The sequence below is a fragment of the Dermacentor silvarum genome, unplaced genomic scaffold (assembly GCF_013339745.2).
Source record: "Dermacentor silvarum isolate Dsil-2018 unplaced genomic scaffold, BIME_Dsil_1.4 Seq965, whole genome shotgun sequence".
Taxonomy (NCBI): Eukaryota; Metazoa; Arthropoda; class Arachnida; order Ixodida; family Ixodidae; genus Dermacentor; species Dermacentor silvarum.
Window position 1 is genome coordinate 15,366 of NW_023607027.1, and position 144,179 is coordinate 159,544.

The 144,179-nt window shown below is 46.6% G+C and overlaps 2 protein-coding genes and 1 non-coding gene across 3 annotated transcripts; all 3 read right to left on the bottom strand.

Moving 5' to 3' along the window:
• Positions 1-60,615: 60,615 nt before the first annotated feature.
• Positions 60,616-97,552, bottom strand: LOC119435866 (putative phospholipase B-like 2). Its single transcript, XM_037702569.2, has 12 exons — positions 97,290-97,552; positions 90,061-90,251; positions 88,193-88,439; positions 84,798-84,901; positions 81,659-81,870; positions 79,234-79,325; positions 75,650-75,807; positions 73,536-73,628; positions 67,449-67,520; positions 65,211-65,363; positions 63,347-63,506; positions 60,616-61,815 (listed from the first exon to the last, which is right to left on the bottom strand). The coding sequence occupies exons 2-12, from the start codon at positions 90,249-90,251 to the stop codon at positions 61,627-61,629; spliced, it is 1,671 nt and encodes a 556-aa protein (XP_037558497.1). The 5' UTR covers positions 97,290-97,552; the 3' UTR covers positions 60,616-61,626.
• A 4,153-nt stretch (positions 97,553-101,705) lies between these two features.
• Positions 101,706-106,606, bottom strand: LOC119435864 (kunitz-type protease inhibitor 3). The gene is made up of 2 exons (XM_037702568.2): positions 106,366-106,606; positions 101,706-102,232 (listed from the first exon to the last, which is right to left on the bottom strand). Exons 1-2 carry the CDS (start codon positions 106,604-106,606, stop codon positions 102,066-102,068), a joined length of 408 nt encoding a protein of 135 aa, XP_037558496.1. The 3' UTR covers positions 101,706-102,065.
• LOC119435867 (U2 spliceosomal RNA) lies at positions 102,640-102,822 on the bottom strand. The gene has a single exon (XR_005188915.1). It is a non-coding gene; the product is annotated as a U2 spliceosomal RNA (small nuclear RNA).
• Positions 106,607-144,179: the final 37,573 nt, after the last annotated feature.

Here is a 144,179-nt window from a genome sequence, read left to right on the forward strand (position 1 = left end):
AATAGCAGCATCACATCCAAAAGGATGTGGGAGCAGGTTGGAAGTTTAGGGGGAACTACTCATGATATGCGATGCCCTTAGTTACGATTTCAGCCGATTTCAGTGTTGCCTGGACGCCTAGGCGTCCAGGGAACGCTACAGGAACAAGCCAATATAATTGGGGAGCACTTTTATAACGTCTCTAGCTCGGCGAATTATTCAGACACCTTCTTGAAATACAGTCAGCAAAAAAGGGGAAATTACCAACTCCCTGGACGTCAACGGAAAAATATAACGCTGCGTTTACTCTGCAGGAACTAAAGAGGGTACTCTCTTCTGGCTTCCTTGGCGTAATCATAGACCGGGGATTATCTTGGTCAAGACACCTCGCTGCAATGAAGTCAAAGTTGAGGAGTTTCGTTCACGTCCTTCGCGTCGTTGCAGGAACAAGATGGGGCCCTTCGGTATCATCTTTACTCCAACTGTACCAAGCGCTATTCATAGGATATATGCGGTACAGCATGCCGGCGCTCTCAAGCATGGGACTTAGTTGTGTGCGCACGCACATGCATTTCGCACATGTTTGGGCCTCCCACGATGCACGTCAACCAATGGAACTATAGCGGAAGCTCGGGCTTGTCCGATTGCTGTATACTTGCTATGCGAGCCTCTTCGACTGTACCTCCGCGTGTTGACCCGACACAAACACCATCCTTTGTCATCGCTCCCTGCCACACAGCGAGGTTGCAGCTTTTCAAGGACTCTATCGCGTCATCAGAATATTCTACCGTCAAGATTTTCTCCCGACTGTATTCCGATAGTACCCCCGTGTGTTCTGCCTAAACCGTTTGTTGCTCTGCAGATTGCCGGAATTACAAAAAAGACATCCATTGCATCCATTAGCCTCAAGCTGCTTACTCTGTGTCACCTTTATGCAGAGTACGCAGATACCGTACACGTGTGTACGGATGGCTCTGTCATAACATATGCCTCCACTGCAGCATTCGTCATCCCACATATGATCGTCGCACGGCAGTTTAAACTAGACCATAGGTCAACATCAACTGCCGCAGGGCTTGCTGCTATCTGGGAGGCACTTAGATTTCTCTCCAAGGAGCCTCCTCGCGCATGGACGATATTCTGCGATTCCAAGCCAGCTCTTCAAACCATTGACTGTGTCCTCAGGCGGGGCCCGTATTATTCAATGGCTATAGAAATCGCAGAGCTTCCCGACCATGCAAATAGAAATGGCCATATTATCACCTTTCAGTGGATACCTTCACACTGTGGCGTGATAGGGAACGAACAGGCAGACGCTGAAGCGAAAGCTGCTTTAAATAATGCGACTGAAGTACGCATTCCAATCTCACTAACAGACACAAATGCCCTACTTCGTTTCGTACTACGCAATTGTGCGTTGGAGCACTGGACCCAACCAGATCGTCAACACAAGCTAGTGCATAAATGGGGCCCAGAAATGAAATACCGTATTCCTCACAAGCTCAAAAGAAGCCAAACAAGCATGGTGCACCGGATTCGCTTTGGTGTCGCATTCACGAATCGTTATGGACATATGATTGGTTGCAGTGACACTAACCCCAATTGTGAATACTGCCAGGTACCAGAAACACTTGATCATATATATTGCGTTTGGCCCGCGTACACCACAAAAGTCGATAAGAGGCCCCTATCTGACGAGTTTCTTTTCGGTCCTTGGCCCAATCCAAACAGCGCAGCCCTGATAACCAGTGCTGCTATATAGTCTTTCTACAAGCCACTGGGCTAGACGCACGGCTTTAGAGATGCCACAACGTTGTAAACTTGTATATACACATCTCCTCCTCTTATCATCATCATCATCATTCATGAACTCTTTTCCTCCCCGTCCCTTTTCCCCTGTAGAGTAGCAGGCCAGAGCAAGTTACAGCTCAGGCCGACCTCTCTGCCTTTCTGTAAATAAATTTTTCTCTCTATTTTCTCTCTTCTGGCAAAAAAAAAAATCGCAGCAGGTCCTGACCGTATCCACTATTCAATGCTCGCACACCTGTCCGAAGGATTGGTAGAGGCTCTCCTTCAATATTTCAATAAAATATGAGAATCTGGGAAAATGCCAAAAGATTGGAAAAACGCAATAGTAGTGCCGTTCCTAAAAGCAGGTAATCCCCTACCGTACGTCTCCAAGTAGCTACAGACCCATTGCCTTGACAAACTGTTTGGCAAATTCGCACGAAACCGTCGTAATTGCGAGATTTACATTTACTCTAGGCATACTGAACTTAACTGATTTTCGTCAGTGCGGGTATAAGAAAGGCTGTTCAACGACTGACCACCTCGTCCGACGTGAACAAGAAATACGTGAAGCATTCTTACACAAACAGCACAGCCTGACAGTTTTCTGCGATCTAGAAAAAGCGTATGGGTATGGGTACGAACACTCGAATATGGGGGCCGTAACAAAAATTGGGAAACAAGTATTCGAATACCACAGCATGTATGTGTGTACACTGCTGAAATTTATGCCGTGTGCACTGTAGTAACAAAAATTATCACTGAGAAGCACGAAAATACAGTCATATACATTGATTCGTTAAGTACACACTCTACATCTGAAAACCGAGCGTGAACCACTGCTAGGGGATATTTTAAATATGGCGCCTTTTAACAAATATGGGAGATCAATTCGCTTCTGCTGGTCCCAAGCTACGTTGGGATACCGGGTAATAAAACAGCAGATAGATGCGCATGCATGGCAGCGTACAAAGGCATAAAGAACACAACACTTCCATACAAAGATACTATCCGAGCGATTCGAAAGACCTTGACGTCAAAATGGCAACACGAATGGAACTCTTGCACAAACAACAAGCTACATCTTACTAAACCGTGCTTGGCGAGTGGAAGTCATGCAGTCACCATGAACGGTTTATTGAAGTAGTTTTATGTCGATAACGGATTGGGCACACATACACCTCATACAGAATTTTTTACTTACGATAGAAGACCCACCAGCATACGAGAAGTGCCAAGAACCGCGAACAGTGATGCACATTTTACTGACATTTACATATATTGAAACACAGAGATGAAATCCATTGCAAAATTTATATACATTACACATACCTTTACACCCTGCTTCAGTTTTAGGAGATGATCCACTAGTGCCATTACCTGACGTGCTTAAATTCCTAGACAACAGCGCCTTTTTACACAAGCTACAGAGCAGCACAGGATAGGATAGGAATAAACTTTATTTGTCCAACGGTTGTTGCTGTTGGTGCCCGGGGCTAGGCTGCCCACTTTTACTGTTTTTTTTTTTTTTTAATTTGTTTTTATAACACCATGTGGTTGGCGCAGCATAGCCTTAGTCGCTCTGGCGCCACTAAACCCAGTTTAACCAACTAATTTTTGTTCACATCTCGCATTCACTTGCCGATGACTGAGTGGCATATCGATCGTGAAGTAATTGCCAACAACGACACTTAGCCCGTGTCGCTCGCGCGCGAGCGACGTGGGGATTCCCGTGAGGCGCACAGGGCGCAAAGCTAACATCGGAAATGCGCCGCGCGGCAAGTGAAGCGGCGAAGAAGAGCAGGTGGCGCTCGTGGAGTAAACGTCACGTTGGCCCTCGAGCTGTAATATGGCAGGAGGCAGTGAAGGAATGTCGCTTGCGGACGCTGGTCGAGGCAACGGGAGAGAGCCTCTGCTGCGGGTAGGGTACAGCTTGCCGGCTGCCACCATCGCCTCGCAAGTTGCAACATGTCATTTCAACGTGCGCCGGACGCAGAAAAGCGGACATTTATGTCAGTACAGACCTCACGTATGTCCTCCGTGCGGTGCATGCAGCCCCATGACGAGAACAAATACGTCAAGTTCGGAAAGAGACGTGAGAATTGCTGAAGTGTCTGATGTCTATAGACCTCAATGACCAGCTGTGACGTCGATGTGTACCTCCGGGTGAAGTGGCATCCTGAGTGTTCACTCGCCTTTCTTTTTCATCCCTTAATCCCCCTTCCCCCCTTTGTAGAGCAGCAAACCGGACGCGCCTATGGTTGACTTCTCTGATTTTCCTTTCTCCTCTATCTCTCTCTATCACTTGGGCTCCGCTATTACTAAATCGTTTTTAAGAAAGACAACGGCGAAAATGGCACAGCGTTGACGATGACGGCACGACACAATCCACGATGAAGTCGGCAGACATTCGTAGTCTGATATGGAAAAGTGCAACGCGGAGAATGACAGGTGCGCTGTACACTAGGTTGCGAACAAGCGTGCTCTTCACTTTGCCCTGAATTAGCCCGTCTCAGGAATTAATTATAGCTACGCTGATTACCTCACGATCTAGAAATATTGCACATCTCATCTGTGGTATTTTTTTCTTTATTTTTGTACGCTCTCTATGACAAATGTTATCATTTCCCTATCCCTAGGCTGCCCATGAGAACGAATTAGAGTGCGCCCGTGTGACGCTATAGTGTGACGTTACATTGCGACGTGGCTTTAGGGACGCTCAAACTATTTTCTATGGAACGATACTGCTTTGTGAAGTGAAATAAATAAATAAATTAACACACACACAAGGTATAAAAAATGAACTCACTATTGCAGCCGCTATATTCAATGGTGCACTTATGGCTTTGCGGAGAATGAGCGATTGAATATCCAGCTGGCAGTGCCGCACACGAGTGCTTGTCAGTCTGACTTTTAATAAAATTAAATAAGCAATTCCCACGATATTAGATCACGTGTACTAAAACGCTGTGATATGATTGCGCAGATTAGGCAATATAGTGTCCTTCCTTCTCCAAGCGATCAGCTCGAATAGGAAAGACTGAACGCTGGTCGAAGTGACAGCTAGCGTTCAGTAGCACAAATACTGCACTGAATTAGATCTTCTTGCGGCACTGCATTAATGAAGAATGTAAAAAAAAAAAATTAGCGCTTAACAGAAGGTAATGCTTGCGAATGATGTGTCTTTGTGCCTCCTGTGAGACACTTGAACATCTCGTTTTAGAGTGTCCCGCATTCGTTGAGCAGCGCGCATTGCTAATTAAGGAATATAGACTTATTGGGCTGCAATGTGCGACCCTTGACGATTGTCTATTTCCAAGGGGGTGCGCTTCCCGACGTGACCAGGCCCATCGAGCCCTGCTAACTTTTCTGAAGGACACTGACTTGGCCTCCCGTTTATAGACATTATTTGTATTTTGTTTTGTTCCGTCTGTGTCTCCGTCATTTGTTTATTTCCTCTCTTCTTTCCTCATGTTTTCATTTCCTCTATTCCCTCCTCCTGAAAGAGTAGGCAGGCGTTGTGCCCCTCTCGGTGGCAGTTGTCAGCTTGCTCCCTCCCTATTTCCTTCGTGTCCTTGTGTGTATATGCGTACAAACCAAATAATAATAATAACAGACAGTAACGTGCTTATTACTGAACCTCTTTTCTGTGCGTTCCCTCGCCCAGTAATGCTCTGTCCTCATGCATATCGCTGCACGCAGGGCATCCCTTAAATGTTGCTCGTCCGTATGTTGTCGCCTTCTCATCGTCATTGGTTTCCTAGCACTGCAGCAGATTGGAACGACCTCTCCTTAAGCCTCACTGCTATCACTATCCAAGATACATGTATCCTATATATTATTTTAAGATACTCTGGGCATTTTGTATCGGTATTATGATACATTCGTCCAGACAAGTATCAGTATCTGTATTTGCGACAAATCATATTAAGAATCGTGTATCTTAAGACAGAAGATAAAGATACGTAGAAGATAGACGATGACACCCAGAAACTATCAAATAATGGTAGATAAAGCTTATTCTATAAGAGGCGTTACATTAACGCTAACTCATAATTCTTATATCCAAACAGGATTGACAAAATTGGATGCTGTGCGTCGCTAGTATTAGTGCTTAGTAAAATTTTCAAGTTTACTTTTTAATTATTCTCCTTAAGCGGGATGTTGCGATTGCAAGAAGTCAGTAAGTACTCATAACATATATTTTTTAATAGAAATTTTGTGCTTAAAACCATTTTCAAGAGATACGCACGGTACATGTGCCAATAAATACTTTGCTGCTCCAATTAACAGCTTTAAATACAGAATTTTGTACAGTGGAGAAACGTATTATCTGGAACAGCAATGCATATCGCTGCAGATATTTAGTACCATGTGTACCCCTTTAATAGTGCCTGATGAAATAACTGGTAAAAACCCGTACAAACGCTCCGTAACGATATTTAAAGTCGCAAAAGCAGGTTCTCAACACGAGAGTAATGTTTTATTGGACTTAAATATTCTCGCCGCCACTCGGTCGTAGCTGTCGCACATTTCACTATGCGCCAGCATGCTGATTGAAGCCACGCCACCTAAAGTACACGTGCTGCAAGATTAATTTGCGGCATCTGCACCAAATTCGGTCAGCAGTTCACCGCGAGGAATTACCTTGATACTATGAATCAGAAAAACATGGCTGCCGTCGTGATAAAGTGTACAAGGGAACACGGAGCCTGCTTTCACTCTAGTGTCTCTCTGTTATCTATAGTATGACCTCAATCATATTTTGATATTGTCCTGTTCACCTCAGAACCAATTCTCCGACAGGCCAACTGTGTCCTTAATTACCTCTGGATGGATAAGTCAGCATGCTAACAAAACATGCTGAATAGTTCCTGCGCTGTTTCCACACGCCTACTGAGTATGCAAGTTTACGTAAAATTTTGCAGCCTCTTAAGGGAAAGAAAAGTCGATCGGGGACTGTACTCATTTGGATAAAAGGTCACATTTCAATACAACGAAATTTCGATATAACGAAGCAAATTGCCAATTTTACCGATTTCGTTATATCGAGGTTTAACTTAACATCCTAGACGACGCGCCTTCCTCATTTTGTGTTTCCACCTCTTATGCATCGCCCTCGCAATGAGCGCCTTAAAGAAATAAACTGAAAGTTCCAGTAACATATGCCTTTAAAACGTCACACGATACAACCAGCTGCGTTTTTCCCTCTGAGACGGAAATTCTAGAGCGCACACAACGTCTCGACGCATCTAGGGAATGGACGATGTGACAGTGCAACGTTCATTCATTTCACCCTGTCTCACAAATTGGGCCACCATTCTTTCCTTCTCAGTGAATTCATTTCTCAACGCCACAACGTGTGGCGTTACGTATAACGGGCATGCAGGCGCTGCATCCATGCGGTGGAACTGCGCAGGCGCAACGCAGGACGGCAGAGTGTATATGCGTGTGCAATAGGGCGCACGGCTACGATGGGCACACGATGTAATCTAATGCGGCGGTACAACGATTATTGCCCCATTATTGCGACCTTGGAAAGGAAACGTAATCGTGAATACTCAAAGCAGACATGTGTGTTATTTCTGGCTTGTATACTAGAAAGGAGCAATAATGCACACACACGCGCTCGTGAGCGCATCTGAGAGTCTTATAATGGCATTCGTGTCCTCCGCAACCTGCTGCATGCGGAAGTGAGCAGTTTGTTTTATTAAGGTCATTCCATCTCAAGCATCCTATGGTCGACCCAGCTTCTGCTGTCCTGAAAAAAAAAGAGATATTATGGCTGTTTACCTTGACCTACAAACATATTACTTCAAAATATTTTGCGACATATTACAACATCGCGATTGGAGCGTGCGTGCTATGACCTTGTTTCACTTTCACTAAGCAGTGCACCGCCCAATGAATGTTGATTTTCTCCATTTGGTCGTCTAGTTAGTACGAGTGACGGTGCTGTTTCAGTTACACGGTTCCTTACTTCAACGTGCGCATATTTTGTCTCTCCCTTTTATAATAGTTTGTGTCCTACCCTGTTCAGCGATGGTGGCGAGATCCAAACAATGACAATTTTCATTGGCGCAAAAAGGCCATTGTTCAAGAAGAATAAATGCACTGGACGTGCAAGCTTGTTTCACTTACGCAGGAGACGCGTGTTACGATCGCTTCTGCGAGGGATGAGAGACCATATTTTCTGTGATGTTGAAGGTGACTTTTTAGATCTAATACAGTGTTTTGAACGTATAGTCGCTATCTAAAATCACTCATTGCATAATCGATTATAATCTTGCACCTACAACCGCGTAGTATACTAGTTTTTCTCGTTTCCTCCCCCGCCGTGTTCTTCTTTCTTGCTGTTTTAGTTTGTTGTCGTTGTCGGCTCTTCCTAAGCCGCTGCCCTGTTCTCGTGCTTCGGTATTCCAGGGCTCAAGATCGTGGATTTGAATAATTCGAACTGAATTTAGTGACAACTAGACACAAGCAGTTACACTGCGAGTGTACCGTGTGTCCCAGCTAACGTTAGCCCAAGCTGTTCAAAGAAAAATAATAATTAATAAACACGGTGCAAGATACAATTATGATGCCTACTGTCTTCAGTTGAAATTGGTCTGACACCGCAGGTCTTGCAATCGTAACTTCCACCGTGTTTTTTAAATCATTTTTTAGCAGCTTAGCTAACTTTAGCTGGGACACCCTATATAGTCAACAAGGAAAGCGGGTGTACATGGTTAATTAATGCGGCGGAGCAAAGGCCTCGGGGCAGACCGTCGCTCCGATCAGGCACTCGGGAGGTCGGTCCGTTGTCTCCCAAGTCTCAGACCGCACTGTCCACTCAACCGCGCACTTTGGCGCCCCCATGCCCGGGAGCATGTGTCCCCATAACTCACACCGGCGGTGGGCGCCACTCTAACCGCTTCCCTGCCGCTCCCTTTTTTCTGAACCGCGTCGCTCCACTACCTTCCCAAAGCAGGCTTTGCAGGCGTTCTCAGGAAGTGACTGGGGTGCGAGCCAGCAGCAGAACATTACACAAGGCAACAAATCCACAAACACAGAAATAAACACAAAGAAGACGAGCGAGCGCGCATTCCAGCTAAACAAAAAGAATGCACACATGAGTCGACCAAAGTAAACCTTCACAACGAGCTTACACGCATCCAACAAGTTTTCAGCAACTCCCAAAAGTCGGAACAGCTATATTTACTACGCAAGTCGTATACGCATCTCATATACACACGTTCTACGCATGTTGTGTCGGACTCCAAGTCGTACCACGTGTCTTCTATTTCGCGCAGTGATTAGCATACGTTGACACATTCGAAGACGCATTCCATGTTTTTATTCCTGCTGCCTTTTCTACCATTTACAGCATTGACTTATCGAACATGTATTGTTAATTTAGTGATCGAACACATTGCGACGAGTGGACGATCGGCCGTTGTCCGTGCAGGCGCTACGTGAAGACCGTCCCCATCGCTCTTCGGTTCACAAAGCAGTGAATGCGCTTTGGTCTTTCTTGAGGGCGACTGGCCTGCGTTAATGCGTTTGACTTGGTGAGGCCCTCCGCGCGCGTGCGCGAAGTCACCGCGTCTTTCCTTGCCCCCCCTCTATATCTCATCTTTCTATTCCCCCTTTCCCGTCCCCCAGTGTAGGGTAGCCAACCAGACGCATTTCTGGTTAACATCCCTGCCTTCTCCCTTTCTTTATTTCCTCTTAATCCAGCACTGAGTTGAAGCTATGTGCACAACATGAAAAATTTCCGAAAGACATTTCGTGGAGGAGCTCCGACGAACGAAAGACAGCAATATTACTCAAATACACGCAAGCAACGTGAAATAGAAGGAATGTACAGTTAGAAAAAAATATGCCAATATTATTAGGATGAACTGGCACATCGAATCGAGAGAATGGAGATATCCGCCCAAGGCACAGCAGATAAAATTCTGGCAAATACCAAGCAACACTGCTGTATCCCAATCAAGTTTTTCGGTTGTTTATTTATTTTCTCACCCGAAAGGAAATATATTTCGAGAAAGCGTGCTCACTCGGCGTTCCGACGAAGTGCAATATGAGAAGCACTATCCGCGATATTTTTACGTAGAACGCTGCAGTAGCTGCGTATTTTGTGCCTTGTTATGAGCCATAGACCATTTTGTTTTATTTAGTGTTTTCTTCTCGAAACGTTTCATCTCATTTGGCCGCAGTACGTTTCTAAAACCTACCGCGTACGCTTACAAGCATGCGTCGTTCTCATGGCGATCACAGCGAAAAATTACTTTTTAAAAAATATATGGAAGGAAAGGGAAAGAAAAGGAGGGAAACGAAAATATGTCGTATGATTTATCCCACTTTGCTATCAGAAACGAAAAAAAAATGGGATACTTCATGTCGTGGTGAATCCATCGCGCGAAAAGCAAATTTCTTACAATGGGATGCAAGTACGTCACAATGGGAGGTATAGAAAACATTTTCCACCCAATTTTTCGCGTAACTTTTTAATCGAACAGCGCCTAGCTGTGTAATGAAAAAAAGAAAGAAAGAGAACGTTGAAAATATTTTCAGCGAACACATTCAGGCGATTGTATAAAACAGCGATTTTTTTTCTCTTATTTATCGAGTGCAACAACACCGCAACAGCACAGAGGCACAAACGTTGCAATAAAACGTGTTTTAGATTAGTCAATAAATTACTCAATCCTCCTATACTTTCGGGAGACAGGGTGATCAACCGATATGTGTTATATAAATACTTCAATGCAGTAATATTATCATTAATGGCGTGATGGCTGCGGGGAAATCTTTCTCTCTCTCTCTCTCTGCTCAACATGTCAGTGTCTCTTTGCCGAGTGCAAAAGTATGGCTATACGATAGTAGCTGAAGAAAGCAGCGTAACAAACCTATGCGTAGCACTCCGGAACTCGCGGCGGCCCGAGTTCGTCATTGCGTATTGGCTGCCGGGGAAGAGCGATCGAAAATGGATGCGCAGTATCTGACTGTTGCGCCATCGTGCCACCGTATATTATACACCTGGTGCCGCATATTCCCAGCTGGAGTCGGGGTTTGGCGAAACACGCGGCAGTGTGCAGCGGTAGCGATGATGAAACCCATAGTGCCAACGCGTCAAATTGAGAGCAACGAGGGAAGGGGATGACGGGACGTTGCGGAGCGCGCTGCGGAGCGAGATGCACAACTAAGAGGCCGCATCGCGCCCCGAGGGTGACACGCTTGCATAAGCCACACCGTTCCGGCCGGTTGCGCGTGCGCTCGCCCATTGGAATTCGGGACCTTCTGCGAGTCTCGGCGGCGCACGCTATACTCCGGAAACGCGCGCGAATAATGCGCCACACTGTTTGGACGCGTGCGCGAGCGTGTTCTTTTGTTTTTATTCCAACCACCACATACTCGAACGCCTGTGTACGTGGCGGCGATCGTCTTTGCGAAGCGCATAGTCTCTTAGCTCGCGCAACAGTTGACGAGCACGCTCGCAGTTCGCTCTGGTACGCGTCTAGGTGGAAACGTCGACGGAGTCACTGTCGTGGGAAGTGGAGCCTCGCAGTGGCGGGGGAAAGCGAAGCCGCGTGAATACATTCGTAACAATTCTGCACGGCGCATGCGATTTGATGGCGTTTTGGTTTGTTTCGTTTGGCTTTTTTTTTTTTTTTCGTGCGGCTGCGTGCCGGGCGGAAGCAACAAACGCTTCTCTGGCTCGAAAAGTCCATGACTGTAACAGCTGCAACAGCCGTATACGCTGCGTGCCGAATTATGCCGGCATGCGACCACGGCCAACAGCTGGGTTTTGTTTTCCATCGCAGCATGTATGCGCTTTCCACAGGGTCTGCTTCGCGACCCGTGGAACGCGCCTGCGAGCGCCTGTTTATGTGCCCTTTGGTGTGCATGCGTTCTCGTGTGCACCAACAGGACTTGCGCGCTGTACAGCGCCCCTGATTGCTTCATTCCAACACTTATTCGTTTATTTTCTGCAATGGAAAAAAAGAGAAAAAGAAACGCCCATCAAGTTACTCAACTCACTGGTGGTCAGCTTGGCTAGAAATTGGCTGAGCATCATGCCGCCACCTGCAACGAGAAACTGCGTATTGAACTGCCTCTAAGAGTCCTCCAGATACTATAGCGCAGACTCCTATAGGCGCTTTGAACGGATTGTCTATATTAGTATACTTGCCGTGCGTTATTTTCTCAACGATGACTTTATTAAATGCTGACGACATGCATTCGCCAAGGCATACTTATGGCCACCATAACGTACAGGTATGGTGTCCCTACAAGGTTATAGCGGCCTGCGCGCGCGCGCACGTGTGTGTGTGTTGCTGTTTAATTAATCACTTAATATCCCATTCCATGTATTTAGTCACTCATGACGCATGATACATATAATATATTTTACATTTAGATTACATTTAAGAGTCTGGAGAGGCAGGATATTTTAGAGTCTGGAGAAATGCTGCATTCTTTGAAGGGATGCCCTTTTTTGTTTTTTTATTTATTAAACTGAGCTCTACGCGCTATATGTCAAGCGCGGGCAGCACTGAAATATTCCAATATGGGCATGCATGTACCAGAAGCGGCGTCGAGGGATCCTACCGGACTTGCTGTCGCTCCCGCCAACTGACGGCGGCAGCAGCTTCGGCCGCCTGGACATGCGCTATATCGTAACACGAAACAGAAGATGACCTGGGTGCTTCAATTCAGGGCGCTCGACCTGCCTGTGCTCAGGGGGCGGCTTTTATTTTTTGTTGTGAAAACGTGTTTCTCGCTTTAGAATTCTATTTTCGATTACTCGGCCGTTAGCAACATCTCTGACGCGTGACCAAAGGGGAAAAAAAGGTTAAGCTGGTTCGGTAGATAGCACGTCGGGGATAGAAACTGGGGGAGTACTGAAAACATGCTTGGTACACGTCGTAAAACGATATCAGATCGATAGACTAATGGCGACAGCACTGCGAAATTCCTGCGCCAGCTGCCCGTGACCACCTAAACAGTGGAAACACCTTGTTGAGAGTTGTTAAATCGTTTTCTCTATATATATATTATATATATATATATATATATATATATATATATATAATGCGTTCAAAAAATAGAAGCTCGACCGGCCTAATTTACGAGAGTTTTACCGCTCTATATGGACCTGTTATGCGCCAAGATATTAAAGCAGCATAAATCTGTTACCGCCGCCACAGTTTGGGGGCGAAATCCAAGATATTTAGCTTTTATTCTGTTGCACGATAAGTTCCGAAAATATAACCTTCCACTATAGCCGAATAAGTATTTCCTCTCAGTGTCCGTTTAATTATAAATTATTTGCGTACTAGCAGCGACACCATTTACTATGTCCAACACAGTGCAACCAATATTCGACGCAGAGCATAGTTCTGTGGACAAGGTGGCGCCTCGCGAACTTTTCTGCTATACGAAACGCCTTTAGTCCTATACCGATTGCGCACTGCAGAGAGACTGCCTATTTAGAAAAGCAACCACAAATGAGCTAATCTCTTCATATATCCAGGCAGCTTATATTCCGACTAAATGTGACTGTCAGAAGAGGACACGGCTTGACGTTAACCAGTGTTTGCACAGCGCATGGAATTCCAGAGCCACAGCTGTCGCACGAACATTCTGAGCCAATTGTCACGCGCCCCGGACACAGGCACTGTTTTCGTTTAGATGGAAGGACGCATTTCTCTGCGTGGGCGCCGTCGTGCGTCAGTCCCAGATATTTGTTCCTTCGTGTCTTCTTTCTGTAGTTATCGCATTACAAACGTAATAAAAATTCCCACGTTCACTTCACCGAACAAGACTTGCCGCATGGGGAAGAAATTCTCGAAATAGCGAAACGAAGCCAAATAAATTGTTGATGTTGCTGTTTGTTTGTTTGTTTCTTTCTTTCTTTCTTTCTTTCTTTCTTTCTTTCTTTCTTTCTTTCTTTCTTTCTTTCTTTCTTTCTTTCTTTCTTTCTTTCTTTAACACATACATATTGCTCTGTTCGGAACCATGCTGCTTCCAAGCTGCTCACCTGAAGTTCAGTTAACTGTTCCCTATCCTACCTCGGTCTGAATAATTGGTCCAATTTCGCTTGCTCGTTGAACTCTTGACTCGCTTTTTCACCTCTTCTTCCAGGCTGAAATGAGAGCACCTTCGAATCCGTCGCACAGGCTTTTCCGCGCATTCAAGTTCGGGAGTGCCGCAGGCCAGCGGCCGGGCGCGCATTGAGCATTCACGTTTTTACACTCGGCTGCTATAGGCTGCTCGTGAAGCCTTTCACCGTCCGGAGGCGGCGACGCGCGCCCTTGAACAGCAGCGGCCATCGGCTGGAGGTTCAGCTGCGCGCGACGTGATGCACTTGTGTTTGTGAGACACAGCTGCACCCGAGCCCTTACGTCAGCGTAGGGCGCGAGCAGCGGCGCGCAGCCGCCCGCTCGCCGAGCCCCATGCCGACAGAAGGCCGCGCGTGCTCTGAGAACGCCGTCGCAGTCGCACGACGGCGAGCGTTGCCGCATGTCCCGCGCTGGTTACACCGCCGTAACGTTTAAGGTGCACCGAAGGGCTGAGACTGCGAGTACCGCCATCATGCTGTCGTCCGAGCACGTCGTCACTTCCGTGAGTACGCACGAGCGGTAGGGTGCAGCACCCACTAACAGCACGCCGCGGCTTGTATTGCTCAAACCGGAGGAGCGTCAACCGCATTCTCGCTGTTTATCTCCTACCTTAGTCTGTGAACTGTGATGTCTGTCGATGCGATTGCAGCATTAATATACGCTGAGCTTGTAAGATGCGATGGCATAAACAGAATACGTTGACTCAAATGGCGCTCTAAGTAGGCGTGAGCTGTTATGCACCTGTCACGGGGCATGGTGGGTTTTAACCGATTCACTCATTTCACGCGATCACTGTCTTTATTCCTCTAAATCGCTTTCGGTTTATATTACTCCTGGATATTACAATTTTGCGTGTGTACATCACTCTGTCGCAGGTGGCTTTTGTGCCCTTTAGTAAGTTCGCGCTCGGTTTTTAAGCTTACAGTGAAGATAGAAACAGATGGCGAGCTCCACGAACTCAGTGTTTGCAACAGAGGATGTTGAAACGTGTAGACAAAGCATATGGTGACGCTGCGGCAAATTTCGCTTTGCTGCCATGTCGTCATGAAACATGATTAATTATTGACGCACAGTGGCGAACTTCGCAAGTATGATGTTCGTAAGAAAATTCCGTAATTGAAATGCCGCCTTTTCTATTATGTCCGCTGTCACCATTCGTTGTATAGTTTCTGTTGTTACGAACCGCTTTAGCACATGAAGTGCTTTGTGAACGAGTGTGAATTCGAGCTTTCCAGTGAACCCTCGGTTGTGTACGTGCTCGCATTAACTCTTTCATGTCCCCTTTTCCTCATATGTTCCTTTCTTGTGTCCTTTTCCCTCTACTAGCGATCCGTGTATAGCCAACTGAGCTCGGGTTAACATCCCTGCTTTTTCCTACTTGTCTCGCGCGCGCCTGCGTTCACGTCAGTCAACAGAGTGCAGGAGTCGGGGGAGGAGCTAAGGGGGGGGGGGGGGGGCAGCTTCACTGTGGCAGCGTTGGCTGACTAAAAATTTGCTTGGCTGACTAAAATTAGCGTTAGCTGACTAAGTTTGCAGAGTGTGCAGCGCAGCCTCAGAGATTTAGCGTGCATCTCGAAGGCAACAGCATGCAGAGTTGGCACTGCCGCTCATCTTCTGTCCTGCGGAATGGAAGTGACTGATGAGGCAGAACTAGAAAAGCACGAACGTAACAGAGACACGCCCGCTTTTCTTCTTTTTGATGGCGCTATACAAGTAAGGCGATATACTGACATGATTTAGTATTGAGGAAGATGAAAACGGTCATAGCAGTGCATGTGATCCGTGTACATGTCGTTGCATTAAGTTACGTATGCTGATAAAGTTATGCAATGTAGCGGCATTACACCCACGTATTCGTATACGGGATGACTTTTTTTTTCCCCCTTTCATCTGCGATCCGCCTACAACCAACAGAATCCTCCGCCTCGCAAGAGCGTCATTATCAGAAAAGAACGCATTTAAAGTTAATGTTTTATTCAGAAAATGCATGGGTGGTTTAAGACAACGAAATGCGCCTGTCATTGCTTGTTCAAATCATACTTAAGTGAGCCTAAGTTAGAACAAAATGAAACTATTTTTATTTAATCTCTATTCGGCAAGAGATAGCCTCAAACAGTCCAGTTTATGAACGCTGTTTGCAACCATTGGACAAAACTATTCGTGAGCTGTACATTTTCCCATGTTGGACAAGCAACCTTATGCGAGTTCTGCGAATAATTAGAAATTACCACTATGGTGACTTAATGGCGCCAGAACAGGATCTCTCACTTCCCTTACTAAACAGCTCAAAAATTAGGAGAGTCCCGTTAAAATAATGCATTCATGTGGACCCGTCGCGATGGCTCAGTGGCGTCCTGGACCCGTATTCACAGAGAGCTGTTACGCCAGAAATGTTGGTAAGAGAAAATCCCAGCCAATCCTGATGCTGGGCATATTATTAGCGAAGGCGGCCGACCGGTGAAAACGAGCGTGCACTTGCGAACTAAGCGCTTTGTGAATTCGGCGCCTGGTGCTAAGCACGAGGTTGCGTGTTCGATTTCCGTCAGTCATGGCCGCACTCTCACTGAGGCGTATTTCAAGAGCACTCGCGTAACGATGTTTGGGTGCACGCTAAAGAAAGCCACGTGATTTGAAAATTAAGCCGTAGCCCTTGACTGCGGCACCCTCCATAGCCCGTGCGTCCTTTTGCGACGATAAGCCTCATTCATCAGTCAATCAATGTTCAAATAATCTTCACTGCATGCTCGCAATAGGCCTGTATTTTTCCACAAACGAGAATACTTGTTCTTCTTTCTGGGGTTTTACGTGCCAAAACCAGTTCTGATTATGAGGCACGCCGTAGTGGAGGGCTCCGGATTAATTTTGCCCACAATACACAACTTCTGGAGCAACTTTCGATGCAGTGGATACTATAGCGACTTTGGTTTCGGCTGTGTACTGCTTTATCAAGTTCGCTGTATACTATGTCATTTCACTGGAAAGTCATTGAAGAAATATTTTCGACACGCACAGCGGTGTGTTTTTGTCGCATGAAGAATGATTCTTGTTGTTGTTATATGTGTATATAGCGGTGGAAAGATCAGCTAGGAGACAGAAAGCACTTGCTTCTCCTTCGCGTGAGCTGCACAATAACCTGTGGCTCTCGCGAGAACTCTAGCACGAACTGACTGGCGCTCTTACATAAACCTGACGGAGACGTTTGTCGGAGCTAGTATCATTTTACCCGCTGAAAAAGAGCTTCTTCTTGGCAGCCTTCGCAACGTCTGTGCCCTTGGGCAATATTTTTCGTGTGTACATTAGCCAGGGTCCTAATGTAAAGAAAGCAACTTTTATATCACAGCGAACTTCCTTGTTTCGAGGCGTACAATCATAACGAAAAGCTAGCCACGGCAAATGCGATGTTCTTTCTCATAACCTAAGATTAAGAAAGCACTGGAAGGAATGTGCTGGTTAATTATGAAAGTGAAAGACTCCTAAGGTTCGCTGCTAATTGGCCGTGAGAAACGTTGGACCTTATATTCTAGATAATCTTTTATGCTCCATGGAACACTTGTGATTCTGCGTTGCGTGAACACAGCGGGGACATCTGGGAAGATTTGTTCGGCTATCGGTATTTATTGCACACCGCACTTTCCATTTTCACGTCTATCATTAACCATTTGTGTAACTCAGTAATATAAAACATATATTACTTGCATTGCACCGCAAAATATTTCAAGCAACCTGCTTATGATTGTAAGGCATTCAACATTCCGCGTATCAGGAAAAAAGAACACATGCAACAACAAATTGCGATAGGCAGTCAGGCGTGCTTGAGCACCGCTTGCTTCTGACACAAGGAGCTGCAGCGAGTGGCCGCGGCTACAGCTGTGCGCGTCTATAGCAAAGCTACAGCTGCATTCCTGTGCGCACACTGGGACCAGCGCTGTTGCCGACGTCTGACCTTCGCGCGAGACAGCAGCACAGCAGTAGCCACGCCTGAGAGCGAGTATACCCACTAATGTCACAAAGTGATTTCGTAGGCCACCACTTTGTTGCACGAGTCCTACCAGAAGAAAACGAGCGGTAAAGTCGATCAACGGCAGAATTCGGCCCGTGAACACATTAGTTCCGTTCAGCGAAGCACTATACGCAGGAGCACGATGTCCCAATCATTGCCTCGAATAGCTCTATCAAGTGAGCAAAAGAGAAGTACTAAGCGGCTCGCTGTAAAAGGCCAGCTTTGATGGCACTCCCGCCTCTCCGTTTCCTTCGCTGATTGCTTGTTGCGCATTCAGCAGCCATGTCATTCAGCAAGCCCGTCGCCAGTGCTTCCCACTAGAGGTAGGCAGGCAGTTTGTCGCTTGTTTACTGCTTTACTGTAGTCGAGCACCGTCGCCGGGCGCGGAAGCATGCGTGGTCTTGGTGCAGTAGCTTTGCAGGGCCGTTTTGCTAGACGCTGTCCTTGGACGCTAGCCGTTAGAGCACCGGAGCCAGCCTTTCGCGGCGGCCCTGCGGGGTGCATGATCTGCGCGACGCTCGCAGACGGATAGACGGAGATGCCACACGCGGCTCGGGAGGGTGCCACTTGATAAATCCACTTTGTTTGTTGCGTCATGCGTGACGTCGTCGTATTAGAGCCGTCTGTAATTACTTCTGCTACAGAATTCTGTTGACTGCCAAGTAAAACAAAGAAAGCATTTTTTTTTCGCGTCCCTACTCTTTTTTTACGTGTGTGTTTGTGTGTGTGTTTGTGTGTGTGTGTGTGTGTGTGTGGGGGGGGGGGGGGGGCTTTCGTACCAAGCTATTTCAGATGAACGAGCATTATAGAGTCATGACAATTTTGAACTTTATTTAATAGACTTTAAACTTCAGAAGCGCTGCATAGCTCAACAGTTTCCAATCTTCGTCTATGTCTTCATCACTGCGTAAGCCACGATGAAGGTTCCTTTTCTTCTCATTCATTACATAACGAGGACTCGAATCCGGCAACTTTGATGCCTTCAGGAAGCATATGTGGGTTTATTGACCATCACCCGAAAATATTACGTGCTCGTGATGCCTGTGGCAGAAAGGATGTTCCACATCCGCCGCCATGGTTTGTGAGTGGTGGTGCTGGGTAACACTGCCAAGGTTAGTTCTAGTTGTAAAAACATAAATACCCCAGAAAGTGAATGGGAAAACGGCTCCGCGGTAGCTCAATGGTAAGAGCATCGCACGCGTAAGGCGAAGCCCCACCTGCGGACAGTTGTTTTTTCATCCACTTTCATTTCCATTAATTTATCATTTCTTTAATCCAATTAGTAAGTACAAGTAATTTCCCCTATGTTGTCCTTGGTGTCATTGTTTGTTGGCTTATGATATGATTAATAATAATCGGGCCCCTCGGTCCCCTTTCTTCTGACCCATTTCTGTGTCACACCGATGCCTTGAAAGAATTTATCTTACGTATTCTCATAACACTGCAGCGTAGAGTATTGGGGCGTGTTAACTCGTCTGTAACAAGTGGTTTCTTTGTATAAAGCGTTTTTAATTTTCTCTACTGCATGGCCACCTCATAGGAGGAGGAGAAAAAGCGAAGGCAGGGATGTTAACCAGAAATGCGTCTGGTTGGCTACCCTACTCTGAGGGACGGGAAAGAGGGTATATAAAGATGATATAGGGAGAGGAGGGGGGGGGAGGAAGGACACGGTGAGCTCGCGCACGCACGCGGAGGGCCTGAGCAATTCAAAGGCGTTCAAATAGGCCAGTCGCCCTCAAGAAAGACAACAGTGCCTTCACAGCTTTGTGGGCCGACGAGCGATGGGAACGGTCTTCAAGGATCACCTGCACTGATAACGGCCGATCGTCAAGTCGTCGCAATGCGTTCGATAATGTTTGTCTTTCCGACTGAAATTTATCGCAGTGACACAATAGATGTTCGATGTTCTCTTCGCTGCCGCAGACGTCGCACGTAGCACTTTCGGTCATTCCAATCAAAGCACAGTACGCCTTCGTGAAAGCCACTCCCAACCACAGCCGGTATATAAGCGATGCCTCACGTCGGTGAAGCGCGGGTGGAGGTCGGAGTTGGAGCGAAGGGTTCAGTTCGTGTAGCCTGGTGCGCCTTATATTTGAGGTGTTCCACTTTGTTAAAGAGAGCTTGCGTGCCAGGTGACGAAACTGCCTTCCAGCGTCTGTTCTGGAAAGAGGAATGGGAACGCTGTGGGTTGTTCTTCATGTGACTCTCGGGCAGCTTGGTCTGCGAGATCGTTTCCACTGATCCCGCAATGGCCAGGTAGCCACTGGAAATTAATTTCGTGGCCTTTCTGTTTTACGTCGTGGTGAAGTTTGACAATTTCGTACGCTAGTTGTTCGTGAGCTCCACATCGGAGAACTGCCTGCATATTTTGTAAAGTCGGTCTCGAGTCGGAAAACACGGCCCATGTACCAGGACTCTCTGCGTCTATAAATTGAAGTGCAATAGTCGCCTCATAAGCACCTAAGTATACTCATGGAAACTCAACAGTATTTTCACGTTATTAAATATCGCACTTTCAGAGGACACGAAAGTGTCTTTGAAAATGTGGGGCAGGTGTGCAGGATGTACTATAGTCGTGTTTGCGCATCGTGCGCGGGCTGCGACACATACGCCTTTTCTGTGCGTAAATGTGTGAGAGGTCTCGCTTTGTTTTTGTTTTATTTTTTTGTATGCTTGCTTTATTAGCTGTGATCTTGAATAATCAGTAAGTCAGCGACAAGTGATTTCTTTTCCGTGTCAATCCCTCGCTTTTATTCTTTTCCTCTTCGAAGTTTTGTTTTGTTAAACGCAGATGAAGTTTATGTATGTCTTCCCTGGGTTGTACGGATCCCCCCAACTGCGTATCCACTCCGCGAAGATCTTTGGAACAATATCGCAGTATTTATAAATAATAATAATAATTTCCAAATGACACACTTTGTCGCAGCTATAGCAAGCAGCAAGAGGCAATCGGGCGTCGTGTTTCTCTCCTTTCCATTTACTTCTGCTCCGAATAGTGGCTTCATTCGACCTCCCCGCTCATGGGCCCGGCTGAGTAGTAAATTAATTCAGGCTGACTCACCTGCCGATGCCACGGGGCTTTCGCATGCCGTGCGGCCTTGGCAGGCTGTACAAAACATGCGATCAGACTCATTGTTGCTCGCGGCAGTCGCTTTCTCCTTATTATTCCGCGTTCGCACTAGCCTGTGTGCCCGACGTGAAAGTGTTCCACGGGACATGTACGCCCCACGAACAGCGTTCGCATCCGCTATACTCGTCCCATCGACGGTCGCTAAACGTCTTGTCTGCGGCACGTCTGGTGCCTCGAGCTGCGGAACGTTCTTGGCCCGTGGAGGAATGCGCGTTGCGTGCGACGAAGCCACTCCTGGCCTTCCCTATGGCTACGAGGGCTCACTGAGAAATCTCTCAAACAGCGCTGAAATTTTGTGTTTGTGTGACATAGCACATAAAACTCTTTCAATCGTGAGCAGCGCTTGAAAAAAAAAACAGCTCCTCTTGCCATTCATTAATCCAGTGCGCTTCTGTGCGTGCCTTTCTGAACCAGGCACCAGTGCGAAAAACCCTGCTGCGTGTGAAGCTCAGGCCGGCAACGCGGAAACCAGTCGTCCATGCAATAACATTTTTGCGACACGGAAATCTCTATTCAGCGTCATCTTTTATTTTCTATTGTTTTACTCGGGAACGTATATATCCACGCGCGGGTCCATTCGGTGAAACCTGGGGCGGAATTCGCAAAGCTTTTCGTTCGTAAGTGCTGGTTGCCATTGACCAGTCGCCTTCGCTAATGATATGCCTGCAGCATCAGCTTTGGTTGCACTTTTCTCTTACGAAGAATTTTAGCGTAAGAACTTTTTGTGAATACGGGCCCTGATGGATGAGATTGCCCTGAAGGATGACTGTTTGGAACTTTTATTACTTATTGAAAAATTACTTAAACTTAGAACTTATAAGTGAAATGTTCGTTCCTTATAAAAAATCATCGCCACCTTTGCTCTCGAAAGTAGTCCTCCCCTCCATGTATAAAACCCAGCCGAATATGTGAAACTTGACGTGTCGTAATATAATTTAGCAAGAATGGGTCAGCTTTTAGGGGGGGGGGGGGAAGGAAGGAAGGAACAACGTTGATTACGTAATGGCAACGTTCCGCTTTCTATGTGAACAGCAACTGTAGCCTTCGGGTCGTTATGTAAGGATTATTAGAAAACTGTTTTACCTAGCGCCGATGCCTGTAACTTTTCCTTATTGCGTGCCGCCACATTAAGAAAAACGAGCTTTTCAGCCATGTCATTTCTAACTACGTCAGCAGATGAAGTTTATGTATGTCTTACGTGTGTTGTACGGATCCCCCCAACTGCGTATCCACTCCGCAAAGATCTTGGGAACAAGATCGCATCGCAGTATTTATAAATAATAATAACAATAAAGTTTGGTATGTCACGAGGGGCGTGTGCCTTAAAACTTGGAAAAAAATATATATTCTTCTTTTTTTTTTTAGCTATATATGGTTGTGCAGAAGTGAAGTCGATCGACGTTTTCGCTATACTGCTTATGTTGTGCTAAGTGGCTAGGCAGGAAATATTTTTCTTAGTGTTTTGCTTGATTATATGGAAACATGAAGCGAAACAGCAAAACCGCGTCTCTTCCAGCTTTGCTGTGCAGTGCAGACTGTTTAGGTGCCGCATCTTAAGCAGAGAACGGCAGGAACCATGAAACGGCTGAGCTGGCGAGGTCGCTGGGTAGAAGAAGCTATATTTATTTGTGGGATGTGTGATGAGGGCGATTATGGCTTTTTTAGGCGACGTCGACAATTCCTTTGAACCGCCCTGATGTAATAGCAAAAGCCGCGCTCTGGCAAAGAGGAGGCGAACCCCGAGGAGGTCGTACTCACGGCGTCAGTCTTGCTGATGCTGGCAGCGGAAGCAGAGACCCGCCGCCAGCTTGGGCAGTTAATACAGAGAAATGCGAGCCCATAATCTATCTCAATTTGCGCTGCAAAAGTGGGTTTGTACGTCTAATGCAGAGAACGGATATCCGGTCCAAAACAACCGGATATTCGGTGTTCTGGTAAACGAAGAGAATTAATCGATATACCAAGGGAAGGGAAGCGCAGTGGAACCGACAGCGCATCAGATGGAGCGATGGAGCGTAATAGGTGCAGGATATGATCATCTGAGACATAGCTCTCCGAAAGGCGTATCTGTATATAGCAGTGAACCAAATTCGCTTATTATTATTATTATTATTATTATTATTATTATTATTATTATTATTATTATTATTATTATTATTATTATTATTATTATTATTATTGTTATTATTATTATTATTATTATTATTATTAAATCGGATACCGTCATCACGCAGTCCTTTATAGGACCATATTGCAAACCGAAAAATTGCGTTCGGCGTTTGACGAGTGCATCGACTTATTAACGCGAAAGCACGCGGCGATAAAAGGCAAAAAAAGGCTATATATCTATCCTTGTACCAACATCCCAACATTTTTAATAACGATATGGCCCGCCTATTTTGGCCCCTATGCTGAACACTGGACAGCCACGTAAAGAGGCTCAACGCACGGATCATGGTATAACAAAGAAAGCCTTGTGCTGCGATTGATGTGTTATGATCACTGGCACGTTGACTGCTCTGAGCATCCGCGAAATTTTGGTCGATCGGTTTCAAAATCAAGTTTAGTGGTTTGAACTGTCTTATCATGGTACGCACTTGTTTCATGCATCAACTGCATGGCGGGAAGCCCGTAGATATTTTAGGCCATCATCGGGCTCGAACAGTGATTTCTTGCAAAAACACCCATGCCGCGAAACGGCGCAAAATTGGGAAGTCTTCACTTTCCTCTGGAAATTTTCCCGCTTAGACTGCTGATCACAAAAGCCCTTCTACAGAGAAGCAGCCAGACATATATAGAGGCCCACTGCTGCTCAGCAACAGCGCGCGCTTTCTCGGTGTGTGCTTCCTCCCAATCGTCACAAGGCAGGCGCCTCAATGAACGCTGTCTTGTTCAGTCAAAACCATCGTACTCGTAGCTGTCTATAATGACAAGACTCGCGCGATATAACGCCATGCAGATACGTCGATTCTCCGAGCAAACGACTTCAATAGCGCATCATTCCGAGGAATTACCCTAGAGACAGTGGAGCTTCGCGTACGCATTGGCTTTCTGGCGTGTGTTTGCAGACTGAGAACGCCATATCGACTCGCTATCGAGTTTCTTCCTCGAGACACTCTTGATTGCATGTCTTCGAAGTCGTAATGACCGGGCAGCTGGCAATCAGGAAGCAAAAATTCTGGCAGCGGTGCTATCTACTCCCGAAGCTGCAGCCACCAGCACTCTGAAAGCGAGCATATTTCATGTGACATCCATAGAACCTTCGAAGAGCGCATTACGTCCTTAAGCACAACGTTGGTGTAATATATGTATAGCTTTACATTTGGCGCTGCTCGTCAGCGTACACCACTGCTCCGTCCGTCCGTCCGTCCGTGCGTGTGTGTGTGTGTGTGTGTGTGTGTGTGTGTGTGTGTGTGTGTGTGTGTGTGTGTGTGTGTGTGTGTGCGTGTACGTATGCGTGTGTGTGTGTGTGTGTGTGTGTGTGTGTGTGTGTGTGTGTGTGTGTGTGTGTGTGTGTGTGTGTGTGTGTGTGTGTGTGTGTGTGTGTGTGTGTGTGTGTGTGTGTGTGTGTGTGTGTGTGTGTGTGTGTGTGTGTGTGTGTGTGTGTGTGTGTGTGTGTGTGTGTGTGTGTTGTTTCATTGCTGTTGTTGTCGTCGTCGTTGATGTTGTAGCGCACACCATGTAGTTTGCTATAGTTCCTTACTCTCAGTCCATCTCCAGTCATTGCAGTGCCCTCCGAGCGTCGAAGCATTCGGCTCTTACGCGTGCTTGAGCTGGTCAGTGAGAGGTTTTCAGTCAACGTCCGTGCACTGCCCTCCGCCGTCAGCGACAAGGTACAGGCTGAAACCAGAGCACGTGCGCTGCCTACTTTGCATCCGGGGCATGCTGGTGCGGGTATGCAGTAGTCGTTCCTGCTGACACTTCAACCACGCGTTTGCCTTTGCGGCGTTGTCAACGGCGAGCTCCGACTAGCTCGGTGGGCCACACGAGAATTTGCACGAGTTCTTAGTCTACAAAGCTGTTACCGCGGGGGCTGCTAATTCGGCATAATCAAGGAACTTAACACAAACCGCTGCTGCATCACGTGACCCCCCTCTCGCGGCCTTATTTAAAAGTGATGTTCGCATCTTGCCTATAGGAGACTGGAAGGGGCCTTGTAGAACTTTTGTTCGTCTTACCTGTATAATATATTGAACGAGTTAGCGTCTCAAGCATGGTTGCAAGACGTACCGCTTTGAGGGTAGTTCTTGTTTTTGAACCTCATTATAGTTGTCGTGCTGTTTTCTTCTCTACTTTTTAATGCGAAAGCATTAAAGCCTCATTACACGAAATCGTAGTCGGTGGTTTGACTGAGTGATGCTATCAAAAATGGCCAACGGCGCGAACAGTAAAAACAAGTCAGAAATGCTTGGAGTGACGTCACATTTCTCAGGGATGTTCCTGTAAACAAAGTTAATTAATGACATTGTAAAGTAAATTTGGTACATTTCGGTCTGGGTGGGAAACGAACCCGGGCCTCCGTGGTGCGAGACGGCGGCTCCACGGTTTTGGTTGACTAAAGATGAACCTAGTGTGTGCGTCATTGCACACGTCACGTCAAAGCCATAAGTGTATAAAAGAAAAATCATTAATGTTCAATCGAACGCCGCTGAACGGTCCTTCAGGTTACGAACTCCTCCCGGGCAAGCGAGCGCGTTGAGACGCTTGGCGCTTTTTTATTTGGCCTTACCGAAGCGGTAGAACGCAGGCGAGAGCTTGAGCGGACAATGAACGCGCGAAAAAAAAAAAAAAATCACCAGAGCGACTATAATGCTTTCGCATTCCCACACGTAAGCAGTATTAAGTATCGCTGCTGAATTTTTCTTGTTATTTTGTTCCTCAACGGAGATTCAAGTTGTGTTTCTTTATCTCATTTTCGTGGCGCGGTACCTCAGAATTTAATTTTGTATGGTTAATTCATGGCTTGAAAGGGCAGGCGTTCAGAACATCGGATACATGAGCTACAATAAAGACAACACAAACGCCGACTATTATATGAAAGGTTGCACAGTAGCAGAAAAAAAGGCAAACATAAAAATAAAAATAGAAAGAGCTATCTGCGCTTGATCTGGGGAAGGCAGCGCCAACAGGTCGAACAAGGACACTTACGAAACATATTGTGTCCGTGTTTTGTAGGCCTGTATTTTCAGATAACGGATTACTACCGACTCGTTCATCTTTCTGTCGTTCTTTTCAAGCGAAACTTGTATTGCCTCACTCGTGTCGGCGTTGTTGGTGTACAAGAAAAAAAAAAAAAAAACTCAAGCGGCGCGAAAATAGAAATTGTTCATCGGGCTGCGGAATCGAACCACCGCCCTCCGAGTTGCGAGACCACCATGCTAACCGATTCAACCTCTGTCGAACCGTCTTACGCGCCTTTTAAAGCGGGTTTTTATATGCATAAAGAAGCGCGGCAGCTGGCGCCCGCGATCACGCCATACCCCCAGCCAATCACAGGCGTCCCCTTCCTCCGGAGGAGGGAAAGGGTGTGATCGCGTGTTCGCTCGCCGCGCGCCCGCCGTTTCCCGTCAGTTCAGGCCCGGCAGTCCGATGAGGAGGCCGCGTTTGGTTCGTTCTGCCGAAGAGCAGGCTGCGTTGAAGGAACGACAGCGGAATCAGGCCCGTGAACGTCTCAAACGCTCAAAAAACTAACCAACCCCTCCCCTAGGGTTGCACAAGCTTCGCGTGCACCCCTGTTCCCAGTAGGGGAGGGGTTTTCGTTTTTTAGTTGTCTTGTGTACATACTTTCGCAATATTGTCGATTGTCACTTGAGGTTCATTCTGGAAGAGAAAAATGAATATATAACATTGCGTGCGCGTGATGTGCCTTACAATATTTTTGTGATATTTAGAAAGAAAAACATGAAGCAAAAAGATATATGTCGTTGACATCAGCAGTAGAAACGTGATGCCATCTATGATATGACTCCACGCTTCCTGGTGCCCAGAACTTTCTACGTTTCAGTTTTGTCCTGTTGTGTCCAGCGTGCCACTTTTCGAGGGGGCGGGGATATTTCCAGAAATTTTAGAAAATCTTGAGTAGATTATAGCGGAAGTCACAAAAGTGCTTTGGTTAAAATCTAAAAGCCGTGGACTAGTAGTTATACTAAAGATAAACACATTGCAAACTGCACTGCTCGGGTATAGTGCCGGAGTGTTTCCAAGATTTGTAAACGAGTGCTACGAGAGAGAGAAAAAAATCAAAGGAAAGGCAGTTAGGTCATGCAATCCGATGCACGTCCAGTTTGATACCTTTTGCAGGGGAAGAAGGGTTAGAGGATGAAAAGAAAGGAGAGAAAACACTTAGGATGCCGCTTGGAGAAAACGGAAAGATCAAGCGCGCTAAAACTTTGCACGATCTCAGTCTATATCCGCAGGGAACTAAGCATACGGTTGCACACTAAGCTCATTGTGGTAAGCATAAAACAAAAACCGCTGACGCTGTGTTTGGTACTTGCTTGCTACGTTAAAGGTTGCATCTGGTGGGGGCTTTTTGGAGTTGTTCGGTTCTCTTTAATGCGATACCAGTTAATGAGTTCATAAACTCGGTTTTCTGTCCCTGTTTTCATGAAAGGCCTGGTGTTTGTCGTCGCTACCAAAGCAGAAGAGCCGCTCTACGGGTGCACTCACTCGATGCGCTATAACGTTCTATGTATACGGCGCAATCGGCTAAGTGCCGGCTGCTGTGCTGTTCGCATGGCCTGAAATATGCGCGACGTTGGATAATAAAAATGCATGCCTCCCTCAGACGCGAACATTTAAGTGTGCGGCGCAGACAAGTGGTGTGTCGGGCAGTGATTTATGTGGAAAATGTCTGCGAGAGCTTCGGATTCACCTGAGTAAGAAATTTTCTTGTGGTGACTACTAGCACATTCTTCATCGCGCGAATCGCCACGCATACAGAGCGGGTAACGCACCGCCTCAACACTTATCTTGTGCCAAGGTACAAGAACAGAGGGAAGAGCACCCGGAAGCCCGTTGTTAGCTCTGTGCTATTCAGAGAGCACGGTAACACGCGAAGGCCGCCGACACGGCCGAGGTCAAGCGGCTGCAGCGAGAATTGATGATCGCAGAGCAACTGAATTCCCGGACGGCGCCAGCACCGGGCAAGCGCCGCTGTGGATCACGCCAACGTGGAGTAGCCCGGACGTCAGCAGCGAGATGTGCAGGCAAAAGCCATGGCGCTGGCGATGGGCTGTTGAATACGAAGAGTGACGGAAGTGTAGTCGCAGAGCCGTATGCCACCCATGGGAAGCTAAAAGCCAGCACAATCTTCGCACCTTGACTATTAAGCGGCATCTGGGCTCCACATGTTCCGATTCTTGTGGCGTGCGCTTTGCGGGCGGGCTGCATGCTAGTAGTTCTGCGCAAAGTGTGCCCTAACGAGGAATCCTCTGCACAGAAGGCATGCGGGATAGGCACGTCTACAATTACTCCTGTACTATCGAGGAGCAATGAATGCGCCCATGCCAAACCATGACGGAACTCCTATAGTGCTTTTGAATCTGATCAAAGAAGGTCCCTTGGTACACATGGGGGAGTTCCATTTATACACATTCTTGTTGCTATTCTGTGGTGGGCGAGATAGAACGAAAAGTCAAAAAGTGAATCTTGCTGATGAGAACCTGTTATCACGTGAAGCCACAAATGAGAGGCAAATCTGTGCTATCAATGTGCGTCTATAACGTCAACTACTAAGAAATACAGCTGAACTATAAATGGCTGCATTCGGGAATCATATTTGATGAACTCTGGCCGAGTGTACTTATGATGCCATGAGGCCAAACGTGTGAAACTAATGGACGAGCGTTAAGATATCAGCAATGTCTTCTAATTCAGCATGCTCGTCAGACACCAGAAAGCTAATTTATACAAGGCTCAATACCTCCGATGCGCCGATCATCCTATTAAGGGGCTTCGAGACCAATGCTATAAACCCGTAGCTACCAGACCCATGAGACTCAGGCACGAAACGTTCGGAATAAAGTTTACTTGGTCTGACGGGAATCCAACGCGCGCTTTGTAACTGTACAAACTACATAACCTACTCCGTTACACACAAGGCGTTGATGACGGCGTCGATGTCTCACCAAAGTTGGTAAGATGATGAGTATTGCATTAAAAATAAGTGGTGTCGCAAAATACTAATTACCAAGTCTTGTAAATCGCAGTCGCATGGAATGCCAGTAGTTTTTCGGATTGTATAGTGAAATGACTTTTCTAACTACTTTTTAACTCGTCAATCACGTTCCGTCTTCCCTGTGCCCATCACTCGATCACAGGTGTGCCTGGTTTTACTCTGTGAGTGTAAAGTCTCGTCAACATCTAAATGTGGTTAGTTCCTGTGCCTAGTTCCTGTAGCGATAGCCTGTGCAGACACTCAATTTCGGCAGTGTTCCGGAAACTTACTGAGTCAATCTGTGGTTCCGGTCACTATCGGACATGCTTGAGAGCCGCGCGCCGCGCTCCCTGTGTGCCTCTAAGCGTGGCTCCTCGAAAACGTTCCGTGGCAAATGGCGCTTTTAATCCTGAGCGTACCGACCACGGCCGCCCTTGAGACCGGTCACGATCGCTGCTCGAGCAGCCGCTCGAATCTTCACGTGCTGTCACGTTGCACTCGGCGAGCGACTATCCATTTCGTCTGCGCGTACCGCCGCGTTCCCTGGCCGTGTAGCGGCGATCATCGATAGCTGTTCTCTATTCGCCTCGCAGCGTATACTGCCTGATTATCCAATGTTATTGCAGTGATAGCTGTTATAGAGGTTTTCCTGCTGCTTTCGCGACGTCGCCGTTGCTGCAGAAACCGTATAGCGGTGTCCTGGTCGCAGTCGTCTGGACGCCACGCCAACGATAAAGAAACAAAGTAGTATACCATATGAATGAAAAAAATATATATTAAAACTCAGCCGCAGTTGAGTTCGAGGCCTTTCACTCTTAACAGTGACGTTAGAACCAACTGTGCTAGCCGTGAGATCTTTTCTTTTCCCTGTATATTTTTTGAAGTATAATGTCAATAAGCCCTTAAACATGCTTATTGACTTTATATTTTCTACAAACTTTCTGTTGACGTTATTGACAGCCTATTTGCTTTCACAATCTAGAAACACCTGTCAATACCATGTCAAAAGACAGTCTACTTACTTTTTCCTAAACAGTCCTTTCTAAAAAATGTATTTAGAAATTGAAGTTACTTTCTTCTGACAGCGGTTCCTAGCGCAAAATTAGTCGTTTTAATACCTTTATAAAGAAACATTTCAATAGTATGTAATTAAAAATTAGTGTTTTATCCCTGCAGGATGTTTTCAGTGGGACGCAATTCGACAATAAGTTCTCTTTTAGAGGTTGTTAAGAAACACTGAGGTAATGTTGGTCTCACTTTGCATGTTATTCCTGAATCATTAACTACTGATGTGGAATGCTGAAGAACATCACGAACACGCAACAGGTCTTCTCACACTACTTGGAGTTTTCAAGCACAAGCCACCGTTGTTCCACAATTATTTTCTTTATGTATACATATAAGCATCAATTCCAAGTTGGTGGCCAATTGTTAGCACAATGTTACTAGGGTATCTAAAGAAAAATGTTAGTACATGGTTAATAGGTAAACATTCTTAAAGGACACTATTGTGTATTTTCGCAGAAGACTTTTAAACGCACACAAAAGCTGGAGTGAATTTACTCATTCTACTGACTAAATGAGCCTGCGGTGACGTCAGCACTGGGGCGTGCTGTGCAATGACGGCGCTTGTTCTAGAAAACTAGCTTGCGCTACCAAGAAGGAAACGGTGGGATGATAGCGGGGTACTATGCAAGCCGCGTGAAATCAATTGAAGTGAAATTGACGGCTTTAACACGGCCTTACCACTTACCGCTATTGTGCAGTTCACCTACAAGTTTGAAGCGAGATAGTTAAGGGCGTGCCCTCCGCAGTTTAGCTTTTACGCCCAAAGCTGGAACATGGCTGGACGGCATAGTGTTCTGTACAAGAAATGTTTGCACTCGCCGTGGTTGCTCAGTGGCTATGGTGTTGGGCTGCTGAGCACGAGGTCGCGGGATCGAATCCTTGCCACGGCGGCCGCATTTCGATGGGAGCGAAATGCGAAAACACCCGTGTGCTTAGATTTAGGTGCACGTTAAAGAACCCCAGGGGGTCCAAATTTTCGGAGTCCCCCACTACGGCGTGCCTCATAATCAGATTGTGGTTTTGGCACGTAAAACCCCATAATTTAATTAATTTTAAGAAATGTTTGCGAGTGTACCCTGCAACGTAAACACGCTGCATTGATTAGCATAGAGCTAGTGTGTGTCGTAAATGTAAAAGCGCCTATGAAAAGTTTAAGTACAATCCCTACTGCTTGCACTCTAAAGATGGAGACATTACCAAACAGACTGCTTGGAAGTCTGCTTTTTCAAACAGGTCCTTCATACGAGGCATCATTTGGCTACGCTGCGGTCTCAAGAAAATGAATTGGTAAGCACTTTGGTCCTACATGTGTATCTTCCATAAACCAGGGCTGGGCAGTATCGAAGGTACATGTACCTTAGACGCTATCTAAGATACTCTTTGGGTATCTTGTAATCATGTGTCATGATACTTTCGACAGGACCTGTATCAGTATAAGTATTTTCGATACACCATACGAAGTATCGTATATCTTAAGAAATCGAAAAGAGGTCCAGGCCGGTGTACTAGAAGAAAAATGCAGCTCCACTAACGTGAAACCTGGGGACGTGCGAAGCACGTGAAATTCTACGCTGAAATGATGAGCGGCAATGCAGCCAGCGGTGGAAGACGACCACGACGAACGCGGGAGCAGTGGCACGAGCGCGTGCCGAGCGCGAGCACGAGCTGCTTGCTTACCTACGACGACGACCATTACGGCAGGAGACGCCGACAGCCCGGGCGCATAGGTCTTCGCACCTAATACAAGATACACCTATGGCAAAATACACGAAAACATCTAGAGTCACAGAGGCTAGCAATTGATGGCAGTTACTGTTTATTGTAAGTGACAACGCTCGAGGATACAGAAATTTGCTCATCCGCCAGCCTTGTATCGCTAACCTTCAAAGCAAGGGCTTCATCTCCAGAACGTCGGCAAGAATGAGTACCACTCGTTAAACAATGACAAAGCGAGTAGCGCCGCTTCCTGTCATAGTAAGTTTCGCGCTCGTTATCTATACACATCTGTCCCAAATGGCAGGAAAACTTACACCCACTCTATCGCCGACGTATCAAGAATAAGTGAATGTGTAATATATGCGCACTGTATACGCACAATAAATGACGGACTACACCGATGGCGCATGAATCGAAGCTGAATGTTTCGTGACGGTCCACAAGAGAAAGCGCGTTACTGACTGTAATATATATTTACTACAAGGTATTACAATGTACAAAACAGCTACGTTTCAAGCCTTGTGCGCAGCAAGAACAAATCTATCGGAATTGAGCACACCCGTGAGCGATTATATAGGCAGAAAATAATCAGATAGTGGCCGCACCGAGGAACTTCACTTCACTGAGTCAGAAACTGACAAGCCACTGCTTCAAAATATTTGCCGAATAAAGAACAAAGAGAAAAACGCACTAATCCTGACTGAATTCATGAGCGGAATGTTTGGATAGCTTGGAATACATATTTATCCCCGCTTTTAGAACAAGCACCATATACGCTGCTTGCGCCGTTTGGACATAGCTTAATCAGCTCCAAAAGCGCTTTTGCATGTTCTCTGAAGATGTGATCAAAGCTTCGTGTCGTCCACCTAGTCACCGTCTACGAAATCTCCGAAAACAGAGTTTTCTAAGCCGCGCCGGCGTCATACACTTCCATTGTAAACAAGGAGGCAACGGAGGCAGTTGAGGCAAGCAATGGACGCGTCACCACGTGATCAAACATGGCAGCGCCCACGGCATCGCCGCGAAAAGGGTCAATAAAGTCTAAGGGCGATAAGATGTGCGAGTGAAAGCGCGCGAGGGACTCCCGCTTTCACGGAGAGCGAACGCACGGCGGAGAGAAAAACGTCTTCCGTCCTGCGAAAGGTCTTGGGGGGATGGGAGGGAGGTAGGGGAGGCGACGTTTTGCTGCGGCACCAAATGCATATCTTGCGACCGGGCGCAAGGGGAATTGGCGACCCAATCTCCTACGCGAAAGGAGGAAAACAGGAAGGCAGCGCGGGAGGGAGGGGTAGCGGCTTCGACTCTGCCAGCAACTGCGTACTTGTACTTTGCGCGGCTCCGGGCTGTCGCGCGCATCGTATCTTGAAAGCGATCTTCACACGGCTCTTACCTTTGTATGCGCTATGCTTTCGCCGCTCAGTTTCCATTGAAGCGATAGACCGCACGAACCTTCGCTCGCTGCTTCCACCACGCTTGCTCATGCCAGCGTTTTGGCAGTGGTTGTCTGCGGTCATCGAGTGTGATCTATTCATGTTTGTTTGTGCGCGCTGACACCATGCTTGTTAATTCAGTTAGTAAGCGAATGTGTCCAAGATTATGCAGCCGATAAAACTACTATCCTTACTCCGTATAGCTCTCTACGAATTTGCTATCGCAACTGATGCTTCGCCTTTCGGGCGAAAGTGCGACTTTTTATAATAGCCCAACACGATTGAAAAACGCAGATGCAGTGCGGCACTAGCATATGATTAAATGATTTTTACTTAATTATCTTCATTATAGTCGTTAGGTTGGAGTGTTCCAAACGCAGAATGAATGTGCAGCCAGTGGTCATAGCATACCTTTTTGCTATAAACTTTATGATTAGAACCATATTCGAGAATTACGCTCTGAGCACGTGTCGCGAAATTAATTGCTGTTTTTTTTTGTTTTTTTTTAGATAAGACCTTTACATACAGTAATTTTCACAGTGCAGAAACATATTATCTAGAACAGTAATGCATATTATACTGCAGATTTTTAGTACTTTGATGGCAATATACCAGCGCCTGAACCAGTCACTGCTAAATACGCGCTCAGACGCCCCGTAATGGAATTCCAAGAGCAAAAACAGGCGCTAAACGAGGGAGGAATGTTCTAGTGGACCTAATCTGCTCGCCGCTGTCACTCGGTCGCCGCTGTCGCACATCGCCCTTCGCGCGAGCATGCTGTTTGATGTTACATAACCTAAAATACTCTGTTTGCCGGGTTATTTCGCGGCAGTTCCATGAAGATTGGTCAGCAGTTCACTATTAAGAATGATCTCGATAACACGTCAGAAACACATGGCAGCCGTCACAATTAAGCAAGGAGAGAATCTGTGCAAGGGAAAGAGGAGTCTGTTTTCGCTCTAGTGTCTGCGTATTAACTCTACGGCTCCAGCTGTCCTTTACTATTTTCCACTGCCCTGGCTTACTTATGTTTCTCCTATCTTTAAAACTCAAGTCCTTCAGCAGGGTAAACATGTGTTATTCTTTACCTTCATATGGATACTTCTGACAAAACATGCGCTATTTTCAGACGCTACAGACGAATAGTCATCGGCAAGTTTTCGCCTTTAACACCGCGTTTAGATAATGAAATATTCTTATATGGGTTCGAACAGTACTCCTGGGCGCTTTGTATTAGTTGACAACTTGTGCCTCTTGCTTTCGTTCATTGCTGTTCGATATAGTTCTACAGCTCGTTTTCTCTCCATAGCCCTTGTCCACTATGATGTTTCTTCCTCTCGGACTTTGACTTAACACCCTTTCCTCTGCCGCTGCCAACACGTCTGTCAACGTAATATTTACTGGTTAATTTCATGGAACGCTGGCATATTTTCCCCACTGTTACTCAACCAGGATAACGAATTGGCCAAATTGGTCGAAGTTCATGACGTAAAAGCAGCGCAAAGCACTGCAGTGCGGAAGAGTGTGGGTAGAGGAAAAAGAACTGCAAACACAGTGCCTGTGTGTGTAATTCCTTTCCCTAACCACGCACCTATTATTTCCCGAAGTTTGGCCCTTTGGCACTGCTTTTGACTCATGTTAGTGAACGTTCCTTTTTTTTTCCAAAATTTGCCAACGTTTTCTTTTTTTTTTTTCTTTATCCAATGCCCACTCATTATGCGGAAGATTTGTTTGTTGCCAAAATGCGAGCGATCGCAGAGATCTCTCCCATGTTTGCGAGCATATATAATCTGACAGTTTCTACCGAAGAGGTGAGCGCGGCTATTGATAGTGGGCGTGCTAACTTATATGCAAGATTATCGGCTGTTAAATGATCTATCGTATCGTCGTCTGACGGGTATTGAACTGAATTGAATTATTTTCGCAACAAGGACGAGGGGGCCGAGGGTAAAAGCTACAACGAGCTTGACTGGCCCACGGCACCTACATATACATAGCCGGAGAGCTGCGCATATTTGCGATGGCAACGATACAGAGCAGTCTCATGTAGACAAAAAAGAAAAGCTACAATAGAATTGAAAAAATAAACAGAAGTATATGCTTAATTACAGAACAAGTAGATATATTTTAAGCATACGAAACACAAGCAGTATTTAGCATTTGCACAAAATTAAAACGATGAGTGCAAATATATATAAATATTACGTTAGCCAGTGCATCATTGCAACAAATGCAAACAATAAACAAGGAGTTCATACAAAGGTCTCGCAAGCGGACCGATATTATCTTGTTGCAGAAGATTTAATAGGTTTGTCGGTTGATACGAGATCGGCTGCTTAGCATAATTTGTGCGTTGTATGTGGAAGAGCCACGAGGAAGCGTGACAAGTATTATAAATAGTGCAGTAGCGTTGTGCAACGTTTTGTACTGGAGGGAATAGGGCTTTGTTCTTTTTTGTAGCGTGATATAAGCTTCACATTGTCGGCTATAAACATATTAGCTATGTTGGCACTGTGAAAAGCCTCTGTTGTGGTTTGATTTGTTTTAAGCTAAAACAGAGATCTCACGGCTTTTTGTATTTTTTCGGTTTTTTTGCGACGTTTATATTGACACGTGTACATGTTTTTCCTTCACCGGTGACCGCTTTTCACCGGCTAACAAATGTTAAACGTTATCGCTAGGCACAGGACGCGCCTGCATGTATCGGAAGTTTCTCGAACGTGTTATCGATGCTTCTATCCGTTGTCTGTTGTCACCGACGCTTACGTAATCTGATTGTATGAGCGACGCGAATTGTCTAGTACTTTCTGGAAGACACGCGGGCACCAGGGATAACTCTGGAACCTTCGATGACTCACGTATAAAAGCCGACGCGTTTCGCCGCTGATCAGATTTCGATGATCGCCGACCGTGTTCGCCGCTATCGTTGTGCTTCGAGTGCAACTTTTTTTTTGTGGGCACAGGTTCGCCCAATAAAGTAGGTTTCGTCATTCACAGTTTTGCGACTGTTTTCTTGTATATAATATTGTCACTAGTACGTGACAATAGTTTCTCCGGGTTGCTTTTAGAGATTATACCCCAAAGAAGACGACAGTTCACGTGCGAGAAAAATAGGCAATAATATATTAATTTTTTACCGCAAGGGGAATTAAAATTGTACAGCGATTTCATTGACAGTGAACTCGGGCTAATTTTGGCAGAATAGAGTCTAGGTGGCAATTCCACAGAATCAGTTCGTGAAGTACCGCAGCCGTGGCCTAGTGGTAGAACGCCCGCCTCGGCTGCGGGAGGCTGTGGGTTCGATTCTCACCGCCGCCGGGCACCCACTGGTTCAAAAGGGTACAAGCGTACCCCGGCCTGGCGTAATTAATCCGCAATTTCAATTTCATTAAAGGCAATTTTCAGCGTAAACACATTTACCCTTTGAAAGAAAGATAACTGCTTAACTTTTGTTTGCGTTTTCTTGAAGCCCGTTTAGCTGCATGCATCCGTGTGTACAGCTTCGTTAGCTTTATCAGCATTTCACAGTTATTCTCATTGAAGAATACAGTGGTGTCGTCTGCTTAGATAATGCAAAGGTTGAATAATTTAGCCTAGTAAGCTGCATTTTTTTACAAAGTTAAATAAGATGCACGTTTTGCAAAAGCACCATCACCGGTGTACACTGCTCCAGCTCGAACTTAATATTCACTTAACGTTGCGTGCACTTTGTATAGTGGTGTAAACCCATTATGCCGTTACTTCGTGATGACGATGATGATGGGGATGTCATTAGCAACTCCTTTGAGACGGGGTGGTGGCATATGTTACCAAGCTCGTTTTTTTAACTTTCTGGTGTTTTACACACTGAGCTTAATGTGGGACAATTACGAAACTATACAAACTAACACGTAGCAGAATAAGATGCTGACCCCCATAATGATTAAACCGCAAAGGAGTGCATCGTACTGTTTATAAAAAATGTCGCACTTTCGCCCGACAGGTGAAGCATCAATTGCGATAGCAAATTAGTAGATAGCTATACAGAGTAGGGATAGTAGTTTTATCGGCTGCATAAACTTGGACACATTCGCTTACTAACTGAATTAACAAGCGTGGTGTCAGCGCGCACAAGCAAACATGAATAGATCACACTCGATGACCTCAGACAACCACTGTCAAAACGCTGGCGTGAGCAAGCGGAGGGGAAGCAGTGAACGAAGGTTCGTGTGGTCTATCGCTTCAACGGAAACTGAGCGGCGAAAGCACAGCGCAAACAAAGCGTATGTGTTACTCTATGTACAAAGGTCAGAGCCGTCTGGAGATCGCTTTCATAATACGGTGCGCGGGACGGCCCGCACCGGCGCAAAGCACGCAGTTGTTAAAGGGACACTAAAGAGAAACAGGAAGTTCAGCTCTAATAAAAGAGGAACTGAGCGGCGAAAGCACAGCGCAAACAAAGCATATGTTACTCTATGTACAAAGGTCAGAGCCGTCTGGAGATCGCTTTCAAGATACGGTGCGCGCGACGGCCCGCACCGACGCAAAGCACGCAGTTATTAAAGGGACACTAAAGAGAAACAGGAAGTTCAGCTGGAATAAAAGAGGGACCTTCAGGAATGCATGCAGTTTTTGTTGGGTGCAAAAATATGAGTTATTAGCGAAGAAATTCGTAAACAAAGACCAAATATCTCTTCCTCAATTTCTCTCACCCCAGATTTGGCGCTGAAGCAGTGTCGTCACAGATTTCATTGCTCTCAGCGAATCAGAATGCGCCATGATACGTCACCGCTTGCGTAAACGGCCGAGGCTCTGGCTGCATCATGGCTGCATGGCCGCTGCATTTGCGTTCGCCGCGATGGATACCGTTGCTGCCGCTGAACCTTGCAATGAAGAGCCCGCCAGAGAAGCAGGACTGCATTTCAGCGATATTCAGTGAAACGGAGCGAAATGATCCTCCGTGCTCGAGCGGTAGGTGTTTCCGCGTGCGATGGCGGTGAGCCGCCGGCCGCGCCGGCGGAAAGCAGAGCTTCATTTTTGTCGACGGAAGGCGAGGCGTCCGGTCCGCCAGGCGACGATGTTCCCGACACAACAAGCGTAGAAAGTTGCGCACGTGCTCGGTATGGTTATTTCGTGGCTTTATTTAATGACATTCAGCACTCACCGAGCCGCCAGTTTGCTGCTGCAGGGGCACCGGTAGGGGGTTTGATGAAGACCGCATTGAGGGAACAGCTGCTCGAGAAAGGACTGGCCTCTGGGGCCCGCCAAGATACTTTCCGAGGGCAGGATTATATACATAATCCGAGGACGAGAAATGCAGAGCACACCATCGGTTTCTCTGGCTCTTTTGCCGTTTTATCATCGGCAGAGCACTGAGCCATTGCGAACGCCGGGGAGCCGGGGCTCATCGCGCGGCACCACATGAAAGGACACAATTGGGTCAACACTGCCGCTGCCCCTGAGCAAGCGCCTTGGGCCATTTATACAGCCTTCAACACTACACACACGAGGCATTTTCTGGCTGTTTTTCGCGAAGTTAACGTTTTTCGAGCCACGCAACACGCAACCAAACACTGTAGAGCGGAACAGGCGCGCGTGATGATGCATGGAGCAAAAACGAATCTACGAAACTATCACGACCGGATGTAGCGCCATGCCATTTTTTCTTATTTAAATTTGCGCTAAACTTGTACTTCCTCGCTTGAAACGGTTTAATAAGTTGGCAAATGCTGTTTATGTACGTTTAAGGTGTATTTCATTTTGCGTTTTAATAAAAGCGATAAATCGCTCTCGACCAATCGCGACCGGCCTGCGTTTGTAATCTCCGACGTCACGAACATGTAGTACGGGAAATTCGAAGGGGCGTCAGCACCTATCCTTCAGCTTTTCGCTATTTTCTCGCTTATTAAACATCTGTTCGTCGTAAGAATGGTATGACTGTGATTGTGATAGGATAATCTACCATTAAAGCGGAACTTCCGGTTTCTCTTTAGTGTCCCTTTAAAAGAGTAGAAGTCGCCCCCCCCCCTCCCGCCCGCGCTGCCTTCCCGCTTTCCTTCTTTCGCGTGGGAGATTGCGTCGCCAGTTTCCCTTGCGCCCGGTTGCAAGATGCGCATTTGGTGCCGCAGCACAGCGTCGCCCCCTCCCTCACTCGCTCCCTCCCATACCCTCACGGCCTTTCGCGCGACGGAGGAAGTCGTATTTGATTTCTGCCGTGCATTCACTCTCCGTGAAAGCGCGCGTAACCCGCGCGCTTTCACTCGCACATACGGCGCGCGGCGACGATTTTATCGCCCTTGGACTTAATACGGAACCTCACGGCGGCGACGGCGACGCCGACAGTAGAAATCCAGCTTGAAGTGTCCGTATAATTGCTATCGCAATAAAACAGCATGAAAAAATAGCTGGTTGCGCGGTGAAATTATAGGGTTTTACGTGCCACAACCACCATCTGATTATGAGGCATGCCGTAGTGGGGACTCCAAAAATTTGACCACCTGGGTTCTTTAACGTGCACCCAAATCTCAGTACACGGGTGTTTTTCGCATTTCGCCCCCATCGAAATGCGGCCGCCGTGGCCGGGATTCGATCCCGCGACCTCGTGCTCAGCAGCCCAACACCATAGCCACTGAGCAACCACGGCGGGTAGCTGGTTGCGCGGTGTACGCGCGTTTATCTGATGCATGTCGGGCTAGTCCGATAGTGCTGTTGCGGAATGACGATATAAAACTTTGTTCAAACGTCAAAAAGAAAAAGCCATCCGTGTTAGCAGAGGAAACTCGAAAGGAAAAGGCGTGCATGTGGGAAATAAGAAATTTGCACGCAATCACCCGCAAACTTGCAGCTACGCCTACTGTACAGCTATAACTAGGAATTAACTAATGTATCGAAGTATCTTAAGATACAAATGGTGAATATTGTATCGCATAAAATTAATCCGGTGATATCTTTTATCTGTATATGAAATAATCATTGCCTCAGTATCTTGTATCTGTATCATGATACATTTGCAAGGTATCTTTGCCCAGCCCTGCCATAAACTTTCTAATCTTGTAAAGGAAATCAGGTCAAGGCACACCTGAGTGCTAGCGAGATATCGACAAAGTTCGAGTGCTTAAAGTGCAATGCCTCGCGAGGCAGCCATTACGGCACGTGCTACGGTGCACAAAGCTAAACGTAAAGCAACATCGAGATTGAAGGAATTAAGCGAGGCCGGTGGCACGAGGTAAAACGCAGCGTTGACGATTGTCCATCAATGGAGGCGCATAAACACTACTCTGTGTATGGTTCAAAAAAAATCGAGAAATGTTTAATACAGCGGACTATAGTTCAGAGAACGTTCTGCTACGTGATGAAAGCGTCCCCCAGCGCCGTCCCCCAGCGTCTTTCTTTGCGTCACTCGTAAAGGTAAATAACAATAATAATTTTCATCATCAGCAGCAGCAGGGTACAGAAGGACAAGACACAAATACAGTGTTTATCCATCTGTGCATAGCCGTGGGAGAGGGATCGCGGAGCAAGGGCAAGGCGCTAGAGCGTACATGTTACGTGACACTTTCAGTTCTCTGTATTGCACACATGTGCACAAGCTTGAGCTGTCCTGAAACAACGTACTACCTGGTCCGGCCCGAGTACGACCACCTGTCTCTCATTTGTTTCATGCAGTATACATGGTACCAGACCAAACTATACCGTTGTACTCTACGGGGCCGTATACGTACGAAGTGCAATTTAGACAGTGAATGACAGATTACCCGCGCGCTGCTACGCAAATGTTTGCTGCAAGTGATATTGTGTCAAAATACAGCGAGTCATACCCCGGTCATACGGGCATATTTAGTATCACTTTGAAAGAGTGCACCTCGCTTCACTGCGTACCATTTCGATGGCTGGGTCCTGCATGGCAAAACAAAGTGACGTTCGGAATTCATGCTAGTGACGATGGTGCTACACAAACAACACTTTAAATTATTACTGTAAATTATTGAAGCAGATCATTATTGTTGCTCTTTTATTATTAAAAACAGATAAGCTTGCACAGCAACAACATCAGTACCTGGGCAATTTTTCTAGAATTCGCTGTAACACATGCACATCAAAGACGAGATAGCAGCGGCCTCTGAAATTGGTCTCTGAAAGCGCAAGGCGGCCATTTTCATTGATTGATAGCAACCGTTGTATTAATGCTCGTTCAAAAACGCTAAGTTCTGTGCCTTTTTTTTTCTGTATTTGTTTACTCTTACAAGTTCTGTTGTCGAGAGAGAGAGAGAAATGGAAGAGAGGAAAGGCAGGGAGGTTAACAGACGCACGTCCGGCATGCTACGCTGCATTCTGTTGTCGAGGCACTATAGGAGGCAGCTGGACCAAGTGAAGTGGGTTGCCTGAATGCGCTCGCTGTCTAGTGCATTCTGCTGCTCAGGGTCACTAAACTCTCTTATATGCCAGACTCCGAATGACACTAACTCCGACTGACGCGCACTCCAAGTGCCACTAAATTATATCCATGTGGCAGGGATATTACTCCAAGTAATGCTGCGCTATAGCTATCGCTTCGCACTTGGCCCATAGGCCCCATACTGTAATTTTTCAGTTTAAGCTGTTGAGATCCAGCCTTTTATATAACAAAAGATATGAGTCGGAGGGAAGGAAAAGTAATTGATGGTGGTTAATGTCATCGAACTATGAAATTTACAACTCTGTGACTCCGCATTGAAAAGCGATATCAAGTTTCTGTAAACTGCACCAATAATACATCTAAAGCGAACAAAATTGATATATTGCACACCGCTCTAAAATATACCACTAATTTGTGAGTAGGACTTTCGCACGCCCTTTGCAAACATTGTAACAAATTCACGCAAGCTGTAAATTGCTACATCAAATTTGTCCGCTTTAGAAGCTCTAATAGATACAGTTAGCAGACCTGCGATATCGGCTTTGGGTGCAGTTATGGATTTGCAAACTTCGTCCTTTTTTTTTTTCAACCTCACCAATTTTTAGAACATTTCGGAAAGTTTTATGCCCTGAATCAAAGTTGTGCTTCCAACGGTCACTGTAATTCTTTCTCTCTCGAGTGCAACAAGTATCATTCAAAGCTGTCCAGCGGTTGTCTCATAAAAGCATTTCCGCGTTTTACATGTATTTGAATAGGCGGCATCCGAGTCGGACACGAGCTCAAGCTTCCTCTTAATGCTTCTTATACCTTTGTGAAACCATTTATTCCGTTACTATGGATAGTACTAGAGCTCAAGGCCTGTAGGCATCCTTTTCCCATTGGGCAATCTATTGTTTGTGGAGAAGCCGGCGACACGACCGTTGCCAACATTTCCAATGTCCCATCAGAAAAAATCACTAATTAATACCTTTAGAAAGCTCGAAGTCATAATACGCAATATCTGAGCTCTCGAAATTCCTTATGTCACGATAGGAATTGAGAAAACCGAGCTAAGTCGATAGTAGAAACCTGTTATTTCCATTGTCCGATGCAGGCTCTTCAGCGAACAGATGGAACAACTGGAATGTTAAGCGTTACCCAAAACAATCCTCTTACCATGTGGCATGTTAAATCAACAACGACTTTAAACCTCCAGTCAGCTTGTCTCCTAAACTGTGTTTTTGAATCTCCCTGTTAAAACTTGCCTGTCCGATAGTATGCGTCTAATTTGCGTGCTTGGGCTGGTACGACAATTCTACAACCATTATTTACGTTTGATTCTATGCCGTTCTTGATATACGCCGTGACTAAACGAGCCTACCGTAACACTGGCAGGCCGCCTTTTGAACCAATGACAAAGGGAAAAAAGAACCGGTTTGAAATGTACTTACAACTGATTAGCTACGTTATTCTGGTCCAGCTGATATTTTTTACGTCATTATGACCGTATTTAGCGCAGGGTGCATGCAAGGCGCTGTCGCGCTATAAATGCTGTCGGACAGGAGGTAAAGGGACACTAAAGAGATAAATATGTTGAGCTGTATTAGTGAATTATCCTTCTACAATATCAAAAAAGCCACTCTTACCGCGAGAGCAGGCTTGCTCAGCCAGAAAATACGCAAACGAAATATGGGCGCCGACGTTGCCTTGGAAGTTACCGCACTAGCCCGCCGTGACGTCATGGATTTTAAGGCGTCTGCTCGGGCCTAGATAACTTTTTTCTCGACAAAGATTGTATTTTAAAGGAGCCAAAGACTAAACTTACCCAGTTTTGGGAACCTTTACTGCAGCACAGCTGCCCAAACACGAAAAAAAAAAAAAAAAACATTTCGGAAACGGTGACGCCGCACTGATATTCCGGCGATAGGGTTTCGGCGCGAAATTCAAATAGCGATAATTTGGCCTTCGTTTTCCTCTTCAGCCTCTTCCCGCGAAATTAACGAAAGTAGAGTTTCGCAAGAACACTTTGTCAGTATAAACTGATTAAGTGTTTCTCTTTAGTGTCCCTTTAAGGCAAATGCGAATGACCTCGACTTCATTCAACCTCGAACTCGCGCCTGAGGCTCAGTTGAAAGCCGTCGACCTTAGCAACGCAAGTAGACGCAATCATCGTCCGTGTTCTCCCTCAGCCTCTATCTCACATATAGAGGTTGAGATCGATCTCCTATAGCTAAAACGTTATGTGGCCTGCCCACATTTCCATGACGGCGTGCAAGTGTAATTTGATGACGCCACAAGCCATCGCGAAGGTCCGGGTCGCGTAAACGTAGTGTTTTGCCCTCTTTCTCCGTTCGCCCGTGTAGCACGGCAGTCAAGAGAAGCGCGGTTTTGGTAGCTGTGCGACATGAGAATTGCGCGACTAAGCGCTTAGGTACCCCTCCCGCGCGCTGCAGAACCGTTGCTTTTCGAACGATCTCTCGTCAAGCAGTCGCTAGTCAAGTTTCCTATAGCATAGTGATATATTCAGTAGAATTGCCGGGAAGAAAATTAATTATGCCGATACAACGTCCATTTTGTAATCTACGAGAAGCGAACCTTTCGTGAAGCGGTTAATTAAGTTCTGTCAAACTGTTCATCTTCTACAATGCGTTTTCTAGCATAGCGATTACGTGCCCACCCGGAAAATAAGGAAGACGCTGAAACATCTACCACGCGTCCCACGTGATCCACGCGACCGCGGTTTAAACTCTGTTTCGGCCCACTTTTCATTACACCATATCCGTGATCAGCTCAGATTAGCATTGCACTATCTCCAGAACCGGCCCACCTTACTCGGCAAGAAGCCGACCGAGCAGCCGCCAAACACTGGGAACGAAGGCATAGCAATCTTCGTTCTAATAAAGCAATTATGGGGTTGTAGGCGTATATTTGCAGCATTGAAGATATATAGGTACCGTTTGCTGTTTCACTGGGTAGTTCCGCGGAGAACAGCAACGCTCAGAGACACATCTGCAGGGCTATAGAACCGATGCCTATGCATAAACCGATTCTTTACAGGAGTGCTGTCCTGTGCGCGAGCCATCGAGCCCTGCTAACATTTTTGAAGGATACTGACTTCGCCTCCCGTTTATAGACATTATTGGTGTTTTTGTTTTGTTTTGTCATGTGTCTCTGTCATTTCTTTATTTCCTCTTTTCTTTCCTCATGTTTTCATTTCCTCTATTCCCTCCTCCTGAAAGAGTAGGCAGACGTTGTGCCCCTCTCGGTGGCAGTTGTCAGCTTGCTCCCTCCCTATTTCCTTCGTGTCCTTGTGTTATATGTACACAAACCAAATAATAATAATAATAATAATAATAATAATAATAATAATAATAATAATAATAATAATAATAATAATAATAATAATTATAATAATAATATTCCAAAAGACAGCAGCAGCAGCCACGACCAGCAAAGTACGCAAGGGTTCGCCAAGAAACTTTTGCTTTAAAAGGAATGTAGTAATAGACCCGTCATAAGGAATTCCGAAACATTGCACCATTAAAGGCTGCTATCACTCCGTACTCTTCAAATTTTTCGCCACCACCCCCTTCCCTCTCCAGCTCATTAGTCAGTTCTAGCGATCACTTGTTGTTGCCTACGCAGACATTTATGCAGAAAGAAAGCCTTAGCTGTGTTTTCCGAGACAGATTTTGGCGACGGATATCTGAAAACTTGTGGTAGTCTCGGCATTCTTAAATAAGTGGACAAACACTTATTTAAGAATGTGGATAAAAGTGGAAATAAGTGGATTCGTAAGTCTCAACTTGTACCTTAAAGTAATTATGTAAAATTTTGTTACTCAATTTTAAGGAATTAGGTGGTTAAAAACAATTAGTGTTTGTCGCATAATTACTCATGTCCGCCGGCATGAATAGTGCGTCTACTGCGTTGTTGCTAAGAATTACCCGAATGCCTCGGATCAAGCACATGAACAATGAACAACCTGCTCCTGATTTGACGTAGAAGCCCACATACTAATATTTCATTGATAAACATTTGCCTAACGCGCAATATATTGGTAACATGTTTTTCTCTCTCGATAAAGTAGAAATATACGTGCCGTTTGTCTTGAATATATAATAGACAGTTTCGGTAGAGTTTTTACTTTGAGCTCCGCCGAAAACCATGTATCTTGACAATTTTCGCAAAACTGCTCAGCGGGCACGCTAAGGCGCGTGCGCACAACGCTCATACCGGCAGGGAAAAGCAGAACGCTGCCGGTCGCTCCGCTGGCGAACCGATTGATCGGAGCGTCGCAGTATGTCCAATTGGCACCTTTGCCGTTTCACAGCCAAGGTGACCGCGCGGCGCTCATGTCTCTTAAGACACGCGCTTGTCAAAAACGTGAAATCGACGCAGTACTCTGCGGCACCAGAGCGCGTGGGATGCCAGCGGAGCCGATCGCAAGTGACGCTCAGCTAAAACTGTCGAATCTTTCAACTTTCCACTTCTTAAACTCATTTTATGCGCAATCGAACACCAGTGAAACGCCACTAGAACGGAGTCATTCGATGCCAACTGACCCACGCTCGTCGGCAACCAGCCGATGTGTTTCTGTAAACATTAATGTCTTATAGCTGTATTACAAACAGTTCTATGTGAAGCTATCTTTTGGAGTAATGATTTATGTGGATTAACGTCTTAAAGGATTGCGGGCTTTGAGAGACGCTGTATAGTGGACGGATCCGGATTAATTTTGACAAGCAGGGGTTCAGTGTTGGTACGCGAGCGCATTTGCATTCCACCCGCTTCGGTATTCAGCAGTCGCGTTGGTAGCAGCATACAAAACTTTGTGACTATGTGGACCGAGCTTTTGTGTGGTAAAGCTTCGTTATAAATGTGGAGATTTCACTACTTCCTTCAGAACCGCTAAAATGACGTAAATATGTCTACTTATCGATTTCGTTGCTGAAGAATATCTTGAAGCATCTTCCATGGCTATAGACATCCAAGATTTTTCACGATATTCTTGAAGCACCCCAGACGGTTGCATGCGTCGCGGGCCAGAGGGGGTATTCTGTAAAAGTCCGCCTAGTGGACTGTCCACTGCTGCTGTCGCCATTGGCTCGAGCTCCACGAGCGCGAAGGTGCCAGCCAGTCTCCTTCGCGCTCGTGAAGCTCGGGCCAATGGCGACAGCCGAAGTGGACAGTCCACTAGGTGGACGCTTACAGAATACCCCCCTGTACTAATTATAGTTAGGACTGGCTGCCGACGTATGCATGCCGGCTGTGGTTGTAGTCGACTTTGAGAAAGCTCCACGAGAAATAAATGCATCCTCTATCTCCATCCGACGTCGTTCTCGGTATAACGATCTTGATGACACGTACTATTCGGAGCTTTTCTCTCTCTCTTTTTTTTTCTTGTAATATGAAGCAAGACGCTATTTGTCAGGTTACGTCTGAAGCAGTATATGCGAATAAAGTTTCGCCCAATTAACTGCTTGACAGTGAATTCTCAATGTCAATACATGTGGACATGTAGAATTCGTGGTGAGTATTGGAAACGCTAAATTTCCCGACTGCGAGGTTTGCACCACAAATAATTAGCACTCTTCTGTCTCAAAATTGTATTCGTGCGAGGTGGACGTCATTGAAAGGAAAGTAGCGCCTTGCTTAATGACGGGAGGTTAAAAGCCCTGCTTTCACGTTTCATATTCTCAGTTGAACGGTCGAGGTGGACGGTCTGCATGCTCTCGCATGCAATGGTGTGACTGAAGCACATCGCACTAACAAAGCCTCCTCCGAAGCCAGTACACGCTCACGGCGGCCATCATATCGCGAGGTGAGAGACCCATAATGTTTTCGCACGTTTTTGTACCCTCATCAAGCATTGTATAGTTTTGTTACGCCCACGGCATTTAATCTAGCTCGTAGAATTAGCGTTCGTTACGATTCCGCTGACCGTCACTAAGCGGAGAGTAAAGATTGCCTTACCAGATGGTATCCATGTTGCCTTTTATTTATGCATAGTTGAGCATGCCCTATAACTTTTTCGCAATGGGCGTAATATTACATCGCCACACTGTGATGATATCTTCATCCTTGACGAGATTGTGTATATTTTCGCTCGTGGGCTTTGCATAGAGCGTGACACAATGTCCATCAGATTCAGTGAAATGCAGCCGGCTTACGCGGGTGCCGCTTTTGCTCATAACAGGCCGGGGGGGTGGGGTGGGGGGGACCGTCCTTGCCCCCAAAATCAGTTTCTGGCTCAAGGATAAGGCAGGCGGCTTTCTTCGCATGCCCAGGAACCTCGTTCTGATTTTCAGCTTCGCACGGGCGCGCGTGACGCGATGCAGTCGCACTGTCCTTCTTGTCTCGGCATCGATCGTGCCTTGGTATCACTGCAGCCCCAATAATGAAACTGACGGTGCGACTAAGAGAACTGTTAGGTGAGAAGATAGGCGGCTGAAAAGGTTGGCTGAAATTGGAGGTCGAAGGTAATCGATAGTGAGTGTTGTGGATGGAGCTGAGATAGAATAGCTCAAGTAAAAAAAAAAAGATAGAAGGAAAGACCGCCTAATGAAACTATATGCTTAGCGCAAAATGACGTCGCAGCCGATTGCGCCCGGGGCTCAGCGCAGTGACCAGAATAATTGTTTGGACTGGGTATTTATGAGCAGGAATGTTTACCTTCCGCAAATTACGGGCTTCTTAAAGGTCAGTAGCAGTATTGGAACAATTTCATCACTCTTGCTAACCGCGTCGAACTCAACAAAGGCACAATATGTATTATATTTAGGCGCTTGGTTAGTATTCGAAGTTTCGAATACGAACCGAATGCCGTGCACACAAGCTATTCGTATTGTAAAAAATAACTAGTCGGGATTCTCGAATATTCGAAACTAACCGCATAATCGGCAACAAACCGAATGTTAAACGCTAGTTACTGTTCTCACTCCCCCCCCCTCCCCACACACACACACACACGCACACACACACACACACACACACACACACACACACACACACACACACACACACACACATACACACACACACAAACAAAAAAATATTGCACTCTTTAGCTATTGTTTAGAAATTAAATAACAACAAAAGTGTTCGAAACAAAGCACACAAAAAATGGCTAGTGCAAGTATTGTTTTCCGTACTGATGCGCAAGGCGGCTACCACAGAAGTGTAGCAAGATACCGTGCCTTCTTGGGATATTTCTGTAGCTTTTGACCGTTTAGCAGTAAGTACAGAGGAAATAGAGCTGTTCCCTGTCAGAGTGGGCGATTCAGGAGAGGTGTTACTCAAAAGAGACTCTCACCCACGTGAGTGGTGGTGAACCACCGGAATTTTCGGGTTCGAACCGTGTATGTGAGTGCTTACAAGAAAACTCAATGGTTGTGCGCCCGTCCGAAAAACGAAACGAGTCAGAAACTTGCAGTAATCCTTCGTCCCATCGCAAACTGAGGGGCAATCAGTGTTCGCGAATCTCGAGAAAAGAAACGCAGGTATGCCAGCATCGTTCGTATGTGGTGACATCGTTGAACCAACTATAGCCTCTACCGCTGGTAAACAACATTGCTGTACCGTATATGTCTGAGTGGGCCTTTTACGAACGCTTATACGCCTACCGTATTGGAATGACCGATAGCCCGACTCCTGTGGGTGCTAGAAAACCATTGAGCACCTGTTGTGTATATGTCCTCGCAACGACGTCAAACGTGTCTTTCTACGGAAAACCTTAAAATGGCTGGAATCGAGACCATTTTCTGAGGCAAAGATACTCGGACCGCGGCCAAACCCGTCGCTGGCCCAGAAAGCTATTAATTGCATCAGCCGTAGTGGCCGCTCATATATAGTCCTCCTGTGCATCCTCCCGCGCGCACGCTGTGTTCATTCTCTCACTCTTTTTCCTCTTTATGTTTTCCCTTTCTCTTAGCCCCTGCGTAAGGTAGCAAACCGGACGCTCGTCTGTTTGACCTCCTTGCCTTTTGTCTCCTTGCTTTCTCTCTCTCTCTCGCTCACTTGAACCAAATACATGGCGACACTGGCCTCATCTGTCGCCAGTGAGAGGCTGTTCTCTGTGGCTCAGATAAGTTGTTTCTTCGCGAATGGAGCGCCTCCTTCCGGACCACGTGGAACAATTGCTTTTTACACATGACAACTTGTGATTTTTGCTTGTAGTCCGTCATTAAGTATTTTTGCCAGTCTCAGTGAAGCAGCAGCTGTATCTTTTATGCTACAATCTGTAATTTTCATTTTCTTTTCCCTTTTTCTTGTTTTTCTTTTTCTTTTTTTTTTTTTTTTTTTTTTGTCGTGAAAACTTGTGATCTTGTGTGTTTAAACCGGTGTTTTAGCCCTGATCAGCCCTTTCTTGTAGTAGTCAGTACAGGTGTGGTAAAATATTATTACCGAAATAAATATTCCCGCTGTAAAAATATGCGTCCGTATTACTTATGACTATACGTATTAGATTGGTATTCGACCACCTTTAATTATTATTCGTCAGCTCTGATATTGAATCTGCATTCGACAACGCGGCCCATGCCGCTGTCTTGCGCAATCTTAAAGTCCACAGTAATTGATGGCCATGTTCATCGCTCGATTTCCTCATCGGCCTATTAGCCTACGTAACAACGAAGGAGGGCGACACAACGCCACGTACAGTATACCGTTTAGTTCTCAAGCCGCTGTGTTTATTCCAAACCGGTATGGTGTTGGGCTATAGTTGCAAGGGGATCACTCTGTCTCACACGCGGTATTTGGTGATCATAACAATGTTACTTCAGCCGGCAAGACGAAGCATGGCTTCACCCCGTCAGCTTCAATGTGACGTGTTAGCTACTTCATGCTTAAAACTCGGCGAACATATTATTCCCGGGAATATAATACATGTTATGTGTATCTGCAGCCGCTGCTTAAAAATGATTTCTGAGGATTACGCTGCATTAGCATCGCGATTCGTGTTTCTAACTGTGGCATATTCTTTGCTCGCGGAGAAACACCGACAGCGTGCCCCCCCCCCCCCCCCCCCCCCCTTTACCCTCCCGCTGCGGCCAACAAAGACTATTGTGGTCTTTCTGTAGGCAGCGGAATTTAACGAAACTGCAAATATAATTAATGTACACGTGTTTTTGTGCTCACTGTGTGTGTACTTTCATATTTCACCTACTATCGGAAGTAGCATGCGAGGCCGACATATTCAGCTTCCAGGCTACTATACGTATAGAGGCTAACGTATCCAGTTTCCCATTGAAGGCGACGTCCCTCTCAAACAAAGCGACGCACTTTATTTTGGAAAGACTGCCGCTGTCAAATTTCTTTCCTTTATTCCTTATAAAGCCAGCAGAAACATACAGTGACCGTATTTTTTTAAGGATTACGTTCCCCCGATTCTATTTATTTTTTTATTGTCCTTCACACCGAGTGGCCAATCCTAGTGATAGCGGGGGCGCGTGGCTCCCTGCGAGCCAATGACGAAGAGCAAGAATTAAAAAAAAAGGAAATGTCACAAAATACGACCCCAAGGCTATAATTTCCACTAGACTCCAATTCCATCTCTGTTTGTTCCTTGCAGGCTATTTTGATTGTTAAGCGATTTTAAAATATTGTGAAAATCTTTCGATGTAAACATTCAAGGCGAAGAAAGATTTCTGCAATCGTGCACGTGAAATCTGACGCGTCGCAAGTATTTGTCAGACCGGATGTTCGGATCGAATAATCCCTGTAGGAAAGTTAACATCGGCCACAATCCTCTTATTTTTTTTCTAACTCCACTAATTATATAAAGTTCACGAAACTGCTACGTTCGCTACAGGCCTATTTACAAATGTAAATGTGTGCATGCTTCGTCACGTTATACGCCTTCCTCAAATTGACATGCCCGGAATAATGTTTTAGATGAACATGCAGCAATCTTGAAATGCTATTTTTGTCCCCACCTAAAGTCCCCCCCCCCCCCCCCACATACTCCACATTATCACCACTACCACATCCAATCTTTTATTTTTTCCTAATCCGGAAACTACGAAAATGAAGTTCAGCGTCTCAGTTGCGAACTACACAGTAAAGAAAACACTTTCTTTTCAAACAATTACCATGGCCTTTCGATCAAAACAAGCGGCCGCGCAATTACAATGCCTGACACCGAGGTGCATCGCAACACACGGCTCTGTGCACGGCGTTACACTGTTAAAAGCGAGAACCTAGCATCCGCTCTCCATCTTGGTGGCAGCATTTCGACAGAGGCAGCTGCGAACCAACCTCGCTGTGCTCGAGCGGTACCCAAGCGGGCCGAGACTTACTAGGAGCTGTCCCAAAACACGAATGCGCTTGTTATATCGAACCCCAAAAACATGTTGCTACAGCTGGGGCCGTTTACTTTTTGTGACGATTCTTTTCATTTTTTATTCGTTTTTCCGTTCTCTGGCTCGCAGAAAGCCGTGCCTCTGTTATGGTTATGGCCGGCACTTGTAGAACGAATGACTATAGATGAATAGAAATCGATGAAAAGAATCCTTCGAAAATACGACTCCAGCATAATGTTTCGAAATAAAATAGTTTCTCACCTGAGAGCGTAACAAATCACTCTTTCTGCTTTTTTTCTTACGATCATTTTTTTATTTCTGCAGACAGTATGCGTGCTCAATAACTGAATTGTTTTGGTGGGAGGGAATGTGCTTTTTTTTTTCTTCTTCTTTATATGTTCGCACATTTTTCGCTGAGCAAGAGTGAGCAATTGTGAATGTGTCGGACTGGTAAGGCTTTACATTCCAAAACAACATCAGCGGCAGCATGTATAGCGTCACAGTGCAGTAACCCGAGCTCCTTAAAGAATCGCAATCTCATCTCACTACATGGCATCTCTTCATCATGGGAACGCCGTCATTCAAGCCCGGAGTAGGCTCTGTACTCGCAAATCAGTTTGTACTCTGGAATGGTTCGTACGACCACTCGCCGGCTAGTTAGGAAATCCAGACTCAGCTCCCTAGCCCCGCTTCTTATATTATGAACGTCTTATACCTAAGTATAAGGCGGTTTGTAACACCCCTGTCCATAAAATAGTGAACTGCGAGTATTCGCCAGGAGCTCGTGGCAGTTCTATATTTGCCGTCTTCCCTTGGCTTCACCAATGTTGCATCGAGTTGCCCTTCTATCAAGCACGGCCCTGATCATTTGGCCCTGGCGTTGTCCCCAAGAGCACCGACGCATTCATCCTCGGCTCCAAGTGGCGATAAGTCGCGGCTGAACGCGATCTCTTCCGCTGGTCGTCGTTTAGCGCGCCGAATGGTCCTTGCGCATTCCGTGCTTGCGATGCCTATCGATGAGCGCGGCCGCGAGGGAGCCGAATCTGCTTAAGTGAGCGTCATGCGCAGAAGCTCGCTTCACAACAGTATTCTTCGCCCGAAAGAACTGCCTCTGTCGGTGACGCGCCTTTCGGGCGACCACCTGGACTGCCGCGAGTTCAAGGGCGGCGCGCTAACAGCGCTCCTCACGCTAGCGAAACTGGTGGGACGAGTCGGATAAGGTAGCGGAAAATTTGGCCTCGCTTTCTCCAGGATTTCATAAGAGACCTTGCGAATCGCGGGGCACGAGTGCCTCCCTGGCTCGTACGAGATTTTGGCGAAGCCGCTTGTGTACGCGGATTCGACTTTCCCATACAATCCGCAATCGGTTAACTCGACGCCGGTATGTAACACCAGGAGGCCCTATAGTTCAGCGCTCCCCGAGCCTCGTCAACAACGGCTGCAGTTCAACTATTGTAACATCGACATTTATTTTGCTCTTTTGCCGAACGGGACCCGGGCGCCGACATTGATACATCGGTGTTTTTGTTCGTTTCGACGTTCAGCAATATATTATACTCGCTGCTTCTAATCCTGACACGTACGCTCTGAAATGCACCAGAAATGCCAATAAAGAAAGCTGTAGGAAACAAAGTCGTGCTCGTAATTTCGCTATATTTAGCAAGCATTCGTTTTGATTCTAGTATAGTAGTAGCGCGTGCTAGCTGGTGGAATATCAGTTAAAGGATTAAGACAGCGCAAAAGGACATGGCAAGGCAGAAAGATGGGACACTACGAGCGCTAACTTACAGCTGAAGGATCCTGTGATACCCCGCAACGGACACTCCAGGCTGTTCTCATGTTCAAACCGAGCATATACACTACGTTTTCCTTTCTCGTCCTGAACGCAAAATCAGAAATCAGCAAAGATAAACAGTTTGAACGTGACCTCTCAAAGCTCACACGCGAACAGCCAAAAAACTGCTGTGTCAAGACGCGTTACGAAAAGCGCTCAATATACTAAAACTGAACGCAGTTACAGTGCAATCATCTTTTTCTGCTGTTTAGATATAAAGGTTCCTTTTTCGCCGAAAAACGGAGGCATGGTCACATATAGATCGGGCCCCAACCTTTAAATCTCAGCCGCCTCCATAACTTCCCTTTTGTCGTTGCCTCTTTGCGCTATGTATAACCGGTGTCGTCTCGCAAGTGGCGACGACACCTGCAAGCCTTTTGCAATGCGTGGACAGGTGGGCGCCATTGGTGCACGCAAGAAAGGCTGCGTGCTCTGTCATTCAGGCAACCGTCTGTCTGGCCGGGATGTGCTCCGTCACAGTTATTCGTACGCAGTTAAGAAAGCCGAGGGCGCACGGCCTCAACTGCTTAGGGTGTTTGGTTGGTCATTCTATATTTGTGCTGTTACCTGCACAGATTCTCCTGCTAAGTCGGGCATTTTTGAGATGCGGAGAGCGCCGCGCGCCCACAGTGTTTACTTGCCATCATTTTTATGTTGCGCGAGATGCAGTGAACATTGAGCAAAACTCCAGCTGATTCCCTCTACTCGCTGGCTCATCTTTGGTGCAAGCATAAACTTGCGTCTTCCGTATTCCAAAGGTTTTTCAGAAGTGACTCAGCCACAGCGCAAAGTAGTGCATAAAGTAGTAGTGTATGAAGCGGGGAAGCCCGCTTTATACAGCGAAGCTTCATATGGCTAAGGTCCCTTGTATTTTTCGTGTCCGTACGTCTGAAATAAAGCAAAAAGGTGAGCGTGTGCCGACCCTGGAGATAGTGCAATAACGGGCCGACCCGCGGCGGAGGTGAAGCAGGCTTCAAGCACTCCGTCCCTAATAATAATGATAATAAATAATAATAAATGAAATCAATCAATCAAGATGCAGTGGTTAAAGTCGATGGGCATACTGAAATCGTTTGTGAACAGCACATGAACTCGCGAGCAGGAGGCGTTGCCATATACGCAAAGGTCAAAATGTATGTACAACCATACACCCTTGACTCGCAAGAGGACAGTGCCACCGACTGTGGGGACGTCTGTGCCGTACAAACCAAAGACGGAATTGTCATTTACACTGTGTATATATCTCCAGGCTGTCGGGATATGGGGGGATGCCAACGGCCCTCTGCCTCCCACAGGATTCCCAGAAGGCACACCCCAGTGCGATATCGAGAAGTTCATGAGCACGCACTTTGCGTTGGATGGGTTAGCCGTGATGACGCTACCCCTGTGATGATCGTTGGAGACTTCAATGTGGACATTTCAGAACCAGACAAGAAATGGTTCACTCAGTTTGTGCTAGAAGAGTTTGGTTGAAGTACCACACCAATCCAAGTCGCTTAAACTGCTCAACAACGGTCGTGCATAGATTTAACTTTGGCCAAGATTCTGTCTAAGGTTGTAACCGAACCAGTCAGTGTATAACACAGTAATCACAAAGCTATGGTCACTGCAGCATAATCTCTTGGAATTGGGACCTTCTTTGTGCATATGTTAACATTATCCTGCGAAAATTCAGTAAAATTTTCAACAGTTGCATGTTGACTAATTTGATCCGTTACGCGGTACCAAAAAGTTTTCCAGTTGGTTAGTCTGCTGTAACGCTTGATATTATTATGCATGCTAGGGTGATTTACAAGGATGGGAAAATGGTCACTTCCGCGCGTTTCCACGTCTGTTGTCCATCCCACTCCATTCACTAGATCTTGGAAACACAGGGTAACATCTATGCAGCTTGAATAATTATATCCACGAAGAAATGTTGGCGATCCATCGTTTAAAACAGTCAAGTTGCATTTGTCTATGGCGCACTCAATAGCGTTACCACGTGCATCACAGCGATTACTGCCCCATATAATGTTGTGTGCATTAAAGTCTCCACATATAAAAGATTAGAGTGAGCTATTTTGAAGATATCCACTAGCGTTTCTACTGAGATACGGCCTGAAGGTTGTAGATATAGATTAATCACTGTTATGCACAGCTTACCAAAGGATACTTTACATGCGACGAATTCCGGAAAGTCTGAATCACTTGAGTGAATTTGATAAGATGGCAAGTCCTTTCTGACGCACAGGAGCGCTCTGCTAACAGCACCCTGGCGAGACGACTTGTATATCACATAATTCGAGAGGCGAAAATCGTCACTGATTCCCGCCTCTTGAATGCAAAGTATCGGAAATTTGTATTGCACAAGTAGTTTTCGAAAGTCAGCACACTTCCTTCGAAGACTGTTGGCATTCCACTGAAATATGGAGACATTTTTGAAGCGGGTTATTCATGTACTGCTTGCCGCAGGGTTGGTCCGGATTGTTGACACAATAGTGCTTCCAGAGGCAACAAGGCTTTCACTTCTGTAGGTTGTTTGCTTCTGGCAGAGCAGATAGGATTGCCATAAGAGCTGCGAAAAGCATCGGCAAAATCAGTTGCGTCACCGATGCGGTGGTATGGTCGCTATTAACTAGCGTTACTGCTGCAGGAGGCACGTAAGGTCGCTGAGAATGATGTGTGCGAACATGGGAGCTTTCTGGTGTATTACTTTCTGCCTGTTGTTTCGTGGGTTTCCGCAGCATTGACGCATAAGTCGGGGCGCTTGACTGTGATCCTCTTGATTGATCTCTTGATTGCACTCTGGGTGGTTTTCTTGATGAATATGTTGTTGGTTCTCTTGGATGTGGGTGGTTTCGGTGCCCGCTGAGGCTGGTGGCCTTGCACTGGATGAACAATCTCAAGGTTTGGGGAGGGTTCATTGCGGCGTGGTTCCCTTCCATGGATGAGTTCATGTCGACGCATTTGTGCCGCAGCCTTGTTCTGTGGGCAGCCTGAGTTGGAGGCAGCATGGTTCCCCGCACAGTTCGCACACTTAGGCTGAAGGAGGGACTTGCATTCCTTGTGGTCAAGATCTTCTGAGCAGACTTTGCATCTACGTGTGCTGCGGCAGCTTTTCGCCATGTGCCCAAATCGCTGGCAATTATAGCAGCGACGTGCTGGTCCTAGATATTCCTCGACTGGATGACTGGTGAAGCCTAAGTAAATTCTTCCTGGAATCGGGCGATCATCTCTGAAAGTCAGAATTACCGTGTGAAGTGGATGCGACGTCACTGCTCCATCTTCCTGGCGGTAATACTTTATCTGCCTGCGCGCCGATACAACCCTAGCATCTTTCAAGAAGTCTAGGAGTTGCTCGTCTGTATATTGCAGAGGCACATGTTTTACCTTTCCTACGTTTCGCGTGTATGGCTCGGGGATGAAGGGCTTGACTTCTAGGCCACCTACACTTGAGAGCATCAGAAGGCGTTTTGCGGATGCTATGGAAGCAACGCTGACACTGAAACTTCCATCTCTGGTCGTCCGGAAGGACTGCACTTTTTCTTTGGCAGCGGAAACTATTCCAGCAGACACTCGGTTAGGGTTCACCTGCCAAAAAGTAGTACCTTCGTTTGTTGGGCGAAAGACAATTGGGATGCCTTCTGCTCGTTTTTTCTTGTACGTGACCAAAGTAAACGGTTCATCCTCACCCATATCTTCTTCATCACTTAGATCATAATTCGATGTTTTATCGTCGTCGTTGTCCTCTAGGCGAGGTTTCTTGCTCTCGAGTTCACCGTCAGTCATTACTCCTGAATTCGGCGAAGTTGTTTCCGAGTTGTGAAGAACCAAACGCGCCGGTTTTATGAAGCTTTGTGACGCCTGCAAGCCCCCAGGCTTTACATTACGACCTGTAGTATCATTCATATGGCTTGCAGCACTTGGACGAGCATAAGGCTCATGGCGATGTTCTCGGCTGCCGACCACCGTAGTGGCAGGGTAATAGCCAAGTCCTCAAAGAAGAAACGTCGTACCTGTAAGGCGCCCGGTCCGCTGAATCTTCACCCGACCTCTTGTTATTCAATCGTCGTCAATGCTGGCCGTAAAAGCCCAAAAAACAGAAAAGACTGAGCACCGCACAAAAGCAGCGACCGAACAGAAACGCTTCTTCTTCTTCTCTCCGTAAGAAATGTTACATTTCGGATGATTAGCGCATGTTTATAACAAAAACAAGGGGATTAAGCTTTTCTTTGACACTTCGTGTTACAGTCCAGGTGAATGGCCATTTTTCCTTTTTCAATAAACTTGCGGGCTTGCGCCGAACTAATTTTCTATGCACATGTGGCAAATGTCTAAAGAAATACAAAATGACACGTGATGGCAGCAACAACGTCGAGAAGGTTGTTCCAGTTGTTGGTTGCCCGAGCAAACAAAACTTTTTTAAAAACTTGTAACGTTGACGGTAACGTGACGTTCGGTGGCTTCTGAAACATAAAGGCGACAGAGTGGCAATGCGGTAATGGAAGATAACAGTTGGGAATAGTGTATTCTGCGTTTAAAGGCAGAATAATGATGTCTGTGGAATACGATGAATGAATAAATTTAGGGGAGGGGGGACTCTGAACCAACTCGAGTGTATTGATTACGTGTCTTGGGTGGGCTCCAGGTAATAGCAATGGTAGGCAATTCAAGTTCGTTTTGGCAAAAAAGCATGCGAAAGAAGGGCCTGACATGAAAAGAACAAGAGACGAGCGGCGAGTAACAGCAGAGAGATTGCAATTTGCAATATAGAGAGACATACAGATAAACAGGGTGGGCAAGGCAGGGAGGTTAACCCGAAAATACTCTTGTTTGCTACCCTGCACTGGGGGAACGGTAAGGGGAAATGAAAGACGGAAATAATTGCGGAAACAAAAAGCAATGTTACCAAAAAAAAAGAGGCGGTGGGGAACATCCGTTAAACTATAGTCTCTCCATTAGGCCACTCGAACACAAAAATTTAAAGAGTGCCTTGACTGACTTGTGGTGCGATGACTGTATAGGCCGGCGTTCCAGGACTGTCTGCTCCGAGAGAAGCCAGTCGTCAAGACGCGTCAGTGCGGTCGCGAGTGACTCAGAAGTAGGATGGCTTGTTTCCATTTTGATTTACGTACGCACAGGGTAAGAATAAAACACAAATTATTTATTTTTGTGTCAGAATTTAAATTGCTTTGTTGGACAAAAGTTGGAAGCTAGCAAAGCTGTGGTAATTTCAGACATTCTTATGTTTTACTGGTAGATACTCAGGTCTTTGTGTGAAATCGTATTTATAAATATCCCAATGTAAGTTATTGTGTTGAAGTGGCCGGATGCGGCGAGAAAATCTCACAATTGCGTACTAAAGCCTAAGCTCTCTTTGCCATCGGAAAAGCCATGGGTAGACGCGCGTAAGCTAGGAAAAGCAAGTAAGCAAAATTAAGCAAAAGTCACAGCTGAGCCAAACAATGCTAACGCATTAGTGGACAATTCTAAAAATTTATGTAGCTTTTAGGCAGTACCTCTACCAAAACATGGTTAGCCGGGCTATCTCGCGCTTCAGGGACTTCATCTTTGTATCAGCAATATCAGGAGGTGTACAGGCGTAGCATAGGACAAGGAGAAATTCCCAGCACAACCTAACCTCCCGTCACAACTCCGAATGCAAAATCTTGTACTCTCTTCAAAAGGCCTCTTTACGCCTTGAAGATGCCAAAACAATGCGCTCACCTCAGACAGTACTTAGCCTTTCCGAAGGTAAAATGCAATATGCATTGACCGGTACACTGAATGCACAATGTGAACCACTAACAGATAATCCTGAAACGATGAAGGAGCAAGAGAAAACCACGTAAAAGGTCCCGTTGTACAAGAAAGACAACTATTGTGTCGTCATCGTGACTCGCAAAGTTCGAATAGTCATTTTAATGAAATAGTTTTAGAGCAATAGCAAGAATTTACAGATTGTCATAGATTATACCGGTGTCGCATGGCCACATTTAAACGCGATAGAGCCCGATTCAGATTGCATTTATTGATCGTAATCGACATCGATCGCTTTTACACGGTTCAACGATCCGGATCGACTTTGGGCGAACCTAAACACACCGGGTATCGTAAGTGGGTCCCAAGCAGTTCTCTAATTTGTCTAATATACTGTGAAAAATTCTAACGTAAAATTCCTTTCTTATTAAAATTATATATATATATATATATATATATATATCGTTAGTTACTGTGGGTCAACTGCTGAACGTTTGCAACTATCAGAATTACATGGTTGTCAGCATGCCAGACTTCATTGCGATGCAGAGACAGTGATTGCCTGCATCCGAATCGAGCAAGGCCCCGATCGAGAGTGGCCGCGTAGCAGCACTCGATCCGAATCGAGCTCAATGCAGATCAGGTCCGATGGCGATCGAAAGTGACCTTGTGACACTGGTATTATATTACAGGCCCGACTGCCGCCAACTTGATAAGTCTGTGATGATTTCAGTTGTGTGTTTAATAGACTAACAAAAAATTGTGGGCTGTTTATTGTAGACGCCTATAAGAATGTTTTGTAAGTACTCTCTGGAAATACTTACCTTTAAAGATACTCTTGGAAGTACTCTTCGAAATACTTTGCAGGCACTGCGCCCTATCTTTTCTTACTTTTTTTTCTAGGATTTGTATTTGCTGTAATACTGCCATGTATATTGCAAAATCAAATTCCACGGTGCGAAACACAGGAGACAGTAAGGACACACAAATAGAGCCTTACTGACAGACATCTTCATTTTATTGCTGGTAGCAAAACATGTAGTCACAGCGAAAATAATCACACAAGCCAAGATAGAATGCGCGCACAACCACGAAAGAACACATATTATGAAAACGGAGAAAAAATGAAAAATCGCACGGTAGCAAGGCATCACTTTGGCGTTTAGTTGTGAACGAGTTTCGTTCAATGCTACCGACGGACATATATAAATACCACAGCAGCTTCCCTCGACCGTTAACAATAATGGCTAGCAACAATTTAGTAATCTTCGCATGTTTCGAACATTTGGAACAGTTGGCAGTACTGCCGTTCGACGCACCCATTTAAGATGCTGACGCTAGCAGTCGCTTGCTAAGGTTAAGATGAGTTGGTGAGTTACACTTTCAGAATAGAATCTTCAGTCTTCACTGCAAGGGCTATCTTGTTAAGGAGGCACGAACAAAAGTCTGGTTTCAAGTCCCTTCAAGCTCTACGGGGTCTCTTTGTGGCGTCATGAGATTTGTACAGCGCATCCATGGGAGTGGTAAACAGGTCATCAAAAAAGAAAATTGCATTACAATCTAAAGTACACAAAGGCCTAACCTAATAAGCTTTGAGAAAAATATATGAAAAGGAAAAGAGAAATGCTTTGAAATCTGTGACATCACAATAATCTGTGACATCACACTGACATCACACCGGCAATGTTGCATGGGCGCAAAATTCTCACATTTGTACATGGTCGAGGCTGATTAACAGCTCATAGACAAGACAGTAACATTGCTATCTTAAGCAAGCAAGGACTCGGCCTAATAAGCTTTCGGAGCTTGTCCCTTTCATTTCTTCGCTACTTGCTCAGCCAAATGAATGCTAATTGAGTCTACAGGGAAAAGACTTCATTATAATAAAGTAATAGTTGTGTGGTGTCCCTATTATGCAGCTGTGGTGGCTAACGTAGTAGAGCAGCTCGTTCTACCAACAGAAAATAAATGTCGCGTCAAAACAAATGCCGTTACTGAGCAGCAGATATTTTTTTCCTTATTTGAATTCGTCTTGTTTCATCAAGAGCCAGTGGTGAACAAACGGCTCGAATGCCCAGACGTCCGGGTGGCCCTCGTGGCGGTCCATGAACCCGGATGAGCTCCAGCGGAAAGGAGGCTGCTGTTCCCAGGTTGGCCCACTCACCGCCACGAACTCGAGCTTTGACATTAGGGTGCTGTTGACGAGCTGAAGAGGGCAGTCCGGAAAAAGAGAGATAGAGAGAGAGAGACACGCACACAATCGAGACAAATGTCAGTTGAGTGAAAAAAACTCTTTCTCCCTATGTCTTAAAATAACTCTACCTATTAGACAGCAAACAGTCTTTTATAGCACTCGATGTTATTATAAAAGGAGACTGTGGTCGCGGCGCGTCTTCGCCAGGTTTAACGTAGTCTTTTTTTTTTAATGACGCATTGGGAACAATCCGAGGCACAATAGAAAACTGTTTTATTGGTCCTTGGATGGCCTACAACGCGCTGCGGTGGGGATTTCGCAGGCGATGCTGCAGCTTGGCGCACCAATGTGGGCGTGGCGCTTCGCGAGCTTGACTCCCAGACTTAACTCCCAGCCTGCGGGTGATATTTTATTCAATGTGCGTCTGATGCAGTGCCGCGTAACCAGGCTCCAAGAAAGAAAGACGACGCGACATCTGTTGATCGAACTCAGTAGTCTATTCTCTCCATTCCAGGATTCCTCGCATTATCGCGTGGTAGCTCTATTACTCCCGCGCAGTACGATTCATCAGCGCTCTACTCCGCTTTTCTTTCACTGCGCTGATTAGCGGCGCCCAGCTACCCATTTAACTCAGTCTAAGCTGATAACTCAGCTTGCGTTGAAGTCGAGTTCTGCACTGAGACAGCTGACCTATAGGAGAACAAATCTGAAACACAATAAGCCTGGTTGCGCTTTATTTTCGTATACATCTGTCTGCGAATGTTGCGCGAAATCGGTGCACGAAAGCAGTAAAGATATCCTTGCTGCGAAAGCTGGTCGATTGTGCAAGCGCCCGCGAGTTGGCTTCTTGTGGTCCAAACTTGTTCCGACCCGCTTGATGTCATACGACTCCAGCACTGTGCCCTGGCTAAGCCATCATTCTTGTAGTCCCTAGATATCAGTGGTTTCAGGGAGATGAGATGGTCACCTTCTCGGTCGAATCATTCATCTGTTATATGCACCGCCTCAGTGCTTCCGAGACAAGGTTACGCGATTAGTTCAAGATCATCAATCTTTCGGCAGTCAATGCACACTCGAAATTTAATTATCCTTCCTGAAACTTTTTGGTCTAATCATCAAAATAGGCTAGGTTAATACACGAAGCAAGCGCGGCAATTATGCGAGCTAGCTTGTTTCATGGAGCGGCCTACAGATGGACGCCCGCACACCTTGAAAGCTGAACGAGCCCATAGAAATTATTGCCTTCACAGTGACGCCAAAACTGTGGGGCCCTTTAGAAGGCACCACTTTCGCAGTTGCTGGTCAGAGTTTATGGGGCGTGGTTAGGATAACGTCAACTCTCTCATTGTACGTCATGCAGAAGGAACAGAGCGAAAAGTTCTCCATGATCTATCAACAACTGGCATAAAGTAATTGGTAACGTTGTTCCATCGAACTGGACCACTGGCACCGATGCATTAGGGGGCGTGTCTACGCCCTGTAAAGCATGCAGCTAATGAGCCAGTTCGTAGCCGTAAGAAAGAAGTTAAAGAACACCATCCACCTTCATGTCAATTCCGCCATGCGCCCTGTGTTCCAGCGACGGGAATGGGTAGACGCCGTCGGCCAGGTTCAGATCGCTACGGGCCGAGATGGCGTTCTCGGCACTGAACGGGGGTGTGCAGTTGCAGTGCGCCAGCGGGTCGTTCTTGTAGTCGTTGTACCTGGAGGTAGAGAAAAAAAAGCACGTATACCCACTGACAGGTTAAAGCCGGGAGCTTAGATTCGCATTTGGCCACACCTTTCCCACACGGGTACTGGCGTAACCGCATAAAAGTCTCCAGCTGCCTGTTTCATGGAGTTTCTGGCCATGCGATGTATCGTACAAAGCTAAATGGTTAGCTGCAGGGTTGCACCTTGTTTTTCTCCCGACTTCTCTCACAATTTATCCAGCGAAAAAACGAATATCCCTGAAGGCCCATGGGCAAAGCGCATTGAAAGAAAGAATAAATCACGTACTTTGCGGCAAATTTACATTAGGTGTGTAAAGCATGCTTGCACTGCGATTTAACGGCTGCAGACCTGCTTTCATAATGCTTTTTTCCACAACCGCCGTCGCAGCTATGGTGCATTTCAAGGCCGCCAGTAAGGTAGTAAAGTCACTGCCAATAGACTATTTCTGGTTCTAAAATGCACCTCGAAATAGCTTGCTAGAATCAATGAGCTTCTTGTTGCTGCACTGTTGTATTTAATTTATGATATCAGTTATCTTGAATTACTTAATTGATTTTGTCATAACAAGACAAAGGTGCCACCAAAATAATTGAGAAGTGATGAACTTAGCTAAAAAAAAACGGATGGGAAGCGTCAGCCTGGCACCAACGTTTCGACACAGGGACGGGTATCAGAGAAGGTTGTGTTGATTGCCGAGATCCCGTCGATTGGTCACCAGAATTATCGATACGCTGCCACAGCTGCATGACCCTACAGCTGTTACTGGGGCAAATTTGTCACGTGGTCCTCTTGGTGCCTTGGAGCATGCGCGTCCAAGGCTTTGATAAGACAACGGCATTCCAGTCACGGAGTGTCTCCTTCGAGCCAGTGTGACACGCGCATGTGCTTTGCGCCCCACCGAAGCGAAGGTTAATCGTCCACTGCTAGGGCTGATCGCCGCTCTCGGTAAGCTTGTAAAGATACTTTCATAGGTTTTACTTGCAGAGCCGTGCCGTTCATGTTGTTTGAAAGGTTGAATTGATAAATTGCATTTTCTACATGCGCCAACGGCTTCCCCTCGTGCCTCTTCCTGGTGTGGACTATTCGCGAACGCAGTCAAGGAGCCAAGTCGCTTCAAGGTCATGAGCTGACGAAGATAACTTTGAACAAGAAGTATGGCACACACAAAAGCAGGAAAAGAAACAACCATTTGAAAGATGAGTGCTACTATCAACTAATTTTATTCCTAGAAAGAGAATCACTTGAAACCACATTCCCCACGGGAGATCAAACAGTGCACCAACAACAGAAACAAGCTGCAGTTAACCGACCATGAACAACAAGTACTGCGGCAAACGTGCAAGAAAACGTGATGTACACGACCTCCTAAAAAGAGATTCCTTAATCTAGCAGAGAAAGAGACGCTGACGCTCGTCTAAACTTACGCTTGATATGAAAAGCTTCATGCACTTCACTTTCAATCTTGTCCTCACTATTTGTGATGTGGCGGAACATTGGATCCAGGATTGTGTGCCCCACATTCACCGCTGCTGAACAATTTTTGGCTCTCGTTTGACCTTTTTTTTGTGCCAACATGCGTTATAAGATCATGGTGTCCATTACCCCCTAAAAGCGGATGCGCAAAGCAGTTTAACCCACCAAGAAAATAATTCTATGCCGCGCCGTCTGCGTATCACTGTAGCAAGACCGCTTACCTCATCAGTTTGATCATGGAGTCCATGTCTCGCACCCTGTTGTGATCACGCAAGAACATGAGTGCCCGCGGTGTTCGGTCATATGTGAACCAGTCACCGTACTTGTCCACCAGTTTCCACCAGCCACTTTTGCTGTAGATGAATTGGAAGGCGCTGCGTGCAATTGGATAGTTTCAGTACGTGTAGTCGCGGGTAAAGCACAGATACAGACAAACTGAACTTTGCTCTAGAGGCCTGCTAAAGTGGGTGGGCATATGAAGGTAAATGACCATACACATCGACGCCGGCTCTTCGAGAAAGATTGGTGATGTTAACGCGAACGAGGTGGACTACAGATTCCAGCGCGAACCTTGCGCTTCATGCATTTCACGCTTAGGTAAGAAATAAGCGCTTGTGTGGAAGCGTGTAAATCTGCTAGAAATGACTGTTTGCAGTCGCAGGTTGTCAGGGTTAAATACATAGGACGAGGCCAAACAAGAGACGTTGGAAGCAGTGCGTCTCCGCCTACTCCATTTCACTTAAATTTAAGATATGGTTAACCAACGCAAACACTAAACGTTCAAAAAGGGGAGAAATACATAATATCAACATCAGACGCGAGTCACTGCAGTAGTCTCGTTCCTGGTATTTTTACCGCAGTGAAAGCTGTTCTTTCTATGCCATTAACTATCCATGGTCTAAGTTTTGTCCAAAGCGACAATGGGTGACTGCCGGGAGCCCTAAGTTTGTAGCGTAGCTGTTGCCTTGACCGAGCATATAGGGGCAGCCCAGTAACATGTTGGCTATGTCTTCCTCCTAAAATACCCATTCAATGGTAAGAGTGCTGCAGTTTTCCGACAGGGGCTAGTTGGTGAAAAGTTATGTCTAGACGCGCCTTTTCGGTGTCAACTCGTGAATAAACACATTAAGCTACGAAGGAGTGCGTCTGGTCATCATGACCCACAGTGGCAATTTTTCGATGAAGGTACTACAGACCACACGGATAAAAACCTAAGATGACAGCAAACTGGCCAAGCTGGTAACAATTCATCACGCTTAAGACACGCGAGAACACAGACACAAGCAAGACGAGAACGAAAGCGCTGGCGTTTGTGCAATGTCTTGTGTACCTATATTGTATGTGTTTATTCATTGTGATTGCAACTATACGGAAACTTGAGGCGCATTCACGAAAACTGTGGGAAAAATTCAGGCCCGTTCACAGAATCTATACGGAAACTTGAAGCCGGTTCGGGGAAACTATATGTAAACTTTAGACGTCTTCACGGAAACTATACGGAAACTTGTTCTGCTCGCACATGAGCGTGGTCAACACTTGAATTTGACCGATCTTCGTGCTTATCGCTTCACACGTTCCTGTGGCTTTATATGTCTCCATTTTTTTTAATTTCGAAGCATTCATGTAGTTTTCTAAACAGATAAAGACAATTAGTCTACACGCATAGGCCCAATTACTGCGAATTCTTGTACTTATAACGCAATACTTTGTGGGAAATCGTTTATTTGGAAAGTCACGAAGCCACTCGAAACCAGAAGGATGCAGTTTAGGCAAATCCATGTATTAACCACCATTCCCATTCTGACTTAACCAAACTCTTTGTAGCTCCTGCAGACTTTATCTCCAGAGTTTTCTCTAGCAGGTTTTGTAGGAAAATCTGGTTAGGAGAGCTCCGGAGACGCATGCGACGCGCCGTGATGTTCGGCTGCAGAAAACCCTTCGCAGATGTATGCCAATCCGAACAATTCATGCATGAAAGACAACGAAGCAGTAAAAAGTTTAAGTAACACATTGATCGGCTACAGCTGGCATTGCATTCCGTGATGTATTACGCAAACGGGACACGCAAGATGACAGAGAAGACGAAGACACCGCGCTACTAGAACTGATGGTTTATTGCACGAGGTCAATAGACGTTTCATCGTACAACACGAAGCAATAAAAATGTAGAAACAAAGAGAACAACATGGATTACATTCCTGCAAAACCATCGGTCACACACTGCTACGGCGCCGTCGTCTTGCGTGCCTCTGCCGTTTGGCGCTACGTCTGACGTAATGCAATATAAGGTAGTTGTCACATCCCTCGGAAGTTCTAGGGGTCTTTTTTGCCATTTTCCGTCAAACACTAAAGAGTGTTCAGAATGATTACCATGAAGCATCACACGTTGTGCTATTGCACTAGGTTTCATTCTTATTGTGCTGCTTAACTGGCACATGTAAATATACGTGTAAACTTACGGCACGCTGTAGCTCGCCCAGTAGGTCTGGTCACGCAGCGACTGGGTAGCGTCCGTCACGTTGATGTACTTACTGGTGTGCGGTAAAAGAAACAGGAGGAAAATAAGGTGATGAGGGACAAACACTTCCGCATTGGAAAACTAGTTTTCTAGAATGTTCGCCTGAAAAACCCCAATCGCAATTATTTATAACTAGTTGCGAGCATTGCGCCGGCGTTCTCGGAAGAAAGTTCAGCCATGAACTGTTTGATGCTAAATGTGCTTACCAGTATGGCTATAAATAAAGACAGGTCAATTTCTTTCAGAGAACTGAACAGGAACCATAGGTGTCGTTCATTTCTCTGAAGTTCCGATTTCTGTTTACAGAAATGCTTCTGTTTTTGTTTCCTTTTTGTTGTTTGTTCTGCACCTATGGTTTATGTTCAGTTCTCTGAAGGCTTCCCATTCGCTCTCTCTCTCTCCTTTCCCCGCTCTTTACCTCTCGTCTTAGAAACAATGCATAGAAACACCAAATGACAACGCTCATTTTCTTTGCATTCTCTCCCTTTACAGCCAGCCGCCGCTGACAACGACCGCATGTCACGTCACCCTACTAACCCGTTAAACATAACCTGCCGAAATTGACAAGGCAGCCTTGGTTAAGATAGGCCCATCTATTCTTTGTAACTGTTATACCACTAATATGTGAGTAGCACCTCGCAAATACCCTGCAAATATTGTACGACATCCACGTAAGCTGTAAAATATTACACCACATTGGTCCACTTCGTTATTTTCAAGGAATACGGACACAAAATCTCAAAATTTTACGATAATGCTGAAAATGAATCCCGAGTGTGTGATTACACCGAAAAGAAGTACTCACTTGGCTCATTTTTGAGCCGATGGCTTTATTTTTGGCGTTTTATTGCGATAGCAATTCTATGGACTCGGATTTCTCGATGGATATCGAATTTCATCGGAATCCAAAGCAGATTTCTGCCGTCGGTGTCGTCGTCGCCGTGAGGTTCCGTATAACGTCAACGGCGATGAAATCGTCGCCGCTCTCCGGACGCTGTACGAGCGAGTGAAATGGTGCGAGGGACGCGCGCTTTCACGGGGAGCCAACTCACGTCGGAGAGCAAACGGAGGAGGAGGAGGGTGTTATTATACATAAGGAAGAGACGCTTAATTCTGCAGCCCATAAGGGAGCACGGCGCAGCGTCGTAGGTGATAGGGGGAGTAGGAGGTAAAGAAAAAGAGAAGAGAGATAGTTCAGGGGGCTCGTCCGCACATGGGTAGGCAGCAGAGGCGGCAGGGACCAGCAAGGGCAGGTACGCTCAGCGGTATGCTGCTATCCCACTCGCCTCCACGAACTCCACGAGGCGAGTGGGATAGCAGCATACCGCTGAGCGTACCTGCCCTTGCCGGTCCCTGCCGCCTCTGCTGCCTACCCATGTGCGGACGAGCCCCCTGAACTATCTCTCTTCTCTTTTTATTGCGATAGCAATTATATGGACACTCAAAAGCAGATTTCTGCCGTCGGCGTCGCCGTCGCCGTCGCCGTGAGGTTCCGTATGACGTCATTTGGAGAAGAAATCGTCGCCGCGCGCCGAACGCTGTATGTGCGAGTGAAAGGGTGCGAGGGGCGCGTCTTTCACGGGGAGTGAACGCACGGCGAACAACAAACGCGCGTTCTGCGCCGTGCTCGCTTAAGGGCTGCAGAAGTAGGCGTCTCTGTTCTCCTTCACAATCACCATGTATGTAGAGCAAACGCGCCTTCTTCCGACGAGCGAGAGGCCGTGGGGGAGGGGGAGGGATGCAGGCGACGTTTAGTTGCGGCACGCAGTGCCTATTTATATCAGAGGCTCCCGCAACAGTCACCAACGCCGCACGCATTTTGAGCGAACGCGGGCAAAACGCCGATGGCGTCGACAACAGTTCTGCGTGTTGCCGATGCTGCTGCATGTCCAAGTTTATACAGCTGATAAAGCTAATATTACTCCGTATAGCTCTCTACAAGTTTGCTATCGCAATTGATGCTTCGCCTTTCAGGTGAAACTGCGACAATTTTTTCTTTACCTCCTACTCCCCCTATCCCCTACTACGCTGCGCCGTGCTCCCAAACGCGCGTTCAGCGCCGTGCTCCCGAAGGGCTGCAGTATTAAGCGTCTCTTTCCTCCTTTACAATCACCATATATAGAGAGCAAACGCGATTTCTTCAATCGCGCGAAAGGCCGTGGGGGGACGGGAGGGAGGGAGGGGAGGTGACGTTTAGCTGCGGCACCAAATGCGTATTTATATAAACAGTTTCACTTGAAAGGCGAAGCATCAATTGCGATAGCAAATTTGTAGAGAGCTATACGGAGTAATGATAATAGGTTGATAAGCTGTATAAACTTGGACATGCAGCAGCACCGGCAACACGCAGAACTAATGTCGACGCTGTCGGCGTTTTGCCAGCGTTCACACAAAATGCGTGCGGCGTTGCTGACGGTTGCCGAAGCCTCTGATATAAATAGGCACTGGGTGCCGCAGCTAAACGTCACCTCCCTTCCTTCCCCCTCCCCCCCCCTGGCCTATCGCGCGTCGGAAGAAGGCGCGTTTGCTCTACATATATGGTGATTGTAAAGGAGGAAAGAGACGCCTACTTCTGCAGCCCTTAAGGAAGCACGGCGCAGAACGCGCGTTTGTTCTCCACCGTGGTTCACCCCGTGAAAGAGCGCGTCCCTCACGCCCTTTCACTCGCACATACAGCGTTCGGCGGCGCGCGGCAACGATTTCGTCTCCATTGACGTCATACGGAACCTCACGGCAACGGCGACGGCAGAAATCTGCTTTGGAGTGTCCATATAATTGCTATCGCAATAATATGGTGATTGTAAAGGAGGAAAGAGACGCCTACTTCTGCAGCCCTTAAGGAAGCACGGCGCAGAACGCGCGTTTGTTCTCCGCCGTGGGTTCACTCGCACATACAGCGTTCGGCGGCGCGCGGCAACGATTTCATCTCCATTGACGTCATACGGAACCTCACGGCAACGGCGACGGCAGAAATCTGCTTTGGAGTGTCCATATAATTGCTATCGCAATAAAACGTTGCGAAGCGAGACGCTGGGTAATATTTCCGACGCTGCTCGACGAGTGTCCCATTCTGATCTCGTCGAAAACCTCCGAGCCGCCCCCAGAGGCACCGGCAACAGTCACCAACGCCGCGCGCGTTCGGTGCGAACGCGGGCGAAACGCCGACGACGTCGACAACAGTTCTGCGCGTTGCTGGTGCTGCTGCATGTCCAAGTTTATACAGCTGATAAAACTACTATCCCTACTCCTTATAGCTCTCTACTGATTTGCTATCGCAATTGATGCTTCGCCTGTCGGGTGAAACAGCGACAATTCTCTTTTTGTGAGCGCGCGCCTCGCCGCCCGACCCGTGGGAATGGAAGGCGTGACGTCACGACACCCTCGTCGGATAGCCAGCCGGCCGGCTTCGGTCGATTTGAAGCTCGCCGACACCGCCATCGCGAGCATGGATTCGAGTTCTGGTGCCGTTACCAGCGATGAGTACACGCCTGAAGAAGAGGCCCATTCCAACTTGGCAATAAATATTACCGCTTACGGTTACGAGTCTTCCGCGTCAAGCGACGAAGAAGAGCAGGTGGCCGTGGAAGAGCCGGTCAGGTTTTCGCGAACCGTAGCGCGAAGATTTCGCTCTGCACCAGACACTTGTGCAAGGCTTATTTTTCATTTCCTCTGTAAACTTGCTTTTTTATTGCGATAGCAATTATATGGACACAACCGGATTTCTGCCGTCGGCGTCGCCGTAGCCGCGAGGTTCCGTATAGATAAAATCTTCGCCGCGCGACGTATGCCCGAGCGGAAGCGTGCGGGGACGCACACTATCACGGAGAGCGAACGCACTCAATCTCAAACGCGCAAACAAGGAAGCGGGGGGGAGGGGGGCGCACTTCTACTCTGCCAAACAACCGCGCTCGTCGCTCGCCCGCACCGTCTTTTATCTCCACACGGCTCTGACCTTTGTATGCGCTGTGCATTCGCCGCTCAGTTTCCGTTGAAGCGATAGACTGCACGTACCTTCGCCCGCTGCGGCGTATGCTCTTGCTGCCAGCGTTTTGACAGTCGTTGTCTGCATCATTCAGTGTGATCTGTTCATGTTTGTTTGTGCGCGCTCACACCACGCTTGTTCATTCAGTTAGTAATAGTCGGGCCACATTTTCCAACGCACGCTACACATGTAATGCTGCCCGGATCGGCAGTGCAGCGCTACAGGTGTGTCCCTTCGCACGCGCTGCCTACGGGAAGCGCTTCTCATCAACACCACCGTTTCACACGCGCCTTCTCGTGGTCATCAAGTCTCGCTTCATGTCGGTCTACTTACGCCGCAGCACACCTGCTTACTTAATCAGCTCATGTTTACTACAATTCATATTGCTACCAAAGCCGCTCACCTTACATCGTATGACATTGCTGTGTTGCTATCGCATTCATTGCTTCGCCCTTAGGGCGAAACTGTGACATTTATTGCGATTTATATGGAGCGCACGCAGGCGAGGCAGATTTCTGCGTCGGGTACTTCAGCCGTGCGTGCCGATGACTGAATAGTAGTTTATACCGTCGGCGTGAGCAACTGCTGTGAGGTATCAGTACCTCCGAGACTCTTGGAGAAGACCACTTCACCAGCCGCCCGACAGATGGCAACACCTGTCTGGCGTTCTCCCCAGCTTTTCCTGCTTTTAGCCTGTGGAGAAGCAGAGCTGTGTGTCTGCCCCGCTGTCATGTAGGACTGTTCTCGAGAGTCGCGCTCGCTAGCGTTGTATTGTTTTACTATGCTTTGCCAACATGCAGTAATGTTTGCCAACATTACTGCCTTCGTGCCCAGCCTCGGACATCTCGCTCGAGCCTCGCCCTCACTCTGCTCAAGAAGGCTGCAAGTGAACGAAAACAGTGCCGACATCTTTTCATGTCCTCTTTTCAAACGCGTCGCTGATCATTTATGCCTTGCGTTTTCGTGAGAAGACCGATGGCACAGCGTCAGGCTTTAGGCGTTGCCTTTTGAGCGCCATGCCGAGGCTTTTCAGCACAGCCGGGCAGGTCACATAATAATCGTCGACGAAGTGGTCCGCGCAAATGAAGTCATTTTTAGAGGTCTCCAGGCTGTGCGTGATGACTAACAGGCATGTATCCAAAGTTTACGCACCTTCTCGTCTCTGGCAACGTGTGCGACGGCGTGTCACGACCGACGATGCTGCTATCAGCAATGTCTGGGCATTTCCTTCGCCGCGACGAACGCGTCAATACCGGACAACGACCGCGGGAAGGCGCATGTAAGGCGCACCACCTGCGTGGAGCGCCGACGGGGATCATTTTCAGACGGGCCACGTGCGAAGATCGCCGAAAGGGGTTAAACAAAAGCTGCAAGGGACCGACACCCCCGGAAACACTGCGACGGCTATGGCCGACCTTGGCCGCGTGCGTGTGGGTGGGTGTTATGACGTCAACTTTCAGCTTCTGTTGCCGCTTGGAGGCAAGGGGCAACATAAAATCGCAAAAAAAAGATGTTTCTCGTTCTTTTTTTTTTCAAAGCAGCTTGTTGTATTCGTCATTTTCAACAGTTCACCTTTTGTTCCGACGCAAAAAAACCACCCGCCAACTTTTGTGTCCGTATCCCTTTAATGGTTGCAGTCACGTAAATAATTGTGATTTCTATTCTTGGTGCAGAGTTAAATTACAGCACGACGTTTAGAAATATTCATTTCTAAGCTACCAATTTTTTGGCCGTTTTGATAAAACAATACACGCCCTAAATCCAAATTTCGCTTTCGACGATCACTAAAACATAACTTTCTCAGATGCAGCAAGTTACATGAAAATTGGATAAGGAGTTAAAAAACAATGCGGCGTTTTATGTGTATTCTAATAGGCGGCATTGGAGTTGGGCCCGAGCTGAAGCTTCCTCTTTAAAGAACTGGGTTATTGGCACTACCAAACGAAATATTGGTTCGTGCATTCGTTAATGCACTGGGTCGTCAGATTCATCCACCAGTAATAAATTGTGGCGAAAAGTTGTGTCACACTCGTCATTCAAACTTACGGCAGTTGTTCCAGCACGAAGAGAAGACCATCTTTCAGCTCCGCCGTAGGAATGAACTGTTTGTAGTCCACCAGCATCCACTGATTGTTGTATCTGTAACGCCGTTTAGAAGATCGATTCATTGGTGTCACACAACAGCATAGTGGTTCTTAAAAACAGCCATCTACCCCCAACCACTTCTATTGTAGAGGATCGATTATCCATGACTGATGGGTGCAGGAGCACATTTTGAAGCTCGTCACGGAGTTTCCCGGCTTAATTAGTTATCTCGCAGGCACTTCGCAAAACACAGTTTTGATTTCGCTGTGGTGGTTTTGAGCCACTTCCGAAGCCGACCGCATGTCATCTTTTCTAACAGACATGATCAGCAAGAATGCACAATCGGGGGAACTGTAAAAAGTGCTACCAAGACAAAGCGCGTAACACAAAACAAGTGTTTTCTGCAGAAACGCAAATACGTTCATGTTTCACGTCATCGCGAAACCACTCTGCGCGATTGTACATAAAGGGCTGAGTTTATTTTCGATAGCTCGAAATTTACTCGAGCATCTGAACTTCAAGTTTTCCAGGACTTTCGCTTTGACAGAATGAAGAAACCTTTCGCGTGTTGTGGTTCCTTTTTAGTTGTTCTGTGCATGAAATTTAGATAATTTTTTATCTGGTCTGCACCAATGTTTGCGAAAATTTTGAATCTGATGAAATTAATTTTACTTCGCTAACCGAAATAATGTTTCGAAAGTCACAAAACCTCAAAGGTATTTTATTTCGCCTTAGTTTCTATCTACGTCATTATACTGGAAACTTAAATTTATCCAAAAGGATATTAACCAAAATCCAGGCAAAGCATTTTTTCGCTCGGTCAGGAAAGAGCTAAACGGCGACCCTGACGTGAATGTCAGGCCAACACGCAGCGTCTTTCTAGCCCTTGCCCGTTATGATTTGGTTGCCTCGAAGAAACTTATTGCATCTGAAGTACTAAATTTCCGACGAGAGATTTGGTGCTCAGGCCAGTACCCAATTTCTCGACGAATTCAGGAACGATGAGAAAAACCAGCGTCAGGCAGAGTTTGTTACAAAAGAAAAGCCAGAAACAGATAAATTTTTGGCTTTCAAAATGTGGTGTTGTGGGCCTCAAGAAGCATACCGCTCAATAAATGGTAATAATTCGCTAGTGACGAAGGAAATTAAAACCTACGCCGTCGAATTTGGCGGCAATTGGTTCGACGGAATTCCGCTAGGTGCAGCAAGAATCATAAAGGGGAAAAAATTGTCATCCACCCGAATATAGCTGGCACTTGCTACGGAAATTTCCTGCATTCAATGTTATCGAGTCATTTGTCCTTGTTCGGAGATCCGCTAGCCTCCTGGTTAGCTGATATGGCAAAATGCCGGCCCATTAAGGCGTTTGTCCCTGGTTCAATCCTCAGACCAGGAGGAATTTTTCTGCAAATGCGAAACTTTCTAAAATAGCCGAATTAGTTTCCTTTGTAGCTGCGTGCCACTATCGTGCAACAATTTTTCCTTTAATCAAACTTTGATCCTTGAGCAATCATCTCTACGCACAGCCACCTTGTGCCGGATTTCTGATTTGGCTTTTAATTAACTTAATGAGGTGTGTGTGTGCTATGCACCGAACTTTATTTGCTTCTATCACCCACTTCAAAAACTTTCGAACTGTCTGTCCCATGTAGCTGTTCCAGCAATCACCTCAAAACATTCGATAAACATATTTCGGTTGCCATTGACAATGGCATCTGCGTTTAATCGTTTTCCAGAGCTGCTTCAGAGGCAACATGAGATGCAATGATACAGACTCTGTGCTTTATCGCAAAGTGGGCATGAGATTGTGTTGACTTGAGTGCATATCGGATGCTTTTTGCTGTTATATATTATTTCTGTCTTTTGATGCTTAGGCTTTTTTTGCTGCAAGTTTAGTAAGTAGTTATGTCTATGGAATATGTGTGCCTCTTATACGTGAGATAGCTTCAATTAAATTTTTGCATGGATAGCTCGCTCTGAGGTAGCCTACCTTCCCGTTCATGAACAGCTAATTATTAAACAACAATGACCCACTTCAAAACCGTAGAAGAGACGAAACCATTGCAGCCACTCACGTGCCACTGTTGTACTTGGAGAATATCTTGGCCCACTCATAGCCAGTGAATGCCAGTCGGTTGGACACTATATTCCTGATGAACTCCAGGTTGGATTGAGGCGTGACGTACCAATACAGAACATCATTTTTGTTGCCAATAGTAGTCGCCATGGTGGCCTGCGCAGTGACATTTTAGGTTCGCCCGTATCGTCATCAAGCATTTGCGGCAAGATACGCCTGAAGGAGAATTGACATGCCATTTCTGACTCCTCAGTTTTCGCGTTAAGTGAATGTCCTAGATACAAGTTTTGAAGATTGGACGAATTGGTAGCGTTTGCATCTTGAACATTTTCACAACGCACACACATACTTAAGATCCGGAACAGGCCGAGTGAAACAGCACTCTTTCACTCCGTCTCTCCCTTTTCCTAAAGATGTGGGCGCTGTGAACATATTCGGAACTTACTGGACCTCGAAACCCCAGAAAAAAATACTGGGTATCCTCAGCGCACCCTTAGTAATGTAACGTGATAGCGTTTCTACAGCCAACACTGTTTTTGTTTCCCCAGGAGGCGTATGTGTCGTGATTTTATGACACGAAAGAGGATCAGGTGGGAACAGGAAGTCGGTTTGTCACATCGGCCAAGGCATTGAGTAGCAAACACAGCTTGTCGACCGAGCAAGCTGGAGAATGTCCCAAAACATCGTGATGGCTTCCACTCACGTGATCATGTTCTGTCATTACGTCACGAAGCATACGCCTCCCGAGGAACAAAAACAAAGCTGGTCCGTAGAGAGAGAGAGAGAGAGAGAAAGGCAGGGAGGTTAACCAGAGGGGAAGGTCCTGTTTGCTATGGGGAGAGAGGGAGGGAGATAAAGTGGCAGGAAAGTAGAGAGAGAAATTTTCTGGGATTTTGAGATCCAGAGTCTTGACGGAAGAAAAATTATAAGTTGACAATATTATCTCTGTACTCATCTAACACTTTTATGACAGAAACTATATTGTCACGTTGTATTGAAGGTGAAGAACAACATAGCGAGAACTGAATCCCGAAAGTAACTATTTGGCGAACCTGTGCCCAGCAAAAAATATACACGCAACATTGAAGCACAAGGACCGCGGCAAGCCCAGTCGGTCATCGTCGAAAATCTGATCCGTGGATCAAGCGCGTCAGCTTTTATACACGACTCTTCAAAAGTTCTAGTGTAATCATTGGTGCCCGCGCACCTCCCAGAAAGTACTACACAATTCGTGTCACGCATACAATCTGATTACACAATGTTCGGCGAGTACATACACAACAGATAAAATCAACGATAACATTCGATTAAGTTACAAATCATGCAGGCGCTGCTTGCGCTGACTTTAGGTTATCGGGTGAAATGCAGTGCCCGAGAAAAGAATAAATAAGTACACGTGTCAGTATTTTTTCCTATTTGGCACTATGCCTCATTGAGCATCCCCACTGTTTTGCATGAGATGTGCACTGCAAATTGATGCAAGTATTGGAGTCATGATACGATGTGGCCAACGTACAATGTTATTGCATCGGAAACGCATAATCAATGAAGACTTTGAGGGGCACACCGAAGAACAGGAATCCTAATTCACGCAACGCATAGCTAACATGTACGCCTAGAATGAGAGAGAGAAACGAAGAGGTTTGGGGAGGTTCACCGAGGGCGTCTACGGTTAGCTACCCTACACTTGGAGAAGGGGAGAATAGATAAGAGGGACAGTGAAGAAAAATAATAAAGAGTCAGTCATTTGCAGAGTCAGCCGCAGAGGAATCTCCGCTATCACCAGCGTTCGTACAGTCCAGTATCCTTCACGAAGTGCGAAAGGGCTTTTGTGGCCTTTCGCATGCAAGAATGCCATGGTCCCAGTATCTTTTCCTCTGAGAGCACTATTATCTAACAGGCTGAGTTTAGCTTGTAGAGTACGTCTTCGAGTGTCAAAGGAGGGGCAGAGGCTCAGAAGGTGCTCTAGAGTCTCAACGCACCCTGCACAAATCGCATGCCGCGCTGCTGGCCATACCTATTAGAAATGAACAGGCATTTGTAAATGCGACGCCCAACCACATGCGACACAATTATCTTGTTTCGCGACGAGAAAGTGCAGGTGGCAGGCGAAGTCGCAAGTTAGGGTCTATACAGTTTTCCGACGCAGTAAATGCAGCATTCATTCATTAATTTTCACCACCTGGGGTTCTGTGGTGAAAATTATTCCCGAGTCCCCCGCTACGGCGGACCTCATAATGAGATTGTAGTTTCTTTATTCAGGTACATGTATAGTTTATGCATGAAGCTTTAAATTGTGTGCATTCATACATTTCAGTTCAGGTTCAAGCTGTCATTGAGGAACTCTATCCCTGTACTTAAATTCAAGCAGATTGACCACTCATGTGCAGTTGCATTAGCTATCTGCTCCTGTATAGACGCAACACCCACACACTGAGGCTTGGCCTTCCGTCCCAACGTGGGAGCGGCCCGCAGTCTTGCCCCTATAAGAACGGGGCGAAGATTCTTCCGGACCTCAATAAATTTAAACTACGAGTACCTACCTAAACTACCTACCTGAGGTTCTATAACGTGCACCCAATACACGATGGATGGTTGTTTTTGCATTTCGCCTCGATCGAAATACGGTTGCCGTGGCCGGGATTTGATCCCGCGCACTCGAGGCTTAACAGCGCAACGCCATGAACGCTACGCCACCTCGGCGCGTGTGAACCTGAACCTGTATTATATTGGTTTCCGTCTGGCTGCACTCAAGAGCCGCGTTATTTAGGACGGAATGCTCCCCCCCCCCCCCTCCTCCTCCTTTGTGCCTTTGCGGGGAGATAGGTGACGTGGGACACTTCATCTGGACATTTTCACAGTTCGACAAGAAAAAAGAGGAACTGCTCGACAGCCTACAGAGAAGAAGTTTTACCCGCGCGAGTTTCCATGACAGTGCTTGCTGAAATGCTCGGAGTAAAAGTTTATTTATTGGCACTGATAGCATCATAGCAGAAGCGATGACAAAAAGCCACAAATAATGCGACTTGGAAACCGGGACAGGGGCTTCTATGCCAGGTATTCATTTTTCCTCGTATGCCCATGAAAAAATGTATACGGGCAAGGAATTGCGAAATAAAACCAATTTTATTCTCCGTCCTCGCATGTATACCTTGAAATGAAAAGCTGCAGTCCAACGTTGGCATTGCTAACTTAACAGTACACATGTTCAACCAATTTCCGTGGTCCTTATAAATAAGTTTAGTTTTCTCGACAAGCTTGTCATCCCCGCGTTCACGGTTGAACATTACGATATCTGCATAGAAATACACATGCCTGCAGATTGCCTCTCTTCGAGGTACAAATGTATTGTGCTTTTGGAGGAGGAAACAACTTTATTTTGTTAATTTGGCTTAGTTGAGGGTTGGCTACCAGGTGATTCCTTACAGCCACCTCCTCAACTCTTTTGATGGCCCGAAGTTGAACCTCCAGGTTCGGGTTCATAAGTATCGCTTCCCACGAGAAACCTCCCGTTACCAAAACCTTGCCTCCAGCCACCACGATCGTAATAAACATAATATTACTAATACGACGAAGCCTCACCAGACCCGACGAAAGGAGGTAGAAGTCGTCACCGGAGAAGACCCTGCCGGGATATGATGAGAACGTCGCCGTGTGGCCCGGTACCATATTTCCTGCAATTTTAAAAAGAAATGCTGTTGTTCCAAACAATATTTCTACCAACTGACCAATGGGAGACACTGGCACATTTTTGTTTTTATAAGCGACTTCTGGTTGCGCGACGTGGCGACCGCGAACGAGAGAGATAAGAGTTTCGTTCCATTTTACCTTAACACTGTCTCATGTGACGTGGCACACGTGCCAGTTGTCGGAAGGGTATAGTTGGTGTTGGTACGGTAGACCTACTCGTATACTTTAGCCTAATGGAGACACGTAAACACACATTTTTTCAGTAGAAAACAGCAGTGGGCAAACACTTGGATCATAAATGCCGTTCAAATGTTAACATATTTGAATTAAGTTTAATCTTGAAGAAACGATTGGTTCTGAATTGCGGTATAACGTGCGTGTCTGACACGGGCTGTGCAATATTTCATAAGGCGTACCGCTTTTAGATGACGTGAGGTACCTTGTGGTACGAGGATTAAGAACACGATCTATTTTTTTTTCTTTTAAAACAGTTTGCAATAATAATGGTGCAAATTTGTATTGTGTTTGTAGATGTCGCTAAGGCTGTTTTCGTCGCCACTTATGTCGATTAACTATGCATGTGTGTTGCTTTTTTCAATTTTTTGTTTTCAGTATGTAATTAACTCGGCATCCCGGCCTTCCGATTGTACAGGCACATCGAATGGCATTGAGTAATGGGGGGGGGGGGGGGGGGGGAGGAATATTATAGAGAGTAGAAATGAAAGCTGTCAAATAGAGGTTACAAATGCAGAAGATACAAAGGCTAGAAACAGTTGTACTACAGCAAGACATCAATATAGAATATTCGGAGCGCACTCAGGTATTTGCGACATGTTTCTTGTTTCAATATGGATGCAATGCGGCCCGGAAGTTAGCTGCATTGTGCAATAGTCCGAGGCAACGAAAATTAGCTAAATGCTTAATTTTTACCACGTATGCGCATGAAACTGGGAGTATTGAGAACACGTCATGTGTGTTCTGGTGGATAAGGCGGCAGAAGGTGACACCTGTTGATGTAAAGGGACCGGTGAAAAAAAGACACAGAAGAGCGATCGCGCGGCAAGATTCTAATGACCAAAGTGAGATGACTTGTTTTATTTGGGCAGTGCTGGACAGACGGTAGCACATACGCGAGGTCAATCTGGCTGCTCTATTCTGAACAGCTTCCAAAACGCGGATAAGGCAATCCTGAGAGGGGGACCATGTCGATGAAGCCAATTGTAGTTGCGGACAAACAAAGGTTAGGTGGGTTAATTTTGTTACATTGGAAGGCGTGTTAGGCAAGTTTCTAGGTATAATTATCTGAGAGACTCCGATGCTTTGAAAGAAACGGTCGCAACATACGTAGTCCAGGAAAGATCAGATGCAAGGTGGATGCCAAGGTATTTGTATGGTGAAGCATTAGAAGCTGCAGCCTTCTTAATCGAATAGGAAAACTTTGAATTATTGCACTTACGGCTAGAACAAATTACCTTGCTCTTTGAAGGGTAAACGGACATCTGCCAAGTTTTCCGCCAACTTTATGTACTCATTCACATGAGTACATAAAGAATACATGGGCATGTCCGACACACCAATCTATGACTCGTGCAACTGTGAGGAGACGATAAAACACGTGTTGTGTTTTTTATTCTTGGATCATAGCCTCACCCATCGTAGGCTTACAAAGCGACGCGGGCGTTGTTACAGTTCATGGAGTCGACTGGCCTCACTGGACAACCGCCCGTGTGAAGTACTGAGAGTACTTTCTTCGCTTTTTCTTTTTATTTACATCCCTTTAAACCCTTCCCCCGCTTAGGGTAGCAAACCGGACGTGCGTCTGGTTAACCTCCCTGCCTTTCCTTTCCTCTTTTTTTCTCCTCCTCCTCCGCATTGACAATGACATTGGTTCATGCACTTCAGAGCGGTGCCCTTTACAGATACAGTAGCGGGTGACGGTATCACTTTTGCATTTGCCAGGCGTTAGTTGCCTAAATACGCCGCTCTCCGACTTGGCGAGTGTAGAGACCATGGGAGAGGCAGCACAAAAAGAATAAAAGCTGCCTGCTTCCACTTCCAACACTTCGCACCGTCAAATGTGTAGTTGAGCGTCATTCATTGCGTAGCAGTGAATGCATAGTGATGTACATATTTCCATATAGCACCATATATAGAAGCACGACGTCCACAGCTCCGTCTATACAAGCATTCCAGGAGTAGCACTAAGGCAGGCGTTATCTCTATTTGTATCGCACCTCGCATTGTAACGTCTGCATGGGCCCTAATGGTACGTTAATAATTATCAATTACAATTAGGACTGTCGTCCCTTTTACTCACCCGAGTCAGGTTTCTGGCGGTAGGGCAACATGTACTTCTTGAGGATCCTCAGCATGCTGGAGTACTTGGCGCCCGTGTTGTGCGCGACATAGAGGTCCTTGCGTCCCGGTATAAGCTTGATTAGCGCCGAGCTCGACCCCTCGACTCTGCAGATCACGCGCCGCTTCAAAGCCATCTCCAGATCTTGCACGTCACCCTGAATGTTCAACAACCTGTTCGAGGAGTCGGAGCCGCAGGTTAGATGAGGACAGGGACAAACTGGTATATTTTAACATAGGGCAGGACTTGTGCATATCGCTATTACCACGTAATTTCCCAATAACGTGTTGCGATACCAAAGCGAAGAATAGAAGCCCGATTACGGTAAATTGTTATTGCTGGCTGAACGCTAAAATATGCGGCAAGGAAAGCTGTGTGGATAAACTATAGCTTTGCGTATAAACGCATAATTTTTTTCACATCGCATTTATTATTGCGGAAATCTCACATAAAGACTACAGAATGCAATCAGTAGCTCCTCATCCAGCGTGTTTAAGTAATGCCGACAATTTGTAAATTTGACTATGTCCTCAATCACCACCTAAATAACGACCTCCTGAGCTAGTAGCGAGATATTAAAAAACATGCTTCTTTTGTCACGTGGACATTAGGAAAACACATGGCAGAGTAAGTAAAAAAAAAAAACTCGGGTCATAGGAAAGTCGGCGGAACCCGTGAGAGTGATCCACATGAAATGAGTCTGTGCAATCAACACCCTAAAAGCCATAAAAGAATAGAGGAAATCAGCTATTTTAATTTAAATGTGGCATTCAGTATGAGCGAGGGGTTTATTTCGCGATGATATTCGTTTTCTGAATAAATAAAATGGATAATAAAGGTGGTAGAAGTTCAAATGGCCGCCGTTGGGAACCGAACCACAAACTCCTCATGACTATTGCCGCCCCTATCAATTGAGCTACGTTGGTGGTGGCCCCTTTAGCCATTTTCTTAGCTACTTGTCCACCTTTATTCAACCTAGCCTAGGTGGCCTTCGCCTATAGGTAGCCTTAGCCAGTGCCAATCACGAGCACGGCGGAGGAAGGCCTGCGCAAATTGCTTTCAGTGGCACTGGCTAACTCCTCCGGTGCTACCACCTGCCCGAAAGGTGGTAGTGGGCGCCTTTCTGGACACTTATCAAATCTCGCGAATTACAACACATGATTCAGGACCTTAATCGAGAAAGTGTAAGAATTGGGTTGAAGGTGAATATGCAGAAGACAAAAATAATGTTCAATAGCCTGGCAAGGAACAAGAATTCAGGATCGCCAGTCAGCCTCTAGAGTCGGTAAAGGAGTACGTTTATCTAAGTCAATTACTCACAGGGGACCCTGATCACGAGAAAGAAATTTACAGAAGAATAAAATTGGATTGGAGTGCATACGGCAGGCATTACCAAATCCTGACTGGGAGCTTACCACTGTCGTTGAAGAGAAAAGTGTACAATCATTGCATTCTACCGGTGCTAACATATGGGGCAGAAACTTGGAGGTTAACAAAGAAGCTCGAGAACAAGTTAAGGACCGCACAAAGAGCGATGGAACGAAAAATCTTAGGACTAACGTTAAGAGACAGGAAGAGAGCGGTGTGGATCAGAGAGCAAACGGGAATAACCGTTATTCTAATTGACACTAAGAGGAAAAATTGGAGCTGGGCAGGCCACGTAATGCATAAGATGGATAACCGGTGGACCATTAGGGTTACAGAATGGATACCAAGAGAAGGGAAGCGCAGTCGAGGTCGGCAGAAAACCAGAGGGGATGATGAAGTTAGGAAATTTGCAGGCGCAAGTTGGAATACGCTAGCGCAAGACAGGGGTAATTGGAGATCGCAGGGAGAGGCCTTCGTCCTGCAGTGGACACAAAATATAGGATGATGATGATGATGATGATCAAATCTCACCATAGTTTCAAATTCTGCATTGACGCCGCTTCGAACCAATCAGATCTGACAAGATGGTGAATTTGATAAAAGGGCGAAATCTGGCAGTGTGTCCAGAAAAGCACCCTGGGTAATTAGCTCGTTTGGTAGAGTGGCTGATCCGTTGGGAAGGCGGTGCCACATTGATCCAGTTGTGGCAACCAAAAATGACCACAATGACACAATACGCCTGAATCGGATGGTGCTCAGAACCTAGGCGGCTGGCAGGTCGCATGGCGGCAGCGAATCAACAAACATCTCGAAGCTAAGCAGCACTGATTAAGCACATAAGTTCTGCGGGAATCCCGAAGGTGGAAGAAGTTTAGCGAGTGGGGAAAATAAATATCACCGCGAAAGTAATACGCAATAACCACGTTTCCTGTGCTTCGAGTTGCCGATTAATTCCCTCTCGTCCCTCCATTTTTATCCTACTGATTAGCTCCCACGATAGAGCAGCTGCAACTGAAAGCGGCATTGATGCCGGGTTCGAGCTCCAAACTATGACAAGTTTTCTCTCAACTGCGAAGCTTTTTTTTTCTTTTTTTTTACAGAGCCCGTATGGGTTTGCATTTATAGTTTCGTGCTAGTTTCCAGTGCATTGCAATTTGTAAAGAGAAGCTTTCTAGTTTACTTCCCCGCAGTTGGGCGTACAGCGTTCGTTTTCATACAAGATATATTTGTGAATACTGTCACGTAGTCCAATAGACAAGTTGGGTCACTGGCCCGAATAGACAGCTTGCGTCTGGCTGCTGTCTGGCCTAGTATAACCACATGGTCACAGGGTATGGGCCATTGGGCGTGTTCCCATTCTCGGCCAGCCCCACATCACTGACGTGCCACTGTGAGAAAAGGAAAATGAAGCCTTGAATGCATTTATACAGGTGCATCCTTTACTGCGCCACAGACCCGTCATCAGCATTCTTCCATCGACGAAATCATATTGATTTCGTCTTCGTCCCGCGGACACCTAACAGCTACAGCCGGCGAGACTGTGCTCCGGTCATCCGCTACTGCTGCGAAATGGCTAACCCAAGCAAGCTTCGTGAGTGAGTGAGTGAGTGAGTGAGTGTTTTGCCCTCTCGTGAAATTACTCGTCACCTTGCCAAGTTCAACTATAGGCGTTTGTGGCCGCTCAACGTGCTATTCGAGCGCCCTGAAACACGCCGAGTGCTTCGAGACTCACAGCGTCTTGGTGACGTTCAAGTCAGGCTCGCTGGAAACATATTGCTTCAGTTCCGCTGTTTGACCGTCCTCTATGCCTTGCATCTGCCGAAGTACCAGATGTACCTGAAAAGAGGAGAAGACTGAACAAAACGCTTCGACTTGGCCCTTGAAGTCATGCAGTATTTCGATAGATGGTGCCGTAAAGATTACAATTGCGCTAGCTGGTATATAGTCATATTCTAAAGGGAGGCAGCGCACAAGAACACAACTCAAGGAACGGTACTGGCTCCACTCCTACGTGTGTTGTGTTTTTGTCTACTGCTGTCTTTTCAAGCCGATTGCAATAGGTGTTGTTCCAGCCACCGCGGCCACGATGTGGTTCCGATGCCTAATTGCTTCCCACGCCTGCAGTATGCGAACGCAGGGCCTTCGAGATTGGTTCCCGTTAATCTAAACAAGTCGTCGCCAAGAGGTACGACAGCGTCCAAAATGCTCCAGGCGCGTTTGCCTCATCGCTACCGACGTTTGACGTTTTTACCCACAAGAACATTAGCAGTGAATAAACAAAGAATTCACTGTGTATTTACCGTTTACAAACTGCCGATCAGTTTCACAGTGCAACTTGCAGCTCCTTCCCTTCGTTATTGCGCATGCATGCTACAAATGCTTCCCAGTGCACTCGCTAAGCGCCTGCTTTCATCTTTGAGTCGTCTTTCTATCGCAACCATGTTGCGAAGGGACGCCAATACAGATGCGCGAATCATTGTTTCTGTTTGCTGTTCTCTACCGCAGGTGCGCAATGATCGCCCTTGAAGGGATGAATTGATGTAAAACTATAATGAACGTCCTGAGGTACGCGACTCAGCGCGCAGCGGGCCGCTCCCACGTTGGGGCAGTCAGGCCATGCCCGACCGCCGCATCGTGGGCCCTCTGGACAGCCCATAGTTGCGCCCCGGCATCGGGGCTCTTGATAGCGGAGAGCCACTTGTCCTCATTTATTTGTTCCGTGCCTCGCAACGAGGGGCAACGCCAGAGCATATGGTCTAAGCTAGCGAAGTCATTGCAGTGCCTGCAAGAACTACTGGCATAAGTGTCGGGATAAAGCTTGTGTAATAAAGCCGGGCTGGGATATGAGCCTGTTTGCAATATTCTGAGGTTAAATGCCTGCGCTCTATTTAACTTCTTGTGAGGAAGGGGAAAGTCTCTCCTGCCGAGATAAAAGTGCTGCGTAATTTCATTATATGTTGTCAGTTGATCTCTGTTCTCCACCACTGCGGGCTGGCCAGGGAGTTCTCCATGGTCGCGGAAAGCGAGACCTCGCGCCTTGAAGTAGGCCAGCTCGTTGAGGTTTGTGGGGCCTCCCATGATGGATCCCATGTGAGCGGGGAACCACGTGAGAGTGTGGGTGTTGATGCTTTTGCCGTCGAGGATGCGACAGGCTTCTTTACACACGGCGCCAACGCTGAAGGCGCGGATGGCTGACCTGGAGTCGCTGAAGATATTAGCATGATTCTCGTCCAGGAGGGCCAAGGCAATGGCCACTTGCTCGGCCGCACATGACGACGTGCTTCGTACCGAAGCTGCATTAACGGTCGAACCCCTGTGGTTGATGGAAACTACTGTGAAATTCTTGCTGTTGCCATATTGGGCCGCGTCAACGAAGCAGCTGCCGCCAGGGAGTTCTGTCGCCCGGCGTAGGAGCGCCACGGCCCTGGCCTTCCTTCTTTCCACGTTGCGCTGGGGATGCATATTGCGTGGGGCGGGGGATATGATGATGTGGTCTTTCTGCTCTTTCGGAAGGCCCTGGTAGGAGTCTTTGACTTTAGCCGCGGGGACGCCCATCTCTGTTAGGAGTCGTCTGCCCGCCGTGGTGCCGGAGAGTCTGAGAATCTGTGCCCTTTCTTGTGCTTCTGCAATTTCTTCCAGTGTATTATGAATACCCAACTGCAGAAGTCGGTCGGTGCGTGTGTAGTTTAGTAGTCCGAGCGCGCTTTGATCCCCCTCCTTATCATGGCATTTAGCTTGTCTCGCTCGGCCCTCTTCCAGACGTGCATGGCCGCTACGTACGTGAAATGCTATAACAACAAAGCGTGGACTAGCCTTATCAGATTCTCTTCACTCAGGCCTCTCCTTCTGTTAGCTACCCGCTTGATTAGACCGATGACGCTATCCGTCTTCTTTGCTAGTTTGTGAATGGTGATGCTATTTGTGCCCGCCCCTTCGAGTGTCATTCCCAAGATTCTAATGGACCCGACTTTGGGAATCAGATCTCCTCACTTGATGTAGGATTAATGTCGATTTCGGTGGGGGGTTTCCAGTTCTGTGGCTTGCGGCCCTTTCTAGGGCCCTTGAATGTGCCTTGAATGCGCCCTTGAATGGCACAAAACTACGGGAGTTCTCATTTTGATCTTAACGAGAGCTCACACATGTTTAACACAGAAGCACTGCAAGGGTGTTCGTGTTGGTAAAATCAGAAAATATAGGGATAAACAGATATGTTTCACAATAAAAGGCAATCAGATCAGCTGTAAACATGCGGTGAGCAGTTATCTCTTGTATCTCACAGTGTGGTTTTCTCCTGCGGCTCAAGAGCACTATCCATCGTCCAAAAGATTACGGTGGCCTTTCTTCTTTTCAATCTTTATTTACAAGCCGATTTTTTTTTTCAAAGCAATGTCTTGTATTCGTGAGCTGGTCGATTTCTCACCTCATATAAGTTCTTGAACAGCTTATGGAGTCATCGAAAAAATAGTAGGTTTAAAAAAGCAAAGGTATTGGGACTATGCGTACTGCATAAACAAAGAAAATGAGCTCATGCAATTCGATGACGATGATTTAATGACATACCCTTGGAAACCGGGCCGTGACAAATATCCACCTAGCCGGCTTGATTGAATCAGATAAGTTATATATATTTTTATCTAGCATTTTTGTATACATCTTATTTTTTTCCCTTCAATACCACCATGTATCGCTACCTATGACTGTAACAGATCCGGTCGTATCAATCTCTTCCCCGATTTTTTTTTCAACCAGTGTTCTAAACGTCTCCTGCTTATCTCGACTGCATTCGAAAGCGGATGCCAGCACTACCCATCAGCAGAAGTGGTCACTACGCTTCAATGACAGTTTACGGCAATTCTCGAGAAGCGTAGCGTCTTCTTCAGGCGAGGGGTTGGCGCCGTACTGAACTCACTGGGGTAGAGGAACCGCTTCGAGTCAAGGATTACACGAGAATACAGGGGTTAGAGTCAGTAACGAAGTCCACATGCCCGCAAGCAAAGGATCAGCGCGTTTGAAGCCTTCCGCGTTGAGCTCGGTCTGAATCAGTGTCCGAGGATTGTACCCTCCGTCAAGGGGCGATTGTCTCGAAGTCTAAAGGAAACGCGAAAAACAATAGATGCAGACACTCACCTGATGCCAGTACGCGCTGTCCATGCTGTACTTAGCCACGTTTGCATACATCCACTCCAAGTTATCGTGGAGGAAGCTATATAGCCTCTTGCAGTAGGCCTTCTCGTTGTCGCAGTAGTCGGCCCACACGTTGTTGAAGTGCATGCGAATGAGGTCTCGCGTAAGGTAACCCTCCAAGAATCCGGCTGCATACGCCTGGTGCTCATCCGGCAGCTCCATGTTGGTATAGATGTCCAGAAAACTGAACCTGTCGGGTCACAACAAGAAAGGCCCTTGAGGAATCGAACAAGGCACGACAAAGGTAGTTCAGGAGAGCGCCAACTTTCATCCTGTATGGCCGCCACCCGATCGGTAACTTCCAATGTGCAACAAACAGACAGACGACAAAAGCATATGCAGAAGTTCAATCAATTCAATTTCACAGTTGGTATAAAGCGTACAAAATTAATCTATAACGCGTGAAACTACGCAATTCCGGTGTTAGCTCAGTAGCAATTTTACAAGCTTGGACAGCTGAAGTATAAACAGTTTCACGTCTAGTTTGATTTCTTGTGCCCGATTTCTACTGAGCGTCATAGCTGTAAAGGGGATGGTTAATTTTTTAGGTATTTTTTCATTGAATTTATGGTTATAGAAAGTTTCTTAGTATTCAACCTGCGCCGAACAGTCCTCTGGTTCAACTTCTGTTTTCGAAGCATGGAGGCATACACATAAATCTTACAAACTTGTTAATTCTTATCCACGGTGCTTTAAATTCATGAACTATTCTACACAGTCTGTCAAGGTTGGACGCTATTGTAGCTCTGCGAGCCAACAGCTCTAGCAAAAACTTATCTGCTAGCTCCAGAAAATTCGTGCATAGAACTTCAAGCGAGCGTAGCAGACGGTGAAAATAAAAACTTGTCAAGCATGAGGCATTATAAATTAAAATGTTGCGGTCTGTCTATGAAAACGTTAAAACTGCTTTGCAGTGTTCTAGTAAAATGATTAAGGCGACTTTTATCACAGTAGTGTTCCAATAATAGTAATAATCAGCACCTATTGTAGATTATACAGGACTCGGGCCTTCAAACCCTCAAAGGGCTTTTATTGCAACACCTGGCAAACAGCCAAAGCCGTGCTCATTACACAAATGCATGTTTCTTGTACTAATGCAGCAAAATAGACAAGTTGCATGGTAGTTTGGTCATCGTGAATCTTATTTCCTATTAAATAATAGTGTTCACTTCTGAACACCACTTCTTTACTGCCTCTTACAATTACTTAAATATTATCGGGCATTATCCCGAAAACAAAAGTAATATGGATGAAATATCAAGATACAGAAATCGCTAAAATCGGATCATTGGTTGATCAGCACAACACTTCAGCGTTTCACAAGGTATGTCTGATGAAAAGGCAAGAACTGAAATTTCGGGGTAAGCAATATGTGTGATAACACATGCCTACGGGTATTTCATAGGTTATCAGGTGCTGTCTGCAGTGAAGGCCACATACCTAGCACATAACTTGTTCTGTGTTCATACGTATCCTGATTTGGAAGGTTTTTTTTTTTCTAGATGAAGGCCAACGGTTTCAAAGAATCCGTTTGCTTCAAACGACGACAACTTCGTTTCGAATGAGGTCATTCAGAGGAATGTTTTTGCCCCAAAAATGAACGTGTGTTGATCTTTTACAACAAAATACGACCTGATCATCCATTGTCTGTTGACCAGAGCATACGATACATCATTAAACGGAAACATGCACGATACGTTTAAATTTCTTACATTATTTATACAATGACGGAGGGAGCGATTCACTAAAGTGGTCGCTCACGTAAGCAGCACAATCACGTACGATTCATTCGTAAACCCCGCAATTCGTACCCGGTTTCGTTGATGGCGTTGTGGAACGAACCCCAGGCTGCAACAAAGTCGTTAGAGTTGGGGCGTCCCAGCTTCACCTCGAAGCTTTTTGGAAACGGGTTACACTTGACCCAGGCGTCCAGACCCCAGGCCGCTGGGGCTAGGAGCGCGAGCGCTGCTAGTGTCAGCTGCATCCTCTTACTCGGCTCCATCTGCAAAAGGTGCGCGCCACGGCTCATTGAATGCAACTCCGTCTGAACTATTACCAGCTAAGCATATTACAACTGCTTGAAAGGAACAGCTTCACCGGAAATTGGGTTGTGTTTCCGCAAGGTCGCCCAAGTCTGCTGTCTTTTTTTTTTTTTTTTACAGCGTAAGCTGTTATGGACTGATTCCAATAGCCGTTTCGGTTGGCGATGTTGCCCGCCGACGCCGGTGTCCGTCGCAGCTATCACCATTCGCCTTGTGACTTACCCGCCCGAAGCGGCTAAGGCGTCGGTGACGAATCATTATAAGAACCGCCAACGAATAGACGTTTAGTCCTGAAGAGTGCGAGAAGTCTCATATAGGTTAGCTCTATCAGTTGCTGAGGTTCGCACGCATCTGCGAAGGAGTTTTTAGTTTTTACTCATTTGTTCTGGACATAACAGGATTGTAAAAAAAAAAATAAAGAATATATGAGGCCTAAACGGTGCCACAAAGTCTAGATGGCAAGGTTACGTTAACACATAAAGCCATAACGATTCCTCGAGCCCAAATGGGCGATGTTTGCGACAAATCCATGTAGCACCAACCATTCCTATGCTAGACGAAGCATTGTTCTGCAGGCGCACTTAGTCCTGGACTCTAAACTTATTTTTTCGTTATTGTGCTTGATGTCCATTCCTCAAAACGAGGTCTGCGCGAGGTAGTAATTTTTGAGACTGAATCGAGCCCTAATCGATTGTTCCAGAATTACATTGAATGCAATGTCGAAAATCTATTTTACAATAAAGAACAGCTGTTTTGACCCTTAATCGTGGCGTGCGCGAATATCCAATATGTCGAATATCAATCGAATAGTCCATACTCTTTTACTCGAATTCGATTCCAGAATTCACTATTCTAATTGGTGGAATATTTGTTTATGTACGAATATAAAGAATAAAAGCACTTATTAGAGTCTCGAGGGAGAGAGAAGATGGATGCGAGGGCCGTTGCGAATGATTTTGGTGCGGGAGAGCAATGGTTGTTGCGCCGAGGCACCAGTTTCCGAGCGAACGCGTGGGGCGGACAATTTCTGTTTTATAATTCCCAGTCATCCTACAAGAATGTCTCGGAAGTAATCCTACAAGAATCGGAAGGCGGCCGCCGAGGTCGGCATTGAACCCTCGTCCTCAAGCTCTGCAGCGCTTGAGGACGCGGGTCCTCAAGCGCTGCAGAGCTTGAGCCACTGGGCTTGTACCGTGGCACGTGACCAAGCTTCTTCAGCGAGAACGAGCACCGGGCCCAAAAGAGAACGCAAGTACAAGGAATAACTTCCAATCAAGGTCTTATTACCCAGAACATGTTACTTATACATGAAGAAGTCATACGTGGAACCCATGTCACAACCACACACAGGGCACACCAAACTGAAGGTGAGAACAGTAGCACATATCGGATTGCATGAGGGTAAAAAAATTGTTTTGCACTTCGATACGTGCTATAATACTGCTATCACTTTTAGTATGTTCGGACTGATGTTCGTTTGTTTTGTGCAAGTCTGCGTTTGATACTCCCAGGACACTATGGAAACTTTTTGCGCGTTTTGTATAACACCTCTAAACAGGTATAAAACAAGTGTTTCTTTAGAAGTGCTTCACTGGGGCCCCACATATGCCTCAGTTTCTTGCCCGGACACTGTTTCTAACATTTATTCTGCTGTCTCCAAGTATGAACTTGGTGCATCATTTAGTTCTCCCAGAAGACCGGGAAATACAAGTACATAATGTTTTCGAGCACTTCTTTAGAGTCATAAAGACGGCATCGGCCGTAAAAATCCAGGGGCGGCATTCACAAAGTGAAATTACGAAAAAAGATATTAGCGTAAGAAAAATCTTACGAAAAAAAAAACGCTTAACCTTGCACTCGGCCGCGCAACGCTTGAAACAGTGAAGCTCGGCGATCATAGCCCAGCATTATCCGGAAGTGCGCGCGAACTTTTCATCTTTTTTACTCAATGATTTCTCTTCGCGCGTCTCGGACTTACGGCCGTCACTGCGCGTTGTTGCAGCTTGCAACACCTATATATAACCACACTGACGCGTATCACTGGAGACCTTTCGCTTTTTGGTTAAAACGTGCAGCATAATGCTCATAAAGATGCCACTAAGCTTTTTTTTCATGCACAAAGCCAGTAACAGGCCATGGGAAGACCAGACGACAAAGAAGGGCCACAGCAGACAACATCCATCGTCGTCTTACGATTGACCAGAGGTGCTTATTCTAAACCCCGGAGTAATATCAGTTCTGGGCGAAATGACGTCACTCACGTCTTTCGTTCGCTTTGTCAGCACCTAGATAGCACAAGGCCTGTTCACTCCGATCCATGACCTCATGGCACCTGGCCAGACTGCCATAGAATATAATGGGGATGCTTCCTAGTAAGCAACAGTGATTTTGACGTCATCGCTTTCGTCACGCCAGCCTTGGCAATGGAAATTTCGGGCCAGGTAGCGTGACGTCATGAAACAGAGTGAACAGGTCTTGTGCTATCTAGGTGGTGTTGGCTTCGTGCGATGCTCTTTCTATCTTTTCCTCCTCTGACTTAAGAAACCCTTCATAGGCGTTCGTGAATTCAGCGCAAGGATTCCCTTCAAGCCGGCCAGTGCTGCGCGCCGGCTGCGCAGTAGTGCAGTCAACACGATGGCATGAAAAATCCGGCCAAAGTTGACTGGCATCGCCAAGTGAACAGTGTGACGCTAAGCGCAGTCACGAAAACGCGTTGTATGAGCAATATCAGCAGTTACGTCGCTCGAATTATGCTGCCTTGTGCTCTCTCCCGGCGGCGCACTGTTCAATCACCTAATTCCGTGCGTTTGAACGAAGCTACGACATTAGTGCGTTTTAGCGGTCTAATATAATAATTATGGGGGTTTACGCGCCAAAACCACGGTTTGAGTATGAGGCATGCCGTAGTGGGGGACTCCGGAATAATTTGGACCACCTGGGGTTCCTTAACGTGCACCTAAAGGAACTTAACCGTGAAAGTAAGAGTAGGTTCAAGATTTTTATTCACAAAACAAAGGTAATGTTTACAAGCCTGTCAAGCGAACAAGAATTCATGATCAGCAGTCAGCCTGTAGAGTTCGTGCAGGAGTAAGGTTGTCTAGATCAATTAGTCACATGGAACCCTGAACATGAGAAGGAAATTTACAGAAGAATTAAAATGAAAATAGGTTGGAGCTCCTATGGCCGGCATTACCAAATCATGACCGGGAGTTCACCGCTGTCTTCGAATAGCAAAGGATAAAATCATTGCATTCCACCAGTACTAACATATGGGGCAGAAACTTGGAGTTTAACAAAGAAGTTTGAGAACAAGTTATAGGCGGCACAAACAAGCGATGGAACAAAAACGTTAGGCGTAACATTAAGAGAAAGGAAACGAGCGGTGTGGCAGTTGACATTAAAGTAACAGATTGGAGCTGATCGGGCGATGTAATTCGTAGAACAGATAATCGGTGGTTCATTAGAAAGGCAGAGTGGGTGCTAGGAAGTGCTGTCGGGGACGGCAGAAAATGAGGCGGGGTAATGAAATTAGCAAATATGCAGGCATAACATGAAATCAGCTAGTGCAGGTCAATGATAATTAGAGGTCGCTCGGAGAGGCCTTCGTCCTGCAGTGAACATAAATATACGCTAAGGACGCTTTACAACAACCAAAGACCGTAATTTTAACGCACTGTTTCCTTTGAACCATAGTTCGCTTCGTACTGTGAGGCTGCATTCGCATGTTTACAGAATGGTGTCTGTCGCGCCTCTTTGATACCATGACCCCACCTTGTCCTTGTACTATATGTGCAGAGACTGATCCGAACAAAGTGCGTCAGTCTCACAACATCAACTTCTTGAACCGATGTGATCCGAGCCCATCTAGAATGCTGAACCGTGACGCGCTTTTTTGTACGGTATTGTGCAATATTCTGACATGCAGTTGAACGTGCGTTTTTATGAGGCTTATACATTTATAGAAGCGTTGGCGTTGATCGTTGTGGTGATGTTAACTGATTATCCTAGAATTCTATGAGGTACCACTTGAATGTGACATACAGCACAGTTAGGAGCTCCAGGCCCTGACGTCCGCAACCTATGATTTGTTACCAGTCGCCAAAATTGAAGTGTACGTGCCCTTTTGCCTTTCGGCTCTGTCAGAATGCAGCCGCAGTGAACCTGCAAAACGAACTCTTAACCTGGTGCGAAGCATCATCGGGTTTAGTCAGCCGAGGAGAAGTCAAGAAGAAGCGATGAACACTGATACGATGCCAAAGTTTTATAGGCCGCGAAACGTGCACGTGTGGATGTTACGTGGTGAAGTTTTTTTGTTATAAATCGGGAGTGTTGGTAGCCACAGCATTTTTTTTCTGCATTTCTCTTTCAGGGTTCCTTTAATAGTTCTCTGTGCCCTCAACAGGGATCCGATGCGAAGGAAACGCGTGTTTAGTGGTCGGTTGGCGCTCGACGACATCGTCGACCAGCACCTTACAGACGGTGCCCGCTGGCGAGAGAGCAGATATGGAGCCCAGGCGAACCGCACCCACAACCGTGTGCAGCGCGATCACATGCCATACCGATGAACATACGGCTGTTGGTCGCCTTGCTTTGAGACCATATGAACTATTTATTATGGAGCTTTATTTTTCATTACCGTAATTAATATCGAAAGCAATACATTTCGTAATCATCAGCCTACTTTTATGTCCACTGCAGGACCAAGGCCGCTCCCACTTTTAGTCAAAAAAATTCGGCAGAGACACTTAAGATGGCTTACGTGTGGGAATGAGAAAGCAATGAGAAAGTCCCTTTGTTGTAATTTCAATATACGAGAAAAAAAAGCCTTATAAGCAGCCAGGGATCTTTGAAGGCTATTGCGTTCCACTCTTATAAAGGCGGAGCTTAAGCGTCCTCCAATTTTTTTACACTCATGACGGGGCACAACCTCCGGCCCATTGGCTGCGTCGTCACGTGACTAACGGCGCACGCACCAGGCCACACGTTTAGTCAGCCAGATGGCTGCGACGTGACTTGCGAAATGACGCACGCACTGGGCACACCTTTAGTCAACCAAAAACCGTGGAGCCGCCGTGGCATCGGGGAAGCGTTCTCGTCTGGCACCCCGGAGGCCCGGGCTCGATTCCCACTGAGGCCGAAATTTACCCAATTTTCTTTTCAAAGGCATTCATTTACTTCATTTGCAGGAACCTCGCTCATGAATTTGGCGTCAATCCGAGTACTCTTTGCCGTCGGCCATTTTTGGTACCATCATTCGGTCATGCCGCCGACTACAGCGCCGAATTTTCGCGTAATGGAGCATATAAAGCTGTCGCATCAAAACATTTAGTCGCTTTGTAATGCAGTCAGGGTTAGCCTGGAAGACATGACCGGCAATTGCTCCCACTGAGCATATGTTTCTGCACCAAATATGTCACCATGAGTCCATCAGTCCTGTCTCTCTCAGAAATGCGAGACGAATGCGCGACACTTCCACTGCCATTCTTTTGACGGCGGTGCGATGAACCAGCGAGCGCGGTTGCGCTTGTCGGCGCTGTAGCAGACACCCGGTAAAGGAAGCTGTCAAAGCTGTGTGTGGCGATTTGCCGTAAGAATATAGCCTCAACAACAGATACATGATGTGCGATCACGCTATCAGATGACAGCGCTTCTTTCATTTCTTATTTAAACCGATCTATGCTTCCTCCTCGCTCTCATACGATGCCATTGGTTAACTGCGCTGCCACTTCGGTGGCACGCTTATCTTAGCGTAAGAACTTTTTTTGCCAAGAAAGTGCGTAAGAACGGCGCAGCTTAGGGAATTCCGCCCCAGTTGTACAAGTAAGCGCTCGTGTAGGCATTTCGTTCAGCGCCTGTTCTGCCCGCGATTTTCGCTAGGACATATTACAGGGAATTCAACATTTCAGGCTGCGCATCTTCGAAGTGAACAGCACAAAATTCATCAAGCACGAGCAGGCGTGACCTGGTGAGGCAGCGAAAGTTTCATCGCCAGGGGCGCGAAGGCACTGTTCAGTTAAAGCCCCCGAGGCAATGCGAATAACCACTTCAATCATGCCCCATGCACATTCGGATACGCTACTTGTTCTTGCCATGGCTATCCAGTGGCGCCAAGGAAGAAAAAACCACGGGCATTGAGCTCCGAGTAAATTGAACTTGCTGCGTACTCAATGCGGCCTCATTTTACTTCAATGCGCTGAGTAACACACGACCACTTTCCTAGAACCTGGAGGCGTTAGGATGATTTGGGGTATGTTCGGTGTGTCCTGCTTTATCATTATTAGCGAAATAATAACTTTCAGGTGATTTTGCTTTGTGTGTGTGTGCGAACCCTCCCGGACCTTTCTGGCCATGGCTACTGGGTGCTGCTGTCTTGCCGAATAGGTCACACTTTAGAAAATTTAATAAGGTGCCCGATGGTGGGGTTGAACCTCGGTCCCCTAGCTAAGCAGCCCGATAGTCTAACCACAATAATCGCACGTTCGCACCACCGCCCGTGCCAACTTTCAACTAGCTCTTTGAGATGGTCACCACGTGTGCCCCATTGCGTATAGCATGGGTGCGCTAGACCACATGCTCGCACGACAGTTTCCATTACTAATGCCAAAGGTGCAGGAATGAAATGGGCAACCCTGTAACAGTTGATTACCCGCTTCACGAGTTCACATATATTCCGAAACACGTGTTGGGTCGGCACAATTTTTTTTCCTCCTTTCTGGTTATGCCTGCAGCCAGCTTTTTTTTCTCCTGTGCTTAAATTCAAGCGATTGAATTCTCCATGTAAAATAAAACGCAACATGTCTGAATGTAGAATAAGGCCATATTTAATTACTCCGAAATTACAGACTCTCTTTAGAAAATTCGCAAAGTATCGTCCAACCAAACTAACTCTCTTTCGGTTAAGGCTCGGCAATACATTTACGCAACTTTGACACGCTCATCGACGGCCCGTCATAATTCGTAACTTAAGGGAATAACGACAGTCAAGCACGAGACTATACCTGCGTGCCGAGATGGGAGCTCCGTTTCTGGTTGAAGTCAGGCGCGAACTTCACGCTCCGGTGGTTCCGATGGGCCCGTCGACCACACGACCACTCGCGGGCTCGCGTTCTCCTCAGTCAGCAGTCGCAGCAGCCGCCGTCCTTCCGAGCCCTGATACGCGACACCGAAGACTGCTCCTCTCCGTGTTATGACGACACGAATATACCCGACGAAACGGGCCGTTAGAATCCCGTGTCCTCCGCGCCGTCGACTCACGTGCCCGCTCCCCGAACCATTCGCGGGCGCTAAGCGAAGCTGTGTGTGATAAGCTTTCTTTCATTGTCTATAGCCTCTACTTATACCCGAAAGCAGTTATCAAGTCCGGCGGCGCTCTCTAAAGATGGCCGATGGATAAGGGCTGTCGCCAAGCGGCGAGCAGCTGTTCCTGTGTTTGCAGCGTGCGAAGCTTAAGTCGTTCGGACAGATAAACGGGGTACGGAAATGAGCGGATAGAAGGGACGTCTGGACCAATTAGAGCGTGTGACTATCTTTATTTTCCGCAAGCGCTGTGGGTCTGTCTTAGAAGCCGGCCGGAATATAACGAACGATCAAAATACACGAAAGCTGTCGTTTCCAGGTGGTAGTAATAGCATTCTTGATTAGCAGACATCTTACAGCGAAGCTGTCTGTGGCTAGAGTTGTAGGAATTTTTCGTGTCCGCCAACAGATCTGCCTGTGCAACAACTCAGCTCCCGAATTTGATGCAAAATTGCTTCATTCTCTGCAAAAGCTTATAGGCCTCATCACTTGGATATGCATTTTCAGCAGATCAGTTGTCAATAGGCACCATTTTCAAAATCAGCCGTCTCTGAGGTAGTTAATAAGGGTTTCTCAAAGATTTGCCGCTGTGCCACCCGCGTCGGCCATGTGTACGCTCGCACTGCCCTCTCTTTGTCGTCGTTCCAGGCGCTTGCGTGCCTAGTTTCCTTCCACTCTCCCGGCGTGGCGGTCCCGTCGCGCGTGTCTAGTTTCCTCCGGCTCCCTGAAGTGGCGGTAGTCTTCCACGCGAATGTATGCCGCCTATCAGGACCGCCAATCAAAATAAAAGTGTGTGTGGGTGTGTCTTCAGGATGACCGCCATCGCCGTTCAAGAAAAATAAAATTTGCTCATACCTTTGATCTAAATTCTGTTTCACCTCTACGTCGGGTGCTAAACTGCTTCGCAGCTAATCCACTTTCACAGCAGTGTAATGACGCGTGATTTTTAGAAGACATCTCGGAACTGCACATCGTTGTTTACGTAAATTCCGTCCGGCATTAGTCGTCACTGCGGCGACTCTGTTATTATCGCGCTGATGGCTGTTTTGTGACGCGAAAGCCTGCGAACGGCGGCCATTGATGAAACAGTTGAGAAACGTTGTTAATGCAGGCCCAGATATATTAGCGTCTCTACAGATGTAAGGCTCGTTTAAAACCTTGTTCCAATTACACACACACACTAAGCGTCTTTCTGAACCCTGCTTTGCCACAATTTTAGATATTTCAACGTGTATCTATTGTGTTGGTTCCGGTTGAAGTCCATGACCCGTGCGTAGCATTTCTCTTTCGTTATCCAACTAGTCCACGAACACGTTATTAAATTACATTTTTGGGCATTGTGTGCCAAATTAACGATTGTATTATGAAGCACGACGAAGTAGAGAACCCCGGACTGATCTTAGCCACTTGTGGTTCTTTAATTTGCACCCATTTCACCGATATGCTAGCGTTCTTGCATTCCACGGCCGGAATGCAAGAACCTCGCGCTCAGCAGTGCAACGCCATTGCCCCTAACTACCGAGGCGGTTTCCATGAAAGAGTGCTCCGACCTAAGCCGTATTTATTTTCCTTTGGGAAATTCCCCTCTTTCGCAAAGCGGACCCAAAGATTGTCGCCACCTTCAAACCTATTGCAGCTACAGGCGTTGGCGAAAAAATGTAACCCGGGGCTCTACCATTGCACGCTCAGAAAAGTTTGCACCCTTTGGGACTTGTCCCACAAGACTAATCGCCATCTGCCTTGCCCGCATTTTCTTCCTTAAAGCTGAGCGCCCGCGGTACTTTCAGGTCACGAACGGCCTGCGCGTTATCAGCGTGACATTGCGTTCTCGACAGGAAAGTAGCGAGCGCAGAGTTTCCAAGAAAGGAAACGCAAGCAAGGCAGATTGCGCTTATTGTGTTAAGCGGTTAAGCCCCGAAGGGTGCAAACTTTTGTAAGCGTGTACACTCGGGTTATGGTCGAATCCCGCGGACCTCGTGTGTGCTTCCTCAGGAGGAGGCGGAAAGAAAGAGAATAGGCAGGGAGGAGAGCCGAGTGGTGTTCCGCGCTGCACATGCTCAGTGCAGGACCAGGGCCTTCTTCGCTGTACACTGGAACCGAATCTCTAGGATCGCACCACCAGCTTCTGACTTTTTGCGTCCTCCATTCCAACTACTCGACCTACTGCGGTCACGCCACATTGATGTCCATAGTTGGTGGTATAACTTCATCCGTCAGTGTGTCTGTTCAACTTCATCTCGGCGTTCACCATACTGGCTTTACTTTAATCTTACAAGGTTGATACTTTGGAGTTCAACGTCGTGAAAATGCTCAGCGGGCTCTATGCTGGAGAGGTGCGGATTAAGTTGCAACGCATGAGGTGCTTTAACGTTTGCCCTTAGATCTAAACGCACAACCATTTTTTAAATTACCGCTACCACGGCCGGCAATTCAACTCACGACGTCGAACACATTAGCAAAACGCCATAGCCACGGAAATTTTGCAACTTTCTGCGCCTGGCACAGCCCAAATTCGGCACCGAGGCGATTGCCCGTCCGTTCAGCAAAACCTCGCTAGCGCGAACTTATTTATTTAGGAAGTTCCGTCCGTATTAAAGAGGAACCCTGGCGTAGTTTCAATTCTCATAACTGCTAAGAGCATGTTTAGTTAAAGAGTAATCGTGTAAACGTGAAAATAAACCACTACTAAAGCTTCACATGATTTTCACTTGCTGAAGCTCCATGCGGCGTGACCGTAGTAGCGGGATTTTTTTATTTCAGTATTTTACTGGAAAAGGAGGTGGAGGCCAGGAAACTGGCTTGAGCTATTCTGTCTGCGTGTTCACAACAGCGCCGAATTTTCTTGCGACATTTTTGAAGCCTGCGACATTTACTCCAATCACGTCACCTTACAAAAAATTATCTGCCGTGGCGGACGCCATTTGCAAGAAAAACTGAAATGATTCCTTCACTAAATGAGCTAATTACATTGTTTAACTTCTTAGTCAGAAACTTTACGGCACATGCTTATATTGGAAAGTTGAAGGGAATCGTTCGTATATACAGGGCGTTTCAACGAACACTTTCAAGTTTTTTTTTAACGGTTTCCTGTGGCCGATAGCCCAATTCTAGTTTATGGGTTGGTCTACTCGAAGAGGCGGCGCACATTAAATTGAAACATATTACTAATTTAAAAGTCACACTAATTACTTTAAATTGCAATTTACAAATTCTAGCCATCTTTTCAAAGCGAAAGCATAATTGCAACGTTCTCAATAGGCTAATTACTTTGACAATCTTGGGACCATGGCCTGAATATCACTGCAAAAGGCCACAAAAGCGCTGCTGCGATTTTTAAAAACGACAGGACTAGTGACCGTTATTACCCGGACTGATTGATAATTATCTGTTGCCTCGACGATACAAGAGGAACTTTCTATTCTTCTCTTAATCCCCCAGTGTAGGGTGCACCGGGCTCATTTACCTCCCTGCCTTTCATTAAATCATTTTCTCTCTCTTCTAGCCGTGGAGTTCGCAACGTCGATCCACTTGGATCGAATGCTCAGGCATGACGCCAGGTTATATAGAGATAATAATTCCCGAACTTTGCGGAGAAATGCATTGGCGTTCCAGTACTTTCTTAACAAAATGTCGTTTTATGCATACAAGCTCAAAAGTGTTTCAATGCCCATGCTTCTGTGGCTTGGCTGTCCTGGCTGCTCCGGCAGCGGCGAACGTCGGCCAGCCAATCCTTTCATCCTGATCCGGAAGTGACCATGGTACCTGGACAAGAGTCACTCGTTCTGGCGAGCCTGTTGACCCGTCTTGAGGAGCATCGCTCTTCGAAAAGAATGTCGTTGCAGTTGATGTCTAGTGCCACACAATTCACTATACCTTCGCATAACTGCAGTTGATAACGGTTCAGTTAGTACCATTACTGACTGAACAAGCTGATCACTGTTACAGATGAGTATCAGTTACCAATTACAAATGGAATTAGCGCCACTGAACACAAAGTATTTAGCTTAGAACACATATGCCAGGCTCACTCTGGAATTCACTAGAGCTGGTGAACTTGAGGCTTAGTAGCGGCCATACGCAGCACGGTAATGTTGAAGATGTATAAAATGTATCTGCGGAATACACACAGATTTATTTGCGCTCTCGTACCTTTATTTCTAGAAAATAAGCAGAGATTCTTCACAAACAAAAGTCGTTACCAGCCTATTTAGGTTTACTTGTATTGATCGAGTGAGCCCCAACTGGGTTCGTTGCACCAAGTGTATAGATGATCTGCGACAAAAAGTACACATTCCACATTCTGTGCATAGAGTGTGTAATCTAAATAATTTGTAGAGACTGCCCCAAAAATGGTGTAAGGGAAATCTTCCGGAGCTCCGTTAAGAAATACCGAAACCAGTGTAAAGTGGACACGACCTTCGTCGTTCACTATACAGTTCTGTCGTCACCATCTTTTTTGCGCACAGTCTTGCAGTCCTTCACCCGCGGGCGCACCTCTCTTCGCAGGCCTTCTGCGTGTCGAAGCGGTTGTCGTTGCCACCGCATCCTCCGTAGACGAACATCTCGCACTTCTTGCTCTCTTTGCGGTAGTAGTACATGGGCTTCGAGCTGAAACACGGACCGCTGTCGAAGTCCTTTTGGCACGCTGCAGAAAACAAAAGAATAAGGTATTCTCAAGAACCGCCGTACATAAAGCAAGAAAAAACACAGAGTGAATGATTCGATTGCGCCCCCCATTCCCTCATCCAAAATTTTGACAGTAAAGGAAAGAAGCCCGTGACGCCGTCGCATATTTCAACGTAACCTTCTGCAGGCGGGTCACAAATGTGGCTTTATCTTTGGCCTTCCCAATCGTTCAGTGAAAAATCTACGCAAGCAATAGCTAAGAACATTGTCCCAGCCGAGACCCACGTCAATAAGGTAAAGGCCAAGGCTATCTCACTGTGTAAAGAACTTCAACTCGCCAGATCGTTCAAAGCCATCAGTGTCTATAAGCATGCCTCATTGTCGGTGTTTTTACAGTGAAGCTGCATATAGCTAGTTTTCAGTGGATTGGTGTCGGTAGACCAAAAATCCCGAAGGTTGTGCAATATCAGGCCTACCCGCGGCAGAGGTGAAGCAGGCTTCAAGCACTCCGCCAATTTGCAAAAATAAGCCTAATATCTTGGGTCCAAACACAGTATCAGATATTCAGCTGATAAGAACAGATACTACACTTTGACCCGCGTCGGCCATGTCTACATTCGCACCATACACGTGTACGCCATCCCGCGTGTTCAAACTATTGCCTACCAATCTGAGTGTCTTCTGTCTCCTGTCGTCATGCTCTACCTAGGCTCATTTCCTCTGTTCTGCTCTGACTGTGAAATGGGTAGGCCGCGTGTTGTACGGCCTGAAGAACAGCGTGCCTACCAAGAACGACGGCGTGAACAGAAAAGGGAATGGGCGCGGCGGCGGCGGCGGAAGGAGACCACCGACGATGAGCGGGCCGCGGACGCCAAGCGTATATAGGCGTGCTGCCCGCCAGGACCGCGAGGCAAAAAGAACTGCGAACCATCTATGCGGCCCCGATTCCGCAAACTTCGAATGTTTCACTGGCGCAACAGTCAGTCACCACATACACGGCTTCCCTGGTCATCCACCTTCACAGAGTGGAATGGCACTGAATTTTTTCGTGTATAGACACACAAGCCAGACATGCATTTTATGTGCAGTGTTACTCTGGACTCCTGGCAGCAAAACGTTGTCCTTTTCTTACGAAGTCATCTTCATGTAATGGAGGCGGATGGCCCGTTCACTCCCAAGAACTCAACTGATGTAACCCAGTTTTTGCAAAAACTTGAACACGGCACTTCTGCTTTCACATTTAATTGATGTTGAAGATTTGTTTTATTATCTGACCCATACAGAACTGTTTCACTTTGTTAAGGCATGCATTGAGCAAGTTGGTGTTCTAGCTTTTGATACAGCTGTAGGTATATATGTCTTGATAACTTCTCCACTTTGCTTGACGTTTGTTTTTTACAAGGATCAAGCTAACATCCAACGCAAGGGCACTGCATCGATTCATATGTCGCTCCAGTTTTACGTAACATGTTTTATTGCGACTTGTAATATTTTCCTACTTCAGGCACTTTAAGTGTATCTATCCGGCCTCTTACACCGACCCAATGACCCAACTTGTCTAGTAGCACGGGCCACTATGTATGTGCACACGTGGTTGTGATGCCGTCGTGGTCGTTCAGTCGTCGCCGTGCCAACTTCGTCATACCATCGTCACTACTTCATCGTCGCGATACAGTAACCATCACGCTATGGTCGTCATTCACAAAGTCGTCATCCCATCGTCCTCATGCCGTCGTCATCACGTTGTCGTCGTTATACCATCGCCCTCATGGCTGACCCTGGCAAGCGAGTGTTATAGCAAAGTGGTGCGATACCAGACATAGTGTATGTTGCACATATATCCGGAGCAATAGAAATGTCGGAATGATCCCTGCAAATTCTAAATAAGAACGTCTTCAGCAACTCGATGTCCCGCTCCAATGCTCGAATGCTAATTACATTGACGTACACAATCATCGTAATATGGGTCCTGCGGGAATTTTTTACCTGAACGTGGGCAGGAGATAGCTCAGACACTTCACAATGCAATGGCGCTTAAGGCTTTTAGATAAGTTGACGGTGTTTTAGCGATTTCAAACGCTTACCCTCCTGGACGTCATCTAATTCAATGCATGGTGTTTTAGCGCGGCTTGGACACTATTGAAGAAGGCTCCCTGTTGTGCGTGACCTCTCTAATAATGACAAATTGCAGTTTTTTGCAAGGTTTGAGACCAACACTTCCTGGGTGGCAAATCTGCTGGGCGTACTGTCCGCGCTCACACAAGGAACGTGTGCCGTTTGACTCGGCTCACTGTAAAATTGTCAAGAGTTAGAGTGCTATAGCCTCCATATATGTATCCAGGAATCGTTGGTGAGATCGTATTTTCACATGATGCAGGAAAGTTTTTATTTGTTAGTTCGCACGGCTACGTTCGGTCGGGTATTGTTGCTCTGTCATGGCTTAGCAGTCCTTCCTGTCCTTGTCTTCAATTCGTTGCGCGTCCTATTACAGCGTAATAAGTATGAACCAACTAGCCCTGCGACAAGTAATAAAAGCGGAAAAAAATTCAAACACGTTGAAACTTGTCCATTCACTGTATTATTTTAACAACCACGTAAGAAATGTTACATTTCGGATGGTTAGCGCATGTTTATGACAAGAACAAGGGTGATTAAGGTTTTCTATGACACTTTGTGTTACAATCCAGGTGAATGGCCATTTTTCCTTTTCATGAAACTTGCGGGCGTCCGCCGAACTGATTTGCTATGCACACGTGGCAAATGTCTAAAGAAATATAGAATGGCACGTGATGGCAGCAACAACGTCGAGAAGGTTGTTCCAGTTGTTGGTTGCCCAAGCAAAAAAAAAATTTTAACTTGCAACGTTGACGGTAACGTTACGTTCGGTGGGTGCTGAAAAATAACTTATTTGAAGGGCGACAGAGCGGAAATGCGGAAATGGATGAGTTGGGAATAGTGGATTTTGCATTTAAAGGCAAAAAGATTATGTCTCTCGAATACGATGAACAAATAAATTTAGGGGAGCGGGTGATTCTGAACCGATTCGAATGTATTGATTATGTGTTTTGGGCAAGCTCCAGGTAACAGCAATGGTACGCAATTCAAGTTCGTTTTGGCAAAAGAGCATGCGAACGAAGGAACCGACAGGAAAAGAAAAAGAGACGAGCGGCGAGTGACAGCAGCAGTTCTTATACATAGTGAGAGAGATAAACGGGGTGGGCAAGGCAGGGAGGTTAACCCAAAAAGACTCTTGTTTGCTACCCTGCGCATGGGGGAAGGGTAAGGGGAAATGAAAGACGGTTAGAATAGCGGAAAGAAAGAGCGATGTCACCAAAAAAAATACAGGAGGTTGGGAACGTTCGTGAGGACTATAGTCTCTCTAATAGGCCACTCGAACGCAAAAATTTAAAGAGTGCCTTGACTGACTTGTGGTGTGACTTATGTATAGGCCGGCGTTCCAGGATGTCTGCCCCGAAACCAACCAGTCATCAAGGCGCGCCAGCGCGGACACGAGTGACTCAGAAGTAGGATGGCTTGTTTTCATTTTCATTTTGATTACGCACAGGGTAAGAATAAAACACAAATGATATATTTTTTCGTTAGAACTAAAATTGCTTTGTGGGACAGAAGTTGAAAGCTAACAAAGCTGCAGTAATTTCAGACATTCCTATGTTTTACTGGTAGATTCTCAGCTCTTTGTATCAGATTGTATATAAATCTCCCAATGTAAGTTATTGTCCATTCAGGAGCAGTGCAAGGTATGACATATCCTGAAACGTGGTAAATCTGCGTGTACTGCTGCCAGCACACCCAAATAAACGTGTTTTCGTAATGACAGCAAGCATGTGCAAGCATACTTTTCTTGAGTTAACTTTGACTTGAGCGAAAGCTTTTCTATTGTGCCCTGAAGTCCGTTAAAGCGGTATTACAAACTGCATGAATCTATCAGCCTTGAGTCTCCAATTTGTCGATGCAAATATTGATCATCATTTTCGTAGGCATACATACGTTGGTATGTGGGACGTCGATTGTAATTATGTGCTCTATTTGACGTAACCTGATCCCCTGTTTAATCAATGACCGTAGCAGCGTCATGACACGCGTGAATAAAGCAACTTGAAAAAAATTTAAGATTCAGCGCCATATGTTAACCTTTGGGTTTCTCCGTGGTGGTTGGTACCGGCTTTACGGTCGTCTTTTTGTCCTCCTTTTTCTGCTCCTCTTTGTTCTCCTCCATCGGCTTCTCCTTCTTATCCTTGTTCTCGTTCTTCTGCTTGCCCTTGTCGCTGTCGTCTACGTTCCAGCCCTTGTCCTCCTTGGAGTCGCCCTCGTAACACACCTCCTCCAACTTTGGTCCGCACCAGTAAGGGTCACCTGCAACGCATCCGGGCATCACTAGCCACGAACCAATGAAATAACTACTTGGAATTCCCTCAAATATTGGCCGCGCGGAGCAGCAGCATTGAGCGTAAAAACGTTACTACAATAAAGCATTTCAATTTCAAAATATTAAAACGATCGCAAGGAAAGCTGACAGGATAACGGACTGTTGGTGTAAGAGCACGATGCTTGCCTCCTTTGTTTGGAGCGGGTTACGCGTACCCCAGCGAGGGATAGAGAGCAGTGAACGAGTTCGCGCCGTAGCTCGCGATGCCGCAGAACCAAGCAATTTCATAAATTGGCTAGAGGTCTATTGTCCAGGATGTGTCAGAACCAAACACCCAAGACCAACGCCGCAATCGGCTTAAGGAACTCTAAAAAACGGGCCCCTCGCGTTCACTGTGAAAACGTAGTAATAATCCGTTACATTAACCTATGATGCTATCCAGCACTTCCTTGAGGACAAATTGTGCAAATCGGCGGGTCAGACACGTGGCAAATAACCAAACTCACTACTTGCATGCAAACTGAGAATGCTGTAGAGCAACCTCCTTCTGACCACGTTCTCATTCGTTCAAGCCAGTGGCGCACCGATGGGGGGTTTCGGGAGTTGTAACCACCCCCTAAGGCCGAGTTAACCCTCCCCCCCCCCCCCCCCCCCCCCCCACGCGTCCAGCCCCACCAGTCCAACGTGTAACTTCAGTGCTCTGTTCACATTGCCATTACAATTCATGAGATGGCTTGAGGTCGAATTTTCCTCATTGATAAAAACACTCTGTCACTTTCTTGTATTTATTCATTCACTCTTAAATTAGTTTGAGTAAAACGCCGAGAAAATACACATCGTCATCATTCTTGGTGTCATTATAATATTACAAATATTATTTGTAATACACCAAATATTATTTGGTGTTGAATTCGCCTGGCAAAAGCAGGGAAATTGCATATTATGCAAAGTGCTTGCTTCCCCCCCCCCCCACCACCACAAAAAATGCAACCCTCCCCCCCGCCCCCGGAAGATATCCTGGGTACGCTACTGGTTCAAGCATCCCGCCCTCCCTTTCCTACGCCTGTGAGAGCTGTACCGCAGCAGTTCAAGAGTTACGTCCGGTGTTCTGACCGCTGCTGGTCACAAAGTTTTCAACAAAGGTGATTAGAGTCTACTCTGGCGCTAACGTCTACGGGAGCTACAATTATGACGATTCTGCCAACATGGGAACGATCGATGTACGTATCAAAGTAAATGTTTGCGCTGGTTTCCGGGTCATCATAAGCTTACACTGCAACGCTAAACGTGTACAGCGACAAGAAGCAACACGGACGGCGCTGTCTTCCAAGTGAATTTATTAGCGAAACGAACACCGAAGTGCGAAAACACCCGTGTACTTCGATTTAGTCGCACGTTAAAGAACCCCAGCTGGTCCAAATTATTCCGGAGTCCCATACTACGGTGTGCCTCATAATCTGATCATGGTTATGACACGTAAAACCCATAATAAAAAAGTGACATACATTCACAGTAGCTGGGTGGAGCGGCTCAAGGGTGGGCACCACACACAACAAGGTTTATGTGCCCGTTTTGATGAGAACATACTAATGTATGGTGTAATGCTCTCTGCACATTAGTATCGGCGGTGGTGCAGGCACATTAACTAGATGGCACCACCATACTGGCGGAGGCTTGGGTCGTCTGCCCCTGCGCGCTTGGGAGCGTTTTAGGGCATCTTTCCGCTACCCGATAGCAAGCGCTTGCGTGGCTTAGTGGTAGAGTATCCGCCTCCCACGCAGCGGGCCTGGGCTCGATCCCGGCGGAGACCGGGTACTTTTTTTCGCATTACTTGGCGGCGGCGGCCACGGCGAGCAACAGCGCGTACCGAAACGGCTATTGGAATGAGCCCATAACTGCTTACGCTGTAAAAAAGACACAGGCCTGCGCGGCACACGCAGCACAGACACAGCATAAGCTGGTGCAGCGGCTCAAGAGTAGCCCCAATTTTGGCACCACGCAAAGCAGGGTCTTCGCGGCAAAGTCTCTTCGCCTCGTTTTGACGAGAAAGATGTGAACTATCCGCCCGGCGTTGACGGCGAGCTGCGGCTTGTAATGCCCTCTGCACAGCAGTCTGCTGAGCTCGATGATGCCTGGTTGTAGCCGCGCACGTAGCTCTACGATTCGCTTCTTCAGCAGCGGTCCGTACCTTGCGTGGAGACGCCATAACGTGCACCGAAGAGGTATCCAGAATACGTCGCGCACATCTCACATCCCTTGACCCTCGGAATGGTACGCTGTTGTTGTTGATGATGATGATGATGATCATCATGATTGTTTATTAGAATCTTCAAAACGGGCTGGTGACAAATAGTCACCTAGCCTGCTTGAGTTAACCAAGAGTAGTTACATGCAGCGTGCAACTGTTATATGCAACTTTAAATGTCGGGCACGCTGCGTTTGCAGGCACCTTAACTAGATGGTGCCATCATACTGGTGGAGGCTTGGGATCGCGTTGCGCCTCGTCTGAATCGCATCTCGTCGTCTGCGCCTGCGCGCCTGCCTAGGGCGCGTTTAAAGGGCATTTTTCCGCTGCCTGGCAGCAAGCGCTTGCGTGGCTCAGTAATTTTCTTGCGATATCGAATTTCATTTATCGCTTTATTTGCTGCATGCTTCTTTTCTTCACTAAGCACACGCTAAGTGGGCGTTTCGCCCAGCCACAACCTTTCAGTACGCGCCCTCATTATTGCGCCGCGGTACTTATCTTCATCGATCAACTCGAGCTTTGCTTTCACCTCTTTTATTTCTTTTTAAATGCTCCAGGCGCTTCATTTTCTACTCCTAACATATACTCCAGGTCACTGTGTAACTGTGTCTATAGCTTCAAAAGGAAAGGCAACAAGAGAAACACTCTATCAATTGCAGCAATTTAAATCACATTTAAACTGTTCCCACACTGGTATGGAGCGATTAGTTTCGGTATGCAGGGCAACTTGCATGCGGGGAACTTGCATTCGTTGACTTTTACACAGAGCTTCTTGGCCAAAAAAATGAACCCAAGCGCTTCCGAGTTGACTTTCTGTCCCTTATGCCAAGATAAGAAGACAGGGTTAGAGAGTCACTGGAATCTGAAATTACCATGGCAGAAATTGAAGTGGCAATTGAAGTGGGTTAACTAACGGCAAGTCACCTGGGCCGGATGGGCTGGGTGCAGCCATATACAAGTTTTTAAGACAGATTTGGCAATGGCTTTATATCGAGTGATCGCTGAATGTTACGAACAGCGCACGTAGTAAGGACCGCGTACGTAGTACTCATCCCCAAAACTGATGACCCTGCAAAGTTACTTTTAGTCGAGTCTTACCATCCCATTAGTTTGACCAATACAGACTGAAAAATATACATGAAAGTGTTAGCTATACGGTTCCAAAATGTTATTAAGTCCCTTATTAGCCCGCATTAAAGATGTGGTATTAAACGTAGAACAAATTTTACGAACATGCACATAGCTAGAAGTATTCTGGAATGTTGGGACGCAGTGCATGATCGCGTAGCCATGATTCAGTTAGACTTACCTAAAGCGTTCGATAAGGTTGTACATGAAGTTTTGTTTTGCTGCTGGAGCATATAAATGTTGGATCTGGTATTACTGAAGATGTGAAAATGGTGTATCATTATTGTACAGCCAAATTAGTGATTAACAAAGAATTATGTGATTCAATTCCTGTGCGGTCGAGCGTGAAACAAGGATGTCCTTTGTCGCTTCTTTTTTCGATTTACCTGGAACCATTTAAATGCGAAGCGTTTCTTGGCGAACATTTACAACAATATCTATCTATCTACCTATATAGCCGCCTTCGTCTTTGTGCTCTCACGGTCGTTTCGTTAACTTGGTAGGTACAAAATTTGGCATAGTATGACAAGAGTGTATGACGAACATAAGTGATAGGTGATGGCATAAATGTCATGACATGCGTATCATGTAAGTCATGACAATGACGCAGCGAAAAAGATTAACACTCAAAAACAACTGAAATGGCGTCGCACGTGCGTATTAACGAAGAAAACACTGAATGATGGTAGAAATCATAGTCGTGAGCATGACTGAGCAAAAATGACAATGACTCAGCGAAAAAATATTAACACTCAAAAATACAAAAATAAAGTTTATTCCTCCTCCTCCTCAAAAGCAACTGAAATGGGTTCTGACGTGGGTACTAAGTGAAGGTAACACTAAAGGGTGATGGTATAAATCAAATTCATGCGCATGACTCAACAAAAATGACAATGAGTCAGCGACAAAAGATTAATACTTAAAAACCACTGAAATGGGTTCGGACGTGGGCACTAAGTTAAGGAAACACTAAAGAATGATGGTAGAAGTCATAGTCATGAGCCTGACTTGGCAAAAATGGCAATGACTCACCGAAAAAAAATAACACTCAGAAACCATTCAAATGGGTTCGGACGTGGACACTAAGGAAAAGAAACACTAAAGGATGATGGTAGAAGTCATAGTCATAAGCATGACTGAGCAAAAATGACAATGACTCAGCGAAAAAGGTTAACACTCAAAAACCACTGAAATGGGTTCGGACGTGGGTACTAAGTGAAGAGAACAATAAATGATGGTGGTAGAAGTCATAGTCATGAGCATGACTCAGCAAAAATGACGGGCTCAGCAGACTGCTGTGCAGAGAGCATTACAGCCGCAGCTCGCCGTCGCAGGGTGGACAGTTCAGATCATTCTCGTCTAAATCGAGGCGAAGACACTTTGCCGCAAATACCTTGTTGTGCGTGGTGCCGAAATTGGAGCTACTCTTGCGCCGCTCAACCAGCTTACACTGCGACTGTGCTGCGTGTGCCACGCAGGCCTGTGACTTTTCAATTGCCAAAGTGTTCTACGTGCTGCCAGTGAGGACCATGGCTAGAAGTTTGCTTCAAAAAATCCACCGAGTGTTTGCAACTTTTATACGGGGATCGCAATGGGAGCGCACCATCCGGTGCTGTTTGTTTCATAAGGTGAAAAATGGGGGTATAGGGCTCTCGCGCCTGTTCTTCAAGCAGTTGGTGAACAGATTCTTCTTTGTGGGGGATCACACTGATGTTTTTTTAGAACTGTGATCCAAGCACGATTACAGCATTATCTATCTGATTTTGTTGTATCGTCATTTTCTTTGAAAGCAGGACCGCTTAGTTCTCATTTGCGTGAAGTGATTATGTCTATACGTTTGCTCAAGGCAAGATTTTGATATAAATACGTGTTTGATGTTACGAAAAAAGTGTTTGTATTGTGATATTCTTGATCTGTTCCTACAAATGCCTGTCTATCGAGCTGTCTACAAGCTAGGTCCTGAGCACGATGTGCTAAAGCGTGTTAAAAAATTCCGGTCAGGCCCTCAGTTAAAACGTTTGTATTTTCAGATGCATTTTGACACTCTCCCTGTAAAGCCATGGTTACAAAGTAAATGTCTTTTTGTACCTTGGTCAATAAAATTTTTAATTTGTAACAAACCGGAAACAATAGAACATATTTTTCTAGGCTGCCACGATGCCGTATTTCTGTGGGATGTCCTACATAAACACTTAAAAAAATTGCCGTTAAGCCCTTTTGGAATCCGGTTTCTTCCACATGCGGATACAGGGGAAGTGTCGAGTGATATGCTAATGTTGCTTTGCATGCATAGCGTATGGAAGACGAGAATGGATATTAGGCATGCTCATATACAGGCTCACTCAGCAAAACACTATTTTGTTGAGAGTATGATCTACACCTGAAAATTCTTCAGAGCACAATATGAACCCCCAGAGTAGCTACCTGTATTAGACCAATTGGCATCTATGAAGCCTCTCTAACCACATACACTGGCCGAGTTGTGACTGGTGTATTTAGAATATGCACATGTGTATCTGATAATTTTGTTTGTGTTTGTGAAATGGCAATAAAGACAAAAAAATGTCACAGTTTCGCCCTAAGGGCGAAGCAATGAATGCGATAGCAACACAGCAATGTCATACGAAGTAAGGTGAGCGGCTTTGGTAGCAACAACACGCAGAACTGTTGTCCACGCCATCGGCGTTTTGCCCGCGTTAGCTCAAAATGCGTGCGGCGTTGGTGACTGTTGCTGGAGCCTCTGATATAAATAGGCACTTGGTGCCGCAGCTAAACGTCGCCTCCCTTCCCTCTCCCTCCCCCACGGCCTCTCGCGCGTCTGAAGAAGGCGCGTTTGCTCTACATAATGGTGATTGTAAAGGAGAAAAGAGACGCCTACTTCTGCAGCCCTTAAGCGAGCACGGCGCAGAACGCGCGTTTGTTCTCCGCCGCGCGTTCACTCCCCGTGAAAGACGCGCCCCTAGCGCCCTTTCACTCGCACATACAGCGTTCGGCGCGCGGCGACGATTTCATCTCCAAATGACGTCATACGGAACCTCACGGCGACGGCGACGGCGACGGCGACGGCAACGGCAGAAATCTGCTTTTGAGTGTCCATATAATTTCTATCGCAATAAAAGGCTTGCGCGCGGCTCAGTAGTAGAGTACCTAACTCCCACGTAGAGAGCTATACGGAGTAAGGATAGTAGTTTTATCAGCTGTATAAACTTAGAAATGTAGCAGCACCAGCAACGCGCAGAGCTGTTGTCGACGCCGTCGGCGTTTTGCCCGCGTTCGCACCTAACGCGCGCGCGTTGGTGACTGTTGCCGGTGCCTCTGGCGGTGGCTCGGAGGTTTTCGACGAGATCAGAACGGGAAACTCGTCGAGCAGCGTCGGAAACCTTTACCACCTTCTTGCCTCGCAACGTTTTTATATAAATACGCATCTGGTGCCGCAGCTAAACGTCGCCTCCCCTCCCTCCCTTCCGTCCCCCCATGGCCTTTCGCGCGACGGAAGATGTCGCCTTTGCTCTGCACCGTGCGTTCGCTTCCCGTGAAAGCGTGCGTCCCTCGCGCGCTTTTACTCGCAAATACAGCATACGGCGCACGGCGACGATTTCATCGCCGTTGGAGTTCATACGGAACCTCAGGGCGACGGCGACGGCAGAAATCCGCTAGGAGTGTCCATATAATTGCCATCGCAATAAAAGAGAAATGATTCTAAATCGTGGCACAAATTGTTATTTAAAAAAGCCAGCAGATCCCATGCCCTGTGCGAATCGATGTCATGCGAAGCAATGTGCAGGGAGCCTACCAAGTAACGAAACGACCATGAGAGCACCAAGACGTAGGCGGCTGTTTCATTACCTACAAGACACGCATGTCGTGACATTCATGTCATGAGACCTAAGAGACCTTAAGGCGAAAGCCTTAGTCATGCTCATGACTATGACTTAGACCATCAATCTTTATCCTTTTCCATCACTTAGCACCTCATCCGAAGGCATCCCATTGGTTTTTGAGTGTTAATCTTTTTTCGCTGAGTCATGGTCATGACTATGACTTCTACCAATATCCTTTAGTGTTTCCTTTACTTAGTACCCACGTCCGAACTCATTTCAGTGGTTTTTGAGTGCTAATCCTTTCCTTTTTGCGGAGTCATGGTCATGACATGGCTTCTACCACCATCCTCCAGTGTTTCCTTCCCTTAGTAGCCACGTCCGAACTGATTTCAGTGATTTTTGCGTGTTCATATTGTTTTCGGTGAGTTATTGTCATTTTTGATGAGTAATAGTCATGACTATGGCTTCTACCACCATTCTTTAGTGTTTTCGTCACTTGGAAACCACGTCCGAACTCATTTCAGTGATTTTTGAGTGATAATCTTTTTCCGGTGAGTCAGTAATTTTTGCTGAGTCATGCTCATGACTATGCCTTCTACCATCATCCTTTAGTGTTTCCTTCACTTAGTGCCCACGTCCGAACGCATTTTAGTGGTTTTTGAGTGTTTGAATCTTTTTTTTTCGGTGAGTCATTGTCATTTTTGGAAAGTCATGCTCATATGCTCATTACTATGACTTCTACCATCATCCTTTAGTGTTTCCTTCACTTAGTGCCCACGTCCGAACCCACTTCAGTTGTTTTTGAGTGTTCATGTTTTTTCGCTGGCTCACTGTCAATTTAGGCGGCTGTTTCATGATCTACATGACACGCATGTCAGGACATTCATATCATCATCTATCATTTACTATGTTCGCCACACACTCTTGTCAAACTGTGCCAATATTGGTACCTACCAAGTTAACGAAACGATCATGAGAGCACCAAGACGTAGGCAGCTGTTTCATGACCTACATGACACACATGGTGCGATATTCAATACATGGCCGATGATTTATGTTTGTCATACACTGTTGTCATACTATGGCAATTTTGGTAAATACCAAGTTAACGGAACAACCATGAGAGCACTAAGACGTAGGCGGCTAGATAGGTAGCTACTGTCAAAGTGCAAATGTTCGCCAAGAAATGCTTCGCATTTAAAATCACGGAGGTGTAACTGAACCGAAGTGCTTGAAAGTATCGGGAGCGTCGTCAAATTAAATGGACACATTAACGATTGGTTTGAGCATGCCGTGCTTCCCTGCTACCGCACATGACACGCCGCAACTGCATTTGGTAAATTTCATATCACTCTCTGTAGCGGGTGTGACACCCAAGACATTCAGTGAGAACACATTTCTGCAATACTAGTGTGATGACCTCGATTACCTAATTGCGGCTATGTCCATTCCACCGAGTGCGATTATTCAAAGTCCTTCCCCGTTCCTTGGTGGGCCCTTCCAGTAGGCGGTGAGGGTTCTTGTCACAAGTTTGCATTCACACGACCTTTACTTTAGACAGAGCCGCGTTGGACCGCGAGCACTTGCTTTAGAATTAATTCGCTTGCCACCCTCACTTTCTGGTAGTTAAGCGCTGAATGTGGCTGGGCGTCGCACTGACCAACATGTATTCATTCCTCATTCCAAATTAAAAAATTAAATTATGGGGTTTTACGTGCCAAAACCACGATCTGATTATGAGGCACGCCGTAGTGGGGGACTCCGGAAATTTGGACCACCTGGGGTTGTTTAACGTGCACCTAAATCTAAGTACACGGGTGTTTTCGCATTTCGCCCCCATCGAAGTACGGCCGCCATGGCCGGGATCCGATCCCGCGACCTCGTGCTCAGCAGCCCAGCACCATAGTTCCTCATTCCAATGGACAATTTCGCTGTATACAATTGTTGCAGGTGTGAAGAGGCTATACACAAACTTGTGCACCACTTCCCTTGATTCGACTGTCAGCGAGATTCTCTGCCTGCTAATCTCAAGTTCTTAAATTATCGACCGTGTTCAGAAGTAAAAAAAAAAACATTACTCCAAAACCAACGCACTTGTTGAACTTAAAGCTAAGCGAAGCTTGTTTGAAACGTTTCATTTGAATGCAGTGCAAAGGCATACATCATGCGTGCAAATTTACTTGATATTTAAATATATCAAGCCCATATTGCAGCAATTGTCTAACATTTCCATGCCAGATATTGACATCAGTGCATCTGTTTTTCGCTTTTTTTTTTTTTTTTTGCCCTGCTGAATAACCTCAAAATTACTACTAGCTCTTATCACTTTGCTTTAATAGGATACTTAAAAACGCCTCTCTAAACCTTTATCAGGTGTTGTCAGCTCTGTTTCCACAGTCATTATCATCTCACATTATTCCTCATGACTAGCGAATAGCAAAAGTAATACCAATTTTTAAATCAGGCGATCGCGGGATCAAATCCCGGTCGCGGCGACCGCATTTCGATGGAGGCTAAATGCAAAAACGCCAGTGTGCTTGCATTTTAGTGCACGTCAAAGAACTTCAGGTGGTCAAATTAATCCGGAGCTCTTAACTACGACGTGCCTCATAATTAGAACTGGTTTTGGCACGTAAAACCCCAGAAAGGAGAACTTGGCATCAGCATATTAACGCCGTCTTAGCATCACCTAACCGAGCATTCAGTCTTCTTAAACGTAACCTCAAGCACGCACCTTCACATTTAAAGAAACTTGCTTATATCACGCTGATCCGGCCAAAAATTGAACATGCTTCCGTCATATGGGTTACCGATCAAGCATACGTCATCAACAACATTGAATCCCTGCCATACCGCGCTGTTCGCTTCATCTATTCAGATTATTCACGCTTCACCAGCGTCACAGCATGAAAACCACGTGCCGAGCTCGAACCAATATCACGTCGACGCCACTTCACTCGCCTAACCTCATTTCATAAACTGTATCACCATTGCACGCTTCACGGGGGCTTCTTTTCGCCACCCCCTGCAGTCTTCCCGCCCCGTGACCACGATAACAAAGTAAAGCGCATAACATGCCACTGATCTCTTTACGCAAGATCATTATTCCTCGCACAATATTACAATGGAATAACCTACCATCCCGCATAGCTACTGAAGCTAACCTACAATCTTTCCATGCTTTGTTGCAAAGAAACGGTTAGAGCTAGCTGGTTAGTTATTACTTATTAGTATGTCATCTGCATATCAACATACTGTGTATGAAGTGTCTAGTGATTTTAAGAATTCCTGCCTACACACCTTTACATATCTATTTCGTGTTTATTTTTGTTTTCTATATTTGAAGTGTATATGTCATGTTTAGGTTTTATTTCATGATTCTGCAGTAATCAATGTATTATTAGTTGTACTTCGAGCACTAGTACTGTATCCCTCATGCATGAATCTGGTTCCCTCCCCCCCCCCCCTTTAATACCTTCGCAGGAGGGCCCTATAGGGGTATTGTAAATAAAAAAAATAAACGCAGGGAACTGTTGACGTTCTTACCCCATCGCAGATATTTGGTATCGTTTTGTAAAGCACATGTGCATGTTCATCTTCTGCAGCATGCGATTACGTCCCTGCTCGGCAAAACGGCAAGACGCGAAGACCCCATCACGTGACCTACGCGACCACAGATTACACTGTCTCCGGTTCGACCAGTCATACTCGGAGAGAAACGAACTGAGCAGACGCGCCAAACCTACGGACAATGTCATCGAAATATTCGCTTTATTAAAGGAGGCTTATTTTTATATTATCACGATAAATATTTATATATATATATATATATATATATATATATATATATATATATATATATATATATATATATATATATAAGTTCAGTTATACGATTGGGGGCTTATTTTTATTGCGGTGACAATATTTAGATACCATCACGTTTTTTTAATTTGGATAACTACATACAGAACACAGCTTTTCACCGTTACATCTCTAGCATGGTTCGTAATCATGAGTACATTCGTACGCATGGTTAACCAGCGGATTCACTATACAAGTGCTGTCCTGCGGGTGAACTATTCGGCGCGTCATCAGCAATCCTAGCCACGGTCAGCTAATTTCGGGAAAGTTCGCAAACAATGTTTCGTTTTATAAGGTCCTGGGACACTGGCCGAGGTACTCATGTAGGCACAAGGCCAGAGTGTCGAACCGGACAGTTTACGGGATCGGTTGGGTTCAGCTTCCAACTTCCGCATATTTTTCTAGTTCAGTTCAGGTTCAGATCTGGAGCAAAAATAGCGGTTTGAACTGGTTCATACGGGTTCATAACGGTTCCGGGTTAGGGATAATGAAACGCTTTAGGAAGTGGCGTTTTTCAGCTTCGCCTGCGAATTTCTTTGAGCCACAAACAGTTTATTTCTACTTTTACGGTAACACTGACAGATGGATCTCGGGTGTCTTTATTATCACGCACGAAACTGAACACGCCGTCACCGTGACCGGCGCATTGTGATTTGTTTTGAAAAAAGGTCGCTGAATATGACCTTAAATTTTGCTGCGATGTCGTTAAAGCTTATGAGTGAATTGTGAACACACACAATAATCACAAACTTGTACAGTCCTCCCAAAAGCAAAGGGGACGATCTACCACAACTTCTCTCGGCAACAAAAGATTTAACGGGCACCAGGGATAACGCGGTGATAGTGGGGGACTTTAACGCGCCCCATATGCTATGGGGATACGCGAAAACATCACCCAAGGGGTTCCTACTCGAGCGTACCGCCACAGCCTTGTGCTTACGGGCAATCAATCAAATTGGCAAACCGACGCGCACGGGTAACAGCGTGAGCAGAGACACGGCGCCCGACCGTGCATATACAATTAATGTCAGAGACGTACAATGGGTTTCCCTCGACGAAAACCTGGGAAGCGATCATGACATAATCAGAATAGCGCTCTCCACACCCATCATACGTAGAACAATAGGAACCACCAAGCTAACCGATTGGCCTCGTTATAGAAAACTCCAGAGGGCACAGGAGGATTCAGATACCGCCCCGACCAACATGCGGGAATGGACTAAATTCCTTCAACAAGTGCACGGGGACACCACCAAAGCCATAGAGCGCACAGCGGAGGCGCCGGTGATAGACTCTCACCTAGTCAGCTTATGGGAAGAGAGGCAGAAACTCGTGAAGAGGTGGAAAAGACAGCGCCTAAACAAACACCTAAGACAACGCATCGCTCTATTGGCAGAGCAAGCCCAAGGCCACGCCAACGAGCTAGCTAAAACGAGTGGGCGACCTTCTGCGGAAACCTATCTGGGACACTGGGAACGGCCAGTACGTGGCGAATACTCCGGAGTATGCTAGACCCAATGAGCACACGTACTGAGAATAACAAGAAGCTCCAAATTATAGCAGACAATTTCGAGGGTACAGATCAAGAACTAGTCGACGTCCTTCAGAACAAATACATAGGACCCTCACCCGCGGCGGCATCACCCTACACGGCGAGACCATACGCGGGAGAGGCCAACCCTAAATTAGACGAAGAAATAACGCACGCGGAAGTGTACGAAGCGGCGCAAGCCGCAGTTAAAAACTCGGCACCGGGCCCAGACACAATCACAAATTCAATGATTCGAAACATGGATTCGGTGGCCCTAGCGAAAATAACAAAGGTTTTCAATAGCGAGTACTGGGCCAAGGGAGATTTGCCCCAAGAATGGAAATTGGCTAAAATAATCATGATCCCCAAACCGAAAAAGAATCCCTCGATTGATACCCTCCGGCCGGTATCGCTCACGTCCTGCCTCGGTAAGCTCTATGAGAGGGTGATCCACAGCAGACTACAGCGATACCTGGAAGAGCGGAGCTGGTTCCCAGACTCCATGATAGGATTTCGCACAGGTTTATCGTGTCAAGACGCGTTCCTCCTACTAAGGGACGAGATTCTAACCAATATTCCGTACGGTGACGAGAGACTAGTCCTAGCACTAGACCTCAAAGGAGCCTTCGACAATGTCTCTCACGGCGCAATACTCGAGGAACTCGAACGTTCGGGTTGTGGTGAGCGCACCTACAATTACATAAGGGAATTTCTTTCCAACCGCGAGGCCAGCATCAGTATTGGCCAAATCACATCGCAGATATTTAAAATGCCGAGCAAAGGAACCCCTCAAGGAGCCGATAATATCTCCTCTGCTCTTCACATGGCGATGTGTCGCCTCGCGCGCGATCTCGATACGGATACACCGACCTAGGTTACACGCTTTACGCAGACGATATCACGCTGTGGGCGAGCAGAGGTTCCCTAGGGGATAAAGAATACACGCTCCAAACCGCGGTATTAGCGGTGGAGAAATTTTCCCGAACGAGCGGGCTGAAGTGCGCGCCCGAAAATCCGAGGTCATCCGGATACACGCGAAAGGCTACAAATCCAGAGGGTCGATTACCATTGTGGTTGAGGGCCAAATGGTCCGAGAGGTACCTACGATGCGAGTCCTGGGTTTGTGGCTTCAGAGCGACGGGAGAGCAGCACAGACGCTCAAAACCATCAAATCCGCAACCCACAACATAGCCCAAATGATACGTCGAGTGACGTATAGAAAGGCGGGAATGCGAGAAATCGATACCCTAAGGCTCGTACAGGCCTTAGTGATTAGTCGAATCACATATGGCTTGCCCTACCAAGTCCTGAACAGGGAAGAGGAGAGCCAGGCCAACACGATAATTAGAACAGCTTTCAAGGCGGCTCTTGGCCTGCCTAAATCTACCTCCACGGAGCGCATGCTAGCTTTGGGAGTCCACAATACTTTCGACGAGCTGAAGCAGGCCACTCTGATGCGACAGAGGGAGTGCCTCGGCTTCACAAAAACTGGTAGGGCAATATTGGCACGACTTAATATCCCAGCATACCAGATTTATCTCACCGAAGAGGCCGTACCTCTCCCTCCTTCGGTGAGATCCAAAATTACAGTAGCTCCAATTCCCAAGAATATGCATCCCGAGTACAACAAGGAAAGGCGCCAAAGCACGCGCACAACATATTCAATCGATGTACTCCAATAACGCTAGGTACAATACGTACTACACGGACGCAGCTGCGTATGCAGAGGCTACCGGGCAGCGCTACCAAAGGAGGTACGCCCTGGCAGTCGTGAACGCGATCAGCCAGCAGCAAATTACCGCGTCGACCACGGCGGGCTCCCCACCTCGCCGAAATGTTAGCAGTGGCGATCGCGCTCGCTCACGCGGAGCGTTCGGAAAGGGACTCAGTCGTGGTCACTGACTCCCGGGAGACATGTTGCATGTTTCTTAAGGGGCACGTGACTGCGCCTAGCCTCGCGATAATCCCCAAATCGTTCAACCACCGCCATCGCCTACTCTGGTGCCCGGACATTCGGGGGTACAGGAGGAACGAACAGGCTAACGCTTTAGCTCGAGCGTCTACTAACCGAGCGATGGCGTCCTCTTCGAACCCCAACGCCTCAACACTATCCCTCACAAAATCCCATCCATTTAAATGTAAAAGACATCCTTGCTCATCAGCGCGGAGTCCGCAGAAAATACCCGCCGCCTCACCCACAACTTAGCGGGAAGAGGCCGCCGATTGGCGCAAAAATACAGACCGGGCTATTCCCCCATCTAAAACTGCTAAATGCCATGTATCCCACCCGCTATAGGGCCACAGTGCCCTTGGTGCGGTGGCATACCTACACTAATACATGTGACCTGGAGTGTACGTAAGCACCCTCATAGGCCCACTAATAATATCTCAATGGAGCAGTGGGAGGCACAGCTCGCCCGTTCCGACTTGGCAGGACAAAAGTCCTTAATTAGCCAGGTCAGGCAGGCGGCAGAGGCCAGTGGGGCCCTGGACTGAGGGGCTCCGACCACCGCTATACTTAAATATTTTCCAGCCAAATAAAGTTTCTATATATATATGAGTGAATTTTACGTAACGGAGGCGTTTTAACCCACAGTAATAACGTTAAACACTAAAGAAGTGTAAATACGCGCATCCTACCCGAACGTGTAACGTTTTTTTTTTTTTTTTTTTTAGTGTCCACACAGGTGAGGCATAAATTGTGAATTTACCAGTGTGTCGTAGAGGACATTTCCTTTAGTAATATACTCACATAACAACGGAGGATGACAGCTGAAATTCTGCGTTTACCTTCAGATCGTGAGGTTACAAATGCAACACGATTCAAAAGGACAGGAGTAATCTGATTTTCTAGCACGAAAAGGCCCTTACACACACACACACACACACACAGTCCACACACACACACACACACACACACACACACACAACACCCACACACACACACACACACACACACACACACACACACACACACACACACACACACACACACACACACACACACACACACACACACACACGCACACACACGCACGCACACGCACACGCACACACACACACACACACACACACACACACACACACACACACAAACACACACACATTATCCCTGCAAATATTGGAGTTCACGGCTCCCCTAGAAGGAGACCTAAATTCTGCGAGACTTGTTTGGGCGCATGTTTACACGGCGATGACAATTGCATAACTTTTAATATCGGTCAAATTCTCCGCTTCCGCCCCTTGATATACATGAAAGCTCCGTGCAGTACGAATTTGTCGTAAAGCCATGAGAAAATGAAGCACTGTGTTTAGTCTGGCATGAACTAGCAAGCCGATCTGATATCTACGCCTTTCTACAGCCGACCTGTCTTATTATTCAATTACTGCGACCTGTCTCAGCAAAAAAATTCATTGCAATAGTTTGGTAAACTTATTTGCTGCACGCTTGCAATGTCCACCAATCGAATGCTAGTGACGAGCGGAACCCGCAGCGTTAAGGCCCATTTAATCGCTTTTTCTACCGAATTTTAAAAAAACGCATTCATTTTGTCAGCAGTGGAATCATGTGAAGGTCACCGCTCCGTGAAGCACAGTGTGAAGACTACCAATGGAAAGCATTGTTGTTTCATCGTAGTCACAGAGGCCACGATCGTGCCAGCCAATTCCGGCAGCTTGCTTGCAGCTTTTTTAATTAAAGTGCCTTAAAAGGCCATTTTTTCTGCAGCTTTTTTAATCTAGCAGTCGCTAAACTGCCGAATTGTTTGGTCCCTCGCTAGAAACAACAGTCATGGTCGCTATAAGGAAAATTTATCGCTTTGTCGCTAAGGAGCCAGTCGCTAAATTTATCGACAAGATCACTAAAATGGCAACCCGGCTCCACAGGCTTTTATGATAACCGTTTGTCGAACCGGTCGTAACGGTTCTTTTAACAGACGATGCACACCTCATGCTTCCGCCCGCGGCACCAGTGCCAATTCCTCCCTAGCGGAAAATTCGAACTACACCGGTCGCCTCCGTCCCGTCGGAGCAAGTGCGCGCCCGTTTTCCGTTGGGGTGCTACAGATGATTGTGTTTACACGGTAGCAAGCGTAGCCTCGTCATCCCGCAAGCTTGGAACAGGAGTTTTTTTTTTGTTTTTTTTTGTTTGTTCTTCAGTGCCAAACCAGCCTCGAAAAATTGAGGGAAATTCGCAAATGAGACAGCGCCGCGCTGCCCAGTTAAATACGCACATTTTTTCTGTTCACAGGTCTACTTTTCATAGTCGTGTGATAGATAGAGTGGCCCTATCGTTATACAGATAGAAGATAGCCAAAGAGTATCAAAGATAGTATTCGAGATACATGCATCTCAGATACGCCAGCCCTGGCTGGGCGAACGATCTCTTGAGACCACTCTACATAACAATGAACCTTCATTCAATTTTATTTTAGATTAAAATGCAACGTTTCCAACTGGTTGGACCCACAGCCGCAAGATAGTGTAAAGAGTCCCAATGGAGCAGTAACGGTCCAGAAAATAATGCTACAGACTTTATGTACAATCAGGTTAGGTCATTGCCTCATCCCGTACAGAATTGACTCGAAGTGATTACGCAAGCATCTATCCCTGATATATAGGACGGATGCATGTGGAACTCATGAAGTGGTTTAAGCCTATTCGTGCCTTCCGTTGCGTAAAATATGGCACTAATTTATATAGATCGTTGTTCGTGACGAATAGCAGCCATGGGAAGTGTGTTTCAAATACGAACCCCGGATGTAGATCAACTTCGACCGTCCCACGATAATTACACCTTGTCTAGGTCAAAAAGCTGTTTTACGATAAGTACATGAGGAAGCGGTAATGTCTCGCTGCCGCATAAGTGGAGTAAATAAAGAAAAATTGGCTTCTCGGTTGAACAAAAACCGACCAAGATCAAGTATAGATCTCAGATCTGTATCTGGGTCTTAGGACGACATGGTGCTACTTGCCTGATCCTTTCTTGACTGTTTCCTTGGTGGCCTTTTTATCCTTGTCCGCCGCTGGGTTGAAGGAGAATAAATTGTGAGGATAACATCAGACGTACGTTCCAACTAATATGCACTAATAAGGGCAAACATAATTTTCTTTTTTTTTTCAATAGAAAGTAGTAAAAAAAAACAGCAACCAACAACCAAAGTAGGCCATCCATATTGACATCGCATGCACTCATCAAACTCATTCTTAGCCATACTACGAAAGCACAGTTTTACTAATGCACGTGTTTCCGCCACATTATTGCTAAAAATATGCTTATCGATTCGCCGGCCACAACATTCTTGGGCCAGTACGATGTACCGATAGGCGCAATGATTCCTTCTCGTGTTCACCCGCGCCGTAGCGCAACGGCTATGGCGTTGGATGAGCTAGAGGTCGCGGGCACGTTCCCCCGCGTTCACGCCGAAAGCGCGCAGCACCTCTGACGGCGACTGGGCAAGTTTCGACCTTAGAAGAAGAGTTGGGTTCACTCGTCGTTTATCGTCGGAAGTCGCTGCCTCTTTTCGCCTCGCAACGATTCTGATACAGTTCCTCTTGTAGATCTGTGCTTTAGCAAGGTAGTGCGTTGGGCGAGTTGGTGCATAGCTCAACAAGGGAGTTGTGGCGCGCGGAAAAGAAGAAGGAAAACCAAGGGGAGACAGGATAGGGCGCCAACTTTCAACTAGTTTTATTACCAGCACATCACCCCAATATATACATTTCCAAAAAAATGCGCGCAAGCACCAGGGGCAGCACGTGTCACAGGCTACCTCACTGCGCTATCGAAAAACAAACATTCACTTTTGTAGGGAAACCGAAGGCGCGCTGACACAACCATCACCCTTCCTCTTAAGTGATACGCCTCGAGCAGTTCGCGCGCTAACACTTCTCTGCCTTTTCCTATCACGCGCGTGTCATCAACCGTGGAGCACAGCCATGCGACGCACAATGGAACGGCAGGTGTGAACCCACACCATTTTTAATCGATAAAACATGCTCCCTTAAGTGTTCATTAACAGCGGCCTGTTTGGCCTATATACGACTTGCCACTGCTCAACGGAATTTCGTATACGACGCCCACCAACAACGCAGTACGGCTACTGGCGTGCTTCTTCCGCACGAAAGCTTGGCCTTTTGAGAGAAATGCGGGCGCAAAGCTTAGAGAACTTGTTAGGGGCCGAGGAAAACCACCGGAACGTCATGCCTATTAGCAATTTTTTTTTTCAAATTGTGCGCGATTTTGTGCATCTAAGGCAAAACCAGTGGTCTCTTCTTCTGCATGGCCTCAGGTTGTCTGCTGCACCCTTTTTCTTTCTGGAGCAAGGTTCAGCCACACTGGTTATGACCATTGGTTTTCCTTCTTGTTTTCCTCGCTCCAGAACTCATTTGTTTAGATCTGTGTACTTGTGTTTGTATGTCTCGCGTGATGCAATTGCGTAAACAAGTAAACGCACTCTACAACAGGAATTGTTGTATCAGAAACATTGCGAGGAAAAGAGAGGCAGTGACTACCGACGCTACACTACGAGTGAACCCAACTCTTCTTCAAGGTCGAAACTTGCCGAGGTGCTGTCAGAGGCGCTGGCTGTAGACACGGACTAAGGAGTGTACATGTAGGCTCCCTTTCACGTACACTGCGCGTTCGGCGTGAACGCGGGCAAACGCTGACGGCGTCGGCAATAGCTCTGTCTCATCTTTGAGTGCGTTGCCTCGTTGGTGCTGCTACAGAACCAGCCGCATTTCGATGGCGGCGAAATGTTAAAACGCTCGTGTACTCAGATTTAGGTGCATACTAAAGAACCCCGGGCGGTAAAAATGTATCCCCTACTCCTGCATTCCTCATAATCAGGTCATGGCTTCGGCACACAAAACACGAGATATATATATATATATATATATATATATCTATATATATGATTCTTTTAAGAATTGCACTATTGCACGCCCAGCAATGAGTTGCAGTTTTTTGATGGCCATGGATCCAATTTTTTTTTCAATGATACCTGTGGTCCATACAAAGCATGTAGCGCTGTCAGATTTTCTTTTCACTTTTTTTGTCACTACCCGTGCTCGACGCATCTCACTAGACGATCTCGTTGCACACCGATGTAGGCCCCTCGAGTAGTGCGGCCTTCGACTGCGCACGGGGTATAGTATCCACCACGAAGGAAGACTAAACACGCCACAGCATTCTGGCGTGCGCTATTTACACGACATGCACCTCGCGGTGCAGAGCAGCCCACCCGAGCCACGGTACGACCGCGCGTGGCGGCGACGAGGCCTTCCGCACATTCGTCACGCGGCGCGCTTTCGCGCAACATCGCTGTGGGAACCACAACTATCAGCAACCGCCTCGACACCGCCGCCTTTTCAAACGCGGGCGTCGAGTTGCCGCGCCTGGGCCACGCCGCACGTGATATCAAACACAGATCTCGGGCTCCCCTCCTCTACCAGTTAGCAATGCTAGAGTTACTGTATACGGCTCCCTGTGGGAGCCGTATACAGTAACTCTAAGCAATGCCGAGACTGCGCGCTTGTGTAGCGTTTTGGCGCGAAACCGTTACCACGGTGTCGCCACGTCATCACACTCATGGTTGCGCGACTTCGCAGGCGTGCCGGCGTGTTGCACGGGTGCAGGTGCTAACAGCATTGCGGCGCTTTGGTTAGCTGATTGACTTCAACCGTGGCCTCCGAGATCGGATGGCATGCGGAGTAAAGAACAGGAAAAAATGAGATAGGACTTGTCAGTGAGAAAAACTGAAACGAAAGAAATAAAAAAAAAACTGGTCAAAAGAGACTGAGTTACATCACTAGTTGTACCCACAACGATCATAAATCGTCTGTGCGATTTGGGCGCATATATTTGACGAAACCGGAAGCTCCTTCCAAAATAAAATAAAAGAACACAATTGCTGTCAATGTGGTTAACCGCACAGTGCTCATACTAATGCACTGTGGTTACCACACAAGCTCATAGGCCATGTGAACTAGCCATATCATATCATTTATTTCTTTAGTCTCCGTGCTTCTCTCTTTAGACGCTCTTGTGCAGTGCCATAGTTTTCAGTTCAGGTGTATATAACTGAATTGAATATATGTGCATGTGAACCTATGCAAATGAACATTAAAATATGTGGCGCGAATAATGACGTCTCTTCAGGTGACTCATCTAAACAGGCCGAATTGTGCTGTATGCTTGAGCCGAGTTTTTAACAGCGAAGCTGTTTAAGCCAGCCGTAATTTGTGGTGCGTAGCATGATGATGATAAGTGGTTCTTGAGGGAAAGGGAAAGGTTGGCGCTATCTCTGCAGCCCTTGAGGGAGCACGGCTCAGCGCCAACGGGGAGGGGCGTAGCCATGGAAGCTATGGCAACCCAGAAAAGAAGGAGGAGGGACGCGGCGCATGCGCACGCGGTCTCCTCCTCGCCAGCTCCTGCCTTCCCTACCCCTGCCTCTCTTCGCTCTGAGCCACAAGAAAAAATAAATAAAAAGGCGAAGCTTGCACTAGGCCGCCTAGAGCTGAAGTCAGCTTGTGTTCTGCATGACAATTTGTAGCCGTCCGGTATCAGTCACTAACCGCTTTGTGTACAAGCTCGAGGACATGAGCAGACATCATTTCTTGTTCTTTCTGTAAATTTTCAATCAAATCTTTTGTATTCTATATCGATTCGATATTCGATATTTTCGGCCACTATTCGCCACTATTCGATTCGAATTCAATTCGAGATGATATTTCACTATTCGCACACCTACTTAAGACACAGTGAAGCTGGCCAATTGAAATCGAGCGGCTATCCTCTAACGCGTTCGGCGTCGGCAAGCAGCAGCGTTTTGGCACTGTGCAAACCTGGTTAGCCTGCCTGCGTTTTGTGGCATGCCAGGAACGCTGTCGTCGTATAGGCACCGACGCGTCCAGAGCTAGTCACGCGAAATGCCCCTAACGCGTTCGGCGTGCGGCAAGCGACATCGTTCTTGGCACTGTACCAACTTGGTTCGCCTGCCTGCGTTTGTGGCATGCCAGGAGCGCTGTCGCTCGTAGGCGCCCACGCGTTGAGCGCTAGTCACGCGAAATGTCACGAAATGGAAGGTACCTCCGAAATGATCGCGCGAGAATACCTTCCTACATGGGTAGTCTAAGTTAAACCAAGTTAAGACCTAGCAGCAACCAAGTTCATACCTAGCAGTAGCAGCCAGTAAGCTCTCTGTGCCTAAGCTTTGTGCGACCGAGTGCAAACTTGCCTGATTTTCAACTGTCCGAACCTAAAAAATATTACATGGTTTTATCGCTGTTGAACATTCAAACAATAACAGGACATTTGCACGCCCCGGCTACAGGTGACAGGTTAGGCGGAACAGTACATGGAGCGAATCGCACATGCGATTGGCTGTGCTACGCGAAACTTTCTTTGATAGAGAAGACTTGTCCGGCCTCAGGGGGCAATGTGACGCATCAGTCGTTGCCACCAGCACAGGCACCCGTGTCTAACCTGGTGGAGCTGAAGGACCTTGGATACGTCGGATTTCCCTAAATAGCAAAAAAGTGGCCTAATCAACCTTCACAGCGGCAAATTGTGAAACATAATCCAGAGTACTGAAACAAAGGCAGCACATGGGCAGTACCGTCTATCTTTTCTTTTAGTGGTAGTAGTGATTTTATTGCGATAGCAATTATATGGACACTCAAAAGCACATTTCTGCCGTCGGCGTCGCCGTGAGGTTCCGTTTGACGTCAATGGAGATGAAATCGTCGCCGCGTGCCGAACGCTGTATGTGCGAGTGAAAGGGCGCGAGGGACGCGCGCTGGAGAACATTCATTCTCAGGTGCTGCGCACGGCGGAGAACGCACGGCGGAGAACAATTAAACGCGCGTTCTGCGCCGTGCTTCTTAAGGGCTGCAGAAGTAGGCGTCTCTTTCCTTCTTTACAATCACCATATATGTAGAGCAAACGCGCCTTCTTCCGACGCGCGAAAGGCCGTGGGGGAGGGGGGAGGGGGAGGGAAGGGAGGCGACGTTTAGCTGCGGCACCAAGTGCCGATGTATATCAGAGGCTCCGGCAACAGTCACCAACGCTGCACGCATTTTGAGCGAACGCGAGCAAAACGCCGACGGCGTCGACAACAGTTCTGCGTGTTGCCGGTGCTGCTGCATGTCCAAGTATGTCCGTATAGCTCTCTACAAATTTGCTATCGCAATTGATGCTTTCGCCTTTCAGGTGAAAACTGCGACAAATTTTTATGAAGAAGAAAATGACGCTTATTTTCTTTTAGATGCGAAGCAGCTTATGGTCGGGGCTATGTCACTCCCTCCCTCCATGCCTCCGCCGTGCGGCGTCCACACCCCTACTGCGCATGTACGCCAAGCCAACGTTTATAGAACTTCTATAAATGTTGCGCCAAGCTCCGGCTTCCGGAAGCGGAACCGGAAGCGGCTTCCGCTTCCGGTTCTACTTTCCGGTTCCGGAAGCCAGCTTCCGGCTTCGGAGAACGCTTCCGGCGTTTTGCCCGATTGATCCCCCGGTGCTTCGCCCACTCATCATCATTCACTTCGTGGATATGCGGTGTTGAGAAGAGGACTCTAGCCTCTGCCACGAAACGGCAGCGGCGACAGGCCGATCCCGAACTTCGGATCGCGAAGCCGAAGGAAACGTCAACGCCGCCGAGAAGCTGCTACTGATGCAACGAGGGCTGGCGTAATGGGAACTTGAGTCGACCCCATGGCTGCTTCGCATACTACTCAGGTTTCCCCTACGGGAAGATGATTGTAATTTTTTCCTCAGTTCTGTGGTAATGGCCAAATGACAGGCGACTTAATGAAAAAGGAGGCCGGTGGTGGAACTTTCAAGAGTTGTCGTTAATCACTATTACCAGCAGAGCTGTTTATGCCTAGCGTAATCTGTCGTAGGCAAAAAATGTGAGCCGATCCTGGCGGGTAGTGCATAAAGAGTCCAAGCGCATACCCCTGTGAACTAGCGAAGCTCAGCCTGGTTAAGTCTAGCAAGCATGGTTGGGATTATTTAAGGTTAGTCAGTCATCCATACCAAATCGATATCCAATCAAAAGCTAATCAATAATCGTTCAATAATTAATAAATTTTGGGAAATGCTGGGGATGACTTGATAGTGCTTAGCCTAGCCCAAATATGTGGCTAATACATTGCGATAGCCAATCATCGATATCCAATTAATAGCTAATCGATAATCGATCAATTATCAATAAATTCCTGAAAATGCTCGGGGTGACTTGGTAGTGCTTAGCCTAGCCCAAAAGCCAAGGACTAGCTAGGTGCCCATGAGCTCTGCTGTCTTTTTAGCATTGCGCCTCCAGTGCAAGCTACGCTAATTTTCGTTTTAAGCTTTTTGATGGACTGAGCAAGGTTCTGTAAAAGCGATGAAAAATGGCAACGTAGACTGCTAAGGCAACAGAACGAGCTGCATAGCAAACACAAGCCCGAAGGCGCAAAGTCACAAGGACAAGTGGCCACGCGTGGGAGAGATTTGAAGCCGTGAGTTTGTAGCACAAGCTGAGGATGTGAAGGATCGATGATCGAAGGTACCCATTGCAGCAGAATTCCAAATGACAATGGGGTGTCGGGGTCAGTTGAGTAAGAATGAGAAGCAGTGTATGGGATTGAGCTAAACAGTATCTGCTCAGTGGCGCAGTTATAAAAGTATTTCGGTTTAAATTTATACCAGCTTTTTTTTTTCGTTCCATGTAACTCTAACATGTAATGCCAGCCCACAAAAGCACGAATGTTTAGGAACTGGGCAGGCCGTACTTTTGTATACGGTACGTCAATGCCTTCCATAGGTGAGCGTGCACAATCAACACCAAAGTTTCACATAACGCATCTTTTTGAAAAATTATCATCATTAAACATATTTTCCTAAAAAGTTTTAAACTTGTCACTATAATCATTTTTTTATATTTTGTTGACAGAATACTGCAGGACCGAAACAGGGCCCGAGCAGGAAGGGCAAAGTTACTTGAGTATTGAAAAGAACAAAAAAATAACAATTATGAAAGAAAGAACACTGTATTTACAGAGGATAAACTTAATAAGTTCAACATTCTTTAAAAAAGAACATTTGCTTATAATAAATACAATTTCATATCCAGAAAGCGTTGGCGCTCCGGATTAAAATCTCAAATTAAAGACTGACTAAGTATAGCAGGTGAACCTCACAATCAAAAATGGGCATCAAGACGCGCGCAAACCTGATTGCACAGACAGAATGTCCGATGTTTCATATTTGTTGTCATGTTCTCAAGAGAAATGAAATGATAATATATTGTTTACTGTTCTTATGTATCTTTATAAATCAGCATCCTATCTTTTTCTTACCAGCAATGGCACTTTATAAAGAAGCAGTATTAAGCAAAATTGACTGCACGTCCACCCTCAAAGTCATGAATTCGCACAGCGCACCCAAGCGACAGTTGCGTTCCCTGTTATGTGCAGAGCGGCACGATCCCTTCCACTGCGCAAAAGTTTCAGATACATTTTGTCTCGAGAGCAGTTGCTACCATCTTGTTTTGCCCCGATACAACCTCTTCCAGTCAACAGATTCTAAGTCCACAAATTTCCCATTTACCTGTATTGTGCTTTGAAATTAAGTACAGGGAAGGTGAACTTTTCGTAAGCAAAACATAGTAAAGTCAGCAAATACGCAGACGAAAGGCGAAGCTGAAAGGCAGGGACAATATATGTATGCCGTATAATATGTTACCTCTTTTGTACACAACTACCCAGTCAGCAACACCTATCAACATGTTTCGTGCTTTAAGTAATAAATCTTGTGCAAACCTCCTCAAAAACTTTAAGTAGCCGCTCAACTTTGTTAGTAGACTGAGCATGCTACTTGTTTTCTCCAGTGCTTCTGCACCTGAATCACTACACCTTATTCTAGAGTTGCAGCCCTCAACCGCGGCCCACAGGCGCCAAACGAAACTAACACGAGATGAACCGCAGTCTTACCACACATGACACCAAGGCCCAGGAGAATCCAGCAGAGCGTCACTGTTCTCCTGCGCATATTCGTTACATCCACACCTGCTGGTTCGTCGCCTCTCACTGAGGCGGCGCCAGCGTAATCGAGTTCCTTGAACAACGTGAAGAAAGGAAAACAAACAAAACAAAAAGCCACTCCGTAAATTCACGGCTACGTGAAAAAGGAATCTTTCCTCGAAGTTAGCGCTTACCCGTGAACGAATTTTTTTTTTCTATTGTAATTTGCGTCACGTCATCTTATAAATGTCTTTCTGGGGCATTTTTTTCCCAGACACATTTCACCAGTGCTGTACTGTATAGAATGGGCTCGGGAAATTTGGGGAGAATTCCAGTGATTTGCGTTTATAGACACAGAACGTCGAGGTTAAGTCAGGACGTCCATCATAACGTGAGCTTTGATTTACGTATGTGTGCACTATGAGAACCGACCTGTTAAAATGGTAGAAGGAAATAATGAGAGGCGGCATAGCATTCTTCGCCGATAAACGCTCACACACATGTGAATGAGCAGCGCCGGCAGCCTGTATTGTTACTCCATTTGATAGACTGCCTCAGCTGCCGTAACGGTACGCAACCCATGAGGCAACTGAAATGCATGTAACGGGCCGCACAATTCTTTCCACAAAAGCTGTTCTGATTGCACTTTTCCGAGTAGCTCACTCACGCGCAGCTGTCACTGCAAGAGCCGCGTTTCTGTCGCGTCGCGTTTTGTTTACGGCCCCTTCGATAGACACTTCCTTACAGTCGCTGTTGTCTTGGAACAGTGACAACGTCCGGGCGTGTCGCTATAGAGCTTGCGGTAATTCGCAGTCTGTCAAAACGGCACCTATAACATTTGCGAAAAGTGGGGCAACAAGCCTTATCGCGTGTATCAGTGACAACACTCATTTATAGCCAGGCTTTTCTTCATCTTTCTCCGCCTTAACTTCCTGAGATCCGAACACAACTATGGAACATAATTGCTCTCCAAGGTGGTTTTATTGGATATTTTTATGTTACGAACTTGATAAACAATATTTTTAAATTTATATGCCATGGTTAGATGCCAAAAGCTGTGTCGCGATGTACGTGATAAAAATATATCCATCATCTCCTCATCTTTGCTATGGTAAAAACTGCATTTCATGGCTTAACGCAGAGGTGAATCTATAACTATGTGTAATGCATTGCCATGTTGCTGCCACGTCTGGTTTTGTCACGCAATCTCAGTGATTTCGAAACACACCTAGAGGTTGCTTTTGGCCGTCTGGAACGACGCAGATGTCTAGATCAATTTAGTGTCAAATTTCTCGAAAGCGGATGACAAGAACATGAGTAAACTATTTCTTTACACTTACACATGCACCGTACTTCATACCCAGAATGAATGTTTTGCGTAATTACCTCCGAGTGAGCTTCGAAGAAAAATTTTGAACGCAATGTGCAATGTATTGCGCAAGGAGTCTTAGGAGGCTAAGTATAATACATTACCATGCGGCGTGGCACGTAGTGTTGTCATAATTTAAAACTCGAACAATTCAGAAACTACATCAATGTTGACGCTGTTCCGTTTCCAGGTTCACCGGCATTGGCTTAATTCAAACAAGTGCATTTGCACTTGTACTTCGGAAACAAACACTTGCAGTGGTGCAGCTAGAATGTTTTTTCAGCTTTTCGGAAAGGGCAGAGGGGGGCGGGGGGCCGGCATTTGACCTAGGACGGGAAGGGTGGGAAAGAGGGAGGGGACGAAGGGCAGGTCGGATACTGACACCGAAATTTCGGAGATGAGGCGGGGGGGGGGGGGGGGGGGGGGAGGGGGGGGGGGGGGGGCACGTGCCTTGTTTGCCTCTTCCCCCTTCCTTGGCTACGTCACTATACACTTGGGACTACTACACTTCATGTTTAGAAACTGGCTGCAGAGCGATTACAGGTCTCATTTTCGCGTATAACTTGGCGTAAGGGGCGCCCTGGTAAATTATTTTCTCTTCGCATTTCTGATGGCATGATCTTCGTCAAATGATTCGAAGTAACAGCAAAACTGACAAGATTTGTCGTCTCCCTCTCTTCTACTATAGCTTCTGTAGCACGTCTGGCAATGTGCTGTTCAAGATATTGTGACAGAAACACTGATAACAAAATCAGTGCTGGAAGCTCCCTTTGCGGCAGCAACAACTCGTACTCCTCTATCAAGTTCGTTTACTGTGCTTGTGGCCTGGTCAAGGCCGGCGTACTCCATCCATTATTCAGTAACTTGTGTACAAGCAGTGACTACCTGTAAGAAGTTGTTAGTACTCCCTGTGCTCTTGTAGCGCCGCGTCCATATGAAAACCACCAAGCATCAGCATGTATGCCAGCTGACGTTTGTTAGTTTTTTTTTTTCAATACTTATTTATTTATTTATTTACTCAGCAAGCTATTAACTTATTCGTTCATTCATTCCCTAAAGTACTTACTTGCATACGTATACTTACTGACTTACTTTACTTCAGTGGTTTACGTACGTACGTAAAGCAGCTAGCTTACGTAAGCAGCTTGCATGCGATGATAGCATTCTCTATTGCTCAGATAGTCGCCAATGGGCAAACGTGAGCACCTTGGAACAGGCCCAAACGCACACGTTCGCAAGTTCTCGAGCTGGCCTCCGTGGCGCCGAAGGACAAATAACGGCGTGAAAGGTCCTGGACAAAGACGCAAAATGTTTCGATATATAACAAACGTACATGTCGTAACCTTGTCCTTTTTGGGGGGGACGACACTTGAAAGTTTTGTGTGGTCATATCAGTGTAGCTAGTAGCTAGTGCTTGGCGTGGAGATGCGACCTCAGGCCTGCAAGTAAAATCGATGTCCCTGTGACAAAATCGACTTTAGGATTACAATAGGCAACAAGATCATAACAAATTACTGTCTCAGCGGCAGGAATTTCATCGTGATGTGGCGCGTTACGAAGTACGACAGAATTAGGTTGTTACTAAAATACATTGGTGTGCTCTACGACAGCCTCGTGCATCCTGCTGGACGTGTGGGTATGTACAATTAGTGCAGTTAACTCAAGAATTTGTTGCCGATAGCAGATCAACAAGTCTGTTTTGTGTACATATCTGTTATATTATGATGGCCTGACAGACGCGATGTTTCCAGCTGTCGAATAATGCATAACGTTTCTTCCGAAGCGGGGTATAGTTTGCTGGGTGAGGTGTTATTCTATTATTGAGACTAACAGCGCGAAAAGACTTAGTACGAAGGCCAGGAGGGCGGTTAGGATAACTTCTCGGGGTTTTTTTTTCTTTTTCCTTTTTCTTCAGTATAGAGTTACTGCGAATAGCAGAGGTGTCTTTTGTTGTCGTTTTTTTTTTTTTTTTTTTTGGGGGGGGGGGGATTTGCCGCTACACTCATGTAGTCAAAATAACAAAAAAACATCAAATAAACGCCTGCAGCGTTGTATGAGACATGTTCTGCTGAAATGAATTTGCATATTGGATTTCCGTTATCCAACGGGTATACACTCGCCGAGGTAGCAGATTTGCACTCTCATTGCGCATGCGCCGTAGGCTTCTCCATTCGCTGAGCGCAGGGATGTGGTTATAAAGAAAAAATCGGCAGTTTCGCTGGATGGGCGAACGCATGGCAATGTTTAGCGTTGCGCTGAAGCTCCTCAGACGGTGTCCTAATAATGCACGAGCGCAACACGTTGGCGTGACACAGTACCTGAAGAAGCTTAGGTATGCCGTTTAGTATACGTAGACTTACGTACATTCCTCTTCGGACAAATGAATAATGACACGTTATTGCTGCAAATTTGTTTATTGTATAATATTCATTTGCGGATTACATAGAAGTTCATGCTTACGGTTGGGTCGTCGCCGACGACCCTGGCACAGGCAGTAGTCACGCTGGCAAAATAGTGGGAGCACCGATAAGATGCACCGCGAACAGTCAAACCTTTTGTTACGTGCGCCCCATGCACTGACACGGGCCATATAACTGAGGACAAAAGCTGCGAGCGCCCCATCCGCAACTTGGCGAGGAGCCATTCTCCTTCAAGGGCTGCAAAGAATGGTTGCAACTTTTCCTCTTCTCCACAAGAGCCCACTTTTTGTAAATGTATCTGCCCCCAACAGAGACTTCCGTGTTGAACGCAGCCGCTTGAGGAACAACGGCTGAGTTTAAACTGGGGTGCTGTGATTACAAGATATACAGTGTAGAGGTTTAATTTGTAATTTGTATTGGGGCTGGCAGCGATAGGTATTGTGGTTGTCAGCGATGTGCCCGTATGGTTTAGTGATTCTCGGATACGGCGTGAGGATATGCAGCAGCTAGGTTACACAAGAAAGCTATCGCCGACTGACAATCATCTTCGATGGTTTCTGCCCAATTTTTGCATGTTATCGATATTATCGATAGTCAGTTCACATATACGTTTCCATCCCTACCTTCTGAACCTCCACGCTCGGACCACGCAAGCGCGTCGATCGATACAATGACAACACGACGACGACGACGTCGCCATTGGCACCAATGGCAGCGCCAGCGGTGACGGCGGTGAACGCGCCTTGAGTGCCCGTATAATTGCTATTTCAATAATAAAACAAGTGACGCACAACATCATCGTCAGTACACGGCTAATTAAGTCCATCGAACGAGTTTTCGCTGCGGCAGTGTCGCTGCAACTCATCGCTTTCAAATCAACACGCGTCATTTACAAGCCGTTTGGTTATTAAGTTATTAAACTGCGAGAAAAGTGGTCGTTAAAAGCACTGGCTACATCATTGGGCGTAGTGAGGATAGTGTTGTTAAAACCCAGAGACATAACTTTGCTATGCGACTTGGCAGAATTTAAACATTCGTTGAGGAGCTGCCACTTTCTCTTAGCGTCATTTTCACAGATTTGAAGTTCATGTTCATAATTTCGTCCAGCTCTTTTTTTTTTCTTTAGGTAAAGCTAACGTATTGGAATACTTCTATAGCGCAATTTTAAGTTTTCATTGAACGGTTAACGTTTGGTTTTTTTACAGCGGAGCTGTTTAAGGTCGACGTTGAGCCATGCCGAGCGTACGCCAAGAATCGGCGCAGCTGGGTGAGGAGCGCGCGCCGGGGCACAGGTGTCGGAGGTTCGGAGAGCGGTGATGGGGAGAGAGGAGAGGAAGGCGCGCGTCTGAGCAGCAGGTGGGTGGAGATAAAGAGAGGGTAGCGATGGCGTGGCGGTGGAGAGATCGAGAGAGAGTTGTGCGCCAAGCAGTAGTTGAGGCGTAGCTTAAGAGAGAGAGAGAAGTCAAGACGTAACCATGACGTGCAGGGTTCTCCTGAGCTGGAGAGAGCATGCGCTGGTGGCGGCGTCATTCTGCCGTAGGCATGGCTAGGACGAAGAAGCAGCTTTCTCCCGAAGAAGAGGCGCGGCGTCAACGGCGCCGTTATGCTACTGGGGAACGACTTCAAGAACGGCGCGCAGATCCGGAATTCCGAGCAAGGGCTGCTGAAGCAAAGCGACAGATTAGGGTTGGAGATCCAGAGTTTACAGAGAGAGAAGATGCGTCTCGGCAACGCTACGAGGAAGCTCACAGTGAAGATATACAAATCGATGTTAAAGCAAAGTTGAAACTAAGAGAAAACAAAAGTTAAGATTCAAGTTAACTTTAAGTATAAGCCAAGTTATAGCTAACTAAAGGCCAAGTTAAAGATAAGTAAAAGCTAGTTTAAGCCACCACTCTCACTGTTTCGTCTGTCTTCGCGACGTTAAGTCTGTGAAGCTGGCTAATTTTTTTAGTGCGATAGCAAATATATGGACACTTCAAGCTGATTTCTGCCGGCGGCGTCGCCATGAGGTCCGTATAAGTCCAAGGGCGATAAAATCGTCGCCGCGCGCCGTATGGGCGAGCGAAAGCGCGCGGGGGACGCGCGCTATCACGGAGAGCGAACGCACGGCGGAGAGCAAACGCGACTTCCGTCGCGCGAAAGGCCGTGGGGTATGGGAGGGAGGGAGAGGGGCGACACTGTGCTGCGGCACAAATGCGTATCTTGCAAACGGGCGCAAGGGGAACTGGCGACCACAATCTCCCACGCTAAAGGAGCAAAGCGGGAAGCAGCGCGGGAGAGGGAGGTGGGGAGGCTTCTACTCTGCCAACAAATGCGTTCTTGTACTTTGCGCCGGTGCGGGCTGTCGGTGTTGCGCGCACCGTATCTTGAAAGCGCTCAGACCTTTGTATGCGCTCTGCTTTCGGCCGCTCAGTTTCCGTTGCAGTGATAGACCGCACGAACCTTCGTCGCTGCGGCGGCCGCGCTTCCCCACGCCAGCGTGTTGACAGTGGTTGTCTGCTGTCATCGACTGTGACCTATTCAGTTTGCTTGTGCGCGCTAACACCACTTTTGTTAATTCAGTTAGTAAGGGAATGTGTCAATTTATGCAGCCGATAAAATACTATCCCTACTCCATAGATCTCTACTAATTTTCTATCGCAATTGATGCTTCGCCTTTCGGGCGAAACTGCGACATTTTTATACAACTTATCTTTCCTGCGAAGGGATCGTATGAGTGCATTGGACAGCCAAAGACAGCGTGGTGCAATGTAACTCGCTTTGACGATTGCAATGTAGTCGAACGGTCAACATCTTAATAAATAATGTCATAATACCTGATTATTGTCATAATACATGAATAATGTCATAATACCTGAATAAATAATGTCATAATACCTGTGTATTAGCAGCATATACATTTGACCACTCTGCTTCGGCAATGAGCTAACAGTATTATTTGAATAAAAAGACGCCTCTGACGTGATACGCTAAGGAGGGACAGGTAAGTGGTGATAAGGAAGGAGTGCCGAAAACTGGTGTTGGGTGCGTCGTTGAAGGAGTGAACCCTCTAACTCCTGTGGAGCGTGCAAGGATCGGCCTTGGAGCGTGTTTGAGGCGCCGCTTTTAATTCAGGCGGATGGTTAGTCGCATGATTTTTTTTTCATTTCTCGTGGCCTTCTTTCAGTCGTAAAAAAAATGAGCGGCCAAAAAGTTCCTGGCTGGAAACATGCCAGTTCTAGTAAATTTCTTCAAATTTTTTACAAATACTTCATCGACAGCACGCCATTCAGAACAGTAATTAAAGTATAGCTGATTGCCCTTAATTAGGAAATTGAATGGCATCAACAAAATAACTGGCTCTACCCGAATGTGAACAATATCCTCACGTAGAATTGCCCATCTTTAAAAAAAAAACGTAATGCATGATAGCTTTCGCACCCTAGTACAGTTTTTTTTTTTTGTGTGTGTGTGTGCAACAATTTAAAAAAAATTGCGGGTGGCAGAGAGCCAATTCTAACTCTTGATTAAACTACTTATTGCGGCGGCCATTACTTCTACGAGTAATTAAAAGGCTTAATTGAAAACATAATTACGTTAATTATTTTTTTCATATTCCTTACGGCACATATTTCAAGTTATGAATTGTAGCCGGTGAGTTCGCAAGGCGTATCCGCTTCAGTATTCTTGTAAGCATCTTTGAACTAAAATATTCGGCTGTGCTCGCATCGCAGTCGACAGCGCCGCGAATATCAGAGTAGTTTCTTCTTTGCGTGAAATTATTACGATAATAAATTTCGGGGTTCCGTATTTAATACTCTACTCGAATACTTGATCGTGTAACTTAATTGATATGCATTGTACAAGCCTGGACCTGTGTCGCGCTGTTCAAAATTTTGACAGGACGGCACAGAAACAAGGACGGCTTTGCCAGCGGGGAAGGGGGGACATAAACTTTATTATATAGAGGGGAGGGGAAATGGAGCCCAGGCTGGACAGGGGGACTAGGTCGGGGCCCAGGAAGCCGCAACTCTATAGCCGACACTCTGCCAGTCAGCAAGTACAACAGGTCCTTAAAAACATGAACCTACAGCCGGTGCCGGGCCTCACGGAGAGAATCAGAATCCCCAATCACATCATCATCATCATCATCATCATCATCAGCCTATATTTATGTCCACTGCAGGACGAAGGCCTCTCCCTGTGATCTCCAATTACCCGTCTTGTCCCTGATGACTCCGACAATTAAAATCACATCAGGGTAAAATAAAAATCCCCTCTCCCCCAGCTAAAATATGGGAAGCCGCAACACCGCAAGACGAAAAGCACGCGCGTCCTCACTACTGAAAGGACTGCATGCCAAACCGTTGACTGCATGCCTACGTTGACGCTGCTCACGAGGCAGACCAGACATACGCTATAGCTGCGGCTGACGTCCTGGCCGAAGCGTCAGTCAATGAAGATTCTAGCAAATTCAATCACGGAAGCCGAGGAAGCGGCGATTGCTCTAGGAACGACCATTGAGGAGGGAACTCGGTTCGCCGTATCCGACTCAATGTCCGCCATTAGAAGTTGTATGTCTGGGTCTGTCAGCCGAACAGTCGAAACTATACTACAACCACTTTAACAAGAGATCAAGCTCGTCTGGGTGCCTGCCCACACGGGACATCCGGGAAACAAGCGGCCCACCTTGCCGCCCGAGCAACAACCAACCGGGTGGTGGCCAGCCTCATGTACCGGACTCCTTTAGAGCCTTAAGCTACGGTGATCGGCTGAACATCTACAGAGAACGTGACTATATCCGCCACCGCACGACTCTCTTACGCGTGCGCAGGCCACAACTCTTAGGCGGGCGCTTAAAGGGCAACTCCGGCGATTTTTCGATGTCAGCGGATGTCGATGAATTTCACTGGGTATGTTCCTCTGAAACTTCCGTCATGTCCTAAAAAAAGCAGGCTTGACAGTTGCGCAGATTTTTTACAATCGAATTTAAATAATTGCCTCGAACACCCCACCTTACCTCCTCCTCAGTTACAGGCCACATTGTGTATGACGTCAGGAGTGTACCACGTAGAGCATGCCGGGATCATGCAGACGACAGCGACGAGAGCACCACATCGTAAAGGCGAAAACGTGATGTGTAGGAGGCTTTACCGTGGACAAGAGCGTGCAGGAGTCGACGATCGTGAGCTAGTGCTTGGCGTGAGATGTTGCTGTCGCGAGAAGTTGCGTTCCCTGTAGACGGGCAAGTAATGGGGGGTGGCAAGCGGTGTTGCGTTCTTGGCTGCACGAATTTCAGCCCTCGCCATCCGCAAACACAGTTTGATCCGATGTCGATCGCGTTCAGCCGAGGTTAAGCCTATCACAGTGCCCGAGTTCGTGCGTCTGCTGCTGGCGGACCTGAGCGACGCATATGAAGCTAATTAAGCGAGGATGAAGAAAGCTGCTTCTGTAGTTCAGTTTTTGACCATACAAATTTGTCATAAACCATTCCTCATTTCGTACAGTGCACACGCCAAAAGCTTGAAGCGACGACACGACACGCAATCAACATCCGTGTATACGTTGCCGTTCTCGAATGCGGCGAGTCGCACTGGCCGGCGTTCCCTAAATGAAATTTGACTATGGACATCCATGAGTGTATTTTTACCCACTGTTATGCTGACTCATTATTTAACTTACGAGGTGCACTGTCTGCCTCGTATCCCAAATGGGCAGCAAGCGAGGCTTAACTTAAAATTATTTTCTAATTTGCGGAACAATTCTCCTATCAGGCGCGTCACAGGAGGGTCTCGGGAACCTAAATATTTATTAGCTTGACATGGTAAAAAATCGCCGGAGTTGCCCTTTAAGCTTTGCCGCCGAAATTTTGTTCTAAGCGCGCGTCTCTGTGAGCGGCGTCGCCCAATAATTTGATAGCAGTACGCACACCCTCCCACAGGTGTCACCCGCTACCCACAAACAGTTTACGCGTCAGCGACGATTTACTCAAACACTCGATTCACTAGACTAACAAAAAAAAATCAATATCGAAGGCTATGCTTTTGCTGGCTGCATAAACGCCACGTTTGGAACGTCCAAATCCACGCTCCAGTATAGTGCTAGGCATGGATTTTTTTTCCTTCATCCATGGTGCTAGGGCTATTTATTAATTTTTTTTTCTACCTAGACTGGTTACACGAGGTAGATAGTAGTAGGCAGTGCAGGAACTCGCCATACTTTTTAACTGTGTAAAAGTGTTGCCGCCTACCTACACAACACTTTGTACACCGCAGTTTTTATTAGTGTAGGAAGAGACGGCAAACAAACAGGTTGGCCAAACCCGTGGCGCCATTTTGTCTGCGACTGTAGGCGTTGAGGTAGTGCCGATCAGTGTAGTGTACTAGACTAGTACACTCTAGTGCCGATAGCGAAAGTTCGCTGCAGGGACAGGCCAGACGGGCAACGAGTGCTGGCATGACCGTGTGTCACATACGGTCGCAGAGGAAGGTGAGCTATTCCTCCATAGAGACAAAATGATCTTACTCATGGATGGTGCAGTCTATTTCAGACTCCGCTCTGTATTATATGCATAGTGAAGTTGTCTTCGTATGTATTTAGCTGGAGTCCAAAACCCGACGTCTATGACGTTTCAGGTTCGCGAAATCGCTTCTGCCGCATTCAACCATCAAAAGCATAGCCTTTAAGATTGGCAATTTTAAGCAGGGGGCGCCACCCTTCGAAGCATGGATTTGGCAGGACGACCACAATCAGTGTGAAAACAATATCCGGTTCCGCTCGCTTTTTTTTTTTTTTTTTTTAACGCGACCTCTCGCGGCCACTACGGCAAGTTTTCTCGAGGCAAAATGGCGGCTGGATGTTGTGAGAAGTTATAGCTGCTCTCAAGTTTCTCGGATTCCATGCTCTTCAGGTGAGCCCGTCGCATCTTTCACTTGTCGCGCGAGCCAGTAGCTCTAGACCGCGTGTCAGCCGTATCGCTGTCATCGAGTGCGCGGCCCCGTCATTACAGCACCGGAGGAAAGAAAACGGTGGTTCAATGACCCAAGCCGCGCGTCGCCAAAGAGGTTCATTTTCGCAGTATGCCTGGCACCACAACCGCCAGAACGAATGCGAGCTTTTCGTAGCGTGTACTCGGGCTTAGAGGACGAGTTTCCGTAACCTTCCGTCACGGTCTCTTGCTGCGTGCTACGGCGACGACCCGTCCACGGCTTCGTCTCCGTAGTCAATTTGGCGACACGTCTTTTTCTCTTTTCTTTTTTTTTTTTTTTCGCTGGGGGTGGTGGCGGCCGACGTCGTACTACGTGATCCGAATACGATAGACTGCGTCGTCACACGCCTCACGTCACTTGTCGCTCCAGTCCGCCGCCGCTGGACATCGCTACCAGAGCGTGCAACGTCGTGCAGCCTAGCCTTCCTGTTTTTGAATTCTTCTTGCTTCCCGAGCTTCGGGTCCCCCTTTGATACGCCAAAAAACAACGCGCTCGTGTTCGTCGTTCCGCCGCGCCCCGTTCCAGTGAGATAACAGCCTTCGAAAGCTAACCGAAACGCGCTAAATGCCGACCGACTGACACGGTTTCTGCTGCGGAGCCTCGTATTAAAGCCGTCGACGACGACTGATTGTAATTTTTTTTTTTCTTTCTCTCGCCAGCGAAGGGGAAGTTCGTTAAGCGTATTGGCGACCAATCGCCTGAAGCGGACAGGGTTTGGGTTTTCTCGTGCTGGCGACGTGATACCGTGCGTAACTTGCGCGGCGAGTGCCCCCACCGAAGCTGCGTGTGTTGGTGAGGACGTCTGTCTTGACGCATGACGCGACCTAGAATTTGACTTTTTTTTTTTTATCTCTCTTGTCAGACTAGCCTCTGCCGCACAAACTAGACTGCCTGATGGACCGCTTGCACTTGAGAATAAATGGGGAAGCAAAAAGGAAAGTAAGTTCTGAACGTGTGCAGCTGTTTTCTAGGGGCGGCCTCGAATGTGGCGTCGGAAATCGCTGCTCGGACGGGGATTCTGTTGGAAGAGGACGTTTGCAAGCGCGCTTCATTGATAGGGGAATCAGGCAGGCCAGCCTTTTTCGGTGTCCCTAAGCATTGCCTTGTATGTTTTTTTTTTTTTTGCAAGATTTCTGACGTACGCAAGCATCTGAATGCCTATTATCTGTCTCCTTTCGTACGAAAAGTACACCATGCTTGACCAATGAGTGTAGGAACTACGCTAAGT

Coding starts and splice junctions, on each gene's coding strand:
- LOC119435866 (XM_037702569.2), bottom strand. CDS start 90,251: ATGGAGCCGAGTAAGAGGATGCAGCTGACACTAGCAGCGCTCGCGCTC. Junction 79,326..81,658: donor CCGCCAGAAACCTGACTCGG/GTGAGTAAAAGG, acceptor TTAAAATTGCAG/GAAATATGGTACCGGGCCAC. Junction 65,364..67,448: donor TGGGCGAGCTACAGCGTGCC/GTAAGTTTACAC, acceptor AATTGCACGCAG/CGCCTTCCAATTCATCTACA.
- LOC119435864 (XM_037702568.2), bottom strand. CDS start 106,606: ATGCCCGGATGCGTTGCAGGTGACCCTTACTGGTGCGGACCAAAGTTG. Junction 102,233..106,365: donor CACCACGGAGAAACCCAAAG/GTTAACATATGG, acceptor TGTTTTCTGCAG/CGTGCCAAAAGGACTTCGAC.